Source organism: Liolophura sinensis, chromosome 11 (assembly GCF_032854445.1).
Source record: "Liolophura sinensis isolate JHLJ2023 chromosome 11, CUHK_Ljap_v2, whole genome shotgun sequence".
NCBI classification, from domain to species: Eukaryota; Metazoa; Mollusca; class Polyplacophora; order Chitonida; family Chitonidae; genus Liolophura; species Liolophura sinensis.
Genome location: NC_088305.1, coordinates 9,508,404 through 9,652,582, shown reverse-complemented (window position 1 = coordinate 9,652,582; position 144,179 = coordinate 9,508,404). Strand labels below are relative to the sequence as shown.

The 144,179-nt window shown below is 39.5% G+C and overlaps 2 protein-coding genes across 2 annotated transcripts; one reads left to right on the top strand and one right to left on the bottom strand.

Annotated features, from left to right (window-relative positions):
• The first annotated feature begins 18,873 nt into the window (after positions 1 to 18,873).
• LOC135477842 (pancreatic lipase-related protein 2-like) lies at positions 18,874 to 24,656 on the top strand. The gene is made up of 6 exons (XM_064758047.1): positions 18,874 to 18,931; positions 19,836 to 20,101; positions 21,952 to 22,186; positions 22,821 to 22,937; positions 23,335 to 23,457; positions 24,424 to 24,656. The coding sequence occupies exons 1-6, from the start codon at positions 18,874 to 18,876 to the stop codon at positions 24,654 to 24,656; spliced, it is 1,032 nt and encodes a 343-aa protein (XP_064614117.1).
• A 5,641-nt stretch (positions 24,657 to 30,297) lies between these two features.
• Positions 30,298 to 107,233, bottom strand: LOC135477841 (parathyroid hormone/parathyroid hormone-related peptide receptor-like). Its single transcript, XM_064758046.1, has 13 exons — positions 107,101 to 107,233; positions 69,427 to 69,526; positions 63,212 to 63,322; positions 54,618 to 54,760; positions 53,109 to 53,203; positions 51,180 to 51,348; positions 47,650 to 47,806; positions 43,755 to 43,815; positions 41,310 to 41,379; positions 40,496 to 40,575; positions 31,484 to 31,622; positions 31,161 to 31,202; positions 30,298 to 30,880 (listed from the first exon to the last, which is right to left on the bottom strand). The coding sequence occupies exons 2-13, from the start codon at positions 69,512 to 69,514 to the stop codon at positions 30,491 to 30,493; spliced, it is 1,545 nt and encodes a 514-aa protein (XP_064614116.1). The 5' UTR covers positions 69,515 to 69,526; positions 107,101 to 107,233; the 3' UTR covers positions 30,298 to 30,490.
• Positions 107,234 to 144,179: the final 36,946 nt, after the last annotated feature.

Below are 144,179 nucleotides of genomic sequence, written 5' to 3'. Positions count from 1 at the left end.
AAGTTTTATTTAGTTCATCTTTGTATATTATCTCCTACATAATCTTCTGAAAACTCAAAGCCTCTTTATAAGGTGTTTAGTAAATGGGTCTTTTGATTTTTGATATGGAACGCTCCTTCGTGCAGTACAAGTCGCGATAGTATGTCAGGACAGACGCTTAGATACTAATCTTTTCCTCGATCACCATCCTCGTAAAATTCTTGATTCAGCCACAACTGTTTCAAGGATATGGCGTCGACCGCCTTCTCCGTAAGTTGTAAAATTGTATGGTGTCCATGTATAGATGGAAATTGACAAATGTAAAAGAATTAAACGATCAGTAAACAATGCTCGGCTTCAGGATCAATCGAGATAATTCACGGACATCTGTAAGATGATTTGCCAGAGCACAGATGTGAGGTGGAGAAAACAAAGCAAATTACATAAAGTTCAGACGAAATATTGCTATATAAGTCAGTTGTAAACTTGGTCTTCAATATTTTTTTCGATTTTTTCTTAAACGAGAAAAAGGCACTTGATAATAATTTTTGTGTGGTGGGTATTTGGGATCACCACTTGGGACATATTGATTTCGGGTAACAATGTTATAAATGGTGATGTAACACATGTCTAATAAGTGTATTTGCTCTTTGGTCATTGCGGCTAACAAATGTATTCAAACGGGATTTTGATGTTATATAATTATTATAAAATATTATATAAGTGCATATATTTGGATACAAACAACACGTTTCAATTTCATAAATGTATTATACATGCATCGCATTCTTATTTAGAACATTGTTATGATTTATTTACCTATTTGGCTGGTGTTTTTGCCCCGTACTCAAGAGTATTTCGCTTATACAACAGCAGCCGGCATTATGGTGGGAGGAAATCGGACAGAGCCCATGGGAAACCCATGCCCATCCACAGGTTGGTGACAGACCTTCCCTCGTACGGCCGAAGAGGTACCTGACATGAGCTTGAACTCAGTGACCGCATTGGTGCATGGGAACATTATTATGGAATGATAATGTACATCAAGATATTTATCAAATACCCACCAAGCACAAATATTTTCAAGCACCGTAAAAAAAAAAAACGATAAAAATATTGAAGACCATATTTGCAAGTAAGTGTTAACGCTCTTTCTTTTGATTTTTGCATATCTTTTGTGTTTTCTCCCGTGGTGTTTCAAATCTTATTTCGGGGAAGCAATTTTACAAACATTTCTGATTTCTGGTATCCATGATTATGAGATGATTTCCTAAAACAAATTCCGAGAAAATGATTTCGAGAAAAATGATATTGCGGCAAACTGGGAACATTACTGTCTATCATGGAACCATGGTCCATTATGGAAAGCCGCCTCGGGCATTTATTTGACATACATTGAAATTTTTTCACAGCAATCTTCAATGGGTTGTCATAACAACATGATCAAAGAAGAAGAAATCAAAAATGATTTCATGATCATGACTATGTGCTGAATTCCTCAGAAATAAACGTGAGTTTTGCATATCTTAAAATCCACTCGTTGCATGGATTATTTATGTAAACAGAAAATCAAATCCTTGGAAGAAAGACTCACAAAGTCTAAAAACTTACAGGAAGGATGTGCAAGTCTATAAAATTACAGAAAAGATTCAGCAAGTGTCTAAACCTACAGGAAAGATTCACAAATCTATTAACATACAGAAAAGATTCACACAGTCTCTAAACATACAGGAATTATTCGCAAAGTTTCATGAAGTCATTTGTACTGACTGTTTGAAGACACATGAACGCTTTAACAGCTTACAGAGAATATGCAAATTTGTTCGGTATAACCTAGTGTGCGGAAGGTCACCTTTTAAACTGTCAGAATCAACACTTCAAACAGATTGTGACATTTACACTCTCCAGGAGAAAATGGAATGAAAACTTAAAAGTTTCTATGACACATACATTGCGCTACATTGAACATACGCTAGCATAATTAGTCTGAATGCTGTGATGCGGATTCTTGTCACGACATATTTACTTTTTTTTGTTATTAGTGTTTCATTGCCGTATTCAAGACGTCTTCACTTATATCTCGGCAAACAGGTAATGAGTAGTGTCACGATAGAGTTGGAATATTGCTAATGTGGTGTTTAACTATAATAACAATAATCATTTTTTTTACCCCTTTTATCTTCAAAACTTGAAAGCATAACTATCGGAATAAGTTGAATAAATTTAATTAAATCATCAACAACACTCCAACATCAAGCGCAGATTTCCCATGAGTTCAGCAGGTTAGGTAATGTGCAGTTATACGGCAGCGTTTGCTTTCTCTTCATCCCATTGGCAAGGTCCGCTGAATTACATCAGACTAAGTGACTTAACATACAGCGGAGAATTTCAACGCTACAAAGTGAAGGAAAACTGAATATATGAAGTTAAGATTCAGAAAAAACAGAAAACTAGAATATATTCACGGTAATATGCTCTGTTTTTTTTCTCTCGCCATGCCATTCCCATGGGGACTCCCCTAGCAGAATTAAGTCACCCATTTCAGGATTTATCTTCCGGCCGTCTGCTGGTGGAGAATAGATAAACATATTGAAATAGGTGAAAAACAACATTACTGTATAAAATTGCTGCATATAGGCAAAATACTTAAAACATAAAAGAAACATTTCTTTTACTTTAGCCAGAAAATATGTATATACATAAAAGACTACAACCTATATGCACAATATCTGGCTGTATTTTCTCATAAACTGATGGCCAAAAGAAACTCTACGACCCCGTGAGTTGAATTTAACCAGCCTTTTCAGCAAATTAATACCAAATTATTGTAGGGAAACATTGTACGAAGCACATTCCCATGTGCGACAAGCGTCATATACGCACACACGAATTTGTTTTGAGATAACGAAGAAAGTTGAAATATCACGTGACCCATGGATGGCCGTAACTGCACAAGTAATAAGTGTATAAAAACGTTATACGCCGTGTGCTGGACTTGCACACTGACTAAAAACCACCAAAGTAATGCCTCGATTGACTCCAGGTTAACGCGGAGAGGGCCCTAGGTATGGTATCCATGGAAGCCACCCATGCCCACATTGCAAGGAACTTCGGCTGCTCTCGTGTAACTGGGTCAAACTTGATGCAACGTTACAGACACACAGGGCAGACATCGGACAGGCCAAGAACAGGCAGGTCTAGGGTAACTACGCCCAGAGAAGATGGGTACCTGAGCACATTATATCTGAGGAACCGCTTCCTGACATTGACGTCATCGTCAATCAATGCCTTAGGTCACCGGGTCAATCGGCGGAGAGTGTCCAGGAGACTCATGGCTCATGGCTCACGTGATTGGCAACGTGTTATTTTCATGGGTGAAAGCCGCTTCTGCCTGTTCCCAGCCGATAGCGAGTTTACCGTCGAAGAGGCTAACGAACGGCTGCATCACGCGTCCAGGAGGTGATACCATTTGGTGGCGGCAGGGTGATGGCGTGGGGTGGGATTTGTGGAGAGGAACGGAAACTACTGGTTTCAACTACTCATCATCTACGGGAACCGAACAGCTCAACGTTAGGTGGATGAAATTGTACGTCCTGTTGTCCTGCCATTCCTTCAACATCAACCACGTGGTGTGCTGTACCAGCATAACAACGCCAGACCCCATACAGCTCGAGTTGTGCAGAACTACCTGGACGCCAACGACGTCCACGTCTTGCCGTGGCCTGCACGTTCCCCAGATATGTCCCTCATAGAACACCTTTGGAATACCATGGGTCGTCGAGTAAGACAACGGCCACACTCTGCAGCCAACCGACAATAACTGGCGTTCGCTCTCCAAGATGAATGGCAACGAATCCCACGTCACCTGATTAAGTCCTTAGTATGACTCGATTTGGGTTTATCTTGGATATCCAGACATCGACGTGGACGCTGTCACCATTGGGTCACCGAAGGCTGTGATTTTGCCTCATGTTGCTGTATATTTTATGGTGAGTGAGCGAGTGCCTGGGGTTTAACATCGTACGTAACATTTTTTCAGTCATATGACGACGAAAGAATCCTTAGAGAGCATATAATGTGCCTCTTTGTTGCAGGACGGATTTCTACCGCTCTTTTAACCAGAGCTGCTTCACTGAGACACCTTAACGCAGGCAAGTAAGGCGCCCCGCCCGAGCCATTATACTAATACGGCTTAACCACTGGTTGCACTATCACCATCATACTGAACGCCATGCGAAGAAGGTACAACTTCCTTATTTTAAAATCTTAGGTGTGACTCGACCCAGGATTGACCGAGGATCTACCGCTCCAGAAACAGAGGCTTTGGCCGCGAAGGAAACACGAGACTTTTACAGCCCCTTGTAACTACGCTGTTAGCTGGGAATTTAAAATCAGAAGAGAGTTATTTCATTGCAGTAAGACACAATGTGATTCAAAAAACCAATAAATTTTACTGTAAAAATACAAATTTGCTGTTATGATGAAAGAGAGGTTCAAAATCCAGAGTTAATTGATTATTTTTGTTTTCACACGAGCATCTATACATTATATCAAAGTAACCCTTGAGCACTCATCTTGCTTCTGACTGAAATGAGGTCACAACACGTTCACGAAATGCATGTAGCTGTATCCGCGGTGAGAAATTGTCTGGTGTAATATAACAACCTACATCTGGCATGACACCATTTCATAAAACACCAGCTGCACTACACTAGAAGCTAGGGCCGGACTTTCAGAATTTCATAAATAGATTTATTTAACAAAATTAATTAATAAAACATTGTCATTAGACTTAGAGTTAAAAGCCAGAGAGGACAGTCCTGCGCCCTATGGCGTGTTAGACAGCTCAGTGGTCTTGCTGGACAGTAAGGCCTGTATTGGTTTCAAGAAATAATTGATTCCTTTTACGATGTTCTGTCGGGAACACAGATCCATACAAATAAATGGTCAATAAAAAAAAATAATAATTGTGTTAGCTGTAAGATTCTGTGCAATGCAGAGTGATAATGGAGTTGCACTTAAGCAATCAAATAAATAAACCATGAGATAATGGAGAAAGATATTCCCGATTACATCACGCTTTCACGTGGCGAAGTGGATATTTTACAAATTATGTTATTTAGTTATCAATTTACATGATATAATACGTGGAATTAAAAGACTCGAACTCTTATGATTGAACCTTTGAGTGCATGATTCACAAGATCAACTGTACATGTGTACCACAGTCTGTAATGTAGTATCCGAAATTTTATCTTGACGTCTTGTGTGGGTTTATGTGAGCTCCGCGTAAAGGGAAACAACTGTATCTGACTAAATAAAGACAAAAATGAACTCAATGCACCAACGTTGTGTCGGGCAGGTATATTTCCTTCTTTGTGGTAAATAACATTGAAATAACGTTGAAACTAGAACTTTCCTCAACAGTTCTCTGCAGTATACTGATATGGTGAAATACAGCATAGAGAGCAATATCAGTGCAGCGACGTGTGTTTTGCTTGCATGGGTCATGAAGTTTTCATATAAGAAGTTGCTCTACCCAAGGTGTGGTTGACCCATATGCGGGGCCTCCGTGGCTCAGTTGGTTCGCGCGCTAACGCAGCCCAATGACCCAGGAGTCTCTCTCCAATGCAGTCGCTGTGAGTTCGAGTCCAGCTCATGCTGGCTTCCTCTCCGGCTGTACGTGGGAAGGTCTGGCAGCAGCCTGAGGATGGTCGTGGGTTTCCCCCGTGCTCTGCCCGGCTTCCTCCAACCATAATTCTGGCCGCCGTCGTATAAGTGAAATATTCTTGAGTACGGTGTAAAACACCAATCATATAAATAAATCAGATAATGACCCGTACGCCAGACGTAGCGGAATATGCCGCTATATGCACATTGATTCTGACCTGGCTTTAGTATTGCCGTGGCACATTGGTTAACGTTGCACAGAATACCACAAAACCCATGAGCTACTCGTTAATGCTATCGATGTAAGTTCAAGTTCAGCTCATGGCGACTTGCTTTCCAAACGTTGTTACAAGTGAACAAAATATACCGACTTAAGATGGCAATTAGGAATGTTGGATTTGGTAGAGGTAGATAACGTGCTGCTCCTGGCGGTATCATTAAAATGTTATCTGGGCGTGGAGTGTGTTGTCTGCGACGTGGTGTTACACTGGGGCAGCACCATACATGACTTGCTATAAAGAGACATCGTCGTGTCCTAACAGAAATAGTTAGCACAAAGGTTAAATACAACATGCCGGAGTGGTTGGCGTGTCAGCGCCGCGCAATGACCCAGGAGCTTCTCGCTATTACCCTCCCTTCGTATGTGAGAATGTCTGCCAGCAACCTGGTCCTCCGAGCTTTGCCCGGTTTCGTCCTGCCATAATGCTGGCCGTCGTCGTGTAAGGGAAATATTCTTGAGTACGGTGTAAAACACCAATTAAATAAATAAAACAAGTAAATCCAAGACAATACAACAATTTATAGCAAAGCCGCTATACTAATAAATAATTACACCACTTATCTTTTATTTAGTTGACTTATTGCTTTGACACGTGCTTTTTATAGTGTTCGCAGAATATTTCACTCATACGACGGCGGCTAGCATAATGGTGGGAGGACAACTTATCGTCTTTCGAAACTGATGTGAAATTCACCCAATATAAGTACATTTAACAATGCATTTCAAAAACAGTGGCAGTAATGACACGAAGGCCGCATGCTTCAACAGATAACAAACCAAGTATTAAGGCACCAGCTGAGGAAAAAAGAAGGGACAAAAAAGGGGAAATAACTCTGTACACATCTTTCGTGATACAATACATGCATTAAGAGTGGTCTGATGCACAGTTCACATGAGTATTGTAACGGTTAGGTAAAATCAGGGTTTAGTGTTAAGCCAAAAGCACTACCCACATCATAAAAACGGAGAGACAAAGTGTTTTTTTTTTTAGTTTTTTTAGAGAATTAGTGTAGCATTATCACCTTAAATCGGTCTTCAAAGATGTAAAAAAAATTCAAAGAGAAGTGCTGTTTTTTTTATTCCCTTCAATGACCTTTTGCGAAGTATTATATCATTGTTTATTTTCATCACATTTGCTCTTTATTTGCACTATATCTTCACCTTCACCTTTCTTTTGACCATGCCCCGACTGCATGCATCTGTAAAAGGGATCAATCCCTGGCCCAGATGTTTAAGGCGTTCACGCCCTTCCGACTGTCAGTGTCTTGACCATCGATTTTGTGTGATTACTAAATCTAATACATTTGATTTATTTATTTGACAGGTGTTTTACATCGTACTCAAGAATATTTCATGGCGATCAGCATTATGAAGGGAGTAAACCGGGTATAGTTCGAGGGAAACCCACAACCATCCACAGGTTGCTGAGAGACCTTCCCACGTTCGGCCGGGCGGAAGCCAGCATGAACTGGACTTAAACTCACCGTGACCGCATTGGGAGGCTTCTGGGTCAATACGCCATGCTGACGTGCTAACCTCCTCGACCATGGAGGCCGCCGGTTGTGTGTTTAAATGTAATATTTTAATCGTTTTGGCTGCGGGCTTAACTCAAAAGGCTGGTCAGGTATCTGGTGAAGTCTATCCAGGGTGCTTCATCTATAAACCCCACCATCGTATTCTCTGCAGTGTTAAGGTTATACATGCTCCAGTGGGGCAATTGCGTGCAAGATTAGCTTCCAAACTGAAGCGCGAAGAAGCACTGATTGAATAAAACTGCCACATAGATATTTTAGGTCGTTGATACACTATAAAGTTGTGTCTATATTGGATAGAACTGAAAAGTTTTTGCCCAGTGCTATTACCCACATCCCTGGAGCTTACCGAGGTAACAAAATATTATGACTTCACTGAATTCCAGAAAACGCAAATAAAGCAAAAATAATAGCTATACTAGGTTGATCTTTAGATATGATATACAGAAAAGTGCAACCTGCATATGGAGACATGGCATCATATCACGCGAAGGTTTGGGGACAAACAAGCATTCATCGTGGTTCTGTTATTAGCATGGAAAAGACGTCAAAAAAAAAAAAAAACACTCAGCCGTGCCAGTTCCATGCTTTTGTATTTTGTAGTTTTAACATTCATTTGGTGGTTAATGGTTAATTCCAGACTATGCTATTTATATACACAGGCTGCAACGAGCAAGATTGTGTGTATCTAAATTGTGCAGAGTTAATAGGAAAGAATCGCACCGCGTCAGGTAATTTATGGCATGGGACATCAGTCATAGTCATAGTAAAGTCTGCATTGAAAAAAAAAACAACAAACAAAAAAAACGTGACATTTGTATCACAGGTACACATGTATTGTAACGCATTAGAGCAAGGACATTAATGTGTACCTCACATACATTATTTTTATGTACATGCACTGTTAATGTGTATCGAGTTGTGTACATGTGATACACATTTTCTTCACATCGCAGACTACACAAACACATGTACAGAAAGTGGTACACATTTGCTACTTTTTGCAAGGATATATCCATAGACAAAGTATCCCCCATGAAGTTACAAAAGTGTACTTTTTCGCTATCGCGAAGTTGCAAAACCGAGGTATCACCGCTTAAAGGAATGAACATTGCACACATTGACGAAATCAAAGCGCCACCCTTTCATCAATATTAACCATTTAAACAAGTTTTTTCTACAACCGAAGTGGCTGACTGTTTCCGCTGACGTCAACCGAACCCTGTTCTACTTTTCAACCATATGAGCGTGTTGTACATTTGGCGTGCAGTCGTGTCTCCAGTTTATCCAACATGGCGTATCCCACGGCCTCGTTAATTATTTATTTATTTGATTGGTGTTTTACGCCATACTCAAGAATATTTCACTTATACTACAGCGGCCAGTATTATGGTGGGACGAAACTGGGTAGAGCCCGAGGGAAACCCACGACCATCCGCAGGTTGCTGCAAGACTTTACCACGTACAACTCATGGCCTCATTAGAATAACACATGTTATGTGCACGACTGCCGTCAGTTTCTAAATTTAGCTTGCCACTGTTTACATATGCTGAGTTCAGCGCCTACTGTCTGCCTCTACCTTAGAATATTCCAGAATGCGCTCAGTTCGGTGCTGTTTGTTTACATCAAGTGTTCAGGAATTTTCTTATTCTGGACAATTCCACCAGGCTATGAAGACCTATGAAAGCAGGTCAAACGGAGAGAACAGAGAACGGAGAACGGAGAATTATTGAGAGCTTGGATGCTTTTGCTGTGTATTACCTTAGTAGGCCATTTGTGCTGAATTTTGGTGTCTCTATAGCCTCTGGCTTTTTTATATCCTATCTCCACCGGGCACTTGTTCAGTCTGAACTTGTATGTTTAATTTGTGCTCTTGTATACACAGTGCCTATTAGTACATGGACCCTGTCTGTGGAATTTTGTGTATATTTCGTCATACACTCAGTTATACTGTGGATTTTCCCTCTTGTGAATTTGCCTCTGAGCATTTATACCTTTGTGGTATATATATTGTGGAATATATGCGTCCGTTTGGACTTGACACCGTAAGTACTTTAGTATTTGTATAGATATTGCTATCCTTCCTTGTTAAACTTAAGTACTTTAGTATTTGTATAAGTCTTATTATCTGTTCTTGTTAAGCTAATAAATTATTGTAAAATAAAATCTGCTGGTTTTGGTTACTTTTTTGTGCGGCTAAACTGTCGTGTATTTCGAACAAGCCATCTCTTTATAATACAGACAGTTTGGGTCGTAACACACATTATTAATAAAGATAAAGTTAATTTATGGATTTAATCAGCATGTCATAACAAAAAAGGCTACGGTCGTTTAGATCTCTTTTCACACAGCTCCCAAAATTAAAAATCAAAATCCTAAAGTTAAATTACTTCTGATATTTTCTATTAATTTCAAAACAGTTTACAACACAAAAATTATTTTTTCTTTCAAGAAATTCTTATTTCGATAGAAATGTTTTACGCCTTCTTTGCGGTGACGTTACAGATTCCTTTTATTGCTGGCGAACGGACGCTAACAGTTGTATTTCCACATTATATACCATAACAGATGCTGTGCTACATGTACATCGATGTTGAACATAAAAATATAGCAATCAGGGAATATTTTTAAGCAAAAGGAATCATTAACGCCACTTCATCGTGTTTAGTATGGTCCAAAAGGTCCAATTTATGTGCATTTTATTCACTGTCAAAATATAAAAAAAATCATGCAGGCCATGTGTAGAATGAACACGGAATGGTCTCTTATACAGGTGATGAGTGAGTGAGTGAGTGCTTGGGGTTTAACGTCTTACTTAAGAATTTTTTAGTCACATGACGACACATGACTTAGAATGCATGTAATGTGCGTCCTTTTTGCAGGACGGACTTCCACCGCTCTTTTGTCTAGTGCTGCATCAATGAGACTCCTTACCGAGTGCAAGTAAGCCGCACGTATATAGATGATTTTTTGTTAATTAAATGTTGTCTGGACTTTAAAAGTATCTATAAACACTAAACAATGTACTCAAGGACGGTTAAATGTACAACGTATCTATCTGACTGAAAGTGCAAAATTAATATTACAGAAACTTATCAACAATAATGAACTGTATTTTCATCAGCAGAACCTGTGGATATTCATTTCCACGAAGTACTTCTGTATTCAACAATTACTCTCCAGAATCTCACATTGTCCACGCAGATGCCCGTTCCTAAGCATTCTTGGCAGTGGATATTTGGTGATGTATACGTTAATTCTAATTGATACGCAATGTTTTAATTCTTTTAGCAGACTTTAGCGTTTTAAACCTCACTGAATGGAATACAGAGCGTTACAAAAAGGATGACGGCAGTGTTATGCAATGTTTTTTTTGCGGCCTTCCTTGTTGAAAACATCCCGTTGCAGAAAGTACGATAATCAAGGTTTTCATCCCAACATACAATGTTACCTACACTATATACAATCTCATATGTTTCTTCTTGGAGTATATGTATTGTTTCCAAAACAAGATTTCATCCACCTTTTCGGATGACTCTCCAGTTACATGTAAATACACACCCGCAGAGATTAAGAAAAATCAGCCGAAAAGATTTGTACACTGCTAAGTAAATTATTGCTGTTGGCGAGCCATAGTAGAGGGAAGCGGACGGAGTCGTGGACATGGACGTCAGGAGCAAAGGACATCAGGGAAGCTCCAGTCACGTACGGTCCTCAATCGGCGTAGAAAATCCCGATCGTAAGAGAGAAGGTCTTTATCTCTCTGTTGTCCCTCTTGCTGGCAGATTTATGCAAATAAGCTCTGACAACCGATGTCACTGAGAGTCGCTTCTGGGCCTGTGGTCCAATTTGACGAACGATGCCGATGGTGGTAAACAGAATGACAGGGGTTGAAGCTATGGGAGTGTAAATTCCAGTTGCGATGCAGATCCAAGGGAAAGCGCAGTACATCTCACACAGACGTTGGGCAGTGTCGAACGCGTAATAACTAAACCCTGTGGACATTGCACAGGGGAGAAGGAACGTCAAATCAAAGACTGTCCAAATGCTGGCTCGACTGCAGATGCAGCGACGTGTCGTCACGCCTGACGGGTAACGCATTGACGTTTTGATTTCGATGCACCTGTTAATGCCGACAACTGCTAGGATCCAGATTGACAGACCCCTGTAACGGCGCTATACATGCGCGGCATCATGCTTACTGTACTGGATGTCAGGTGGGCGATACTCCGCTTTATCCGGCACATCTTGGCTATCGGAGGGATCTGCTTGGTAAAGTACAGAACAATCGAGGTTAGCATATTCGTCACCCGAACCGCTGTGGCGATGCAGTCGTCGCGGAAATCATCTGTTTCATTTTCCGGCATGTTCTGAGCACTCGTACTCGTTGCGCTGTCGCCCACGAACTTCATCAGAGCTAAGCCTGGATTTTATTGGCCTTGAGGATCTTCGGCTCTCCTGAAGTTTGTTGAAAAATCTCACTGCTCTTTCTTCTCCACTGCAATGAATAATCCACTTAGTTAAACAGTCTCGTCTCGAACTGTTAACCTTTCTCTACAGGGACAAGCATAGTCAATGCGAGTAATTCTTGCTGCTTGTACCTATGCTGTTTTTGTTATATTACGCCAATTCCTTTGGTAATATACATTTCTTTTGTCTGGGACGTTTGGTCGCAGTCCGTCCCAAAACAGTGCCAAGACCGGAAATATTAATACCAATGGTAGCATCCCAGGGAAAGTGTTCCTTTTATAGAATCAATGACAATTTCGAATACGTATCCATAATTCGTAATCCATAACAAGTTCATTAGGAATTCTTTACCTCAATGTTTACCGATAAACATTTGCCTCCTCAAAACATCAAGGATTGATTATAACATGTTGAGCTTCAAATATTGACTTCAAAATTATGATGTTTTCATTCAAAGTTTACTCAGGGTCACGCAATTTGCTCAAAGGAACTTGCTAAAAGCCACGTGGGTCAAAGGCATATATCCGCCACTATTCTGCCATTGTGCCTGATAAAGAAGATTTGATTCATAAATCAGTTATCGTGATGATCTTGTATTATGTCGAGGCAAGCAATCAGCATTACAAAGAGGGAATCTCTACAGAGTTTGCAAATACACGTTGACAAACAACCAAAGAGTGCCTCTATTATTTCCTGTCATCGCCTTGCCAATGGTGCAGTATATGTATCGCGATGTGTCATGCAAAATTCTCTGATTTCATGCCTCATATTCCTTAGTACTTTTACTTCAGGCAAGGCCTCTAGCAAAAATCGTTTTCACTCTCAAGCAAATCAAATCAACAAGCATATTGGGGTCACTGTGAGTATTTCGTCTTGGCAGAGGTAAAATAAACATGTTGGAAGCCTTGTATCCATACCTGGGTAAGTATAGGGCCTGTATACCGGCACGTTCTCTCTCAAATTTACGTCTGGTGGGTAACAGACGAATGGTGGGTTGGCACTGGTTTGGCAGTGCTTCTTTATCTACATGGTCTCTTGTGGAATCAGTTGTTGATATCAGTGTTACACACGATTTGATATTAAATATTAATCTACAACATACCCAGTGAGTCACACTCCATCGGTCATGTTTAATAGTCATCGATTCATATCAGATATCTGGAAAAGCAATTTTCAAATGCAATACCAACTTCAATCTGCCAGTGACGGGTAATCAAACTCAATGTCTCACAAAAGTCCGTAGGAACAGTTGCTGAGAGAAAAGCCTGCAAGTCCAAAGGATGTTTGGATTCCAGGAACACATCCAGTTATACAGCGCATTCACACCTGCGTGTGTTGATTCAAGTCTAAATTACTAAGTAACCGGAACTAATTAAGCTCACTGTGTTCCTACATCGTGATCAGCGAATGTACAACTCTCATGCAGGCAGAATTTGTAGAGCCCAGTTTAGAGAACAGAAAACACATTTTCAAAAAGCGAAACAGGTTTTTTCCACTGCGTGGCATAACACATGCGCGGAACAAATCATATGACAAACAAAAACACGTGCCCATTTATCCATGTGCATATATATTGAGGACTTCCAATGTTTGTGTGCCCTATGTAAAATGTTCGACTTCAACTTATACCAGAGTCCAGTTTCAGGTGTTAAAAATTTACCGTAATTGTATGATTAGGGTTTCACGTCGTACTTACCTATTTTACAGTCATATAACAAGCGGGTGTCTTCTTGTGGCAGGGCGAGTCCTTTGCCATCAAAGTGCTGCCGCCACTGAACAATCATGTCCAAGACACCATATATGACACCGGGTCAAGCAGTCATGTTTCCTTTCTGTAACGTCTCAGTGCTGATCGTCAAGCAAGACAGCAGAAAATGTTACCTTTGGTATGACCCGACCTTGTTTTGATCCAGAGTACAATGTTTTGATATAGGAGCCTCAGTCCCCTTTGAAGTTTCCATCAGCGACAACATTAACGTTTATTGCTGTAACTTAACCCCAATCATCCATTTGCCCGTAACCATCTGTCAGCCTGTGAGAAAGCAGTCATAAAAATTTTGACATATGTCGACCGTCATGTTCTGGACATTCCTCAGCCAGTATCGGGGAGGAGCGACTAATAACGCCATTGGGAGTCTCATAGTCTCATCACTAAATGACACCGTATGTCCTCTCGCCAAGAATTTCATAATTTAATCAATAAAACTCATACCTTCCCAAGATTGAGACAATTTCCGTTATATTCATTCCTATACATGTACTGAGCACACACCTGTACACCAAACAATCTGACTGGTAGCGATTTTTCACCTTAATGTACACAGAATTACATTCGTTTATTTATTAACGGAAGTTGGAATGCGGTTAAAGATGCTTAAATTCGGTGTTAGGTTTTATTTGACTTATTTGAGTTTTGCAAGTTTATTTTCATCTTAGGGTTAAACATTTTGAGATATTTATTACTCCCATATCTATGTATGCACTATAAGGATATTTCACTGTTAACAACCGCATTTACAATGATCGAAACAATGACGTCATAATGATACCTAAAGTAGACAAAAAAAAAAGAAACAAAAAAACAAAAAAAAAAAAAAACAACAATCATAGAATTCAAACACTGACTCACACTGATAAAGAGTAAAAAAATGCCAATTAAGAAATTTAACGTAGTTATAATTGGGTGTAATTTTGAGAGATTGCGCAACTCACGCCTACTTCGTCTTTCATTGTCTTTTGGTTTAATAGTTATCTATCTGCTTTTTAAGTTGCATTGCCGCGCCTCGATTTGTGATAGGGAGTGTTACAATGTCAAAAGTCAACAATATTTGAAGTCCAATATATACAAAACAATGAGTACAGCTTAGTTCATGCGGTTAAGTCTTAAATTTCAGGGAAAAAAGAGTTTAAGGTAGGTAAATACAATGTGAAGTGTTATGAATTAGTGTACGAACTGTTTTTGTTCTTTTATAATAAATAGCAACCTGTTTGCACGTGGCTTTAGAAAACAGCCATCCATTTATCCAGTGCAGAATGTTTTACATATAACGTCTGGAAACAAACAATGCAATTAGTCACTTGTATCATATTCATGTATTATTTATTTGTGTCAACGAGTTTTCGTTGCCTCTTCCATATTCATGCCCTGATTATTTCTCAGAAATATGTAATTTGTTTCTGAAAATAATATGAACCTTAAAGCGTTATCAGGTTTAAAATGTAATGTGCCTGCGGTGAAGCTGAGTGCAGTCATTAGTTATACATACTGGGATAAAGGCCTTATCGTAGAGTGAGCTGCCATGACGGACAATCAATTCTGCTGAATTGTGGATATGAGATACTGTTTTAGAGCTGTACATTATCAGTCTATTGGGCAGTTATGATGCTTGCCTGGATGCATATACGAGGCATGAACAACGACCAAGCCATCGATGTATGACATTTGTCATACATCTGAATACCCTCTTTTTGTTCTCATACACCCGGTAGCATAGTAATTCAGGAGCCTTTCACCAGAGCGGTGAGAATCCAGCTCATGTTGGCTTTCCCACGTGGGAAAGTCTATCAGCAGCCTACAAATGGCCCTGGGTCTCTCCCGGGCTTTATCCGGTTTCCTCCCACCTTAACGTTGATCGTATCCGAATAAGGTTAAATATTCTTGAACACGGCGTAAACCTGACGCCGATCTGACAAATTAATCAATTTGTATCCAAACCCGCGTTGTAAACATTTGACCCTACTCAGTATATGGTGTAAGACAGGCGTCTTAGTTGATGCTGTCGACGCATTTGCACAAACAGTTAGAATAAATCCATGACTGACGTATATAAGGGGCCAAATTATGGAGAAGTCGAGAATTATAGATACCGATAATGACTTATCGATATCAATAACAGATTATACTAGAGATTCAACAAATGATTTATCGATATCGATAAATAATGGTACTTATTGATATCGATAAATGATTTATCGGTATCAATAAATGAATTACTGATATCGCTTATGGATTACCAATATCGATAAATATTTATTGATCGATGTTAATAATTTTCGATTAAATGTTAATTTGGCCCCCAGTAGATGCACTTGAGGATAAGACGAAGGCGGGTTTATTTTATTCTTGTCGTTACAGCTCTGGTTTTACTTTTTATGCTGTAAAATGTTACATTTATTAACCCTACCGGTAAATAAATATACCTAGATTATACAGATCGCATAACACAGATTTGTACAGACGAGTTCACCACAACGAAGGGAGTTAACTTTTGAACACAGGGAATGCATCGAGTTGTTTCCCTTCAAACATGTTCTCATGTATGTTAATATTTAGCATTTGTTTCACCAGCATTATTTTATTCTTCTCAATGCAAACCACGAAAAAAGGATATCTTGGTCGTGTGTGGTGACACTTGCGCCTTCAATTGTTAAAACAAATTGTATATGACTATGAAAGGAAATTACAGCTAAAACCATAATTACAGGCACCATATACGGTATACATTAAACCGCACAGCCAGTACAATCTTAAGGGGGCAGTGAAAACAATGATTACTGAACCCCACACAGTTTCAAGTCTAAATTCAAGCCGTTTAATATATTGGATACTTGTATTTTGTGATATACCGTAGGAGAAATCGTCAGGAGGACGGCATCAATAGATGCGGTCCATGTAATAAAACTGTGTCAGTGAAGCGTTTTATGTGCAGCGTTAAAACCATGGATAAATAAGTAAATGAAAAAATCACACACATACATACATACATACATACATACAAGTAAAAGTCTGTCATGTACAACGTGTCGGTAAATGTACCCGTGCTCTGGTATTGAGATTATAAAATATATTATACAGCTAAGTTCAAAATCTTTATTCACAAACGAATCAAACCCGAAAACGGTAATCTTCCCTCCCCCCCACCCCCCCTCAATGGAACTTAGAAATACATAGAAGTGTAAATGTACATCTAAGACACTTAGCAGATCCCATATATTTTTGAAAAAGGCAACAATGTACTTGCGATAGATCTAACCCAGCATGTGGAAATTGGAGACCTGGCCTGGTTCGGACATTACCCTAAATTTCTGATCCAAATTAATTTCACTAATGGAATCGAATCAAACTGATGAGATTTTGACCACCATTTGTTAGATGGTAATACAATTTCAGCCCAGTTTCAGCAGCCAGTCTCATATATTTTTGTTTTGTAATGGAGACTAAAGGAGTTTGGGCTTTGAATGTATTTGTGGAATAATTGGTGACAATGTACATTTCCATGTACATAGCATTTGTGCTGTCAGGCGAAACGTTTCATTAGCTGTAACGAGAGAAAGTTCGCTTGAAAAAAGGCTTTACACTGATATGGCTAAAACGAATATTGAAAATTGAGGAGAAAACTAACCAACGCAGACCCCCGCCTCAAGCTTTTTGCATCACTAACCAACCAGGACTATTCAGTCCAAAACTGGATAATTTTCCGCATTGGTTTGCTTTGACAACAATACCGGCCTTGGGCAGGGAATTTGTAAATCCCCCGTTCACCGTTAGTTTGGCCTTACAGTAATAATAAATCTCCAACGAAACATACGAGAAAAATTATTCTTGAGAACGGCGTTCAACACCAACCAATCCGTCAACCACCAATCCATCGACTAACCAATCCATCAATCAACCAATCCATCAATCAACCAATCCATCAACCAACCATTCCATTTACCAACCAATCCATCAACCAACCACCTTCACTGGTGGCGATTTTACAGCTTAATCCACACAGAATTAAGTTCGTTTATTTATTAATGGAAGTTGAAATAGGGTACTGCACATTGTATTTACCTACCTTAAACCCTTTTTCCCCTGAAATTTAAGACTTAATCGCATGAACTAAGCTGTACACATTGTTTTGGATATATTGGACTAAAAATATTGTTGACTTTTGACATTTCGACGATACGAGTGTTAATCATTTCAATATGATGTGAGAAAAAGATATTTAAAAGACTATTTCCAAAACTACCTTATATTATTTTAATGTAATTTATGACTGAACAAAATGCGGCTAAAGTTGCTTAAATTCGGTGTTAGGTTTTATTTGACTTATTTGAGCTTTGCAGGTTTGTTGTCACCTTTGGTTTAAACATTTTGTGATATTTATTTGTGAAAAATTATGCTTGAGAACGGCGTTAAACACCAACCAATCCATCAACTACCAATCCATCAACTAACCTGTCCTTCAACGAACCACCTTCACTGGCGTTGTTTTCCCCTAATAGTGCACACGTCTTCATTTTACGCTATATGTTTACGGGATTGCCCAAGAGACCTTTAACCACTGGTCTTACAAACTGCAAGCTAAAGGCCTTCCATTAATTATGTACTTTCAAATAAAATTAGCCTAATTTTAATAAGACCTACTTTGTACACGTGGAATTTTGAGTATAGATTTTCGAATTCGGTTATTATAGTTATATCGAATACGTCTGAAAATGCTGACAATTCTGTTGAGCAGTTTCGTAAGTACAATAATCATGCAAACGTCTCTACGCAGCTGTGCACATTTCCGAAATTACGGGAGAAAAACTATTTCAAAGAAATTGTCGAATCAATATTTCCATAAAATGTTATATCAGTCTGTATACATTTTAATGAAAAAAGTGCTTGATCAGCTGCATGTTTACTTAGAGCGTCATAATCATGCCATTTTTTCTTCAGTGAACTAAATTGTTAGGTGACAAACGTAAATGTTATCGAATGAATAAATAATTACTAAATGAATTACATGTCATAAAGGTGTACAAATGTGTAGGATGAAGAGCATTATCAGCAATGTAAATATACTTTGTCACCTAAATGCTGTTCTTTTCCCAGCCATTGTATTCAGGTACCTATAAATGCTGGGTTTGCCGGACATGTTTGTCGCTGTCAGGAGATATCCGAAAACATGTCTAACAAGCTCCAAATCGTCTTTCTCGGGCTCCTAGGGGTCTACTCAGTTCAAGGTAAAAGGTTCTTTGTTTTTCTTTTAGTCATGAAATAACACACTTAAACATGGGATGCGTAAATTTTGTGAAATGGAAATTTTTTTCATTGCTAAATGGAAGTGCATCGCTTCACTTAAAATGTTCGAAACTTTAGCTGCATCTTGGGACATGTTCTATTTATTTATTTATTTGGCAGGTGTTTATGTCGTTCTCAAGATCATTTCACTTATACAACGGCAGTCAGGCACAGAGGGTTACAGAATCAAGTCCAATAAATTACAATTAACACCTTACCAGCACTGGATTAGTTTTATCTAATTCTGCCTAGGCCATGTTGTTATTTGTGTGAAAATTGCTATTACTTCAGCTTTTACATTAACAGTCAAAATAAAACCCTAACAGAGGTAAATTGACAAGTTAGTGCCGTAAACCTGGCAATGCAAGATCATATATTTAAAGGCAACCTTCCTATCGCTGGATCACACGAGAGATGCCAACAATCATTGATAAGTGCACAAGCGAACCGTCACTAAACACAATAGTTCTGCAATGGGGTGTATTGCTAGTGTCAAAACATTTGCGATGATGTAATTTACAGTGCATTGATTCATGTTCCAATTCCCGATTACACGTATGTCTACGGAAATGAAGCGAAACTGTTGCTGACATTAATATGCAAAGTGTTTTGATTTGCTGGTTGTTTGGTCAAAAGTGGATGATCTCACTGACACATGTACCGTGCACTCATGCATATCCCGAACACCCGCAAAACGAGCACAAAAGTGACTGTTGCTGACATAAAAATGGAAAATATTTTTCCAAGCAGGTTAATATATAAACAGTGGATGATGTCACTTATGCATGCAGCGAATCCTTGTCCGTCTGTCGCTAACATCAACATATAAAATGTTTTGCCATGCAGGTTGGTTTTTTTCAAATGGAGAGGAGAAAGTATGTTTTGTGTCTCCGGAACAGACATGCGCAGCGCATACCGAGTTCCTGTTGTTTACGAGAGAGAACCCGAAGGTTCCACAAAACTTGACAGCTGATGAAACTCACACACAGGAGCAAAGGATCACGGAATCCAGCTTCAAGGGAAGCCGGGACACGAAGTTCATTATCCATGGTTACACCGACAAAGGTGACGAGGGATGGGCGGTCAGAATGGCGGAGAAAATGATCGATTTTGTGAGATGTTTTATTTCATTATCGTTACAATTTGCCCGTAATTTATGGTGTTTTTTTGTCAATGTGCGAACACATGTAATAAAAACAATAGCCTTGATTATCATTCTTTTACTTTAAAGTAGTAATCAGTCTAGGAGAATATTCAACAGTTTTTTTTATTTCAGTTTACCCAAGAGCCTCTCACCAATGCTCGTGGGTTTCCCCGGGCTCTGCCCGCTTTCCCCCACTACAATTCGGGCCGCTGCCGTATTAGTGAAATATTCTTCAGTGTGGCGTACAACACCAATCAAATAAGTAAATAAATAATTATTCCAGTTCACGAAACTATTTCCACACATTCTTGCGTTGCATGTAATTTTGTCAGTAAATTCTGAAGAAAAAAAATCGACGAAGCATTTACAATATACTTAATTCTGTCCTCAATCGTCTCGATTGCTTCTCGTCCTTTACCACTACCCAACAGAAATCCTATACATACTGTTTGCCTTTACTATTTACTTTGTTGTTAACGGCGTTTTAGTGCCCTAGGACCTGTTTCACTAAGCGCCCATAGCTGATAAAGTTAATTGTCACTACCTTGAAAACCCATGTTATATAATGATCCATGTACGTAGAGTAAATGACACGATAGTTACACTCAACTTAGCCTATGATCGCATTGCAAAACAGGGAACGGATCTAGAGAGTATAACCATACAACCACAGTGAACTATAACCTGTGTTAAATAGAGTTAACTTCATACCTCCATGCTATCTAACTGGATAGTTTTATTTACGAAGTATTTACACTTCATTAGACTGGTGTATGCTTTTTTTTATTACTGTATTATCGCTATTTGAGACTGAAACTTTTAAGGTATATTATCTGGATTCAACAAACCAAAAAGTGAGCGCTTTTCGGTTCTAAATTGCATAATTCCATATTCTGTACGGTTATATATCATATCATATTTTATGAGGGGATATATTCCAACGCGTTATTGTACATTCGTGCTCAATAGTACTATTAAAAATTTAAATTTATAGAAAAAAAAAACTATCCCAGCTTTGGACAGGGAATTTGTGGATATCCCGTCTCCGTTCGCATAGGAATAAGCCATGGACGGCTTCAGTGCGATCGTTTCCATAGTCTAACGTTCAATAGAGACCACCTGTCTTGACAAATATAACGTGCATACATGTCGACTAGTCAAAGTCCGGAGCCTGTCAGCCTGCGGATGGTCGAGGGTTTCCTCCGGGCTGTGCCCTGTTTCCTCCCATCATCATGCTAGTCGCCGTTGTATAATGAAATATTCTTGAGTACGGCGTAAAACACCAATGAAATAAACAAATAAATAAATGAAAGTCTGGAAGCTGACACCTGGCACTGCGGTTTATGGCATAGAAAACAATCTAATAACTTTGGTTTATTTATTTATTTATTTCACTGGTGTTTTACTCAAGAGTATTTCACTTATACGACGTCGGCCGGCATTATGGTGCTGAGGAACTCGGGCAGAGCACGGGAGAACTATCCGCAGGTTGTGACAGACCTTCCCACATGTGACCGGAGAAGAAGGAATCCATAAATTTATTTATTTACTTGATTGGTCTTTACCCTGTACTCTTTACTAATATTTCCCTTATTCGACGGCGGCCAGCATTATGGTGGGTGGAAACCGGGCAGAGCGCGGGGGAAGCCCACGACCATCCGCAGGTTGAGGAAGCCAGCATGAGCTAGACTTGAACTCACAGCGACCGGATCAGTGAGAGACTTCTGGTTCATTACGCTGAGCTAGCGGAGTCTTTCGTATTTTGTACTTTCGTATTTTGAATTTTTTACCTTGTATTTTTACTTTGTGCTTCTTCAGTACGACGTCAACGTGATCTGCGTGAACTGGCAGCAGAGTGCAGACAACCTGTTTTACGGCCAGGCGGCGTCAAACACGCGAGGAGTAGGGGAGACAATCGCCTCCCTCGTTAGGGACATGGTTATTGTGACTGACGCTGAGTACACCTCCTTCCATCTGATTGGTCACAGCCTGGGCTCTCACGTTGCTGGCTTCGCTGGAGCCAGCCTTGGTGGCAAAATTGGCCGGATCACAGGTGAGGCAAATTGAGAATTTGCCGACTTAAAAGAAGTCTGTCCAAGCTTTGTTCTCACCTTGTTTCTTAATCGCTGCTTCTGTACCGCGAATTATTATTATTATTATTATTATTATTATTATTATTATTATATTATTGTTATTTAACTGGGCCCCAGCTCTTCTAAACAATTGATACTGAAAAAACTACCCAGAACGGGAATAACCATATGCACTGGAACATTTTCGAAAAGCATGTGAGACAGGTGGTAATGATAAAAGGAAAACAGGTTTATCAGGTGACAAACCCTTAAGACGTCTTTACCATCCGGGTTATTATTTCGCATACAAGATTTTGTAGGACCCGACGCAACAGTTTGTTACATTTTAGTTTGGTCTCTGGCTCTAATGTATGCTGAGCATTAGTTCAGCCGCGTCGTAACCGTGTATGGCAGTCAGTCTTTAATTGGAAAGGATTGCAGAATATTTAAATTCCGGTGTGACCACTAGTATTTCAGAGTCGTTTTGATTTGCAAGAAGAAAGCTCTGAAGCTTCTTTGTGCTTTCACATGATAGGTCACATGACAAACTGTGTATTATGGAATTAAAACCAATTCTTTCACGTATCGTCTAAGACTGTCTGTCCCCACCCTCAGGACTGGACCCTGCCGGGCCTTGTTTTCGATTCTCTGGACCCGAGAGGCGGCTCAGCGAGGACGACGCTATTTACGTAGATGCCATTCACAGCGATGCCGACAACACCATGCAAGCCGGTGAGATTGATTATATAACAAAACTGCAACACTTTGAACATAAAATGTTATACAAACCGTTAATAAGGATCGAACCATGGTCTAGTGGCTTGTCTAACAACCGGTGGGACACAAAAGATGGAAGTTAATTTCCGACCGTAGAGAGAGGTTTTGTTAATTTCGCTGATCTCACTGTTCGTGAATCATTGCTGACAATAAGCGGTCGGCGACGCACAGCTTAAAGTTTATTGAAGGCAACTTGTCTTGTCTTTCACATGCTCAGCTGTACTTCAGTAAGGTACCAAAATGCGGTGGTTCATATCGGGTACTCTGGTATCCTCTACCCATCACACTAACCGTAGAAGTGACAGATTCTTGAGTATGAAATTAAACACAAAACAAAAATATTATCTCACAGGTTTCGGCACAGAAGTGAGGATGGGAGACGCTGACTTCTACCCTAATGGCGGCCAGAAACAACCAGGGTGCGACAGCTATTTGTGGCAACACGTGGGCAGCCTGTTCACCGGATGGACAAGTGGTAAATACAAAGTCTATCCTGGCGACTTTTACTTTCTTTACTTTTTTCTTTATTTTCTGTTTCTCTGTTCATGGTTTACGAGCTACAATTTTGGCCACATTTTTGGCCACATCTCACAATACAATTTTCACACCAGCTTAGATACTCCACACAGGGCTGCATGTTTCAGCCAATGACAGGGTTTCAACCGCTTCAACATCCGCCATCCGACACAATTCCCTGCTTCTGACGGTTCAGGTTTCAACGCCTGCAGTTTTCACACGACATATTTCCATGTTCTTCCAGTAGATGGCGCTGTCCAAATCATTTGTGAATGTCACTTGTTTTAATATTTGTTTTTAGGTTTGTATGTATTTTAACGTAACTCTAAAGTAACACAACCAATAAATAATGAATTTAAAAGTTAAAATTTAGCACACGGTGAGTTTGATGCTCAGCGTTTGCTTATTTGTGAGCTTAAAGTCATGAATTTGCAATGACACATAAACTTCATGCGGAATAACTTTTCGTGACAGGGGAATCATTAAAACTTTAAAGTTTATAGCTAGAAAGGCGTATTCCACTGCTCGGTACAGGCCTAATAGTCACAGCTAAGCCGAATGCGGAGCAGAGACATTCTTTTCCAATGGGTTCAGGCATTACGTCAGTTATCCTTGTGCTGAGCATATGCTTTTCACAATACACGTCTGAGAAAGGAGTCCTTTGCTAAGCACACAAATCGGTGAAGTCATACCTGCAGCCACTGGTAGACCTACGTTATATTGGGACATCATGCCCTTCTTGGGCGCAGTGTTCCCCTCTTATCTGTTATGCATCCATTTGCGTGCCCACACACAAAAAATAAATCACGCAGGCAACAGATTTTCTGTTAAAATTAACAGATTGGTTTTGTATTGCACGTATCACTATATTCCTAACTCCGTCTGTCGGTTAAAAGTTAAAGGTCCTGTTTTTTCTGTTGAGCAGGTTTCATGAAAAGTTTAACCTGTAATCATATTCGGGTTTTGGACTTGTTCGAGGAGAGCATCGACCCTAGTCACAAGTTCACCTCATACCCGTGTCTGACGCAAGACGACTTTAAGAAATGCCTGGATTGCCCCAATAACGACTGTGGAAGGATGGGTTATCACGCCACTACTAAAGAGAGGGGTATCTATACCACCATCACTAACGGCAAGGCTCCTTTCTCCAAGGATTAGAACTGTTCCGAGCATTGCATGGATACATGTCCAGTTTTCGTCAGCCTGTCCTGAATGTGTTGTAATGACGTTTAAAATGTGAAATAAAGATCAGCGAGTGTAATGCCAGCTTTGTGGTATTTCAACAATCCATGAATCGTCTGAGAACAAATCACCTTTCAAAGCCATATTAAGACATGTAAGACACTGGTCTAAAACTCAATACATTGTTATTTTTGCTGTGTGTACGTTTAACTTATACGAGTTTTGGACTTGCGGTGTTAATTGGATGACATAAGAATGATGCTTGACACAGCGCTTGTCCAATGTTTGAAGCAGTGGTCTACTTTATGGAATCGATATTATTGTCACAGTATGCAATATGAAAGGCATATCGCGGTTTTCTCTTATTTGGTTATTTTGCCCTTCTGTTTGCGAATTATCACTGCTTTCATCCTTTCTGGGGATAGGCGGGTGGTGCAGTTATAACGTATGTGACTCAGAAGTACAACGTGCACAGGGTCCAATGCCGATCTTTGCAGCGTAGTTTGCAGACCCCTTCCCTCGAAATCGAGAGACCCCGGAATGGCCCAGTTTTAGTATACTGTGACTGGTTGGGGTGTCATGTCTGATGTCTTCAGCATCATACTTCAATAGCTGGAGCCACAAGAAGGCACAGTGTATGTATATACACCTAATGACACCTTGTCGTCACATATGACTGATAAATTTTAAGTGCGATGTTAAACTCCAAACATAGATACATACATAAAAGGTGCCATCCCTTAGCTCAAGCAATAACAGACAACGTCATGATAGGCTGGCGCCGTCTTCACAGATTTAGGGCCTGTCATCTGTTTTTTCATGTATGACTAAACTGTCGTCGGCAGCCGAGAATCGCAGAACAATATTTTCGAAACATCCCAATTCTACAGTTGAATGTCGAATAAAGATTACATCTGTTGATTTTCCGCTATCCCGTCTTGATATCTGCAAAGACATATCACATCTCGCTCTGAATTTTGGATTTAGCCGACTCTTGGCAAGATGCTAGAAACTGTGCTGCTTCGAAAAGGTCGAGCATGAACGCGAAGCAGTGGGCTATCTTTGTTTCAGGGCATCTCAAGGTTAAGGTTTGCAGCGGAGAGGCCCCAGAACCAGGATGGCAATGGGCAATGAATCGACGATGATGCTCAAGAGGAGATTTTGTTATGAAACCATGTACATTTCACTTGCCTTGTAGAGACTGCAACTCACGGGTGAAAACAAAGCATGGCATGCAGTCTCATGAGCATTACAGTACAAGCGCATAGGAACAAACTCGAATTGCCTTAGTTCAGAGATAGGTAGCCTTGGGGAACATTGGTGACCGGAAGCAACCTTAAAAAAGTTAAGAATTCAACAAATAGGCCTATGGATGTTTGAAAACGGCAAACATACGCAGTTTTCTCCCTCGAGTTTAATAGTTGACATCAGGATATTAAAGGATTAATAAAATGGACAATTATTGGTTTCAATATTTCATTTATTCACTTTCACCTGGTTGCACATTAGGCACGCAGTTGTATTAAAACACAGAAATAACGATGACAGTCATACATGTAGATGGTAACATATAATTGATCAGTGATCTGAAACATACTGTATACAATGACCTAAAATAAAGCCGTGTCAGAACCCTGGGGCCGATGCGGTGATCTTCCTTGTTACTAAGTGAATTAGGTAAGCCATCAGCTGTCAAGTGCTTTTACCTTTTCATGCTTGAAATAATGATCAGCATTGCAAGATCTATGACTCCCGCTGATCCTATCTGCAATTTATTAAAAAGGAAATAAATAATTAAATACGCGCAATATATATTTCACAACGTGTACAGTTCGATATAATTCATTATTTAAAACACAATGTTTTTTCTTCAGCTTAGGGCAGCCAAAATATACCACATTTTCTCTATCATACAGGCAAACAGATGTGAAAGAATGCACATGTGGCAAACAGCATTCAAAATTGTGCGCTCAATATACGCATGATTGTTTTGACTGGTACATTTACCATGTCGAGTGGACGGAGACAATCTTAGATCCACAAAATCTCAGAAAATGACGCATCTCAAAAACGAAAAGTTTAGAAGGAGCCTGGAAATGAAGACATGATGTCCTCCAGCACACTAACCTAAATCAGTGATGTGCTTAGGTGTATCTTTAATTATCATAGGACATAACACCAGGTAACGCCACGTAACGCGAGATAATACGAGGTTTCAGAGACAAGTAACAACATAACTTGCAATAGGCTTGTAACAATGGCCATATCGAACGTCCATGGTAGATTTGATAAACAATACCCACCATCGATACTTACTACATATACGTAACTAATTAAAAGTAAGCTCTTCAGTAAGTCGTTAAGGCGCATGCCTATACTCATATATGTCTGTCTTAACACTGTGACGTGTATATACAACCCCATCAAAATTACAACTAGCACATTTACACACTCACACCCTTCATTTTCAAAATACACCGTTTTATAACTAAAATGAGTTTCTGGCAAAGACAGCATGCGATACTCAATTTAAAAATACTTAAATCGGGCAGCGTCCTTTCCAGTACTGTTTTGTAATTCAATTATATAACTAATTCTACAAAAGCCCTTGTAGATTTAGTTTCTAAGGAATCATTCCATGCAAAGTTTTCACATCGTTAGGTTTTTTGGCTGAATTCTAGAATTGGACAATCCGGATAATATGTGTTTGATAATGACGCTCGAATTCATTTCTTCTCGTCAAATACATGAACATTGTTAAGTAAGACATGAAAACCCAGACATGTATACCTACATAAAATGATTCAATGGTGCAAACGTATCAATTATATTATACAATGTGTTCCTCTAACATCAATCTAAATCTTACATCAATGGGCATACACATGTGGGAGTGAGGAATAAATGTTTTAAAACCATTTAAAATGACAGAAACTGGGAAAAAAGCAGAAAGGCCATAGAAAACTGCATCTTGAGTACCTCTACTTACTTTTCAGATTTGTTTCACTAAGTTAAATGCAGAGAAATGATTGCATTGTGGATTTTGCGGACTATATTTGTAATGTATTTTTATCAATGACTTTTTCCGCCCACTAAAATGGTATTTAATGTCAAATTTGCTTTTTTTTATAGACAAATACACATTATAGAAGTACATTTTAATCGGAACTGAATATCTATGGTCTAGAAGAGATGAACCATTCTATACATTATTAATATGGCTCCTAATGTAAAAATACGTTTCAATTGTTTTTCTGTTGAAACTTAATTTATTTTTTCTTCCTTTCTTTCTTTCGTTCTTTCTTTCCGTGTAAGCACTATATCACCTTTATGGGAGGCGCCTCTGCCCTGTTATACATTGGACAAGCTAGGATCATGGTTTTATTTCTTCTGTCAAGGAATTGTAGTCTTTTCAGAAATGTTTGTCTGCTGGTTTCTGTGTTAAATTGGCCGTTCAGGCTATTAAAACCGTACACCGTGGAATTTCAAAGAAACTTCGGGGCATCTCTTGAAACGGTCTTCATTTCCACTCCTCACAATGATGTGCAAACATAAAATGTGCAAAAAAACTGTTTTCATTCTACAATTACTGCAATAGCACATGCGGCAATCAACGTGAAATTTTTGAAGCGCTATAAAACCATGCAAGGGCGACAAATATGCATATACGATCATATCTCGAAACAGTGAAATAGATTCTTTTGAAATTTTGGTAAGTGCAGTGCTCTATACACACTTATTCCCAAAACAGCACATCAGTGGAAAATCGGTCTCCTCTAAAGTGAGTCGGTTCAAAGTTGTGTAGTCTTTTATCCATTCTCTCTTGATGATGAGGATGTGTTGAAAAATTGTTAACGTGTTACCCATATACATATAGTACAAGAAAAGAATGTTCAATCCATTGCGCGGCATAAACGTACCCGATTCCACAACAAACATTTTGAAGTTCATCTTTGACCGGAAGGTTCTAGTTGCACGCGGTCAATCCGGCTTGGACCGGTGTAGCCATTGTAGGCGAAAAGGTATCCGATTCCGTAATAAACATTTCGAAATTTATTCCTGCGCAGAACGTTGTGCTTTCACTTTCTCGTTGTTTTTTCATCTAAAACACGCACAGTCATCATGTAATTATATTCTGAGATGAGATACAAGATTTTACCGACCAATAATCCTTTTTGATTGAAGCAGTGTTGTTGGTTACTGCCTCACAATGTAAAGGGCAGTTCAAACCGTTTCACGTTGAAGAAATTTACACCTCGATTTCGGCGGGAAAAAAACCGTCTGTTTATTTTCTGAAATGGAAGAAAATTTGACGAGGATGTTAATCAGTTAGTGTACCAGAAAAGCAGACTGATTTCTGCAAGACAAAACGTTTTCGATTTTACAAACAGTCGAATACGCAGAGTATAGATTTTTCTGAATGTTACCATATAATACAAAGTAATCTCCTTGGCCACTCTTTTGAAACTTCTTATTCCGTTTTCTAATAAATCTATTTTTGTTACTTTTATCTTTTAGTTCAAGTCGGGGGTAGGGGTCTTTGTCCATGTTAGAAGGCAGTCAGCTTTAAAAGGATTTAAACCCAAGGAAGGTATTTTCTTTTAAAACAAATCTTGAGAGTGAAGAGATGAAATTGAATTTTTTTAAATGTATATTACCACAAGTTTATTCAGAGAGACGAATATTATGCTTTCGTCATATGATTTTTCCATCTAAGTACTCCAGTGCATATTGATTGTTCCATGCAGTCAAGGAAAAAAACGATTTCTTTTTCATAGTTTTTTCTTTTATTTCAGGTGCGGGGAGGGGGTCTTTGTCCGTGTTAGAAAGCAGTCAGCAGGGCCATGTGTAAGAAAACTTTCCAAAAATGACAGTTATGAACCTTTGTCGAAATGGGATAAGACTGGTAACATTACTGGGCTAAATATTAAACTCATACATAACTGACTGTTCCATGCAATCAAGGCAGACACGATTCCACCTTTTTATTTATTAAGGAACGAGCCGCAATGCTTTTGTGGTAGACACAAAATGACTGAACCTGGGAAGGAATGCTACTGCTAAACTCACAGCACCACAAATCTAATTCCCACCCAAACCAACCTCAGCCCATGTCCCTTCAGACCTTGTGCGTGTTGAATTCGATCCCACTACCTTACTGGGCAGATTACTGAACTAACCAGAAGCAATTAGAAGACAGTTTGTTTGGAGTTATTTTCCCCTAGCCCTGATAGAAGAAATAATCCCCATTTTAATACTGATATGTCAAGTTTCATAATCGTGATTATGATAAAGCTTGAATAAATGTTACCTCCTGTAGTACGTTTGTCCTCCGGAGAACGGCGAATTCGCAAGTATCCTTTTATATCACTGCTACTTATCCTTTCATCGATTTCTTCCGGAGACGTGATGAGTTGATAGAACGAACACGTTCCCGGTTTCTTATCTGAGCGATTTACGATGCACAAAACACAAAATGTAAGTAGTGCTTTTTTCAGCAGTGATGATGTCACGGGTACCTGATGGTATGACACAGTGAGGTGAAGATCATAGATTATTTACATTTCACCGGTTTAGGGTAGTTAACGGGCACACTTTCATAGGCTCGTAACTACGTAAAATCAAATCCGTCGCTTTCCTGTGTGTATAAATTCACTTGTGGCTTTGTGTCATATTTCATAATTCTCGAAATCCTACTATATTCACGCAATATTCACTATGTCACAAATCACAGACGCTTTTAAATTGTTAACCATTCGGCCAGATAAAAAACTCCATTCAACAGTATAAATATGATAAATGTAAACCAGTCACACAGCTTCCGGTTTGTGTTTTGAGTCGTCACTCTGCGAGCGATCTGAATGGAGGGGAGATAATCCGTTAGAACCTTGGTCTCGCCTGCTAAACGAATACACCTTTCGTCGACCCTTCTGAGCTTTTCCATTACACACTGTCTTCATCTCGTAATGCTGATCTCTGGGCTTGCCCGGCAAATGTGATGATGGCTTATCTCCCTTGACGATTACCGTGGCGTGGTGGTTGCCGATCGAGTCGGTATCGTAGCCCTGACGTAAGGCGGATCCCTTTCGGCGGCTAGACGCGTGCACAGTCGAAGAAACAACGAAGGATCTCGTGAGAAGGTAGCTATCCCGCCGTCTCATCTTGTGGCGCGTCCAAATCTTCTTCAGCTCGAGATGGACCTGAGGATCAATGGAAAAAAGCAACAATAATTTCGCAATATTTATAGACTGCTAAATAAATACGGGCTGACGTGGACGAGTTCTATTTTTGCGTGAAATTTTAGTCCCCGGGAATAAAAATCTGGCAAAAAACAATTACGACAGTAAAGCTTTTGTATTATGAATTCCGAAAGAGTATGTACAGAGAGAAAAGACGCGATGTCACTGAATAACGTCACGTTGACATTGTTCATGCGCAATCTGAAGGCAATTACAGGGTGTTCCATTGCAAAGCACTCACCTCTTCGTTTAGAAAGCAGAACAGCAGTGCCAACAGAAAGCCCTTCAAAAATAAAATAAAGAATGTTTTAGCAAAGACCTCTTGTCTTCCACAAATACGGTACATGTGCTTTTCTGTATGTCGCTTGTGGGGAAGTTAGTCCGCCACTTGCCAAAGGTCCGTTGTTTACACCAGGCACTTTTGTTTCTTCCACCAATAAAACTGACTGCCATCATAAAAATGAAAAAGTCTAGATCGGATTGCGATAAGTGACAAATAGATCAATAAATCAACAAATTATTAAATAATGTGACCGATTGAACTTGAGTAGCTATATCTCTTACCTGGAAGGAGTTAATAAACATTTCTGCGTAAAGGTATGGTGTTTCCGTTTCTTCTGGAAGGTCCGGCGGGAAAGCCACGAATATGATGTACATGACGCCGAATAGAGGGATTAATACCAGTGTAAATTTGGCCAACTTCCTGAAACAGAAATGTAGAAAAGGTGATTTTCATGACGCCGAATAGAGAGATTAGCACTAGTATAAATTCAGCCAGCTTCCTGAAACCGAAATGTAGAAAAAGTGATATACATGACGCCGAACAGAGGGAATAGTACAAGTGTGAATTTGTCCAGCTTCCGGAAACACAAATGTAGAAAAGGTGATATAGATAACCCCGAATAGAGGGATTAGCACTAATATGAATTTAGCCAGCTTCCTGAAAGAGAGGTGTAGAAAAGGTGGTATACATGACGCCGAAAGGAGGGATTAGCACTAGTATGAATTTGGCCAGCTTCCGGAAACACAAATGTGGAATAGGTGATATACATGACGCCGAATAGAGGGATTAGCACCAGTATGAATTTGGCCAGCTTCCTGAAAGAGAGGCGTAGAAAAGGTGGTATACATGACGCCGAAAGGAGGGATTAGCACTAGTATGAATTTGGCCAGCTTCCGGAAACACAAATGTGGAATAGGTGATATACATGACGCCGAATAGAGGGATTAGCACCAGTATGAATTTGGCCAGCTTCCTGAAAGAGAGGCGTAGAAAAGGTGGTATACATGACGCCGAAAGGAGGGATTAGCACTAGTATGAATTTGGCCAGCTTCCGGAAACACAAATGTGGAATAGGTGATATACATGACGCCGAATAGAGGGATTAGCACCAGTATGAATTTGGCCAGCTTCCTAAAAGAGAGGCGTAGAAAAGGTGGTATACATGACGCCGAAAGGAGGGATTAGCACTAGTAGGAATTTGGCCAGCTTCCGGAAACACAAATGTGGAATAGGTGATATACATGACGCCGAATAGAGGGATTAGCACCAGTATGAATTTGGCCAGCTTCCTGAAAGAGAGGCGTAGAAAAGGTGGTATACATGACGCCGAAAGGAGGGATTAGCACTAGTATGAATTTGGCCAGCTTCCGGAAACACAAATGTGGAATAGGTGATATACATGACGCCGAATAGAGGGATTAGCACCAGTATGAATTTGGCCAGCTTCCTGAAAGAGAGGCGTAGAAAAGGTGGTATACATGACACCGAAAGGAGGGATTAGCACTAGTATGAATTTGGCCAGCTTCCGGAAACACAAATGTGGAATAGGTGATATACATGACGCCGAATAGAGGGATTAGCACCAGTATGAATTTGGCCAGCTTCCTGAAAGAGAGGCGTAGAAAAGGTGGTATACATGACGCCGAAAGGAGGGATTAGCACCAGTATAAATTTGGCCAGCTTCCGGAAACACAAATGTGGAAAAGGTGGTATACATGACGCCGAATAGAGGGATTAGCACCAGTATGAATTTGGCCAGCTTCCGGAAACACAAATGTGGAATAGGTGATATACATGACGCCGAATAGAGGGATTAGCACCAGTATGAATTTGGCCAGCTTCCTGAAAGAGAGGCGTAGAAAAGGTGGATTACATGACGCCGAAAGGAGGGATTAGCACTAGTATGAATTTGGCCAGCTTCCGGAAACACAAATGTGGAATAGGTGATATACATGACGCCGAATAGAGGGATTAGCACCAGTATGAATTTGGCCAGCTTCCTAAAAGAGAGGCGTAGAAAAGGTGGTATACATGACGCCGAAAGGAGGGATTAGCACTAGTATGAATTTGGCCAGCTTCCGGAAACACAAATGTGGAATAGGTGATATACATGACGCCGAATAGAGGGATTAGCACCAGTATGAATTTGGCCAGCTTCCTGAAAAAGAGGCGTAGAAAAGGTGGTATACATGACGCCGAAAGGAGGGATTAGCACTAGTAGGAATTTGGCCAGCTTCCGGAAACACAAATGTGGAATAGGTGATATACATGACGCCGAATAGAGGGATTAGCACCAGTATGAATTTGGCCAGCTTCCTGAAAGAGAGGCGTAGAAAAGGTGGTATACATGACGCCGAAAGGAGGGATTAGCACTAGTATGAATTTGGCCAGCTTCCGGAAACACAAATGTGGAATAGGTGATATACATGACGCCGAATAGAGGGATTAGCACCAGTATGAATTTGGCCAGCTTCCTGAAAGAGAGGCGTAGAAAAGGTGGTATACATGACGCCGAAAGGAGGGATTAGCACCAGTATGAATTTGGCCAGCTTCCGGAAACACAAATGTGGAAAAGGTGGTATACATGACGCCGAATAGAGGGATTAGCACCAGTATGAATTTGGCCAGCTTCCGGAAAGAGAGGCGTAGAAAAGGTGGTATACATGACGCCGAAAGGAGGGATTAGCACTAGTTTGAATTTGGCCAGCTTCCGGAAACACAAATGTGGAATAGGTGGTATACATGACGCCGAATAGAGGGATTAGCACCAGTATGAATTTGGCCAGCTTCCTAAAAGAGAGGCGTAGAAAGGTGGTATACATGACGCCGAAAGGAGGGATTAGCACTAGTATGAATTTGGCCAGCTTCCGGAAACACAAATGTGGAATAGGTGATATACATGACGCCGAATAGAGGGATTAGCACCAGTATGAATTTGGCCAGCTTCCTGAAAGAGAGGCGTAGAAAAGGTGGTATACATGACGCCGAAAGGAGGGATTAGCACTAGTAGGAATTTGGCCAGCTTCCGGAAACACAAATGTGGAATAGGTGATATACATGACGCCGAATAGAGGGATTAGCACCAGTATGAATTTGGCCAGCTTCCTAAAAGAGAGGCGTAGAAAAGGTGGTATACATGACGCCGAAAGGAGGGATTAGCACTAGTATGAATTGGCCAGCTTCCGGAAACACAAATGTGGAATAGGTGATATACATGACGCCGAATAGAGGGATTAGCACCAGTATGAATTTGGCCAGCTTCCTGAAAGAGAGGCGTAGAAAAGGTGGTATACATGACGCCGAAAGGAGGGATTAGCACTAGTATGAATTTGGCCAGCTTCTGGAAACACAAATGTGGAAAAGGTGATATACATGACGCCGAATAGAGGGATTAGCACCAGTATGAATTTGGCCAGCTTCCCGAAACACAAATGTCGAAAAAGTGATATACATAACGCCGAATAGAGGGATTCGTCTATAATAGTATGAATTTAGCCAGCTACCTGAAAGAGACGTGTAGAATAGGTGATATGCATGACGTCGAATAGAGAGATTAGCACCAGTATGAATTTAGCCAGCTTCCTGAAAGAGAGGCGTAGAAAAGGTGGTATACATGACGCCGAATAGAGGGATTGGCACTAGTATGAATTTGGCCATCTTCTGGAAACACAAATGTGGAAAAGGTGATATAGATAACGCCGAATAGAGGGATTAGCACCAGTATGAATTTAGCCAGCTTCCTGAAAGAGAAATGTAGAAAAGGGGACATACACAACGCCGAAAGGAGGGATCAGCACTAGTATCTATTTATCCAGCTTCCTAAAAGAGAAATGTAGAAAAGGTGATATACATGACGCCGAATCGAGGGATCAGCACTAGTATGAATTTAGCCAGCTTCCTGAAAGAGAAGTGTAGAAAAAGGGATATACATCACTCCGTATTGGGGGATTAACACTAGTATGAATTTGACCAGCTTCCTCAAACCGATGTGGTACAGGTCGTAAACCATGCAATACAGAAGAAAGTGTTTAAGTCTAAGCTGTATTACAGTTTATTACTCAATTTGCGGCGAAATCTTGTCGGCAAACTGGTGACGTATTATTCATAAAATGCAAGAGAATAATATAAAGGCTATTTCTTTCATAAGAAATATCTGATATTATTGAAAGGAGATAATTTGGCACTTTAATATAGAGTGGTCTCCCTTGTCTCTCCGGGGCACCTTGTAGCCTGCTTTGTTTGGAGTAGTCTCCCTTGTCACTAGGGCCAGTACAGTTGTTCCATATAGTTGCTTTCCCGCAACGACAGAACTTTGCTTCTTTGCACTTTAAGATGAAGTGTAAACTGACGTGAAGTTTGCATACTTTTTATGTTTTGATAAATATAGTTACGTAGCTTGATGGATATATTACAACAATTGAACGATGTTTTGAAACAAGGTTAAATTTTTCCAATCTCTCAAGTGTGTCTGTTCTAGGCATACATCCCACGTATACTTTTATATTGTTATGTACGTTATATTGAGAACCGTTTATAATTAAGATTATTTTCATTTTCCATGTACTAATATCTTCAATGTGTCAGCATGCCAACACCAAAGTCTAAGTCTAGGGATGGCATCGCTCCCACTGCAATAAGCAGGCCTAAATTTTCATCACGGTCGGCAGTCTCAGATTTCATGTAGTTGAGCCCACAAGCGACAATGTTATTCCGGTGACTAGCACCCATGGGACAAACCACCTGATGTACATGCCTATCCACCTGTCACTTGCGACCAGCCCAAACCAGTCGTATCTTGCGATGCGCCTGGTTTAGTTATGCATAAAACAAAAAAAAATTATTAAAGGCCGGTATGTCGACTTGGCAATCTTATTATCAGTTAATCATGGTGTTAAGTTTGAGAAACGACTTACGTTAAATAAGTTTGGGGACATAGTCACAAAAGATGTAAATCCTCGAAAGACAGATACTTTTGACAGATGATTTGATGATTTCATAATTTTTATGGATATTTATCTCGAGGCTCAGCCTGGAGCAGCCCGGGGATTGCTGAGGTATGTGCATACAATCCGTTTGGGTGTCAACCGGGGGCCACTGCGTGGAAAGAATACCACATGCAGTATAGTTTAAGGAAAGCAGTCAATCCTTCTAATTCTTGGGCGGTGGTAGACACGGAATTATTGTTTATCTACATGGGCTCTGCAACCGGGTATCGAGCTGATCCTAGTTCACAACCAGCGCAAGCAAAATGCTACCTGCAAAACAACATCAGCTCTTGTCTGAAACACCTTTGTCCTTACTTGCATGCATGTAAATGGTAATCGACAATCACCCAGCCGTTACCTGCCTTAGACATCTTGCTGTAGTTTTACAGTCTGGTACATTTCGACCAACATTTCGATATCAACCATCCCACCCTGCACTTCCCAAGCACATATTCAATGGGATTCGAAACCACTATGTCTCTCAGCGGTCCCGTCCCGCCAACGCTCAATTTTTGGGCACTAGGACATTCTCCTATCAAACCCGAGGATCTGGATAGTTACCTAGCTCTATATCCGATACTGAAGCTGCCACACTATTGTCAACTGGTTTTCGTGAACGATTTAGCCTTAACTATTCTGGTCCCCGTGTGCGTCTAGAGTGTAAAAATCGTAAATCGGCAAGTAAATGTGCAACCCTGGTAGGCGAATAACTTAATAAAGAAATTAACTTAGGCCGTATTAGCGCACCTTTCACAGAATTACCATTGTTCAGCCTAGGAGTATCCCCTGTAGGTGTCGTCCAGAAGTGAGACGGAGGGTGCCAGTTAATTTGCCATTTGTGTTATCCATTCGAAATAGCGTTAATGCATTCATATACCCTGCACGGTGCTCAGTCAGCTGTACATTTTTCGATAAAGTCATACATATGATTGCTAAACTCGTCAGAAAGACACTGATTGGTAAGGTGGACATTATATCAGCGTTCCAATTATCACCAGTTTCTCCGACGGACATTGAGTTGTTGATTATTCAAGTTCAAGGTCACTTCTTCATTGACAAATGCCTTTCAATATCCTGTCGCGTATTTGTAACATCGTCCACTTTCTTACTCTGGTTAACAGTTCACAGATGCAGCTGCAGTACTAGAATTTGGATGATTTCATTTTTGCCATTGTTTTTAAGGCCGTTTACATTACCACTCGTGATAAAGACATTGCCTATTCTAGTTCCCGCAAACAGTGGGACAGCGTTAGAGTTGTTGCCCCGTCAGCCAAGCCAGAGCCAGTCCCAGAGCAGTTTCACTCCGCATCTCGACCATGAGGTTGACCGACTCCTGAATGCAGCTCTCACAGAGAACTCCAATGCAACACACAAAACCGGACTTCTTATCTTACCTTTTGTAAACAATCGGGTATAAGTGTGCCACGGCGCTAGTCCATAATCTATTATGTTGATCACTTGTCTCACACAGCTGAGTTACTCTCCTGCAAAATCTTATTTGTCAGCCATTTCTTATAAATGTCAGTTAGAAGGCGAGGTGGATTATACATCCGATTTCCCCGTTTCAAAATTAATACAAGGAATTAAATCCCTGCACCACTCTTCCAGCAGTAGGCTGCCTATAACCCGTTCTGTCCTGAAGAAAATCACTCAGGTCCTCCCGAGTGTATGTACAAAAATACCTATGACCGACCCCTTTTTAAAGCACCCTTTTCCGTAGCTTTCTTTGACCTTTTCAGGATAGGAGAGATAACTCTTTCGAAGAACACACCGGAAACTGAACAATTAACATAAATGACTTGTGTATACATAATGAAACAGATTCAATTACAGTTACTTTACGCTATTCGAAAACAGATCAGATTGACCGGGGAGTGCACATTCAGATTCCTAAACATGGGGGGAGCATATATCCTTATGACAACTTGACAGCATATATGACTCAGAGACCTCACAAAGACTGCCCATTATGTTTACACTTCAATGGGTCCACTCTGATCAGTTTGCTGCAGTCCCAGCGAAATCTCTCAAGGTATAGGATATACATGATGTCGGTTATAAGGCACATTCAGGATTGGTGCCACGACCGATTGTGCCATTGTAGGTCTTACGGTTGACCTGCTAAAAAAATGCAGGACGCTGGCGGTCCTCCTGCTATAAATGTTACATTCGTATCTCAAATTTGTTTTAATTTTAAACATTACTTCTTAATAATTTGAGTTAATGTATTTCAGATTGTCTCCATGTCTGGTTTGTATGCTAATTGGTCATGCAACAAGCCTCCAATACTGCCCGCAGCCAACCAGAGGGCACTGATCTTGGATTAGGCACAAAAGGTGTATAGTGTACTATTGAGTATACCGTCCAAACTTTGGGCTAAATTCGGGTCTGTTCCTGCAATCATAGTCCTGTATTATGTGTGTGTGTGTGTGTGGGGGGGGGGGGGGGGGGTGGATGGGGGGGGGGGTGAAATGATCTTTGGCTTACATCCGTACATAAACGTAGGCTAGCGGCTAAACGTGTGGTAGAATTCATTCCTACATAATTTCCCGAAGTTAAATTTGTGTGGCCCAACATACTTCCACGAACAAGTTGGCTACTCCAACAACGCCGCGCCCATGGATAAAGCAAGGACTTGACTTAACTCATGTATTGGGGCAAATGTCAGAGCACAAGGGGGTTATGTCGTTCAACATAATGAAAGAGAGTCCAATCCACATCAAGATTTAGCTAGTGATGGTCCTCATCTGCCAGCAGTGCCAGCATTTGTCTCCTAGGCTGGACGGACACAGTTTTGAGCTTAGTGTAGTCCTCACATCTGTTAAGTTGGCAAAATATGTTGTCATGGCTGTTTGTGTGCGCTCCTTCACCTGCATTTCGTTTGGTGGTGTACTAGATATCGTGTCATAATAGCCCTCTATCTGCGTACATCTGGCGGTGAAGTTGATATCGTGCTCTGATAGTCCTCTATCTGCGCACATTTTGCGGTAGGAGTCACACACATTCTAAAGTATATATATTCTCAACAATTTGATGATCAGTTGATAACTGTTTAGTAATTTAGTGAAAATTCATTACAAGTTTGTTATGGACAGTTGTTTTTTACCATGGCTTAATGTGATTATCCTCCTGCACCCCCCAGAGTTCCTTTAAAGTAATATTTTCCTCTGCACCTCCTAGAGTTCCTTTAAAGTAATATTGTCCTCTGCACCTCTCAGAGTTCCTTTAAAGTAATATTGTCCTCTGCACCTCCTAGATTTCCTTTAAAGTAATATTTTCCTCTGCACCTCCCAGTGTTCCTTTAAAGTAAGATTGTCCTCTGCACCTCCTAGAGTTCCTTTAAAGTAATATTGTCCTCTGCACCTCCTAGAGTTCCTTTAAGGTAATATTTTCTTCTGCACCTCCTAAAGTTCCTTTATTATAATGTTTATCTCTGCACCTTGCATATTTTTTGTCTAAAGTATTTTGCTCTCTGCTTCTCCCGGAATTTTCTTTGATGTAATGTTTTCCTCTGCACCTCGCAGAGTTTTTGTCCAAAGTAATTTGCTCTCTGCTTCTTCCAGAATTTTCTTTAATATAATGTTTATCTCTGCACGTCCCAGAGTTCTAGTCTTTAAAGTAATATGCTCTCTGCTCCTCCCAGAGTTTCTTTGAAGTAATGTTTACCCAGGCACATCATGGGGTTCCTGTCTTTAAAGTAATGCTCTCTGCTTCTCCCAGGGTTTCTTTAAGGTAATGTTTACCTCTGCTACTCCCAGAGGTTATATTTTCACTCTCTTTCTCCAGGGTTAAATTTAAAGTTAGATTCGATGTGCGATGTATTGAAATCATATTTCAGAGCAGAAGATACATTATCAGTTTTCGTTTAGATTTTCTGATAATAGTCAGTTTAGCTTAAAACGAAGGCGCCATTGTGAGAGAAAGCTTGCTTCACTGATGTCTAATCACAGCTAAATGTAACAATAAATAACATTATCTTAATTGGCTAAGGGTCAGAAACTCGGGAGAAAACTTCAGAAGGTAGTTTTCTTTGCAGCTGGATTAAGAAAAAACCTTATTTCTGAAATGAACATGTGCGTCTCTAGATGGGTTTATTTAGAGGGAATTTACACACACGCTGTGGTATGTACATAGGCTATTAAGATTTGTGGTTAATAAAGGGAAGTATTAAGACTGTCATCCGTAAATTCAAGAGTATCTTGAGGTTTACATTCAAAGTTTTGAATTTCTGATGAAAACATCTGTTTCTCCAGAGTCGGACATCGATATATATCCCATAATTAAGGGGAAACTGAAGGACAATCATACCTGTATCTGTTTTCGTCTTGGCGTCGCGAGGCCCGAATCGTCAAAATTCTCACAATGTCCATAAAAAAGACAAAATTTATCTGCAAGAGAAAGGAAAAGAAAAAACATTCACTGAAAAATAAATAAAGCGGGTTATCACAACAAAAGAGAAACTCTAACCTTTATTTAAAATTAATATTCATCTGTTCCTTGGCAAAAACCAGAGCCGTCGAAATAGTTACAAAATTTGCTATATAGCTACCTTTGTACAGGGAAATAGTTACACAAGTTGCTACATAGATACCAATGTAGAGTGAAATAGTTACACAAGTTGCTACATAGATACCAATGTAGAGTGAAATAGTTACACAAGTTGCTACATAGCCGCCAATGTACGGTGAAATCGTTACACAAGTTTCTACATAACTACCAATGTAAAGTGAAATCGTTACACAAGTTTCTACATAGCTACCAATGTAAAGTGAAATCGTCACAAGTTGTCATATAGCTACCCATGAAAAGTGAAATCGTTACATTAGACACCTAATTTCGTTCACACAGCAGAATGAATCACAGCGTATACAGCATTATGCCTGGCAAATAAAATGATAGGACGAAAGTGCAATTTTGAATTTTTGGTGTATAGTAACAGGATGAAAAATTGCAAAAACACTAATTCTTATTTTTTTCTTTTTAATTTTTAGGCAACTGGGGACAGTGGGGGTTTAAGAAGATAAAAATATGATCTATTTATATAAATGTATATATGCAACGAATACTTCAATCCCGTCATATCACTGACGGGAAGTGCGAGAAGATGTCATGAGTTTCGTACCACGATTGAGGCAACAATTGGTCCCTTCATTATCCAATAGAATTCCGGCGTGGGATGAGTGTTCCAACATCTGGAGAGAGAGAGACAGAGACAGAGAATGAGAACAAGGGAGATAACACAATCAGAATGTGCTTTCGGAATGAGTAGTGTCCCTTTAATTAAGACACCACCAATTGTGTCAGATCACAAGCCGTCACATAGATCCTGTAGCCCAGTGATAAGTGAAGCATGCGAAGTGTATATCAAAGAGGGCCATGTCGGAAAAAAAAGTTTATCCACTTTAGAAATAAAGCATTTCTCCGTCAGTTTTACACTCATTTGTACATTACTGTGCCCTGTGAGTCTTAGACACCCCAAAGTGTATCTAAATCATCCACATTGTGCACAGAATCCATCAAAACGTCATTTATCTAACTCAGGGCCATTCGTTTGTGTCTTTTCTATGACATACTATCACGCATGTCGTATCACCCAGATGTAATAGAATAGAGAAAAGACAATGGCGCTGCGTTCAAATAAATCACCAGTCTAGGAGCTGTTGTTTTGATGAATTCCATCCACACTGTGGATAAATCAGACAAAGTGCAGATGAGTGTAAAACTAACAGAGAAACGGTTTCTTTATTTCTAAAATAAGTAAAACTTCGTTTCCGACCTTGTCCTTTATATAAACATTACACATATGCATGTAGCAGTAATTTGCAATAATAGATAGGCTGTGATCGATGTGTAATAATCGATAGGCAGTATATATATATATATATATATATATATATATATATATATATATATATATATATCCGTTTACTGTGATTGCTTTTTGTTAGAAGGTGTATATATCCTGAATGTCCATTTGTAAAATCGTTGTGCGGAAAAAAATTAATCATGTAACTAAACTCAGTGTATCGGAAAATAGAATGCAGGGATCGGTGGATCAGGGCTGTCAAATGAATCAACCTAGTCCATCTTTTTTGAAAATTTGTAATAAAACAAGCTCTTCTCTTTGATGTCCTTTCTTCCTATTCCGTTTACTCGCCCTCGTGTATTGGGCAAGGCAAAAATTGGATATGTAAGTCAGTGTTGTAGTTTGTTTGTCTGATTTGTGTGTATTTATTTATTTATTTCATTGGTGTTTTACGCCGTGCTCAAGAATATTTCACTTATACGACGGCGGCCAACATTATGATGGGAGGAAACCGAATAGAGCCTGGGGGAAACCCACGGCCATCCGCAGGCTGTTGGAAGACCGATTTGTGTGTAATGCCGTGCTCAAGAAGTTTTACTGGTGCCTATATGACGAATAGATGGAGGAAATCGGAATGCCCGGCGTAAACCGCTGACCTTCGGCGGGTAAGTGACAAACCATCTGACGTAAAGCCGCTCCCGAAACAGAAAGGGCCGGGTCAGATTTCACGTCGTTACAAGTAAGAGCCCCGGTAACTGCAGCGTGCATGCGTCTTAACCATCTGAGCCATGCAAGGAGGATCCCAGATTATACTTTTCGAACAAAACAAATGTGACTGAGATGCCACAATTCTTCTGGCCTTTTGCGTAATACAACCATTACGACGACCGCTTCGCTTTGCAATGAGTTTAGGCCGTCGATTAGAATTTGGTCAGTCATTAAGTGAGCTAAAAATCTAACGCATTACCGCATCTGTAATCACTTCATACATTGTGCGTACACGGGCCTTTAAAGGGGGAAGAAAGAAAACAAAAAAAAATTAAAAAAGGAAGCACGGCGAGATGGACCACTTACACGTGTATCTACAAGCTGAGTACTAACAATGCTTTAATTTTGGTTGTATTTTGAAAAATGTTTTGTAGTGTTTGTGTCAACATATTTCAGTCAGCGGTGGGAATTGTCAAAAACAACGTCACCATAGCAACACAATCTACGTCACTGGCTCAATAGTCCTGGTACCGGCCCGGATAGCACAGTTGGTAGAGCGTCCGCTTCGGGACCAATCCTTGGTCGAGTCACACCTAAGACTTTAAAAGAGGAAGTTGTAACTTCCTCGCTTGGCGTTCAGCATGAAGGGGATAGTGCAACGACTGGTTGACCCGTATCAGTATAATGGCTCGGGCGGGGCCGCTTACTTGCCTTCGGTAAGTCGTCTCAGTGATGCAGCACTAAATAAAAGAGCTGTGGAAATCCGTCCTGCAACAAGGAGGCACATTACACGTGCATGCACCCTAATGATTCCTTCGTCGTCATATGACTGAAAAATTGTTGAGTACGACGTTAAACCCCAAGCACTCACTCACTCACTCAATAGTCCTGATAAATGATGAGACCTGACAAGGTCATAGTTTACACAATAACACGAGGATTGAAAAGCTTATTTCAACTGGTATATGTAAGAACATGTCACGAACTAAATATGAAGTACACACGCTGCATATTTCAGGAATCCTTAACAGACAACAAATTGGTGAAACTCACAAGGCATTGTCACACAAGGCGCGAACCACGACCCACGGGCAAAGAAACAGCAGCGGAGAAGCTGAAATAAACAAAAATTTATTTGGTGAGACATAGAGAAATTTGATTTTCGCCCCAATCCATACTCAAGAACTGCTCACTTAGATGATATACGTCAGTCTTATGCATGGAGGACACCTGAATGCAAGGGAAAACACAGACCTTCGACAAGTTACTGAAAAAATTTCCCATATATGACCTAAATATATGCGCACTGTAGCGGAGGAGGACAAGTGGTCTTCAATGAAAGTAAGACTAATTAAACAAACACACTACAAATTTGAGCAAGGCCGGGTTTGAACCCGCGCCATAACAAGTTTATGTACTAAAACAAGTGCGACGGATGACTGAGGAAAACAAGCATTTACATTAACAGCTTCATGCTATTTACACTTGAAGAGGGTTTCAAACTAAAAAAGAAAAACTTTAAAGGTTTGATAAGCCTGATAGAAAATGTCGCTTATTTGATTTATTATTTATTTATTTGATTGGTGTTTTACGACGTACTGACGAATATTTCACTGATACGACGTCGGCCAGCATTATGGTGTGAGGAAACCGGGCATAGCCCCGGGGAAACCCAGGACCATCCGCAGGCTGTTGATATAACTTCCCACATACGGCCACGGAGGAAGCCAACAGGAGCTGGACAGCGATCGCAATCGTTCGCCAAAATATAGATTTCAGGTTTCCCGTTGCATGTATGTTTACCAAATGTAGTCAGCATTTGCCAGATTAACGCGTATGGGTCCAGGATCACAAAGCCACCTAAGACATTTCTCATCGTACATTTGTTTTACAACATTTTGCACGTCACAAGCGCCGTATATGTGCGATCAGCCTACATTTACGACATCTTTGTGAAAGTGGGCCCTATTCCATGCCCGGTTTTCTACCCCTATAATGCTGGCTGCTGTCGTATCAAAAAATATTCCTGTATGAAGTGAAAATGAAATAAACAAGCCAGTTTCTTCCTTCCATAAAAGTGACCCCTATCGCATAACATAAAAACGGTTAGAGTATTTCGTTAAACAACGATAAAATTAATACATGAATCAACGGTTGAAAACATCTACTAACACTGAAAAAATCTAGCGAAATAACCATTCATTCATTCCTGTCCAAGAAGGATAAAAACCCAAAATCATGGGTTCCAGCGATAGTAAAGTAACTACTTCAAAAATATCACCTGAACGAGATTACATTTATTTTGGATAAAGAAAGATCAGAGAGAAAAACAAATCAGAGCAGCGACGACAATGTGGTAGACTATTCTTGAATGAGGTGTAAAACACAAGTTAAATGAATAAGTAAATAAATAATGCGATACTTGGGAAATGGTCATATATCACCGGTGAAATACGGCTTCTTGTCAATTTACCTGACAGGGTTTTATTGTAATTATTCATGAAGATGCTTAAATAGCAGTAAATGAAATGGCCCTTAGCACCGTGGCTTAAGGAGTATAGTCTAAGCGCACAACTAGTCCAATCATTCAGAACTTCTAACGAGAAATGATGGTCATATCCAACAAATATCAGTTATCAAAACGTACATGTATATCATGATATCGCCATGACACTTTAATGTGAATTTTGTAAACATTGTGCGACAATCTGACGCAGCTAAAGATATCAAAGCTATAATATAAGACCAACTGAATTTGCCAATTACCGGTATGTTAAATTAAGTTAGGGTAATTAATATGACAGATGTTGGTCTTCTACATGGTACAGAATTCTTAATTGAATTAATCAACTCTCTAGAGAGAGTTACAGATCTTTGAAATTGGGACGAGCGTTTGTTGTAGTTTTCTAAGACGATAAAAGCCAAAGGGGTAGACAGCCGGTGCCAGCGGAGAATACGATAAGGGAAAACGTTAAACTGTTCTGCTGGTCTCCGGATGTAGAGGCCATAAAAACCGGTAGTGTGGCGATAAAGCAAGATCTATGACTGACAATAGAAGCAATTGTTATCGTTAAGTGTTAGTTAACTATCACCAAAGAGCTTTCCTTCGAGTAGAAGTGCAGTTTGTTAGTCCGCGAAGGCAGACAACTAGCCTAGCAATTTATTACATAATGGATTCTATGTCCAAAGCAAAATCATCGCATTTTAAAATCTGACTTCGCTTTTAGGTCAGATGCCACTATCTTGCCACTCAATGGTTACTGTTTATCTTTATTCTCTTGGGGCAAATTTTAACTATCAATTTCATAACTCAAACAAACATTCCAAAATTCATCTTATTCTTTCATTTCCTGTCAAAACTCACTCCGTAAACAATAGCCAAGTTTCTTTAGGCAGAGATCCGTGTTATGCAATTATTGTAAAGCTTTTAACATCCAAAAACCCTGAAGACAGACAGACACAAAGAGAAAAAAAATGGTGAGGTTTTTGTTCTTAATGAAAATGTTTTTAAGCGCAAAAGACTACAATCTCACGGCTTATTTTGACAGCGTCCTGAAAATTGTCATATCCTGGCTGTAGATGGACGGGTTGTTTGTTACAGGAAAATTAATACCATTTACTAATAAAACTATCCTTCCGACAGAGAAAGGTTGCCCCAAGTGGAAGACGCTACTGCTGAAAACTTATTGCCTACATGTAGTGTCAGTGAATGCGGTTGCTCAAATTGTGTTAGCTTAGGCATGGCTTTTCACTGGGACTTCCTTCAGGCACTTTGTGTTCTGTGTTTGTCAGTCGTTTGTGCTCGTTTTTTGGTTTGTTTGTTTTTGTGCATAATTCTGATTGATTGGTATTTTTGTTAAATAATGTGTGGAGTGGTGTCATCAGACCTTTTGTCATATAAACTTATTGATATATTTATCACTTGAAACAATACTCAAAGAGCGTTTCACGTATACGATGACCGTCAGAATTATGGGCCGCGGAAACCAGAATGCCTGAGGGTAAATTATTTACTTGAGGTGAGTTACTGGTCGACTTTCCGTTGTGTGAGGTACAGATATGCACGCCATTCTGGTGGAAGAAAAGTTATTTGCTACTTATTGTCGCCAAGGCACCGCTAAAGAAAAGAACGGCGTAATTTACAAGCACAAATTCCCTGTCCATTGTGTCTCCAGGCGTAATACGCTCTCGTCACGACATGGCTGAAGTGTGGCCAATATGGCGTTAAGTCATAATTAACCATTCATTCATTCCTGTTAGCGACGGGTAAAATCACCAAATCAAAAAGATCAACTGAACGAGATTACATTTATTTTGGATAGAAAAGACCAGATAAAACCACCCAATCAAAAATATCAACTGAACGATATTGCATTTATTTTGGATAAACAGACCAGAGAGAAAAACAAACCAGAGCAGCGACGACAATGTGATAGAATACTCTTGAGTGCGGAGTAAAACACAAATCAAAGAAATAAATAAAAGCAATATGATATTTGGGAAATGATGATATGTAACTGATGAAATACAGCCTCTTGTCAATTTACCTCAGTCAGGGTTTTGTTGTAACTGTTCATGTAGATGCTTAAATAGTAGCGAGTTACACGGCCCTTCGCACCGTGGCTTAAGGAGTATAGTCGAAGTGCACGAGTAGTCCAATCGTTCAGAACTCCTAACGAGAAATATTGGTCATATCCAACAAATATCAGTTTTCACTGATACTTCGTTGTAAGACAGGGCATTTGCATATCTCAAATGCATTACGTTACTTGAGGCATTTGGGCTGTGCATTATAACTCATGACTGTAAATTGTGCTAAACGTTTCGTGCTAAACTTGCGTCTCGATATCCCATAGCACGGATATGCCAGATATTTCAACAGACATCGCATACACGCAGACACAAACGACTGCAGCTTTACAGCCTATCTATTGCCATTAAAACTTACCCCAACCAAACACGATGTAGGGTTTCACGCCGTGCCGTTCAGTCCACAAGGTATTGTACACGAGCATGTGAAGGTAGATACCTTCAGCAAATATCCACATATAGCTTGTACCCAGGCTGTAGTGAAAGACGGTGAACAGAAGTTTACACTCCCAGTGCTGAAACCACAGAGTACATAGAACGGTATATTTAACGCGTTGATAAGGTTAGAGTATTCTCTACGGCGTGTACACCTTGCGCCCTGTGTGACGATTTCATTCACTGTCACAAATGCTTTCCTTAAAAAAAAAAACAAATAGTGCGTGAATAAAAATGCATCTGAGAAGCATGTTTTGAATATCGAGAACATATAAACTGAAATCTTATACAATTCGGATAATGATTTCATTCATTCGCCCAAACCATTCCTTGCGTCTTCCCATCGTAAGGAAAAACTGTCCCCTGAATCCGTACTACTTTCTTATTTCATACATTTTCTTAGTTGTTTGAATTTTGGATTGAAGGTTTTAGGGGTTTTTTTCTGGTTTTTTTTTTTAATGCAAACTGTTTTATTCGATCTCTGACCCGTGACGACCATTTTGCTTCACTGCTGGTATAGGAATGTTTGTTTTGATGTCTAGATCCGTTGGCTGGGATCCTCGGGATTCCGGCACTTAGTTAAGTCGATTTATTCTCACTCTCATAAGTACATGTACGTTCAAGTAATAAACAGACTTCAGCATTGTTTTCTGACCATCAAATTATACCTGCTTGTATTTTAGAGATGTGATTTTTATATTACTCCCTTAGGTTTTGTTTCTAGATTGTTCTGGCCAAGAGATACGTCAGAATGTATCAACTTTTATCGAATAAAAGAAACTCCCAAGAAAACTAATCACTATTCACTTTGTGTTTTTCTTCAGACTTGGATATAACTAGTGGAAGTAAAATCTGCGCCTTGATATTTGACTGAAAAAATTACGAAATTATCCGGCATCAGGATGGGAATTCCGAACCTCGGATACGCTAGCGTGGGAACTTTTTGACGGAAATGAAAGAAAGAGTTACATATGTTACTGTGACATGTACACGAAATAAGAACGACAGGGGTTCAAATACAGTAGTCACGGCCATAAAATAAATTTGTCGCAGCAAATGGTGAGAAAGACAATGCGTCCTATTTGGAAGTACACACAAACGCACTGCATTCGTCTGAAGACGCCGATTCGTCAAAGGCAGCATTGGATCAGTCATGAGACTGTAAATATACCAATACGTTCCATGCTGACATCAATCGTGAACGTTAGACGGCTAGAGAAGAATCGCCCGCGCAGGAATTTCCCTCGGCGAAAGGTAGTCAAGCTCACATTTCTGATGAATATCACTGGGCGAAAAAAAGGAACACATCAAGACCTGAAGCCCGGGATCAGAAAATCAATGACGACACTCTACGATAACTACTATAAGCCTCCGATGTGCGTGAAGCGTGACATTGTTTTTCAATTCTCTTTTAATAAACCTACATTTGCTGTGTGGATATAGCAGAAAAGTGAGTGAGGTCCTCGCGCGTTATTTTTTTTCTGTAAAATTCAAGGTAACGTCGGCGTAACGTAAATGTAACGTTTAAAGGCCTCAAGGTAACGACCGGCGGGCTCAAGGCAACGTCCGGCGGCATCAAGGTTCTACGTGTCTATGTTTTGCATATCCATCTAAAAGCATTTATCCATCTACACACCAGAAACGGCATCAGTACACATTTTACGTGTATAAGTCAATATGTCCAAGCTCTCAGGCATCGATTTTAATGATTTATAAATCTGTTGATCTTTTATTGGTTTATCGATTTTTCATGGATTTTTTTTTTATCTGTTATCGATTTATCGATTTCACGTTTATCGGTCGTTTATTGGGATTTAAAAAAATATATATTAACACGTTGTAATGTTTACGCCTTCGGATATCTCTTCGGGATTGTTCATTTGAAGTGTGTTACTTTGGAAAGGTTTTTGGGGTTATCTTTGTAGTAGATTGGCTCTTCATGAGGTGTGCCGCAGATTGCTTAATCAAAGCTGTTTTCACATCTGAGTACTATGACATCCCAGCGGGGTTAGGTTAACGAATGGGGATGTAATGAAATATTGTGTGTAATGGATTTTTTGGGTCTCAATACCACACTTTAGTAGCATCATTAACTCCGTTGATAGACTGTTTGGTTAGTACAGTCACGGGTTATTTATTCTATCAATGGCTCAACGCGAAGTGTATCGATTAGCCCCCACTGGACATACCAAGGCACAAAGCTTACGCGGAACAATCTTAAAGGGTTCATGAAACGCTTGGTTTGTATTTCTTAATATGGAGCATATGATGTGAGGTAACACCAAAAAAAAAAGTGCAACAACGCTGTTTAGCTTCTATCTTAAGGCGTAAAAATGACTAAACTGAAGGTTCCCTCAGGAAGTAGCTTGTTGTAAGACATAAACGGTGATAGTTGTCAAAATAACTTTGTTCGTAGGACAGCCGAAATTAATGACATAAACCTGGTCCGACGATCACGGTAGATTCTTCGATGACGTCATTACCGTGTATTTTCGACCACTGACGGAAAATATGCGTAATATAGAATCGTTGTTAAAAAAATTAAAATACTATAGTTTTCAAATAGTCAGCAAGTAACAGCTGAAAGTGATTTAGCCTAGTTAATTTACTTCAGACGTTTTATTCCTACTTCTCATGATTATGTTAAAGTCGAAGCTCATGTTATTTTGTAAGCCACACAAGTTGCCTTGGACAGCGTATCAACTGTAATCAACTCCAGTACTGTGTACAGATTTTAACACTGAATTCTAGCAATGCGTTAACCCAAACATCACTTTCATTTACCTACACCTACTATTGTCCCCTGTATCGATTACTTCCTTTTTCAAACCAGCTTTAAAGTCAAACCGTCTCATAGCCACTCGATTAGTGGCCACAATTCAATACTATCCATAAAACACAAAGGGTTTTAGTAGCCCGATACCTGATACCTCTCGATTTACAGCCCTAATACGGATTTCCTCTCTATGCGACGGCCAAAGCTAAATGTTAAACTGCCATGGCCATTTAAATGTATTTTTCAGGCTCTTCCGTTTCCAAGAGAAGGTCAATTATTGTCCTCATTGGGGTTACGGTTGCGGGTATGGCGTCTGGTTAGGAGTTATTAATGAATGCTCCGGGTTTAACGTCGTACTTAACAATTTTTTCAGTCATGTGATGCGAGGACTCATTAGGTGTGTGTACGTATCCTGTGTCTTCTTATAGCAGCGCGAGTTCATGCCGTCAAAGTGCTGTCCCACTGACATGACACCCGACCCAGTCACATAATATACAATGACACACAACCTCTCAACGCTGAGGGCCAAATGAGGTAGCAGCAGCTGTCATTTTTAAAATCTTTGGTATGACCCGACCCGGGTTTGATCCCGGAACTTCAAGGCAGGCGCCCTTACAATTAGGGCAGCCAAAGCGGTCAGTAAGGATGGATTTTTTTTCACTAGTGGTTATACTTACAGTGCCCTCCTCTATGAATTTAAGTTCCCCGTTGTCCAGCCTCTGAAAATCTCCGGGCAAGGCGAGTCCCTGTACCAAGAGCGTCTCCCTCAGAAGGCACGTTCCCGCACGCAGTATAAACGCCAGGAACAAGTTTACGTGGAGAACATTGCTCTTACTACGTAAACGTCTAAAATATTAAAAGATAATATGAAAAGGTCAAGCGTTGCACGATGTACTGCTCTGCTAGGTTTCCTTATTACGTCATCATACTCAGAAAACTATATAGTTTACACAAATGGTACACAATAAGGTTGCACAATGCACATCCACCTGTTGTTGTGTACCACGTTATTACACAGACGTGTTCACAGAGTAGTTATTTCAGCTTGATTAAATTTTAAGGACAGCAGAGAATTAAAGTAAGCTTAATCAGATATATAGTAGAAAACAATACCTACGAGCACTTTCACTCACATTTTATGCACTTTTGAAATTAGAAATAAATGAATTTAAAGGTGAATTCTAATTTGGGCTTCATGGACATTAAGTGGCAGTCTACTGCCGGTAACAGCGTAATTTGACATCAAAGCAGATTGATGTGAACATGTCTTAAGTAAACCTTAGATTCGTATATATTTCAATTTTAAAGGCTGTTTTATTGGCTTCCGGGGCTCAGTCGATTAGCGCGCTAGCGCAGCGTAATGACCCAGAAGTCTCTAACCAATGCGGTCGCTGTAAGTCCAGCTCATGCTGGCTTCCTCCCCGGCAGTAACGTGGGAAGGTGGGTTTCCCTCGGGTTCTGCCCGGTTTCCTCCCACCGCAATGCTAGCCGCCGGCGTATAAGTGAAATATTGTTGAGTACGGCGTAAAACACCAATCAAATAAATAAATAAAGAAAGGCTATATTTAGAGTAATGTTATATAGTAGCAAGCATACAGTCAGCTAAAACTGTATTGCTGTGGGTTTAAAGTTTGCACCCACGGCTGTTGTATTGCTCAGTTGGTATACCCAGGAAGTTTAGAAACTAATGTTCTGGTTTACCCAGTTTAATTAGAGAGTTACCAGTCTCAGTAATATAGTATTACATTTGGAGTCAAAATGGCAGGAATAAAGTGTCTAGTTCTGCGTCCACTGTGTCTCTGTGTATTGAAAACGACAGTTACTGAACACAGCTTTCTTTTACTTGGCGTTTGTCGCGACCTTTAACGGTGTACCAGTCGTACCACGATGAGTTTTAATGCCAACCTAATTTTTAGCCACACAAGACACCAAAGACGACACCGTAAATACAAAAGATATTTACATTTTGAAAAAAAGACTCTACATTTACAGCTAAAATTTCACAATTTTGTGACTTTTTTATTTATTTCTTTATCCTGGTTAACGTTTTACGCTCAAGCATAACTGACTTATACAACGGAGGACAGCATTATGGTGGAAGGAAACCGGGCAGAGAGCCTGAGAGAAGACAACCCCTCCGCGGGTTATTTATAAGTTGAATTGTACATATATGCCTGTATTTATTTATTTGATTAATGTTTCATGCGGTACTCAAGAATATTTCGCTAATGCGACGGCTGTCAGCAATATGGTGGGAAGAGCCGGGCCATATCCCGGAAAACCCACGAACATCTTGCAGCTTGCTGGCCGACCTTCGCTTCCCACGTACAACCAGAGAGGAAAGAGACATGAGCTAGATTTGAGCTCACAAAGACTACATAGGTAACATGCTCCTAGGCCATTCTTCTGCGCTGACACGCTAACCACCTCGGCCACCAAAGCCCTTGTATATATCTACAGTTGTGGTGTATATTAAATACAAGGCAGCTATCTGTGTATGTAGAATAAATTGGTGGAATTTCATGTCTTCAGTTGCAATCTTGGAAAGAGAGAGAGAGGGGGAGGACGGGGTGAGGGGGTCGAGAAAGAGGGAAAGATCGACCTACCGACAGAGAAGCATGATAATAACGGCCAGGATCAGAGCCCCCAGCGACACCCCGTAACCCACGTTGGACAGCAGCCGGATGTAAGGCAAATGGTGCTGAAAAGAGATAATAGAAGTCAATATGTTCTTCCCGATATTCCCACAGAAAGACGTGGGTCTGTCAGCACGTGTATAAACTATAACGGTCACATCAACGCTGAAATTACTGTCAAAACTCTTACAACAGCTGTGTTCAACAGGAACCTGTTCCACAGCATAATCGTAATAAATTTCATTTTTTTATGCGCAATCTGTTATCCATTTCAGAAATTGGACACTATTAATGACACTTGTTTGGGCAAGTCGTCAGAGTTTTATGAGCTTCAAAAGTATCATAAATCTTTCATTTCTTATGGCGTTATGTTATTAATGGCTTTCATAAAGAATCTTTAATGTATCCATGAGGTGACCTTTGCGTGTGGTTTCTCTGTGTAAGTATTCGTTAACGTAGTTTTCTCGACAGCGCTAGAAGGTGGGAGCCCTGTTTTCGTCAGGGTTGAGGATGGTGAACATTCGACGCCACTGGGTAGTATTAAGAATAATAGCAGGACGGCATTTGTGAGGCTATTTTGTGTTTTTATGAATTCTTGCGCAGACAGGAATGTCGCCCTCCGGACATGGATAAATATTAATAGATAGTCTACATAAGACAACGTCTATCTTTGATGGACTACGGCATACTCTGTCAGGAAGAACAGAAGAACAAAGATACTCCGTACAGCTAAGCATATCACAAGCCGTATTGTTAAGGTGATAGTATTTACATCCATATATGTGATTAGAATTGAGTTGATTCAGCAGGTCATTTTATGGCAGAGGGGAAGCGGAGAGCGCAGAGTAAACCACTTGCGTTGGTGATTAACTGACAATGTGTAAGAAGACAAGAAGGCAGAGCGGGTTGAATGTGTAGGTTATATTCAAAACTTTTACAACGGCCTTCATTTACGACCAGTCAAAGTTAAACACGAGCGCTGTGTACTGTTTATTATCACCTAGATCCGTTCAGAGGAGACCCGCGCTAAAGACCAAATCTAGCATTGTCTCAATGGATATTAATATAAATAAATACGTAAGCACAGAGAGTAAACTCAGAGCAGCGACGAGAGAGCTATGGGTGACAAATCGTCACTCGTAAACGGTGAAATACATTCCATGGCAATATATCTCAGTTAGAGTTTTGTACTATCTGTTCATGTAACTGCATAAATAGTATCAATTTACTTGCATCATGACTTAAGCAGAATTAGAAGTGATGTGAATTGCAAGATCGTGGCGAGATTTGTTTTCCATTTCCCGCCCAAACTAAGTATGAATGATGAACTCACTATCCATTGGCACGCTCCACTTTTGTTAATCACCGGTTAATGAAGCACCGGCAAATATAGCATTGTCTCATTAAGGTGTACCTCGGTGCCAGATTTATTTTCGATTTGCCGCCCAAACTACATGTAAGTATGAATAACGTACGCACTGCCACTAGTGGAGGCACAGTTCCCCTAGGCACTGATTGCAGATAGGTCTCCTTTTTACAGGCGGAATAGTTTGTCCAGCTACCATTGTGTTCTGGGTGGACGTACCACGTCCCGTCTGCAAGGCATTCCCGGGTGGCGAATTCTGAAGAAGAATGAATGAATGATAAGGACTTAAAGACACACTGACAACGTATTAGGCATATCCTGTCCAGAACTGTTTAGAACCAGGATAAGTTTCTGACTTTTTGAGAAATTTTGAGAAAATGGATTTAAGTGTAAGATTTGGATCATCAATATGAGAGAGTTAGTCTTCTGAGACACAATCATTTCAATATACATTATTTTACGCATACTGGAGGAATTTTAGACTATATAATTCAGTACCCTGGAGACCGGAAACATTCGTTCTACTTGAAAAAAAAAAACGGTTTTGACAACAGTTTTTTAGAGTTGTTTGTAAGGACATGAGTGGATCATTTTAAACATTTTAGATGTCCTTATTTATTTATCATTTATTATCTTATGACAATATATTCAATGATTTTTCATTCATACAAAGGCTGTCGAGTTTATGGATGACGAAGGAAACCGGAATGCCTTAACAATTTCCTAGAGAGAGAAGACCATTTTTAACAAGAGAATGGAGCTGTTTCCGTGGACTTCACCCTAACCCTGTATTGTCTTTTAGCCACATGGGGGTGCGTGGGGTACGAATTGCGCAACAGTATGCTTCCGGTTTCCCTAAAATGGCACATCCCATGGACCCTTCCGAATATTAAAACAAAAGGTGAGTTACATATACCCAGTACGACCGAAAAATAATGTCTGTGGTCGTTTAGGTTTATTTTGACCACTCTGAGAAATAACCAAAGTCATATGGTTTGTTTTCTTTATCTCAAGGTTGGCTAGGTACCAAATAGAGGCTGGAGGTTTGAAATTCTTCAGTGCTGCGTTCAGTATCAACAAAATATAATTAAGACGTACAGCATAGAGAGAAAAGGCAAAGCAACGACTACTTTGATAGCTATCAAATTGTAACACTTAACCGGTAAAATACGGCTATTTGTCAACTGACCTTAGGGTTTTATTTTAACTGTTCGTGTAAGTCAACAGTACAAAACAGTACAAAATTACATCCCTTAGCACCATGGCCTATATCCATCCCATGTGGTTGTCGAGTTATGCCATTAAAGTCCACAAACCCATTTAAACTACAAACTCAAGATTTACGCGTTTCTGTAAAATACTATTCTATTATTGCTGGTAATGCATAGGCAGAGTTGTAAGCTTGATTTCAACAAGTGAACAAATTAGTAACCCAATCGTTCTTAAATTCAAACTGGCCTCATATGCTGCGTCTCTTTCGGATGAATAGCCTTCCAGTAATTCCACAATTTTTCTGTTTTTTATTTGTTGAAAAACTTTAAAAGCAACAGATAGCAAGTATATTAAAAGAGATTTCATCAGCATTCACGTCTATTACATCTACATAATGGTCTTATGAACAGTTTCAGTCAAACAGAACTTGAGATACCTTTGATTTACTGGAATATTGAATTAGAGGTCACGCCAGAACATCAGCCGCTTTCCATGCATCACCGAAACACGTTGACTGATTCTCTCTTATATTTTACCAGCCTTGTTTACTATTTATATAAATATTATTTCTTAAATATTCTGTGTTGTTTTAGCAATAGAAATTATTCGCGCACTACGAGCTTGAAAACTGAACTGGATGTCCTGCCTGGAATATCGACTGACTTTTCAATGTTAATCAAACTTGTTAGCTGCGTTTCTCTTACATGTTACCAGCTTTATTTATTACTATTTACTATATACTATTTCTTACACATTCCTACCGAAACTAATATTTTGGGTTGTTTTAGAAGTGTGTGATAGGCACATAGCCTTGGAATGCCCCTTCGACAGGTTCGAGACTGTCGCGCTGGACACTTTGATTCCTAGAATGTTGCATATATTTGTTGATTAGCACTCTTCCATGTGACAATCGAATGGAGTAAACTGTTACGTTTCCATACATGACACCAAACAGCAGTAGGTTGTTTGGCAACAACATAAACGCAAATTTTGTTTCACCTGACCTGACGTTACGCAAAAAGTAATTGAAAAACAGAGAGTATCAGATACTAAAAGCGTTAATATGCGGCTGTTATTATTTATGTTGGCTTACATGTTTACTCATGCGTTTACCGGGAAGATATTGAGACACTGTGTATGATCTTGTCAAACCCTTCCTGCAGTATCATATTGTTTATGGTACAGATGTGATTCGTGTGTGCAAAACAAATATGGACCTTTTTAATTTAGGTGATTGGTGTTAAAAGGGTTACCACTATTGGAAGTAAAGAGTGAGTGAGTGAGTGCTTGGTGTTTAACGTCGTACTCATCAATTTTTCAGTCATATGACGACAAAGGAATCATTAGGGTGCATGTACGTGTAATGTGCCTCCTTGTTGCAGGACGGATTTCCGGACGCTTGGAAGTAAAGTAAAGATGAAGACCAACTATATATATATATATATATATATATATATATATATATATATATATATATATATATATATATATATATATATATATATATATATATATATATATATATATATATATGTATATATATATTATCTTACAGCGTCCAATGACACAAACAATGACACAAACAGACAATGACCGATACAAGCTCCAAAATAACGTCTCCAATAAAATATCAAGTGATGAAACAGAAGCTCACAAAGTACTCTGTAGAGAAAATGAGTACAAATGGCGAATGTCGAATGAAGGGCGGGGGGGATATCTCCAAACCTAGTAAAATCGTTCGCAGTGAATGACACTAAAGGTAACTGCTCTCAAATGGACTTGAATGAATGACTGCTCACAAATGGACTTGAATGAATAACTGCAAGCTTCACAACTCCGCCGCTCATATTCATAGACTAATGTAAAAGAAAATTCTTGAAGCCTCAAGAACGCTCGACTGAATTACGGTGCAGGCTGTGATGTACACAGACAGAAAAATGTAGGGAGATGAGTGCTTTATAGCACCTGTACTTTTTTTTGGCAAAACATCGATCGGGTTCATCTGATCGAATTTTTGCTATTGTTTTAATGTAGCCCGGATAATTACTTTTCACAAAATATCAACCTGGTACCGTTTAAAATCGGTGATTTTAATTCAGAATTCAGAGATTATAAAAGTTACAGAGGCGGTCGTTTTTAAATTTTTTTAAATGTTGTTTTTTTATCATTTTAATACTGTGAATAGTACAAGTACAATTCTGGATATTTTCTGAAAAGTATTGCAATTTATTATTATTTCTGAAGTGAGAAGATATAATTTGCCTACTGAAAACGATTTTTGGGGGTCAAATTTCGGAATGGTGTATATAGATTCCATATCAGAGAAAAAGGAACCACACCAATGTGGTAAACAGTTTGCCAATTACATGACATATACACGGTTACCAGTTCTTATGAGTGGGCCAGTGCTTGGAGTTTAACGTCAGACTTAACAATTTTTCATATGACGACGAAGGAATCTTAGAATGCATGCAATGTGCCTCCTTGTTACAGAACGGATTTCCACCGCTCTTTTTTTCTATTGCTGATTCACTGAGACGCCTTACCGAGTGAGTGAGTGAGTGCTTGGGGTTTAACGTCGTGCTCAACAATTTTTCAGTCATATGACGACGAAGGAATCAGTAGGGTGCATGTACGTGTAAAGTGCCTCCTTGTTGCAGGACGGATTTCCACCGCTCTTTTATTTAGTGCTGCTTCACTGAGACGACTTACCGAAGGCAAGTAAGCCGCCCCGCCGAAGCCATTATACTGATACGGGTCAACCAGTCGTTGCACTATCCCCTTTATGCTGAACGCCAAATGAGTCTTAGGTGTGACCAACCCTGCCGAAGCTCTACGGTTCTTATGACGAATACAATGCAAATACATGGTGAATGTATAAGTCATAACTCCATGATCTTGAGGATGACTTTATGTGAACCATTAAAGGAAATTTATTGGTTTCATTTAGACTGTGAAACAAGTATTCTTAGATTTTGCAAAACTCTTGCCACTTCTGGCCATTGATTTAAAAGCCGTTTTGTCTTTGTGCAGAGGAGATATCTTTTCAGGGATTGACAAGTCATCAGTCTTTGAAAAACTTGACTCTATAAATAATGATATTATCATGTTGGTATTTTCCATCTACTTAATTCGTCTTAAAGATTTCAATATTTAAGTACTTTAATTACATTAATAAAACCGCCATAATATATTAGAGTGTGTATGAGAGCCAAAGACTCAAACATTTCTATTAACATTTTTTTCCAACTTTTTATGCCCTCAAATTGAATTAACAGAATTGATTTTCTCACGTTAGTGTGATTCGATTTTTGAATAAGAAACATAATGCATCTCTTCCCAGAGATAGGTTGGTAACATACAAGTTGTTTTACAATTACATCCCTGGAGCACTGAAGCGAAATTTTATTAAGGACATTATGTAGGAATTGATACTGATGATTTAATGAGATCGTTTACGCCAATGGATATTTATTGGAATGGAAGAAAGATACCAAGAGAATGTCCAAAAGGGCTTGTCGGTTGTGAGACGAAGTATTTATTCTACACCTCATACACTATCGGCGTTCAAAATTGGCAAAAAAGACAAAAGAAGAAAATGTCAATTTGCATTGCCCTTGTTTGTGTCCTAGGTCTTGAAGGCGGTAATTTAAGCGATCAGTTCTCTCGCTCGTCATTATAAATAGATTCCCATCCCTAACGAAGCCTGTTGATCGCTATTAACCTTAAGCAGAGAATCGTAAAAAGCCGCATTTGACACACGAAAAAGTAGTCTATTGCAAAAAAAGAGTTAGTAATTGTCAGTGGGCAAATGCATTTTAAGTCCGTTTGGGGTAACGTCAGGATAAATTGGATTTCAGCATTCCCGGACGGCCGCTCCTCGCATACCCAGTTATTTAACGGAGGGATGTAATTTTAGAGAGCTCTTCATAGCATGTGACTGCCTCATAACGGTGTGCCATTATTATGGTAGTAGTGAGGGATTGCTTGTTATGGGCGTCCTTGTGCGACCTGTCTTGACTCCTTCCCTCAAGAAGATATGGGTAGAAGACTTTGATTCACGTAACAAATGCTCTGGGTAGGACGAGGGGTGTAGGGGGAACACTATTGACACCGATTCACAATACAGTTGTCGCTGCCTCGCGTGTTGATGAGAAATTTGTGGAGAATATTCCCAACTCAAAGTTTGGCGTTGAAGTCATATCGTGAAGTAAGGGATTAGTTTACGCTTGGGGGCAATGCGTAACATATAAATCACACGTCGTGGTTAAAGAAAGTAAGGCAGAAAAAGTCTCTCCTTAAATGAAGAACACCATATGTATAGTTTGGCATCTTCCCAGAAGCAACAGGTAAAATTTGGTCATGAGACACAGTCAGTTGAAGGATTAGTGTCCATATTGGTTATTTATTCATAATTAGCTTCTCCATTAAAATTAACAGATAATGAGGCTGGGTTTATGCATTTTCCGCCAACACTCGGTACTCTCCCCCGAATGATGTTATACAAGTCTAACCTTTAGCTTCGCCATTTAGTACAGTGTTAAAGAGCCACACCAGTGACAACAAGCGTATCGAATTTCCCCACGAAATGGCTTGCTATTCTGCAACCGGGTGGAAATACAGGCCATGGAAAAACCCTGGAGTTATTTTTTTTTCAAGTTTTCAGACGACTTGGCCGTAAGGAAAGCATGGGTTCACGTCGCAAGACGGAAAGGTTTTACACGCACCAAACACAGCCAAATCTTTGCCGGGCTGGAAAGAGTTGGGATAAGATATTCTGGCGGGCAGCTAAATTTTAACAGCAAGGAGGAGAAATATAGCTTTAAATATATGCATATAAACACTGGTTATAGGACTTGGTGAGTGTAAAATAATGAGGGAGTTCATTCGTCTTTAGTTTGATCAATCTCTGTATGCCGGTCAAGTGAAAGAAAAGGAGATGCCATCACGTGATGGGTTCCAATGAATGTCGCTCTGACGCACGCTATCCCATTGGCTGTCTTTCTTGTGGACAAATAAGTGGGTTTCTAACAAATTATGAACTGCGAACAACAAGGCAATGGCCGTTTGACAGGTATGGCGATTCTAGCGGTTGCTGACCGGCTATAATGGACGTTTAAAACCTAAAAAATCCAAATCTATCCATGTTGCTTGACTGATTTAACCTAGACATAACGACTGGGGTTGAAATACTGGTTGTTGATTAAAATTATCCATCAAAGGTGAGAAAACAAGGGACATCTCTTTGATATACTGCTCATGGTAGGTGTGAAAGCAATCTTACACATTGATTAGCGAGACCGCACAAAACAAAGGAGGATTAAAGCCGCTCTTTAGAATACGTTTGACGTGCTTAAGTAATTCCGGCCGTAATATAACTAGGAAAATCAAACAGTTGTAAAAAAAAATTTTCAGCATTGCCTTAATTACATGCACGGAAATTTAATCCCGCGAACCCATTTTGGAGTAAATCCACTCGGGGTATAGAATGATATTTATTGTGTAGCGGACAGAGGGAAAGAATAGTAAATATTAAATCTGACACACACGCGAAATATAGACCTACAGTGTAACCCAGGATAAAGCTATTGCTTACCAGTTCGTATTGCCAACGCGGTTGGGAATGCGTGGACAAAGATCAAATTCAAGGTCTGAAAACTCAGAATCTGAAGTCTGGCCGAAGATGTCGGTGTCATAAATCAGAATTTTAACGTCGTACATTATGGATTCAAATCTGTGTAGATAGAATCCATCTCCAAAAAATGGCATCGTTTTGATACGAATTCCCAGGTTATATAGGCCAGCTAGACTTGAGTTGGTAATCTATAACGCCACCCGCTGAGCTTTACCGGGGGACCGGCTTTAGATCGGCTAGGGTAGTAAATTTATTGCTTTTGGTGGATTTAAAGTTAAACAGGCTATAATCTTTTTACTTTGGAAAAGTAGCTAAATGTGGACATTAATCCCTTAACATCTTCACATGGTATGTAAGGCAGATGACCAGAATAACCACTTAAAGAAAAGCAATGTAAATGGTGTATGTTCAACAGCTATGGTCATCGTAACAAATAAGCACAGTTCAGTTTGAAAACTGTAAACTGAAATCCATCCATCTCATCGAACACAATTAGTGCGTTGGCAGAGAAGCAAGGACATGCCTATATGACGTGACAAGCGAAAGGAATAGATTGATTGCTCATGCAGTCATGCGCATGAAATATAGTTCAAGCTTTGATACAGTAGATGATCTACAACACAGTTCTTAAGAGATAGCAGTGCAGAGACTTGGGTACTACTTTTTTTAGAAACATACACACAACTTCGCAAAAAACGTAGGACTGTTGCGAAACGTAATATCAGTGTCGGTTTTAAGGCTGTGAAACACGATATCGTTTGCGTTTTATGGAGTAATGACAAATCGGATTTGCAATTAATGTAATTTGTCTGATACCGTCGGAGATGAAATTACCCGCCATTGTTCACACCACCAGGCATTAATCACACAATGGTGCATTCATCATTCACGGACAGCCGGGACTCAGCAATCATACGCTTGTGCGGATTCAATCGCATCCCAAACTGTATCGCATGACACTGTGGACAACAGTGATTTGTATGCAAATCATTCAGGGACATATTTTCACTCATTGTTTCCCCCGTAGGGAGAATACCTACAGTTATTTCGAAGAATTCTTGGGCATCAGAAGCTCTCAATGCTTAACCAGAAGAGAGACGACGGGTCAGCGTTGGCTCTATTGACCCTTGACCGATGAGGATGTAAGCTTTAATTCGTCTATTGGTTGTCTCCAAGCGCTTAGGTTTATTCCTCTCATACGCCAGACCACATTCGTATAAGTGAAACATTCATGAATGTGACATTAAACATGAAGGTAAAACAAAATTAATAATTGCCGAGAAAATGTTTCCAAGGAGTTGTTTTACAAAGAAGATGCAACGGAGGAACAAGCAAATGGGACGAGTGTTGGTGTAAAACAATCCTGTTTCAGTGGTACACTTTTTTGTTCTTTTCTGAAATATGTTACAGTTCTTGTACAGATGTGTTCAAACGAGTTAGTCACACGAACTGCAGCGTAACATCAGTCATTGGCGTGCTTTATACAGCTTGAAATCGGCTACTTTAGGCCTTATACATGTATTTTGAGCTATTAGGCTCATTCCGTCCCCAACACGATACAACTATGGACGACATAAAGACTTAATGGGTTAAAGCAGACGAAAAGTTTAGCCTCCTGATTTAGAGCTACTACCAAACTTCCATCCAATAACATATTCTTACAATGTTCAGGCACCCCTTAGTGCTACAGCATTGTGGCGAGGTAGTCGGATTAGATTATACGTACCAAGCTAGACATTATTATAGATTCTACATTGGGAACCCCAGTGGAGCTTGTGTTTTTCTCTTTGATTTCTGGTCATAGGTAGACCACTTACACAGTCACGTGCTAGGTTCAACTCACGAGTTTGAACCGCTTACCTGTGGTGTCAAAACCCGACACGTAGGAAGGGCAATGTTGCTTGGCAACCGTTCCTACTGGAGTCTCCATCCAACACATGATGTTATCCCAGGTCCTGTTACAATACTCTCCTGTGAAAATGTAAGAAAAATCATGTATAATATAGTCAAAAACAATAGTTTGAAGTGATCTCTTACCATAACCCCCTATGAAAATATAAGAAAGCAAAATACACAGACTCCTGTGCTTATATTTGTTTTTTTTTGGGATCTGTTTAGATTTAGAGCAATATTCTGAGGTTCTGTTACGAACACCCCCTCCCCCATCTCTTTAAATTCAGCATAGATAAATGATTGTGTTTGTATATGTATATGTGTTCTTAGGGTCTGAAACAGCTCTCTTCTATCTACTTAAACTTTCTTTATGTGTGTTTTCTTCTATTTGTCCTCATTCTTTTACACTAGCATGGTCAAAAGTAAAAAAAATTCCCATAAAGCATCTCTGTGTAGAAATCTATATCGGGTGGGCATAGAAAAGTGGGCCGTAGGTTGATGCTACACTGCTCTAGTATCCTTTGCTCAAACCCTTTCAAACTTTAGACATTCAAATTGCATAGTTTTGTTAATATACTGACCAGTTTTCAAGGTCATAGCTTGAGTAGTCTGTACACAGGGTTAAAATGAAAACATAGCCTCAAAAACGCACGTTCCGTTGACCCTCATTGCATCACCTGTCAAGTGTCATGAGCAGAGCGCGCATTGCACATGTGTGACGTGCGTCAATCAAGTGTCGTCTGGAAAAATTGTCTGGCTCTAGTGTCAGAGAAGCCCTTCTGCCAGATAGGCACAAGTTTTGCTGAATCAAGATTGTGTTCTGTGCGGCGGACAAGGAATTAATCGTAACATGTTTGACTGAAAAGGGTTGGAGAGGGGCAAACATTATGAATGAATTACCGGTGAAAAACTGGAATAAAAGTTCCGCTAACAATGTCATCAGGGGGCCTCCGTGGCTCAGTCGGTTAGCGCGCTAGCGCAACGTAGTGACCCAGAAGCCTCTCACCAATGCGGTCGCTGTGAGTTCAAGACCAGCTTATGCTGACTTCCTCTCCGGCCGTACGTGTGAAGATCTGCCAGCAACCTGGGGATGGTCGTGGGTTTCCCCCGGGCTGTGCCCTGTTTCCATCCACCATAACGCTGGCCGCCGTCGCATAAGTGAAATATTCTTGAGTACGGCGTAAAACAACAATAAAAAAAAAAAAAAAAAAAAAAACAATGTCATCAGAAAAATAGAAAGGGCAGATTCTCTAGAAAGGAAGTCAGGCATTGGACGATCAAAACTGTTTCATGGAAAGAAAATCTTCAGTGTGTGGCAATTTGTTCCCAGGAAGACAATCCCGGCACTCACAAATCGCAGAGACAGATTGCAAGGAGCTATGGAGTATCTTGGACTTCTTTGAGAAATATGACAAAAGAACTGGGATTAAAATCGTACAAGCGAATACGATTTGCACAACAAACAAAGCCAGTGAATAATACAGAACACACTAATAAATCTGAACATAACGATACCAAAAACGAACGTGCTAAAATAAGTCCGAAATTAAAGTTTATAATGATGATACTAAACCTAATAAACAAAGTAACACAATTATTCACAGCCCTGTTGCTCTGCAAACAGAGCTTCAGGCTCTGATTGTTCGTGTTTCATTGTCCGAAACAATCACATTGTGTTTGGTATATATTCCTCCGAATACATCTTTGTCAACTTTCCAGTAGCATAATTTGAAAGAACAGTTTATATTGATCAGAAATTTTAATTCCCATAATCCCCTATCGGGCAGAAATAACATAAATATAAATGGCAAGATAGTAGAAGATTTTTTTTAACTAAGGAGAAACTGTGTTATTTCAGTGATGGTTCTAATACCTATTTACATCTGGGTAATGGCACTTACTCTGCTACCGATTTCACTATCACCGATCCATCACTTCTCCCGACTTTTTCTTGGATGGTACATGAGGATCTTTGCGGCAGTGACCATTTTCCTGTTATCCTGTAGCATCTCGCTTCTAATTCTTTAGAAAGTGTAGCTAGATGGAAGTTTGATAAAGTAGATTGGATAGCTTTTGAGAAGTTCTGTGAGGCTGATATTACCTCAGAGGCTCTAAAGGTAGCAGATGATCTTATGTTAAGATTTAATGAACTTGTTTCACGGCCTGCCGACAGAACTATGACCCCGACAAATCCAAAAATCCAAAAGTAAACCCTGGTATGATAATGACTGTTGTAAAGCCATAGAGGACCGTAAAAAGGCTGATGGCAGTTTAAATCATTGTCCTTCTGATAATGATTTAAACCAGGTTCGCAATTTTAGAGCCAAAACTCGTCGATTACTCAAGTTCAAGAGACGATCTTGTTGTGGGGACTGCGCTTCAGGCATTACGTCAAAAATACCCATGCATAAAGTCTGGAATATGCTTCAGAAATTAAGAGCAAAAACAATAAAGTGAAAGTTCAACATCTGAAAGATGGAGATATTATATTAACTTGCCCATCTGATATAGTTAATAAATTAGATGAGATAATTTCTAAGAATTTTTCTTCTGAGAAGTATACTGCGGAATTTCAACGAATTAAAGTCAGAAGGAGAAAATTAAACTGTCTATGGCTTCTAATACTTAGACGACTATAATCATCCTTTTAATATCGATGAACTAAAAACTGCATTAAACGGGCAAACAATACTGGGTGTGGTGCTGATAATGTATATTATAAGCTGTTGGACACCTGTCAGATATGGGGCTTAAAGGTCGTTTCCCAGTATTTATGTCTGCATTTTTATCCCTCACGTCATTTTACATTACGTGTTGGGTCCGCTCATTCTGACCCAGGAAATGGGTGTAGCCCTGGGCAGCATTCTATCACCTATTTTGTTCAGCATAAAAATAAATAGTTTGGCTAAAACCGTAACATTTGGTACAGAGGGTTCTTTATTTGTTGATGATTTCCTGACATGCTACCGTGCTAAAAATACAAATAACATCGAGCGTCAGCTGCAGTTTTGTCTCAAGAAGATGGAGAAACAGGTAACTGAAAATCGTTATAGATTTTCAACATCTTAAACCGTCGGTATGTATTTTTGCAATAAACTGACCCCGAGCTTAATTTTTGTGGTGAACAGGTTAAAATTGTTGCAGAAACAAGTTTTTTAGGTGTATCTTTTATAACTCATATAAAATGCGTAAAGCTAAATGTAGAAAGTCTCCAGATATTATTAAGGTCATGTCTAGCATCCACTGGGGTGCTGACCTGTCTGTTTGATTAAATCTATATCGTTCTCCGGTGAGGTCTAAATTGGACTGTGGGTTCATCATTTTGGGCTCCGCAGGGACGTCGTATATTAAAATGTTGGATCCTGTTTCATCACGTGGAAGCTAATGAGCCTTCTTTATACAAATGACGTATTAAACTCAGCCTTCAACATGCTACCAAGATTAAAGCTCATCCAACAAACCCTGTCTACGACTGTGTTTTCAATCCATCGAATGTAAATCAATTTGATACATGTTCTAACAAGATCCCTCCGTTTGGCCCTCGTATACGGGACCATAATGTGGAAGCTAACATCAAGTTAGAGGATATAGCTCCAGGGTCATTTCCGGAGTTTCCTCCCTGGCTTTTTTCTTCCGCAACCTAAAGTAGTATTTGATCTACGCAAACATAATAAATCCAATACAAATCCTCTTATAATTCAGCGAGGTTTTGCTGAAATTAAAGCCAACTATGCGGATTATAAATTAATATATGCTGATGGGTCAAAGCATGGAGACAGAGTTGCGTCGGTGGCTGTCTTAGAACAACGAAACTCTTCTCTCCGTCTTCCATCTTCTACTTCAATCTTCTCTGTCGAGGCCTGGCCTGTATTCCTGGCCTTATCATATGTTTCTTCTGGGCGTGCCCAGAAGGCAGTGATATGTAGTGACTCGCTCCCCTGCTGTTTGACAATACAACAGAATAAATTTGAAAATCCATTGATACTTGAAATTGTAGCCTTACATAGAAAACTAATTTAAAAGGGGTAAAGGTATTATATTCTGTTGGATACCGAGTCATATTGCTCTCCATGGAAACAGAGTCGTAGACATGTGGGCAAACGCTGCCCTAAATAAATCCATATCAATAGTTAAAATTCCGTGTACTGATTTTTGATGGAACATTCTTAAATGTATTCGTCACCTTTGGCAAGGTGAATCTGACCTTCAGGCCCATAATAATTTGCATAGTGTTCACCCTGCCACTGGCTTTAACTTGTATACTCACGGTATGTCTTGCACAGATTGAGTAGTTTTAACGAGGTGTCATGCTGGCCATTCTCGTTTTACTCACAATCTTATTCTTGATGAGGTCTCTGCCCCAGACTGTGTTGGATGTGATATTAAATACGGCATCAAACGTATCCTAGTTGACTGTATAGAATTTGCCCATATTCGGCAAAGATTCTACACAGTCAACTCTATATACGATTTGTTTGACAGCATCTCTGGCAATGCTGTCATAACATATTTGAGGGCCATTGGCCTATATCATAAAATGTAAATAAATATTGTATAATCACAGTTTTAACTGTTTTGGTTTTTTTCTTATTTGATGTCGGTATTTTTTTGTTTTCTTTTTGATGTTGTCCCTACTATATCGAAAACCGCAACCAGCTCGTATTTTCACCTTGTTCTCGCCATGATATGGCTGAAAATATTGCCCATGTGGCGTTAAGCCACAATCATTCATTCATTTATTCTTCAATCAACGTGCATGTTTTTCGCGAAGTACAGTTGTTACCCAATGCCTCAGGAAAGCTCTATTAAAACCACTGCCGAGTCACTTGTTGGACGTTTGATGTTGTTGTCTTATATATTTATGGTCGCGGAAACCTTTGAGGTATTCATGGCAGAAAAGTAACAGTTCTTTCCTTTGTGAAGTAAAGATGAAAGGGCCAGCTACCGCATCCTTCTAAGGTTGCAAGATAATCTCGTGACAATGCGGCTGACTGCAGTTTGGAGATTACACAATGGTTATATGACAACAACCACATGTGCAGTATTTGTTACTTTTTTATTGTCGTTTTACGGCGTACTCAAAAATATCCCACTTATTCAACTGCAGCCAGCATAATGGTACGTGAAACCGGGTAGAGCCCGGAAGAAATCCACAACAACCCATAGGTTGGTGGCAAGTCTTCCCACGTACGACCGGAGAGGAGGTCAGCTTGAGCTGTACTTGAACTTATAGTCAACGTATATTAGTGAGAGGCTCCTGTGACCTCATATCTCATTGTGCTGCCCTACCACGCAAACCACAAGGCCATGGGGGCTCGGTTAACTTTCAGGTTGCACCCATTAAGCGCATATTCTTCTCGTTAACTATTAGTAAGCTATTAGGCTGTGCTGACTGTACTTTACATGGACTCTAGCCAATGCCATTTTGTTTTGTCTTACACACAGCGCGTTAGCAGGAAAATCGATTGGCATAAGCACGAGATTTTCATTTGTCAAATATGACACAATTTCTTAAAATGTTCCCCTTAAATGGTTGTAACATAACCAATGTCTGTCGCATTTCGAAATTAGGGATTGATAAAATATAAAGATATACGTGTGGATACAAACAAGGGTGCAGTAAACAATATTTTGTTTTCGTGTTACATGTGTTATATGTAATAAATATTTCCGAAAGTGACATTTCAACTACTTTCACACATGCCCCTTTCATCTGCAGTGTAAACAACGTTTGCTGGCCAAGCATCTTTATATGAGAAGTAACACTGATTTATCAAATTAAGACAGGCTGGAAACATGTAATACATAAACAGCTGCTATTTTTTCACCTCGTTAAACCGAGCGTCTTAATCAAATAAGGCAATCAACAGCAAAACTTTTACATTGCCAGCAAAAATTTTGGGCTAGTCTTAAATAAAATCCAGTTAAAACGACACCCAAGCGCTGGGAATAAAGCAACGGTGATCGATTAAAAAAAATAATATTAAAAAACGTACTTTGAGTTGACAATATTGAACACGCTACTTAAATAGATATATTTGTATTGTCGCTTTCGCTTTCTGAAGTTCTTGGGCGGTAAAATGTCTGTGTTAAATTTCTGTAAAAGATCGCTTTTTGGTATCTCCTCTTGGACACAGGGCCTTAATAAAACAGGTTAGTCATGGTACAGGTCAGTAACTTACCGCGCCTGGGATAAGGAACGGATATAAGTTGCTTGTGACACTCAAATTGTGCGTTCAGCAAGCGGTTGGTCTGCTCTTCCCTGCTCATGGTGGCCGTCGTCTAAAAAAAATACAAAACACAGAATGTTCAGTGAAGAAATTTGCTTTGATATGCCTTAGTCGGATCTGGAAGAGATAAAGTATGACCAACAAAATTAAGGTTGTTTCGTAGGATAATATGTCAAGAGGGGAGACTGCCGTGAATTTGGAGAATTTGGTGGCTTCATAAAACAATAGAGTTGCGCGTCACCATAAAATTAAAAAATAACTGAGTGTGGCGCGAACGGCCCAATAAATCAATAAATAAGTGCACGCAATCAATAAATGCATGAAACGACTGTTCTGTCTTGTGTTTTTCGTATACAATCATAAATGTACCACTCTACACAGTTTATCCCCATATATGCTCATTGACATCCCGAATACAAGACGACCATCAGTGTATTATGTGTAATAGAGTTTAAGGTTTAGTGGCATTGTAAGTAGTCCGGAAACTCATCTGCTGGCCGATCAACCCGTGCATGAGGGACGCACCCAACGTAATCAGTGACATTCCCTTGCGAATATCACTGTGCGCCTGTGTAAAACGTGATACTGTCAAGCTACGTCAATTGTAAATGACCTCAAAGCTAGCGTGTCCAAGGAGACTCCAAACCTTCGCTTTAGCTTTCCTAAATCCTGCACTGAAACAAGAACAAACAATTTTACTGGCAATATTAACGGAACATTCAAGACTCCTGCTTATTTGAGTCATAACTGTATCCAATTTCGCTCTAGCTAATGTACAGTGGGGGCTCTAGCTAATGTACAACTGCCCATGTTTATTACATCGACATTGTCTTTTTAAATCGCGACTGAGGTACTCGTATCATCATTCGATCTTGAAATTATTCACGATTTTGAAATTATATTGCCATAGATCTCATGCCTAGAATATTATCTTCAACATTTTTATCACATCGATGAAAACTGATGGCTGCTTCGCTCTTAAGTATTTTTTGCTTTATCTGCTGTTTTTATTGCAAGTATTTATTGCATATTCCTTTGATAAATGTTTCGGATCTTAAGATTGGGTCATGGAATCATCGACTTGGAACGCCAATTCATGGTCTCCGTTTAATACACGAATTGTTGGATGTGACACTTAGATTTGTGCAGTTTACAAGGTTACTGTGGGTACAGTCATCACTAACCGGATGGGTGGGGTTGTATTAATCGGGACCCTGCTACACAATCATATCGTCGTTCTAAACATACAGACATGAGATGTCTTAGAAGCTGAAGACGGAACCTAATGGTTACACGTCCTCCTCGAAGTCGGCAGATCTGAGATTAAACCCGGGTCAGGTCATACTGAAGACTTTCAAACGGTTCTTGTTACTGCCTTGCTTTGTGCTCAGCACTGAGAGGTTACTGCAGAACTGTTTGATCCAGCGTCCATGTAATGTGACTGGGTGGAGTGTCATGTGTGGTTGTCTTCCGCATAATACTTCATTGTCTTCTTGTAGACTCGCCAAGCAACAAGACGCAGTATATGTGCACACATCACATGACTCCTCGTAGTTGTATGACGGAAAAATTGTTAAATACGGTAAGACAAGAATATATATATATATATATATATATATATATATATATATATATATATATATATATATATATATATATATATATATATATATATATATATATATATATATATATATATATAATATGATATTTAATTTATTTATATAATTTGATATAATTTTAATATAATTTATCTCATTGTTATACGTTGTTTTACGTTGTCTCAGTTTTTTGCGTTATACTCAAAAATATTTCGGCGGGCACAGTATGATACGACGGCGGGTCATTGTGCTGCGCTAGCACGCTCACCACCATTCCGGTGGAAAATCGAACCCTGGTTTCTCGCAGCACAGGTGGGGATTCTGAATCTTCTTGCGCATGCGCGAATATCGTGTAACCAATGTTACAAAGAAACTTTTTTCTCGACACAATTCTGAAAAGTCTTTTCTTAACTTTAAATAGATCGTTTGAACACAGCACGCTTAGTACTCATGCATTTTGTCAAGAATCGTATCTACGAAATATGATGGTATGTCAACCTCCAAGAAATAGTTTTAATCAACATTTTCACTTCAACTAGGCATTCTATAAGTGTGCTTCTAAAATTTGACTAAGGCTATTGAATTACTCTTCCCAAGTTTGCTGTCTGTAGATTTTTTGTCACATACAGCGGGAGATGAACAGCAGAACTCTTCTCAGAATCGGTGAGCCTTAGGTGGGGAAGTCTGAGCAGCAATTCTAACCTAAACTCAGCATTCAGTGCAGCTGGTTTTGGACATAACCAATCCCACAAAAAATGTGATTGGACACAACACTAAAAAGGTTTTATTTCTTTTCATGATCATTACGATGCATCGTTATTTTGTTGTTGTTTGGTAGAATGTTTTTTTTCCGTTACTACTGGTCCATGAAAGCCCTGATACCATATGACGTTGTTAGGGGTATTTATAGCATTTGCTAGTTTAAATTTAAAGAACTTTAAGCCATTTTAGCTGAACTAAACCAATGTCATCTGTATTTAAATATGTAATAGGCTGTTATTCCAGTAGGAATTATCACTGCGCGTACACCTTTCTCAAGGTGTTAAAACTTCCTTTGGCATGAAAAGAAATCTTCAATTTTGCCATCAAAAAGAATTTATAGGCGTGAACAACATAGAGATGGGAAAACGCTATGAAAGCCTAGATCTCTTAGCAGAAATACCTGCCCGCGGTTTACTGGCATATTTTCTTAAAGCGCCTGGCTTCCATGCGAAAGCCAGTCGATTCTAAGACACAAAAAGGCGTGTGCGCAAATCCAGCTAACTTTGCTTTGACTTATTTATCTCTAATTTTTTAATTGTTGCTTTACGCCACACTAAGCAATTTTTTTACGTAAATGAACGCAACCAGTTTTATTTGGTGACGAAAAACGGGACCACCGACCTCAAGCAAGTAAGTTTGTGACATATGGCATACAAATGCACACACCATGCTGATAGAAGACTTGTCATAAATGAGCTATCTGGCTAAGTGAGGTTGTTTTCTTCGGATTCTTCGAGGCATAAATCTTACTGCCATCGTTTATTATTATTCACAGGCTATTTAGAGCATAATGTTTAATGTTTAAATCAATCCCAGTTTATAGATTTTTGTTGGCTTGGCTACTGACGTTGTGGCCAAGAATGGTAAATACATAAATAACTGTAAATCGTTTTTAGATGTGAGTGATTGCAATATGCAAGCGTCTCGTTTCTAGAACATGTGCATCTTTGGTAGATAATGAAGTAGTTCCTGTGGAAATATGGAAGCTTTGCACTGAAGGCACATTTTAACATAGTCAGTGAAAGCAGAGACCACAAGCTGACTCCAGACGCAGTCCAGCCAAATACCATGATTGGGCTCGTAGGATCAATTCATCACTGGATTGTAAAAAAAGCACCCCATGCTGGACAGGCTTGCTCGATCGGATGTCGAAAACCATCGGTCGTTGACGGTTTTTATGGACAGGCTAATCGGGCTGTGAATTGAAGTGGTCATCGACAGGTCTTTGCCCGTGATTGACTGCAGTATAGCGAGGATCAGCGATGCGTGACCGTATGGGAGAAGCAAAACCGCTCAATAGAGTAATTACCGGTCTGTGCTGAAACTCCCACACCGCGGATTTAGCAACAAAAGCAGGCCAAAGAGATAGGAAACGCTTGCTTCAAAATGGACATGACAGCTTGTGGTGAAAAGGTGCTGCGTTTTGACTGAAATCTGACGGCTGCTCACAAAACCAGCTTAACTGGTCAACTGTGTAAATAGTTCTGACAATCCAGTGACACAATAGGGTTCTTAACTTCACAGCTGTCGTGGCTCGATGGATTTTACACCAAGAACTAATTGCATGCTCTATGTTACAGTTATAGAAGCCCGCACTTCCAAGTCTAGTTACTGTTCTAGGGGGAGGCGGAGGGTCCTAGAGTTACCCACCCGTCGAGTACGGGGTTTGTCGACTGAGACTGGCCTCTCACGCTATCGAGTAATGAATACCCTTCGTTCCCATGGAAGCCACCATCCATTATTTCCTGTTCTCTGTTACTGATTGCGATGAAGATGGGAATCGTTCAACAACAGGGTGCTCAAATTTCAAAGCCCGGAGGAGGTGCGAAAAGTTGGACAGGAGATAAAATGAAGTGAAATATTGTGTTCATATATGAAGGTTTCGTTTTGTTTTGTGTTTTTTTTTTTTATTCTATGATTAAGTCCAGATACTCTCGGGGCCTGTCAACAAATAAGGAAATTAAAATGTGTAGCGCGTTTATACATAGCAATATGCAAACACAACAGTGCCAACTTCCAAGCAATCGCATACTAAACGGCAAACGAAATCAAATTCATTTCGGCAAATGTCACATGAGCGGCCATTGTGTAACGGGATTTTGGGCAGGGATTGAACGTCTCTGAGGAAGTTAACATTTGTCTCTGTGTCAGGTTAACATGTATGTATTCGAAAGAGGAAGCAGCAGAGTTGATTAATCATATGGAAAACTGAAAACATTTGGGAAGCGTATTTACCCTAAAAGCACAGAAGGTACCAGTAGATACAGAACTATGCCGTCAATGTACGACTGTCAAAAATCTCCTTTACTTTATTTTTGGTCATGAAATTTCTTTCTTTATTTCAATGTTTTTTTACTATCCGCTTTTCACCTATGCAGCACCAGCTATGTTTGTCGGTGTCGTGTATCGGAATAAATCACGTTTTCCATGCATTTAACAAAGTAATTTCCTGTCTTCAACTTACATGCGCACCAACGAAAATAGACGTTATACCAGACACTAGTAGAGTATACGAGTCGCCAACAACAATGTACGTTTCAGGACAAATAATTCCCAAATCCAATTTCTAAACCACTGTTTAACTCAAACCAGCAAAGAAAGTAAGGTAAGAAATAATGACGAAGACACGTAAAGAGAAACGCCTATTTCAATTTCAATGATGCCAGAAAGACGCAGGGGATGTTGAAGGGGCGTAAACGTGTTCAGCATCTAAACCGGGGACTTTAAACGCAAAGACAAAAGTAAAATGAAGTATATACCAGATGAAAGACCATTAATAACTGTCCAGTATATTACTTGGATTCATTTTTTGTTAATTTTTCTAAACGAGTAAAATGGTGTTAAAACATTAGATTCCATGCTGATACGTTGTGATCCAGGGCATATTATTCATGTCACATCCATTCTTTTTGCCCAAAATAATTTATTCAATGTCAAATCGGCCCATGCATTCACCATTCACATTTTGAACAACAAAATGTAGCATTCTTATGCGTGTTACATGTAAGTTCAAAAAGCCTTATGTGACGTCACTGGCCCCAATGTGATAAGAAAAGTTCAGCATAGAATAAAATGCGTCTTACCACGTTGAAGAAATTTTATATATATATATATATTTTATCTGCTATATACTTCATTTTAGTGTTTTCCTTGCCCTTAAATAAAAGCGAGTGTGTTTTAGCTGCGGTTAGATTCCATCTGTCTCGCGATTTCGTTGCATCAGTGTCAGTGTCTGATCAACTACTCAGAAACCACTGATGGAATGGACCCGTGGATTAAGGCGCCTACTGGTCGCGCATACGAGATCCATCTGCCAAAATGATATAATACATAAGTAAAGTTTCTCAGTAGCTCTTTGCGTTAATATCTCTATAGAAATATCAGCAATTTGATTCTCATTTCTTCCTGTAATGACATTCATTCTTTAAACAGCGATAGCCCTCAAACCGGCGCATGCGCAGAAAGCATTGGGTTTATTGCTCGTGACTTCCGATTAATCAAGGTCAGATATGGCAATGGCTAAACAAATAAATATAAGTTAGAGAACTCCTGCACTTTATACATCATCCTGATAGTACAGAGCGCTTTGTAACCGAATCGATAAAACCGCTTTATGATACCCAATGGTACTGTTATTAATTGGGGTATTTTTTGGATCGTTTGTCAAGCGATTGCGCTGGCATGTCTTGGCATTCCAACCTTGCTGGATGAAGGACAAGGTTTATCAGGGAACCAATTCTGGCTTAAATTGGTACCATTTTGACTCCAATTTAATCTCTTCTCCGTTTGGATCTTAGCCAGTTGTCTTTTTCCAATCGCAACCGTATATACATTGTTCTTGTTTAAGTTTCATGATCTTTTAAGAGTAAGACCTCAGCGTGTAATACTCCATTGTAAGATATTAACAATGAAATATAGTTGTCAAAATGTTCCGATAAATGACAAGAAAGAAAGCGCTGGAATAAACTGGAGGAGTCGGTGTTCAATTTTGACAGATCCCTTTATACTTAACTATAATATCGATTAAGACGATATAACTAGAAAGTCCTTCGTTCGAATGTATTTGAAACGTTTTATCCTACTCTTCTTTAGTGGAAGGAGTGTACGAAAATATATACGGAAAAAAGAACAAAACGATCAAAATTGTCTTTAGTCAGTGATACGTAACAACACAAGCTCTACACATGAATAAGTTGAAAAAGCCCATATTCCTGAAAAGATAATCAAAGTAGAACATTTTTTCTAATTCATAATGTTAAACCGCATCAGCTTAGTTTTGATGCCGAGAACTCATTGCCTTGGGTGACGTCACGATTATTCAAAACCCCTCTAGGCGACTCGCTAAAAGAAACAGATTACAGCAACTCACATAAGCACAACCGTGGGCACTTCGATAGTAAAGACGCCTACCAAATGTCCTTATATTCATAACTGCCACATTGTATATGACGGTATCAACACAATACTAAGTTTGCAATCTGGCATTTGTTGTGAATCGTTTGCTTAATGAAATCATTAGTAAAGGTAAAAACTAAGTAAACAAACAATGGCTGAATATACCTATACCTGACGAAAGAAACAGTAAATAAATTTATACTCACGCTTAGTCATTACATTTTACACCGATCAAATACATAAATAAACTGTCTTGGATGTTATCGCCAAACTTGGCATTGTGGCACTTACATTATGGCGATCAGATATACGAGGTAAGAAACATGACAAAAATGGTGAAACATTTATTAATCTGATTGGGGTAAAATGCTCAAGAACATTTCGCTTCTACGTCAGTGGCCAGCATTTTGGTGGGACGAAACCGGGCAGAGCCCGAGGGAACCAACGTCCGTACGCATGAAGGTATGACAGGAACCTGTAGATGGTCAGTATGAGCTGACCTTGAACTCATAACAACCGCATTTGTGAGATGTTTCTGGGTCATTGAGCCGTCCTGGCGTATTAACCACTTCAGTCACGGAGGCCCCGGATGGCGAAACAGCTCTATTTTGCCAATACATTTATCTGATAATCTTATGATTTGACACCAGTCCTTTCAATCATTCAATGTAAACTTTAAGTATGGCATTTGTGTACTGTACCACTTGTAAAATTTAAAACTGCGTTACAAGCCCATAATCGCCAGATGCACTTCTGAAACAAGGTTAAAACTACTTCCCAAAGGAATATGTAAGGAATAATTAAACAAGCGGTAAATAGGGCTGGGTTATAACGTTCTGATGATGCAAATAGAAGGTGTATACTCTAGGCATAATATTCAAGAGAACGTCGAAACTCGCACAGTCCATGACAGAATCGACTACATATATTCGTCTCATTTGTACTTTGATTGCAACTGTTCCGAAAAGCACCACGCTGATGTAACAAGCACGAATGTGACACCCCTAGGCATGGTTAGGGTTTAGTTATATACAACGATGACACACAGTGTCAAAGGTTCAAAACTTCCCTCATACTTCCTCTCGAACCACTCGAAGGTAATATCAAATCTTCGATGTCTTAGTCATTTCTGCCATGCCAAGCTGTTCCAAGTCACCTTTAATGAGGAAACCCAATTTCGCCTTAAAGCAAGCGATCCAAAGACATGTCCAATGCTGTGGTGCATGACCATTTTGGTGTATTTTGTCCCAAGGCAATACACCTGGGAAATAGATAAACACTGTATGGTTACAGCATATAGCCATGTTTTCTTTTACCTCTTTGTGTACACGCAGGCCGCCAATCTCGCCCATTCTAAAACACCTGTCCTTGTAAAAAACATGTCTGCCTTCATGCCAAATCTGATTTTGCGACATAGTTTTGTTACCACGCATTGTCTGCTTATGTGAAATTTTCAATCTAGCGCCGCACAATGAACCAGAAACGATTCACTAATGCGATGGGAGTTCAAATCCGTCGTTATGGGATGGTTTGCTAGCAATGGTGTGGAGGTTCCCTTCGAGATAGACTTGGTTTCCTCCCAACATAATACTGGCCATCGTTGTATAAACGAAATACACATTTCTATGAGTAGGTCGTAAAATTCCAATCAAATAAATAAATAATTAATTAGATATACAGCACAAAATTTGCAAGCGTGACTCATCGAAAACAGTGATATTCGACGAATAACGACTTTTTTGTTACCCCAAACGCATGTAATGATGAGAACGCAGTCAGAGTGTCTGAAAATGTTTCCTCAAAGACTTGAAATAGAGAGTGGCATTTAACCATTTGTCACTCCAGCAAGTTTAATACAACCAGCCTTCAAATAAAAATAAAATAATAGCCACGGAATGCTGGTTATTGATCAATAGCCATTAGGAAATTAAAACAAACAGGTACATTTTGAGTCGCATGACCGGTTTAACGCCCGGTCAATATTTCAGCAACGTGCATGCGCATAGAATATCTGGATAATCCTTAAATGTTAGAATTTGTCTAAATCTGGCTGAAAGCCTTATTATCTTCTTTGTGTTATTCCGGAATTACTGGGTCGAGTACCTGTTTTGTTTTGTTTTTTCCGTCAGCTTTTACCACGTTTGAATCAAACTACACTTCCTCAAAGAAAATGTACTTATTTAATCACAGAGTCTAGTTATTCCCAACTGTACCATACGCAAACCCTAGTCCGTTGCAAATGGGCACTAATTGTAGATAATGCCCTGTTATCAATGTCTTAATGTACCGGTTTTATGTATGACGCCTGTCAATTCTTGGAGACGAATGGGGTCTTTTCTCCAAGGAAACTCAGCTTAATGAGCTACGAGGGACATTATTATGATTATGGTGGGAGTGTAGGCAGAATTCGTAAACATCAATTTTAGTCGATCGCTTCGTGTGAGGACCAGTCCAAGACTCAACCAAACAGTGCGCAAAATACAAAAAGATTGTGCACATCATTTGCGCTTTAAAACATACGTAAAATGAAAGGAAATTGCAAGCTGCTATTCAACTCAATACGGAGAGTACAACAGTTGCCTCAAATTAATATCTCTTTTTTTTTGAGGGGGTGTTATTTATAAAATGAAGTCACAGCTATGTGCTTGGCCTCGATCTTTAGAGTTACACAAGTATTGTAAGAAGGAAAACCGCGCAAAAATAAACTATTTACTGTCAACTTCCGCATATTTTAGGTATTTTTGGTAAAGATTAGAAGCATTCATCAAGTTCTAAAACGAGAAACACTTTCTTACCCATCCATAATTTTTTAAAAAAATGGCAAGTTATTGTAAACTATCTCTTTTAGCATAGTCATAAATCAAAGGTCCTGCTGGTGACATATACATATCTTGGCAGTTTATGCTGGAGCACACAATGCTGTGAACACTATGCTCAACACAGATTGGAAATTGTTTCTTTCCTAAATTGATTTACGGTTCAATGGGAAATTTTACACGGTTCTTGGGCTTTTACCGTTTTACCGGTGTAGATTTAAAACTCTTCATGGTTTTATTGCCCAAGTAATTTTTGTTTTTGGTCTGCTGATTAACTCTATAACTGTGAACAATGCCAGCACCTGTTTATAATGAAATGAATGAAAAAAAAACACGTGCGAACCTTTTAAACTGGAAAGTATTACTTTTTAAGTCGGTAATCTCGATATTTATTAACAGACCATCGATAAACACCAATAAACCTTTCTGAACTGTCAATCAAGAGCACCCAACTGACCAATTGTAAACAGCACTGTAGCAAATAGAACAACCGGATGTCCCGCATACTAGTTACAATTGTTCAATCCTTCTGTGACGTCAATTGCTTTCACCGGGAACGGAATGAAAAGTAACGTTGCCGCGAGAGGGTTTGTTGGGACATCAAATGAGTTGGATCTATCCATTTCATTGCAGGCGAACAAGCACTGATTCGACAAAAGCGTAAAACAAAAACAGCAGGGTTTGCCGAAGTCCAGTATCTCTGTCTATAATATTAGTGACAATTCCAAAATTCTCACCATCTATGTTTCTCACTTGCTCTATGGAATCAGATCCAGGTTTGTCTAGGAAAAAACAATCGCACACGCAGGCTGTATTACTTAGGTTGTGTAGAGGGCTAGATGAGCCCTGGTATTCTTACCGAATGAAGAACATTGACTGGCGACAGCAAGCTGTCATCGGTTTGTATAGGAAGACTAAGGTTCATCCCGAAAAGGAGAAAAAAATTTTTAAGAAAAAATCAAAGCTTACCCTCAGAGAATACTAAAGTTTGTAATTCTTGTCTGTCTCATTGGGTAGACAACAGACGAGAGCATTTGTTTGATCTGACAGTCTTGCGTGAGAAATTTCATGGAATACAATTTTCAAACACTTCAAACACTCTTGCCTAAAGTTGACGTATCAGCGCTTTAACACCCACGTGCGAGAACACATCACACCAAGAAAACCGAGAAGCATTACACTGAAACCTAATCTAAGACCTGACTGACGTTTTACTCAAGTCAACTAACATGCTCGAGATATCAGTATTTTCGAAAATTTGGGGTCAAAACTCATAAAACACGAATACTTCTGTATACACAGAACGCTAAAACGTGTGGACGAAGTTGGGTCTCAGTGATACCCAACGAATCCCCATCTTTCGCTATTCACTCTCTGTACACAGCATGCATCAAGACGTCAGTTAATCATGGCGTAAATGACATTAGTTTGATATCGGGGAATTTTTCCGTGGGCACGTTTTCCCATAGACAAACAGAGAAACGTCCTTGTTTGGCAAAGGCGAACTGCTGGTTCTAAGCAAAACGTGATTGTGTTCTTCATCATAAACTTTTACGTCGGGTGTTGACAAAGTTCAAAGGGCTATGTAAATGACTTATAGAGAACACGCATGCTGCTTTTTAAAAGCATTTTCGTCAACAATTACAATAAAAACCTGAGATAAATTGACAAGCGTTCGGATTTTACCCGCTGTCCTAATTTTTGCAACGTGTTCGAAAATAAAACGGAAAGTACAGTGCTATTTAGCCATTTTTTAAAATTAATGAAGGAGCCTTTTAAATCTGTATGGAGTGGACAAACGAAGTTGACGTAGTCACAGACAGCTATGGTGAAAGTAATATTAACTGGTGGAAAAAAACATGCGTATTTACTCATATTTCTTAATTAATCAGAGTATTGCCTGTAAGACAGCCGTCATCGAAGGATATCTGTAAAAACGCCGATTTTTTATTGTCAATCTTTTACATATATTTATTTCGCGGTGTGTAATGGGTACAAACAACGTCTAAAAGCTAGACAAGGCTTTCAAAGCGTTCGATGCCTATGGCTTTTCTGGTGCTTTGGTTCGAGGTTTACTTTTCATTGACAGTAAGTGTGGGGAGAGATTTTTCGGGAAGATTTCTAGCATTTCTTGAGAAGTGGAGAGCATGCAATAAAGAGAGCATGTCCACTCACTGCCATGACAACGACTGTTTGTAAAAGGATAGTATATAGTCCATTTCCTTTCACGTGATATTTACTTAATTTCGAACCACACCGGGCAGCCGAGAAAGCTAGAATGGCATTTAATGACTTGTCTGCATATCACTCGGCTTTTAGACCTGTCCAGTCGCTGTTATGTCGGTCGCTATTTTTTTATATATAATAATATTGTCACCCAGGGTAAGAAAGTCTGAAGTAAAAAGAAATGTGTGTAAGTCATAACACACTGCTAAGGAGCTATCATAGCATCCATAATTGGAGATAATGCGGCTTTCTGCGCATTTCGGCAGTTAACATTTCAAAACGAGCGGAATGTAGTTTTGTTACACAATCACTCGGAATAGAGTGTGCAGATGGACACAGGGCTTGTAAAACCATTGCTCTTAACATCCATATCGTGTTTGGGCACAATATAAGGAGCATGACGACGTTCGCAGGGCTACTTTCTCTGGCTTACGTTGCACTTCGTTGAAGACAACTTGTCTGTACCTGATATGACATGCCTTGCGATTACTGACCTGGAACGTCCTTATTGGTTGATGGGTGGTATACGAATGTCTGTTTCGAGACATATATGCAGCAAACTGTTTTTCGTCATTCGTGGACAAACTTGTCAGAAACTTTGGAGGTTTACATGTATAATGGCCGCTCCAGTTTGGCCCACACAGACAACTAAACATCACCACACATGTATAAGTCAAAAAAGCATACGCTACATGTTTATTTGTCCTTAAACGACGATCATTCAGTATCTTAACAAGTCAAATTCTCCAGGGTGAGGGGAATCGCGATAGTTTTTAAGAAATATGTGTTCAATGAACACTTATCTTTATGTATAATTTTGATATTAAAAATCACATATAGGTAAGGTATAGTGGCAGATGACGAGGAATACCCACAGCATCATCCGACGTTCTATCATTTTGTTTTCTAATTTGCAAATTCCTTTCGATTAAAGTTATTCAGACATATGACCTGCAAGGCCAACACGTATGCTACACGTATACCCTACAGAATGGTGTGAACCAGAGCGCAGTCACGTGTAGAAGGGAAATATTCACAGGTTTTGACAATTAAGTGTAAAGCAATACATTTATATCTTCAGTTTTGTCATACTATAAAATGGGTATACCGATCGGTCATACACAGGACCTTGTCAAAAACTTGGCAGAGATGAAACAAAACTAATGCCCTAGAGAAAAGAGTCACAGCATCTATGCACTAACCAATGATGGGGATATTGTGTCGACAACTGATAGATCTTGGGTAAGTCGTTTCTAGTCACGGTAGAGGTAAATTCCAAAGTCTGTAGCTGAAAGGAAAGGTCATATATCTTAGGAAAGGAAATGTGTCTTAGAGCATTAGGTAAATATGGAATTTGAGCCCATAGCTCAGGAGACGTACACAGTATGACATGCGCCATGAAGTTTTCCTGTAGTACTCTAAATTCACATCTCAACTTATTTTCGACATTTAAGCCTGCATTTTTCAGGATATCTAAATTCAAAGTTTAAAGGTTCTGTTGTATGCAACTACCGCTTTTTAATACCTGAGTATTCCCCCCCTCTTGTCAAATATTAATGAGCAGAAGTGGAAAAATGACGCACTAACTTTTTCCCACCCGTGGGCGATATATGTTATTTGTCACTAGACAGCACTGTCGGTTGAGTCTAATGACGCATTATACGATTAATGAAGGCGGACAGATCCTCGTAAATTCGACGTGAAATGAAAGTTTCAGCGATTTTTTTTACATCCGGCCGTCGTTGTGCTAGGTTCTGTAGTTAAATAAGTCACAGAAAATTCCTCGGTGTCGTATTCCGATGTATTTACCCGTGGTAGTAATAATGTTACTACTGGCTGTGAAGTGTTAATATCCACGCTGGGGAGTGCGACACAATCAACTTGGCGGAATCAATGCAATTATAGACACCACAAGGCCTCCTTCAGGCAACTCAATAGCTCTGGCACACCGGGAAATCCACCGCTCGTTTGATATCTCCCCAACCCCAAGAACTGTTTACTACCATTGTCTCTTTCATTCTGCGTTAATATCGCTGTACTTCAAGAAAGGAGGGCTAATCTACGATGGTTAAAACCTGCCCACAATCTGTTATTTGGCTGGGTCAGACTGGTGGTATAAAGATTCTTAACAGTACAACTGGTCGAAGATTTCTTGACTTTTGCCGGTCATCTGAACCTTCTAGGATTTACATGGTTTTAGTCGTTAATATTGTCAACTCTTGGGAATCAAGAAAGACTTTTGAACATGATCGTCTGGCGAGGGAACAGAATAACCTAAGTAGTAGCAAGTGAAGCCTACATCTTCGTGCAGCCAAACAGGACATGCAGAGTATTTCTAACATCCATACTTTGACTATCCCGTGACTTGTAATGAACCTAAAGTTGATCTTTGCAGAATCCACAGTGGCATTTTTTTCATTCTCACTCTTATATATTAAACAATGCGGCGGTCATGTACCAAACAGAAGAGATTATATTAGGATACAAGTTTATTATTATACTGTACTAGAGGATAAATGGAGTGGTGGGAGTTTCAAAGGTGGCCACGTATACTCCTCTGGTAACAGGCTATTTTATTTGAGCTATTACCGACTGCACACCTGTTCATGGATGGTTCAACTTTGGTTTGTACTTGTCGAGGTTAATTAGATTGACATATATTGATAATTCGTGGAAAACTATGGTGATATCTGCGGCACGATTTAATAACTGTCAACACCACGACAATAATTCCGAAGGTAGTAGGAATATATGAACTAAAGTGGCAATTCACATTCCATATGAACTATACTTAAGTTTGTGTCAGATAGTCGAACATACAAGTGGCATATGATCTGGCATGTGGAAATGTTCAACTTGTGACTAAGTACGTTATACAAGGTTATAGCAAAAATATGCTTCACACGGTCAAACAAGAAGTGTTGCTAGTTGTTGTAGTGTCACGCCAGTTACATGTACCCTCGTAATATATTTGTAAGATCGCTTGTAACTGTCTTGAAATTAACCAATGACTATTTCGTAATCATATTTGTGTGCTAACATTCTCACATTTTAAGATTTACTCTTTCATGTAAAAAAAAACATAGTGCAGATTTTTTTCTTCAAATATTCAATTGCGTATGCTCACGAGAAGAGTAAGAGAAGAATCGCAGCATGATAGAAATATGTATATTTCTGCAGCTCAGCCTATGGAATTTTGTTATGCAACGAAATGCGTATAGCCACCCTCTTATACATCATCTTGTTAAAAGCTGAGCAGACATCGAACAATACTATGGAAAAATAATGTTATAGAGAAAATAGTAACGGCATCCCACCAGTTTGTAGCTGGGAGACAGGTAGTGACGTAGCAAAGAGGACACCGTCCACAACACTGGCGTCATTTCTAATAACAGCATCAATTTATCATCATAAACCTGTCAAAGGTACATGTACATTTTTATCTTAGGAAATTTTATGAGAATTGATTTTGGATCTGTAGCTCAGTTTCGAGACGTACACAACTTGACACGCGCCATACACTTTTCCTGTAGTACTATAACTTCATATTCCAACTTGTACTTTCAACAGATAAGTCTGCACTTTTCAGGATATCTAGTCAAAATTCAAAGGCTGTATAGTATGTAGCTAACGCTTTTTAATTCCTGTGGATTGTTGTCAAAGAGCATGGCACAGGATTACCAAAAGCCATATAGCAACCGGCTTATGTACAGCAGCTTAAGAAAGGAGTGACAGCATCTGTTCCCTTGTGGTAGAAGTACTTTGTGGACAACTCTTGTGGACAAATCTTTGGCAAGTGGTTTCCTGTCACGATTGTAGAAAAATCCAGTCTGGAGGTCACCCCGGCGCAGGCTGAGGGAACATCCGGACACGCAATGACATGCAACCAAACTACACAGTGACCTGGGGAAGAGGACGTTGTGCACAACACTGATGTCATTTTCATTAACAAAATGGATTTATCAAAACAAATAAGGGTGTGAAATTTCCTAAAAGATCTTAGGAAAGTTGGTGTGTATGGCTTTTGAACCTAAAATTCTATATAAAAACGTACACAAATTGGCATGAGCTATCCACCCCTGGGCGATATATGTTATGTGTCACCAGGCTGCGCTGTCCGTTGTGTCTAATGACACGTTACGCCACTAATGAGGGCGGACAGATCGCCGTAAATTCGACATGAAAGGCAAGTTTCAGCGGTGTTTTTTCATCCCGCCGTCTTAGTGCCAGCTAGTTAAGTAAGCCATGGGAACTTCGCGGTGTCGTATTCCGATGTATTTACCGGTGGTAGTAATAATGTTACCACTGACAGCGAGGCGTTATTAACCACGCTGGGGAGAGTGACAGAATCATTTTGGCAGAATCAACGCAATTGAGAGCTAATCTACGACGGCCAAAGCATGCCCACGGTCTGTTACTTGACCGGATCAGCCTGGTCAAAACAAAATTGTTAACACCACATTCTGTTGTCTGAAGTTGATGACGCCTTGACGTTTGTTCGTCGTTGATACCCTTTACGATTTGCATTGGTTTGTACTGTCAGGGCCAATCACTAATATCTATATTTCCTGGAAATCAAGAAGACGGCTGGATGCTCTTTACATTGTGTTTCAATAATTGTCAACACAACAATCCTGCACGTTGCAAGGGTAACTTTTTGGATACATGTTGATAATGGATGTTATGTGCAAACTGCCCTTTATGTTTATGGATAGGTCTATACTGGTGTATACCAGGTACCTTCTGAAAATGATCATCTGGCAACTGAATAAAATAAATTAGCTGGTGACAAGCAGTGTCTGAAATCTGAATGTTGCTAAATTCCGATCAGAGATTTTTTATAAAGTAACAATGTTCAAAACCGTTTTTCATTCTTACGAAAACTTTAAAAAATGGAATTTCATACAGATTGCATAGCTTTCCCATTTAAGGTATAGTTTGTATAAATATGTTTCTTTCTTTTAAGTACAAAGGGAATGGCGATAGTTTTAAACAAAAAAATGTTTCAAATATTTCTATTTTTGTGTACCTATCACATCCCAACTTGGGGTACTGACATTGTGCCCAGCCATTTGCAGAATCTTGAAAAAAAACCCATTAAAATGCTTGTCCATTTAGATAACTATTTTAAATTCCTCTGTTTTTTTTGTCCATGTCCAATCCTTATCAATGCAACTGAGGAGAATCCTTCAGCTTTTATACATCTGTGTGCGAATTATATTATTTACCACCAGACAGAGCTGTACGCTGAGGGTAATGACGCATTAAACCACTAATAAGGATAGACAGACTGCTGTAAATTAAACGTGACATCCAAGTTTCAAAGATGTTTTTATATTCCCCCGTCTTAATGCTAACTTGTTAAAACAGTCATAGGAGCTACGCGGTGTCGTATTCCGATGTATTTGCCGATAGTAATAATAATGTTACCACTAGCGGAGAGGCGTTAATATCCACGCTGAGGAGTGGGACACAACCATCTCGGCAAAATCAATGAGTTATGCCAGAGTGTAATAAGCTACTGCAGTGGATGACTCTGTGAAATATAACACACGTTCTATTACTTCAGTGCTAAGATTGCATTAGCCGAACAGGATGTAATCTTGGTCATGACACAGCATTGTGATATAATAACAGAATACATTTTAGCATCCTTCAAACAGCAGACTTTCTGTTAGAATTAACAGGTTAAGTTTTTTAGTGTATAGGCACCACAAAGCCTCCTGGAGGCAACTCAGTACCACTGGCACATTGGGAGATCCGCCGGATTTAGTCGTGGACAGGCCTATGGCAGGTTGCATGTATCACGTGAATTGCGGAAATGATCGTTTGGCGACGAAATAAAATAACCTAGGTAGTGTCAAGTAAAGCCTATGTGCTGGCAAACCTAAATGACATTCCTTAAAACAGGGATGGAGTTACTCTCAAAAATACTAGGTACAAGAAAATATTTGTCACATGCATGAAAAAGTTTTTTTATGACCAAACCATAACGGTCTAGACGTTGCCTCATTCTTAAAATGTCGTTCCTGACTTGTTTTTCGATATGCACTCACTGTGGTAGCTTCCAAATACTAAAAGGGAAGAAAAGGTGACAGGTATGCTAAATGTCCTACACAGCTGTGTGCACCAGAGCTGATGTATGGAGAGAGGGGAAGAATCCACAGCCTTTGACTATTAAATCTGGGAATAAATATATTTCTGAAGACCAGTCTATGAATTTTACATTCACACGAGTTAAAGATTGTAAACTTCTTCTAAATAATAAAAAAATGAGTAGCGACCCGCCTTATACAGCCCCTTGTCAAAAGGTTACGAATGCTTAAATATAATTATGCATGGGGTTATCTGACGCTGTTAATAATTTTTCAGTCATATGACGACAAAGAGTCATTCGGTGTTTGTGTAAAATATTGTCTTCTTGTGGCAGGGCGAGTCCACGCCACCAAAGTGCTGCCGCTACTAAAGAATCGTGCTGAAAACACCACACATGACACATCACCCAAGAACATGATATTGACAACAGGTTACCTAGTCTTGTTTCCTTACTCTAACTCCTCAGTTCTGAGCACCAAGCGAGTCAGCATGTAGTACCATTCCTGAAGTCATTGTTATGACCTGAGCCGTGTTTAATTCCAGGTCTCCGTATTTTGGGGGTGATCGAACAAAACGAGGGATAAATAATGCTCAAGAGAAAATAGAATTACAACATCTGTCGAGCAACCAGTGACAATTGAATAATGGTGGAAACTGGCTAATCCTGGACAATTTGTGTCCTGTCATGGTGCTAGAAAAATCCTTAAGTCTGTGGCTGGAAGGGGAGGTCACGCCTTTCCAGGACTTGGAAATATCCGGACACACCACGGCATTCAACCAAACTACACAACGACCTTGCTAAAAGAACATTGCACACAACACGAACTCGATTTTGCATCATCAAACATGTCTCTGGTAATACAGTGAATATTTATTTGATCTATAGCTTAATTAAAAGTATAAAGCTTGACATGTGCCATGCAGTTTTCCTTTAATGCTCTTCATATCCCACCATGCGGTAACTTGGACATCTGGTCTCCTGTGGCAGAAAAAAACCATGGTCTGTAGCTGGAAGAGATAAATAAATCACTGCTTGGGGCTTCAGGTCATACTTGACAAGTTTTATCAAATGACTACGCAGTCATTAGCTGCGTACATGTACAATATGCCTTTCTGTCGCAGGGCGAGTCCAAGTGCTGCTGTCACTGAAGTCTCGTGCCTAAGACAGCAGACATGACACTCCACGCAGTGACATTATACTTACACCGAGCCAAATGATCCTGTTTGCTTATTTTAACCTCCCATTGCTGAGCATCAAGCGAATCAGCAACAAATACCGTTTTTAAAGTCTTTGGTGTGACCCGACCCGGATTTGATCTCGAGAATTCGGATTTCTAGACGGACGCCCTACCCATTAGGCCACCGAAGCGTTCTCTAGCTGGAAGGAGAGGTGACGAATGACCGGAATGAGGGAACATCCGGACTGACGGTGATATCCAACCAAACTAGACAGTGACCTTTCCAAAATGACGTTGTGCATAACACTGACGTCATTTATACTGACAAAATGGATTTATCGCCACAAACATGTGAAAGGTACATGTATCTTAGGAAATTTAGTGTGTATGGATTTTGGGTCTACACACCTATAAAAAGACGTACGGAACTTGACATGTGTTGTGCAGTTTTCCTGTAGTACGCTAACTTTATATTCCAACTCGTAGTTTCAATACTTAAGCCTTATCCCTATTTTCGGGATTTCTTATATCAAAGTCTAGTGGCTCTATTGTACGCAACTAAAGCTTTTTAAATTCCTTTAGATTTTCATTCCTGTCAAATATGAATGACCAGAAGTGAAAAATTTCACCGAGCTTTTACCCACCCGTGGGCGATATACTTTATTTGTCACCAAATAGCGCTGTTCGTTGAGTCTAATGACGAATTACACCACTAACGAGGGCACGAGAAAATGCATACCACCCTCTGAGTGCTAACTAGTTAAGTAAGTCATAGGAACTCCGCGGTGTCGTATTTCGATGTATTTACCGGTGGTAGTAATAATGTTAACATTGGCGGCGAGGCGTTAATATCCACGCTGGAGAGTGGGACACAACCATCCCAACAAAATCAATGCAATTACAGGCACCTACAAAGCATCCTTCAGACAATTCAATAGCACTGGCACACGGTGAAATCTGTCTCTCGTTTAATATTCTCCCCTCCCCCAAGCACTGTTTACTACCATCGTCTCCTTTGCTCTGTGTTAATACTCAGTGTACTTCAAGTCGAGGGCTAATCTACGACGGCCCAGACGTGACCACGGCCTATTATTTGGTATTGTCCGGCCGGTCGGGAAAAGATTCTGTTGTCTCGGGTTGATGACTCTTTGACTTTTGTTAGTCATCGATACTCTTTAGGATGTACATGGCTTTGTATCGTCTGGCCATACTTTTAGAAACTGTTATTGACAACCCTTGGGAATCAAGATGACGGAATAGCATTGTGCTTCAGTAATTATCCACACAAGAATTCTGAAGGGCAAGGGCAGCTTATTCGACACAAGCCAATCATTGATATTATGTGTGAACTGCACTTGAAGTATACATGCAATCGTGGATAGGCCTATAATGGTATGTAGCAGGTGACGTGTGGAAAAAGTGAATAGAATGGCAATGGAATAGAATAGCCTGAGTCATGCCAAGTAACGTAGATGGAGAAATTGCTTAAATCCGGGATCGTTTTAATCTCAAAGCAGCTACATATTAGAGAATATCTGGCACAGGCGTGGAAATAGTTTTGTGAAATTCTATTCCTCTGGTACTAATGACCACCTTACGTGGGAAGGTCTTGCAACAACCTGCGGATGGTCGTTGGTTTCCCTCGGGCTCCACCCGGTTTCCTTTCACTATAATGCTGGCCACTGTCGTATAAGTGAAATATTTTTAAGTATGGCGTAAAAAAATCAATCAAATAAATAAATACTAATGACCAAACCATTACGATTAAGACGTTGATTCATTCTTAAGATGTCGTTCCAGACTTGTTTTTGTATATGCACGCACAGCAGTAGCTTCCAAATGCTCCAGGGGAATAAAAGGTAACAGGTATGTGGAAGGTGTTCCTGCACAGCGGTGTGAAACAGAGTTGAAACACAAATAGAAGGGAAGAATTCACCGATCTTGACTATGAATTATATGGTAATAAATATATTTCTGAAGGCCAGTCTATGAATTTTACATTCACACAAGGCAGTGTCGTATTCTTCTGCCAAATAATAAAACAATGTGTAGCGACCCGCCTTATACAGCCCCTTGTCAAAAGCTTACGAATGCTTAAATATTATTATGCTGTTGTTGTTAACAATTTTAAGTCATGTGACGTCAAGGAGTCATTGTGTGTTTACGTAAATTATTGTATCTTTAGCAGCAGGACGAGTCCATGCCGCCAAAATGTTGTCGCTACTGAGAGAATCATGCCGAAGACACCAGATATAACACCCCATCCAATAACATCGTATTGACATCAGTTTATCCAGTCCTGTTTCTTCGCTCTAACACATCAGTGCTGAGACTGCTAAAAGTACAGTTCTTAAAGTCTGTTATGACTCCAACCGGGTTTAATTCCAGGTCTCCCGACAGATCGAACAAAATAATGCTCAAGAGAAAATAGAGCCAGATCATCTATGGACCAACCAATGTTGGATAAATGACGATGGCAACTGGGTAATCCTGGATAAGTTCTTTCCTGTCATGATAGCAGAAAATCCAAAATCTGCCAGTAGAAGGAGAGATCACGCCTGTTCGGGAAAAGGAAACATTCGGGCATGTAATGGCATCCAACCCACCAACGCAATGATTTTGCTAAAAGCATGTTGCGCAGAACACGAACTCGATTTCGCCTCATGAATCTGTCAAGTGTTTCTTAGGTAATTCTGTGAATATGGATATCATCTATAGCCTAATTAGAAGTGGAAAACTTGACATGCGTCATGCTGTTTTCCTGTAGTGCTTTTCATATCCAAACATGCAATATCAACAATTAAGCTTGCAGTTTCCAGAATCTCGGAATTTTACGTCTCCGGAAGGTAAAGGTTATGAAGTTCTGCTATACAATTAAAAAAAATCATACAGCAACCCACCTTATGTACAGCACCTTGTCAAAAGCTTAGCAGGGTCGAACAAAACTACTGAAAAACAATGCCCTAGAGAAAAGAGTCACACAATCTGTTCACTAACTACAGGTTAGTCGTTTCCTGTCACGATGGTAGAAAAATCCAGTCTGTAGCTGCCAGGAGAGGTCACGTCGATGCGGGCTGAAGGAACACACGGACACGTATTGACATCCAACCGAAATACACTGTGACCTTTATTTTTGTTAGCAGAATCTATTTGTCACCAGAAGCATGTCAAAGGTACATGTATACTAGGAAATTTGGTGAGAATGGATTTTGGACCGGTAACACTATTAAGACACGTACATAACTTGACATCCAGCCACAGTTATCCTGTATTACTCTAATTTCATAGTTAAGTCTGTATTTTTCAGGATATCTAAAATCAATGTTCATAGGCTCTAATGTGCGCAACTAACGCTTTTTAAATTCCTGCAGATTTTCATTCCTTTCAAATGTTAATGAGCGAAGTGGCAAAACTAGCTTAACTGTTATCCACCCTCGGTCGATATATGTTACTTCTCACCCGACAGCCGTGTCCGTTGAATCTAATGACGCTTTACACGAATAATAAGGGCGGGCAAATCGCTGCAAATTCGACAAGAAATGCAAGATTCAGCAATTTTTTTTTCATCCGGCCTTCTAAGTACTACGTAGTTAAATAAGTCACAGGAACACCGCAGTGTTGTATTCCGATGTATTTATCTCTGATAATAATAACTTTACTACTGGCCACGAGGCGTTTAATATCCACGCTGGTGAATGCGACACAATCATCTTGGCAGAATCATTGCAATTATAGGCACCACAAAGTATCCTTCAGACAAGTCAATACCACTGGGACATTGGGAAATCCTATCCTCACCCCCATCCCAGGACTGTTTACTACCATTTTGCTTAATATCCCTGTACTTCTAGAGGATAGCTAATCTACAACGGCCCAGACATGCCCACGGTGGGTAACTTGACAGGGTCAGGCTGGTCGAATGAAGGTTATTAACGCCACAATTTGTTGTCTCAGGTCGATGACTCCTTGACTTTCCCTGGTCATAGACGCCCCATTTGATTGTTTTGTACAGCCTGGGGCTATAGTGTCCGTTGTTAAAACAAATAACTGAAGGAAATCGAGATGGTGGCAGGTTGCTTGCTTTTTACAGCGGGTTTTGACAAACATCACAACACCAATCCATGGACAGTTGGAGAGAAACAAAGCTAACTTCATGTGTATCAGTTGAGAACGTATTCTGTGGGACTATACTTGTACCGGTCTGAGATGGTGTCGCGTAGGGTTACAGCAGATAGTCTGTGGAAATATTCGCTGGTGAGGCGGTATAATTGTCAGTCATTTCGAAAGACGGAGATTGTGCCGTCTAAGACCTCCAAGAGGTGCTTTCCACCTGTGGTCGGGTTGCTTTACTTTGACTGTCTTTGCAATGGCAGGTTTCTGTTTGTAATTCGTCTTTTAAAGTATAACGATTTCTTGTAAAAGTAATGTATATCATTGGTGTTTTGCGCCCTACTCAAGAATAGTTCACTTATACACTGGGGGCTAGCATTATGACAAGCCAGAACCCGGGGAAACCCACGACCATCCGCAGGTTGCCTAACAGACCAGACGCACTGTAACAACAAAAGACATTACTATCCGAATTTTCTTTGCGGGACAGAGGGCAGTTTGAATAAAAAATGTGGTCAACGTTCCTGCCTACCTATTTCTGCATACTGAGTCTGATCTGATCCGATTACAGAGAGCAAAGATAAGATACACTGAAAAAAAGAAAGAAAAGGTTACATCTAACCACATTTTTGCGTTTTGCTTTGTATTTTCAACTGTTATTCCTCGAAAAAAACGAAAACTTACATGTAAGTGTGGTGTGAATCAATAGCAGACACATGTAGCTGTGTAATCCTGGTGACCATAAGAGCATGTCTTGTCATTTTAATTTAACGGGATATTCTTGAGTACGGCGTAAAACACCAATCAAATAAATAAATAAAATAATTTAACGAATGAAAACGGTGTATAAATGTTTCTCTACATGGCATTACCTGGCATTTATTAGTAGCACCTTCCAGATGCTTAGCAAAAGAGGGGAAGATTTTATGCAAACAATGTGTAATCTTTATGATGCAGTTATCCATGGCATTCAAAACATGAAGTTGTGTGATGGTTGGCGAATGGTTGCACGTAGCCGGTGAAATCAGGCGTCTCGTCAATTTCTCTTCGTTAGGGCTTTGATTCTGACTGTTCATGTAAACGTTTAAATAGTAACAAATTATACCTCACGCCTTAGCGCCAAGTCTAAAGCAGAGTTAGGTCAACAAATTATGTGATGTTACCAAAAGTTTCACTAACTTTGTAACCTAAGATAATTGCGCTTGTTTGCTCTTTAATGTACACATCACAAAAGAAAGAGTAGCTACTTTTATCTTTTGAATTCGACAAAGCTTAAGTAACGACAAATCTGTACCACAGCGACACCAAACGCTAAACAATTGACTCTGCAATGGTTTTAATAGGGCTTCCCTGAGGCACTGGCTAAAACCTATAAACACGTCCAATGATTGAAAAAGTGATGAAACGTCAAGTGCTTAGAAGACTTTTATTTTTTATTTTTATGCATATTTAATACACGTTTTTTGTAACAAAATGTCACCCTGCGATTGAAACTTTTCCGCTATATAAGTTGTCATCGTATAGTTTTCTCAACACCAGTATGAAAAACTTTTTGCATTCAGAATGCTTTTGTTGTGCTTTTCAAAGTACCTGCTATGGTTGAGACGCGTGTGATCCGTCTAAAGCATATATTAACGTGATGTGTGTAACTGTGGGTATTATCACGTGACTGACAGTGATCATTACATGATATAATGTGAACGGCAAATACAGAGAAGTGGTAAAACCGCATGGGAATTTTATTCCCACAGGGTACGTCAATAAATAGTACAGGATTACATGCAGTTTGCATGAGTATTTTTTTAACCTAATTCTGCTTAAACCATATGGTATTAGAGGTGTTAAAATACGTTGATACTATTCAAAATATAGAAGCAGTAGCAATATACATGAGAATTCAGAACAAAGCTCTAAATGATGCAAATTACCTATGGGACACGTTTCTCCTGTTACGTTAACCATTTGCCAGTTACATACACGTAGCACACTCAGTCTGCCTAGCTAAAAAGAACCTCCGAAAACCGAAGCATTCACCACTAAACAGACCACTTAAAACCATGCATAAATATACTTCCATTTATTTTTTTCAGATTTTTTGTGAAAAGGTGTTTAAACATTTGAATTCTGAGATGGGCTTTATGGACCATACCATCAGTGTTTACGAACTCTGACGTCACAGGAACTTTTTCCAACTCTTTTCACGACACTGAAGGCTAGAATAACTCTTTGCGTAAAAGATAACTGAGAGAATGTTAACAAAAAATCCTTCCTTCTGGTGAAGGTGATGTGACGTCAGAGTTCCCAGATACCTTCAGTACTGCACATAAAGCCCACCATAGTATTTGAGTGCCTTTCAACAGTCTTTAAAATCATCTTAAAAATGAAAGTAATTTTACGCATAGTTTTCAGTTGTCTGTACGATGAACCTTACTTCGTATTTTAGCTTTTCTTTACTTTAACTGTCCACGTTATGGTCTTTACCTTGAAGGTGTTTTAGAAAAACTAAATAGTTGATAGATCAGCTGTGGTTTAGTTCACCTGAAAGCATGATTGTCGTCGAACTGTACCTGGGTGCGGTGTAAATCGTCAATCAAATAATTAAGTAAACAAACTAATCAATAATTAAATATACAGATTTTAGGAATAACCACGTGGATTTTAATTAACAGGTATTTGGACCAAATTATCAGAGTGTTGGTGGGGGGGGGGGGGTTATATTGCTGAACAAAAGGGATTTGTGTCTTAATGTTTAACCCTAAAGTCATTCAGTTATAAAGTCTAGTGTTCATTCTTATGTTTGCCATGGTGTTTTGTGCGCACACTTGTGGGTGGGCGAAGATACCCTATTCCCTGGTTACATGTTGACTTGACATACCTTTGCTGCTGTCTGCTGTATTGAAATGTGAAGGCGTTATATATTTACGCATTATGCCCATAAAACCAGAAACCTTTTACATCACAGCGGACACAAAGCCTCTTACTGTGATGTATAATAAAGTTAGGAAATGTAATTTTTAGAGACGAACGAAGCGCTGGTGTCCATCACGCCCAATGGATTTTATTCTATATCGTGCACTTTAGCCCGCAGACAAATAATATTGTCTAATTTTAGCTCCTATGTACAGCGGAATTACAATAATGGCCCTCCCTCGTTGCCATCCTCCGATACACTGAAAGTGAGATAACGTGTATATGTACAAACTCTAAAGCAAATGATTTTAATGAACACTGTCTGTGGGTACGTAGTTACGAAGTGTTCTTGTTAAATTTTGCCCAAGAGGGACTCCTTTTATACTTTGGCTGATTGGATTTCAGTTTGTCTCTATTTTAATGTATCACTGCATCAAAGCATTATATACGTTTATGTACATGAAGTGAAGTTTCCCGCATGGACAATGTTATTCCCTTGTTCATTTGTGCAGTTTTAGTGTAAGATTTATTAACCCTGGAACTGTCTTCCTCTCTGGCCGTACGTGGGAAGGTCTACCAGCAACCTGTGGATAGTCGTTGGCTACCATAATACTGCTCGCCGTCGTATAAATGAAATATTCTTGAGTACGGCATAGAACGCCAATTAAACAAATAAACTAATTAGCCCTGGATGACAACGCTGTTAGGGACTCATGTAGTCATGGCTGAGTCCCCTTTAGCCCGGTAGGATGAACTGTAAAATTTCGGAAAACAGTCGATTACTAAAGTATCTCGCCCATCCAGCCGCCCCTTTACAATGCTTAGGGTCCTAGGGTACCAAGGGCCTAGCGGAACTTCAATAAATATGGATGGATATTTACCTTTGACATCGACATCTTGGGATTTTAAGAGTCTGGTGCCTTACGACCCTAAGCATTGTAAAGGAGTGACCGGATGGCACGTTAGCAATTGACTGTTTTCCGAAATTTTACAACTCATCCTACCGGACTGAATGGAACCCAAACATGAGTACTCCAGGCCTTACGAGCGTTGTCATTCAGGGCTACAGATTCATATGATCGACTGCTCTTTTTTTCCAGTGATTTCCTGGCCAGCTGAACTCCAACCAACTGAATTATTCGTGTACATATAGGAGGTTCTACAATATTTAGATGTTGAAGTCAGTGACGTTAAGAAAACAGTGAACAGATCATATTTTTGTGCTACCTGTAGATAGACTTATGATGTATACAAATAGCGATATGATAGATGATTCACCACCCAAGTGGTAAAATTATGTGTGGTCATTATTTAAATACGTAACTTTGATGGTGAAAAGCAGTCTAAATATACAATTATAGGCCAGACATTTAGTGGTAAAAATGTAAAGATATCATTTGAAAACAGACATTTGTTTATCTATTTATGTGATAGAAGGTTTACGCCGTAATCAAGAATACTTCACTTATACGATGACGTCTGGGGTTGTGGTGGCAAGTAACCAAACAGCCCCCCCCCCCCCCCTGAAAAACACAAGAAATTCTGTAGGTTGTTGGCTGGCATGAACTCATAACGATCGCATAGGTGAAAAGGTTCTGGTCCATTGTGCTGCGCTAGCACACTAACCACTAGACCACGGAGACCCCCGAAAACCGACATTAGACAGTAGAAAGAGATGAAGAGAAATTATTCAGGAATGGGCTTGAGAAGTTCATCCCATGATATTTACGTTGACATCCGGTTCTTCTTTCTCTATATTGTATTTTTTTGACAAATCACTCGTGCTAAGCACATGGCTGATTAGGAAATTATAAAATCCAAGAACCTGAAATTAAAGACTTGACATTGCGTGAACGTCAAGGCGTATTGAGAGCCGTCATCAGCATGGTGGAAAAGCTACGCCTCCGGGTTGACAAGGAGCCAGGTCATGTCATGGCGAGAAAATTCCAGAACTCGTCCATCGAGTTGTATAGATGAATCGACTCCAACTAATCCATGGGCCTTTTTAATAATGACAAGATCAAGTCCTTCACAGCGCACCACCGGAGGTCTGGGTTTTGATGGACAGCCTATCCTTAGTTTGTATAAGGCTGAACCAGTTTTTTTTAATGTTTTGACAGAAGCGATCCTTCTGCATCATGGGAGCTCTTTTCGGGGTCCATAATTAGGCTTTACGTCCTGAAAGTAACAACTGTGCGCACGCACGGGTTTTGTTTACGATTCTATTTCAAAAATGCCATCAGTGTCATTTATTTGTTAAGGTTGGTTTTGCATAGGCGCAAAAAGCATTTAAGCGCTAGGAAGTCGTGTGGCAGTTGTCATGGAGACACTTTAGGGCACCATCCAACCGATGCTGTGAAATGTGAAAAAACAGATCCGTGTACTACTGTGATAAGATAACCCATAATATGGCTTTTAAAGTTGTAGAAAAGAAAGCTTTTCAATCCGATATTCCATTGACAACGTAGATGGACAGTTCATTCAGTTAATCAAAATCATCTAGTAATGTTACAAATTCAGTTCCATGCCATTTGCGACCGCGCTTCTATCGCAAGTTTAACAGTGTAATCTGACGTAAATTCAATATTATTCCCCCAAAACCCAACTTTAATGTCCTGTCCAAAGGCCAATAGCCATATGCTAACAGGCCTCTTTTCCACCAATGAACTCGAATATTCAAATGCAGCAGGTACATGGCAATGGCTTAAAGTCCGTGGATGGGTTTGGCACTTGGCAAGGAGCGGTGGACTAACCTTTTTTACACTGAGAAAAAGAAGTTGAGTCAACTGTCTCAAAACTGGGTTTTTCAACAGTGCTAATTTAATTAATCAATTTATTTATTTGATTGATGTTTTACGCCGTACTCAAGAATATTTCACTTATACGACGGCGGCCAGCATTATGGTGGGTGAAAACCGGGCTGTGACCATCCGCAGGTTTCTCTCAGACCTTCTCACTTACGGCCGGAGAGGAAGCCAGCATGAGCTGGACTTGAACTCACAGCGACCGCATTGGTGAGGGTCATTACGCTGCGCTAGAGCGCTAACCGACAGTGCTAATTTAACACAGAAAACATAAATGAGCCGCCAATGGAATTAGCTCAACTGAAAAACTCAGTGTGGCCTAAAACATGGATCGAACAAATCAGCACAGTTCGAGGTGTTAGCTCCGTTGACACGTGGACGCATAGGAAAAATAATTGGTACGCCTTTTAGCATAGTAGAATTTCTACATGCCGGTTTGCATGAAGCAACAGTTGCACTTAGTGGTGCTAATCAGCTCACAAAGACAAGGGCGTCTAGTAATCTCTGCCTCTGTCTCTTGTTAAGTCCAAGCTTATAAACACCTTGTTACAAAGTTTTAACTGTGAATGCATGATTGATTAACCTGTCAAAAGGGTGACACTAATGCTGTCTTTGAGTTCAAGGCCAAAGCCCGGAAACAATACTTGCCACACCACACTGTTAGTTGGAGAAATATGTCAAACAAAATCAGCTCAATTTTGCTGAATGTCTTTCCTAAAGCGAGATTAAAGTTCTTCATCATTGTAGTAAACATGTTTGACAACTTTGTTTATCGTTTACTTCTGAAACACAATAATACAAATTTTGGACAATTTTATTTATTATTTATTCCACTGGTGTTTTAGGCCGTACCCAGAACATTTCAACCATACGAGGAGTGCCAGTATTATGATTGTAGAAAAGCGAAATAACCCTCAACCATCCGCAGGCTGCTGCCAGACCACGGAGGACAAAACACGTTCATATGATGATGTTGTGTCAGCCTAAGTTTTCTTCATAGACTTGTATCCCGATGAGAAACGCTTTGAAGGTAAAGATTCGAGGTAGTTCTTGGTTTGAAACCATGAACTCCTGTTCACTAAAACATAGAGTAAAAGATTACATATACATGCTTATTCTATGACAATGCGTAACTGTTATAGGTATTTGATTAGCGTACACCTACCTATTTATCCATATTCCAGTATGTTTTAGTACGTATGGCTATTAGATTGCCGTGCAGTGGTTATTCCTAACACCTTTCTCTCCGTGAAAAGCTACCTTATCACTAGTTTATTGTTTTTTCATGCATTGAGATAATACTATTCTAAAAACAGAGTTGCCAGCAGGCAGACTGGAAAAGAGGAAGTGGTTAGGGTTTCTTCCGCTGACTAGATAACCCTAATTAGGAACACAGACTAAAGATTTCTTTACACTCCCACTGTGCCAGATGTCTATTAGTGGTCTAATTATTTGAGAGGCTTTGTTCAGCGTGAGCACTTTAATGGGCATGGGGGACACGCATCCTTTGCCCGAATGGGCCAGATCTCTAACGAGCAAATCGAGAAAATAAAACGACGTTCAAATTGAACGAGTGCCGTTCATTATCAACAAAAGAAGCTTTTCCTTGGCAAAGCGACCCGTATTAAGACTGATCTGATCTGGCCTAACTAGACATAAGCCAAGGCGCTGAGCTGAACAGGACGTACGTAATTGGCTTTGACGATCTTGTCGGTGGATTGGGTGCATGCACGTGGCTTACGGAGTTGACGACCCAGAATAAGAAAGTTTACTCAATCTTAAAGACGACAGGGACGTGATCGAAAACGCCACGAGGTAATGAGACCATCGCTAAATTCGATAATCTGTGACTTTACACTGGTCAAAATGGTAGAGTTGGGTTCAGATAATCACCCAGGATTAAACCGCGTGCCCACCGGGAAATCTAGCAGAGTCACGGTACACGACGTTTTGATAACGCAAGAGGATGAAGTATAAAGAACCATCACAGTATAAATGCTAATCAAGTGGTAAGCCTCGAAGCGCTGCGATTTGGCAAATTCTCTCAAAGAATGCTGACACCAAAATGTCAAATTTTTAGTGCTTCGCTGTGTTTTCTTTACGATTTTGTTTTGTAAACAGATAACATTGATGGTCTGACCCTAAAAGAAAATAAAACTTACAAAGGATGCTGACCCTTACCACAAGATCAGAACTTTTAGTGCTTCATTCTATTCGTCATTCTTATGATTTTGTTTTGCAAGCGAATAACTTCGCACTGTTAAGCACAGTACAAATGCAAAACACAAACGCACATGGCTAAATTCGGTTCTAGCTCATATAAAGTAAGTTGTCATGACGTTCATGTTTGACTCCGAAGTCTTCAGCGCATGAGGCAATACTAGTATGATCTTCGCTGCATTTCCGCATTCGCCAAGCTCTGCGCGCCCACTGCAGTCTATCTGCGGACAACCATTTCCGCATTCGCCAAGCTCTGCGCGCCCACTGCAGTCTATCTGCGGACAACCATTTCCGCATTCGCCAAGCTCTGCGCACCCACTGCAGTCTATCTGCGGACAACCATTTCCGCATTCGCCAAGCTCTGCGCGCCCACTGCAGCCTATCTGCGGACAACCATTTCCGCATTCGCCAAGCTCTGCGCGCCCACTGCAGTCTATCTGCGGACAACCATTTCCGCATTCGCCAAGCTCTGCGCGTCCAATGCAGTCTATCTGCGGACAACCATTTCCGCATTCGCCAAGCTCTGCGCACCCACTGCAGTCTATCTGCGGACAACCATTTCCGCATTCGCCAAGCTCTGCGCACCCACTGCAGTCTATCTGCGGACAACCATTTCCGCATTGCTCTGCGCGCCCACTGTAGTCTATCTGCGGACAACCATTTCCGCATTCGCCAAGCTCTGCGCGCCCACTGCAGTCTATCTGCGGACAACCATTTCCGCATTCGCCAAGCTCTGCGCGCCCACTGCAGTCTATCTGCGGACAACCAAGCCAGTGACAAAAAATGGCTGCCGGCACTTCGAGAGAGGTACAATGTGTCTCTCATGTGTTGGGGTGCTAAGCTGGCAGCGTGCTGGTGAACTCATAGATGACGTCATTCTCGAAATTATGCATAAAATAGAGGTGATGTTCAAAAGATATAAATAAAAATGTGTAAAAAATGATTTGTTTTAATTTGTTTTTTGCCGTATCATTCTATAGTTTGCTTAAAACCATAATCTTAATTTTTTTATAACTGTGTTTCCTGTATCCCTTGAATCCGGTGGCGAAAAGGCCAAGGGTGGGAATTATTGGGCGACGTAGTCTGAACGCTTTGAATAAATGAGCCAACAATGTGCTCTCAGAAATTACGCAAAATTTAAGCGGAGCGAATATGCATTGTTTTAATGTGTTTGTACATTAAATACGATGATAAAATAAAAACAACATTTTGAGCAACTCTAGACTAATGGCGTCTAATACAATACAATTAATATCACTGCATTTACTTACTAATTCTGCTTACATCATGGTGCTTGGGGGTGTTTAAGTTGCTGGGTTTGACGCATTTACATGAACAGTTAGAATAAAACCCTAACTGAGGTAAACTCATAATACGCCTGATTTCACCGGTTACGTGTGACCATTTGCCAGCTATCACAATGTCGTCACTCCTGTGGTTTTACCGTCTATGCTGTAGCCGTATTTCACCAATTACGTGTGACCATTTGCCAGCTATCACAATGTCGTCATTCCTGTGGTTTTCTCTTTATGCTGTAGCCGTATTTCACCAGTTACGTGTGACCATTTTCTAGCTATCACAGAGTCGTCGTTGCTTGTTCGCTGGTTTTAGTGTCAATGCTATAGCCGTATTTCACCATTTGCCAGCTATCACAATGTCGTCGTTGCATGTTCTCTGGTTTTACTGTCTATGCTGTAGCTGTATTTCACCAGTTACGCGTGACCATTTGCTAGCTATCACAGTGTCGTCACTCCATTGGTTTTACTGTCTATGCTGTAGCCGTATTTCACCAGTTATGCGTGACCATTTGCCACCTATCATAATGTCGTCACTCCTGAGGTTTTACTGTCTACACTGTAGCCGTATTTCACTAGTTACGCGTGACCATTTGCCAACTATCACAATGTCGTCGCTACATCTTCTTTGGTTTCACTCTCTATGCTGTAGTCCGTTGTATTTTAATCGGATCTATCGAGTTTCTGACAGGAAGAACCAATAATGAACTGTGCAAAATTGCAGAAAATTCAGACACCGATCTTTGAGAATGGAAATGATAGCATTTAAGACATCATTATATGTATAGTACCATCTAATATGTTTTCATGCCTTGCAGAAAAACAGGAAAAAAAACACCGGTAAACAAAAAGTAGTGATGGGAATTCGAAACAAGAGATAGGAGTGCGCAAACTTGCATGATGTTGTTTTGATCTGCAGTTCATCATCGTCGTGGATCAGTGGGAAAATTCCAGATATCGGATTGTACGTATTACATATACTGGTAGTCCTAGTCAACCATGGCACTAAGCCCAAACCTTCTGCATGGGACCGTTGGCAAAACTGATGCCCAAATAATAGTCTGATCAATAAAAAAACCTAAGAAAATTAACCGCTTGGTTCCTGTCAGCTGTTGCGGTGAAAGAATGTGCCTTCTTGTTGCCTGACAAATTTCAACCGCTTTTTTTGTCCAGTGCTGCTTCTCAGAGACAATTTACTGCAGGCAAGTCAGCTGCCCCGCCCGAGCCATAATACTGATACGGGTCAACCAGTCGTTGCATTGTCCTCTAATGCTGATAGCCTAGCGAGGAAGCTAAAACTTCGTCTTTAAGGTCTTAGGTGTGATCCGCCCCTGGATAGACCCTGGATCTACCGGCCCCAAAGAGAACGCTCTGCCCCAACTGAGCCATCGGGGCGGGAGCAACAGCTATAGAAGGTAACGTCATCTGAATCCCCACATAGCAGATTTAAGATTTCCTCTTCATGCAGACTTAGATAAAATAACGATGTAATTTATTCTGGAATATTTCGTTTTGAGTCTGAAGTCGCTGATTTTCTGACGTTGACTATCTGTGTATACCACATGGAAATATATTATGACACATGTCTTTTGAACATAAGCAAATGGGACGCCAGAATTTTGTTCGGGTTATTTTAAAATTTCACGTTGTATTCAATGTGCAACGACGTTCAAAACGGAACAGGCGTTTAAAACATCAGATAGTGGTGGTTTTACATAACAGCAACTATACTTACAATCACATGTGTTTGCTTTATCTTCCAATGTTATTTTTGGATATTATATAATATTTCGATATCAGAGATAAGATATCTGATATGATATCAGAGAAAAGCATCGCAGAATTCGTGGGCGTTACAAAACATTTCTGATATTACCTGGGATAATTACAGTTCAAAGTTACTACAGATGATCGCTTTAAAGGCACTTCGCCAGCATAGCAATCAGACCGCGGTGACAATCCTCTTTGATGATTCATCGCAGTGATAATAAGAATTAACCTTCAGATGATGACAGTTACTATCTATTATGTCTACCTGGCGACTGATGCAACCATATTTACTTAATTAATGAACTACGTACAATACTTACAGGGCAATACATGCATGCTATGTATAAAAATCCAGGTGGGACCCGTATCTTTCATAGCATATACCTGTTCAATATTGCGTAATATCTTATCCACGCAGTGATGATAAGCTGTTGCCAACTATTCAGAGATGTAATAAATTTGTATGCGGCAATCCCCTTTTGACTGTCCGTAATGTAACTTCGTGAGCTATTTGTGTAATCACAAGCTCTCTGATAGTTGCAGGCTACCCTGCCATAAACAGACTTACACCGGATTTGGTGAGAGTCAACGGTGCATATATATTTTTTAATCAGAAAGAAATATTACTGATCTATAATGACAAAATCTTACGAATACCACAGCCATAGTGCGTTCTTGCTTAAGAACATTATGTACCCTGGGTGACAGAGAAAAAAGTGCCGCGCTTATCAGTTTTAATGTACCTGATCTCACCCTGTACTTTACTGAACTTTGATCAAAAGCGTACAAGGTTTACGCTGCGAGCAATCAGTCATGAACATAATAGATCGCTTTGGTGGCTCAGTAGTTAAAGCGTCCTCGCCGAAGTCGGGTTTACCTGGCATCTAGACATACTAAAGACTTTAAATAATAGTACTACATGTCTTTGGTATTACCCTTAAGTGACGGTAGCACTTTTCGCCCTGTCACAAGAATACAAATCATGTGTACACAACTAATGACTGGCCCTGGTCATATGACTACCAGACCCTTAGTTGCGGACCATGTGAAAGCATTTATATATATTTAGAGTGAGCGTTGGGGTTTAACGTCGTACTTTCCGTAGCAGTTTTTCATTCATGTGATGACGAAGAAATCCTTAGAGTACATGTAATGTGTCTCCTTGTTGCAGGACGGATTTCTACCGGCCTTTTTTTCTAGTGCTGCATCACTGAGACGACTTACCGAAGGCAAGTAAGCTGCACCACGCGATCTATTATACTGATGCGGGTCAACCAGTCGTTATACTTCCCCCTTTATGCTGAACGTTTTGTCGTTTTTGATATTTTACACGAAGACGCCATAAAGCAGAAAAAGAAACATTTGTTTCATGACGTTCCAGTCTGGGCTTAGCGGTATTACGTCATACCTAAATATCTAGGTCAACTGCAGTACCCTAAACTTGATGATTGGTCTAAAATGCTTGGTGGCTGCGGGGGGGGGGGGGGGAATAAAAGAGAACGGCAGCGTGAAATATGTCGTTTTTTGCTCCATTTTCTTTATGTTGGGGAGGGGTGGGGGGTGGTAGAATAGAGTTTAGCACCTTCGTGTTGATGTTGTGTAACCCGACACAGCTTGGACCTTCTTTCGCGCCTCGTCAAAATCCCTCGAATGCGATTTGACTATGTAAGTTATCTTTGTACGAAATGAGGTTCAGTGGTTTCGTGTTACACAACACACCACCGTGACCATAAGCATACAAACATACTTATGCAATGGTCAGCGTTAATAATCATAACAAATGTCAGCATAATCGTGACTACGACTCCTGCAATGATTAACACAGTATTACTAATGTAATGGTCAGAATAGCAACACCCATATACAGGGATCAGGTCTCTGGATCACGAAGCGACCTCACACTTATGTCAAAATTTTAATCATTAAATTTGGTACGTTTCTTTCTGTTATTTTTAGCTGAAATTTGTTTTACAATATCTTACCCAGAATTTACGTGGCCAATTAATGTGTCGACCTTGTTACATAAGAAATAACAATTTTAATTTGATTTAAAATTTTGACTTCAGTCTTAGATCGCTTCGTGATCCGAGGGCAGGCAATGTAAAAAACACACAACACTGAACTGTGCGTTACTCATGTATCGGTTGTTTATTGGTAATTTGCCGCGTGCCGTGCCTGTGAGACTGAACGAAGTGGTTCAAATTACCGAAAGTCCTCCTGCAGAACAGTAGTGGATTCGTTATCTTTGTATGATAATAATATATAGTCCAGCAAGCTAAAATATGCGTCAACAGAGCATGGTTGAAATGCTCACAATGATGCAGTCACTCCACACCCATCAATCATACACTCACACAAATGCTCCTTTCCGGTGTGGACATTTCTGGATATAGGACCCTACTACAAAAGACTGACACATGGAGGGTAAAACCGGAGCTGTTGCGACAACGTGGCTATTGGCAAAATGGGCATGTGTGACTGGTGACTTAGGATCTTTTGTCAGTTTACTGTACGTATGAGTGAGTGCCTGGGCTTTAACGTCGTACTCAACAATTTTTCAGTCATATGGCGACGAACTGCGCTTATGGATTTATTCTAACTGTTCATGTAAATGCTTAAAAAGTAGCAACTTATAGATCCCCTACGACCATAGTTAAAGTAAACTTTGTTGAAACAAAGGCCGTGATGGTAATTCCAGCTTATTAGGCATCGCTGTTATAGAATCACTCCAAATGCTGTATTTTAATAACACGTAATAAATAATCACATAAAAAACAAGGCAAACGTATCAGTTCACTCGCTAAAACCCAGCTTACGAAAACCTTAATTTAACGTTGATTGTGATAAAAACGCGAGAATTACCGTTTCTTTTCTTCCCATATGTATATTGGCATCGTAGAATAGAGCATATACTTTGAGTACCGCTGTAATTATTAGGCTGCCAAATAAATAAATAAACTCATTCAGACAAGAAACTGACGATACAAGCATTACACTTCCAGTTCATAGCAATGCTTACCTGCCTTCGAATTACCTAGGCCTGGTCATGTGTAAAATTAGCCAACAATATTACGTTTGTAACCTGGATAATTTCCAACATGACCGTTGTAAAAAAAAAGCATCATGCAGTGATGGCAATGTTATTTTGCGATAATTGTTTCATGTTTGTAAATTTTAAAGTAGGAATCTGTATTAATCTATCTTTGACGTGGCTACTGACTGAATACTATATCGGTTTTTCTTTTATTTATATCAAGAAAACCAACTTGGCCGACCTTTGGGGGAAAATGAAAATTGACTAACTACGCTAACTGGATACACTGTGGCATTGATATATATGTATATATATATATGTATATATTGTGGCTATATAATTTACAACGAAGATTTAGTAATTAAGTTATTTTTCTTTCCTAAAAGGGTGACAAAATGGTTCTACTTACAAGTGGCTGGTTGAAATATCCTCGGGATAACTCAACAGGTCTGTCAAAAGCGAGTCGCCGAATTTTCTTTTTGTGATTCACACGTCCCTCTAAGTAGTGAAACACCACGATTCCCAAGGGCGGCAAATCCTTACAGATACAAGTGGAGTAAATGACATGAACAAGTGACGGAGAATGAGACAGTTCATGTCCGTTACCTTAACGGTACTTTGGGAATCGGTAAAAGTAAGCTTTGAAGGCGGTCGGCGGAATAGAGTCACACACACTTGGGAATAGAAATGGGAATGGTCTCACGCCGAAGTTTCCAACTTCGTGCTAACTCTCGGCACACGCCGATGTTCTTCGGCTCTTTAGAGCCTTCTTTGTCGTCTCGGACAAACAGTTAAACTGATCCCGTCCAATTTCCTGCTCTGGTTAAGGTTTTCGTAGCCTCCAAATTACTACTATACAGACATCATTGTTCACTCGCCGAGCACCTGCATCGGCGACAATCCATATGGCTGTGCAGATGTACCAGCTGCGCACATCCAAGTCAATCCGTTCTGAAGAGCAGAAACAAAATTATGCTTTTTTAATCTAAATTAAATCAAGAAAACAATTAATTTGCTGTCTATCACTTTCAATCCAATCATTTCTGTTGCAACAAAACACAACAAGCTGTTGAAAGTACAAGAGCCACCTGTAACCGCCTTTGTTTGGGGGACTACGTGTTGGACTGTGCTTAAAGACCATGGAAATACGATCGAGTATAGATCGGTCTAGCCAGTCATCGAGGTTCACTCATACCGAGGCTGGGGAGTCGACAAGAGTAAGTGGAAACCACAATGCCAACGAGGATCAATACTTTACACGTCCACATCAGTTAGTGCGCCCTCCGCGCGGTCTTATTACCGCCATTAATAGTCCTTGGGCAAATATAAAAAGAAAAGTGCGTTTTTTATGGGTGAATGAATAAATGACGAGACTTGTTTATTTTTATCTTCATTCAATGGATTATAGCATTACATCGCCTTGCCGTGTCTATGGCAGCAGGTACTTATATTTGACCATCCGTCTGTATTGGAATTTGTAGATTCACCCGTCTCCCCGTTCTTGCGACCTTGATGACTATTCGCCGTCGACGACCTTAGTGTGGCCGCTTACGCAGCCTAACTTTCGCTGAGTACAACTTGCTTTCGATAAATATGGGGTGCATATCTGTAAATTCCGTAACTGAAGGAGGGTTTTATGTGGTTTCCCACAGGTAAACTCACCGCCGTTATACCTTTTAAAACTTATCCTGTAATACGTTACACAAAACTCTTTTAAAAAAAGCAATACTCTGAAATGGGCTCCAATTTCACGCTACCTGTGTAAAATGAAATAATACGTATTTAGTCTGCAGTCCGACAAGTCGACAGTAGAAAATCTGAGATAATATTATAGTGTGGTGTTAGTACAATTAATCGTCACCGTTTGTCGTCTGAGGACTTCCATAACTGAGCCATACAGGGATAACAAAAACAATGAGTACTTTTCAGACGCGAAAGAAATTCGTTTAATTTATTATATTGCAGTTGTTAGCAGGTGTATTAATAGTAGTGAAGGTAGAATTATTAATGCTTTTTTACTTTGGTAGTACTTACACTGACTGGATTTGCAAAAGAATACGTTGTTTATTTATTTATTACTTTTTGATAGGTTATTTTTTCACTTATTTCAAGGTAGTAAGCAGAAGCGGATTTTTGGAAAACAGAGACATGGTCATCGTGTTTTGTTTCTGACTTCCGGCTATAAATTAAGGGTAAAACATCTGTCTGAATTCGTGTAAATATTAAAGAAAAATGTTCCTCCGCCTGACCTCTGCTTCCTAGAGGACAACGGTATTTTATATGCATAAAACTTCTTACAACTATACAATCACGTATGAACACGTGATTATGGCGATAAAAGAGGCGGTATGACCGGTCAAAAATAAGACATGATCTATCCGTCAACGCACGACCATCCTATACAAGATAATTGTTGTCTAGCCCCCCAGGGTAAATCAAGCTGGCTGTCTTGCTCCTCCTGAATCCCCATCACATTTAGCTGCACGGATGTGTATAAAACTCTGTCGTTTATCATTTCCCTATGTCCTTGAGCAGATATAATGCAAAAGGGACAACAGTTACAAGTCAACACCGCAGAATTTTGCGGAATGTCTATCACAATTTTTTGGACGACGTAATTTTGGAACCTAAAGGTATAGCGGAATCTCTATCACAATCAATATAATAAACATAAACAATAAAACGATATCAGTTCGTAAGTTGTCGCTTTTACATATGTATGTTAATTTTGAGTTATTAATGAGAAAAATGTGTCTATAACGCTGAATAATTAAAAATCCCACGCTTGTTTCTGATGATAGGCATGTATAAAAATAGGGGGCCACCATCGTATAAGCGAAACATTCCTGAGTACAGTGTAAAATATCAATGAAATAAATAAATAAAATAAAAGCAGGGTGGTACCATGTGCTCTTCCACCATCTTCCCAGATAGCAAGATTAGTTGCATATGCTAATAAATCGTGGGATTTGGAGGCTGTTATCCATGAATAATCATTGTTCAAATCTCGAACAATTCTCGTCCCGACTAGATCCAAAGTGGAATTTTGACAAGGATATGAACTAATTACAAACACTAAAATGGTATGTATGGAGTGTTGAGTATATACTCATGACTATTATACCGCTCGTCTCTTTCACGAAAACATAAAATGTTAAGTATATCTCATTACCACATCAAAGACATTTTTATAATGACATTTCCTGGGTAAAGCGGAAGACGGATATAAAGGCAGTAAAACCGTGTTGTTTCGAACCCACGCTTTCCAATTATCCTCCCAAGGGTATTTCAACGAAGTGCTAATGGAGTCTTTTGAAATTTTGCGACAACCGCATGTGTGACTGACGTCATTGTCTCTGAGGAACCGTTATTGAATACCCTGGGCGCAAACTACAAAACAATAAACGGTAAATTCATGGCTTGTGCCCCTGCTTCCTGGCCGAGGACACATATCGATCTTGCCGGAACTGCATATACTGTAACGATATTATCGAGTCTTACGCCAATTATATCGCGGGTACGGCTGATGATTTGCTGTTCTGGTTTGCGCTACTGACAAGCGAGGTGGCCAGGAAGTATCTATATTTGTACATTTATGATAAAATAGATGGAGGTGTCTTCTACACGTACGCCCGCCACACATCCCTTCTCTGAGGGAAGCTTATCCTCGTTCTCCTGAACACAGTTAACACGTTGTATCTTAAATCGGTGAACGACATCTGGGCGGCTCGCAGGATGTCGCCATATTGGAGGAGAATATTATCAAAGCATGACCGCATTACGAAAGGAGACAAAGGACCTGTTACAGGAAGACGGAGAACCTCCCCCCAGAGAGGTACGATATGTGCAAATTTCAAAATCCTAGCACAACTCTGTAAATTACCAAATCAAACGTATAAAACTGGGTTGAAGCACCCATATAAGTTATATGACCATAAAAAGATACTTGCTTAATAATAATCAGCCAAAAGAAAAAACACCCTTGATCAAAAACACCAATTTTTCGTTCAGATAAAACACTGTGTTTTTCATTTACTCTGTGAAGAGCGACGTCGACCAGAAAGATATTTTTACTGAAACTTTCATGTATGGATTTCAGCGTGCTGTCGAAGTTTCGTTTTGGTTAACTTTTCGTTTTGCTCGTGATATGTAAAAGATAGACTTTGTTGTGAGATCAGTATTTGTCCATATCTTGGAAAGTTTAAAATCCGCACTTGCCGTTGTCTCCTAGGTATCCTTCATAGAACACTCAGCTTTACGAAGTCACTATAGGGAAAAGGTAACACATTCAGAAAGATGTTTTGGGGAGTTTTTGTTCTTTGGAAGCACTTTTGTGTGAGTAAAGATACGATACAGGCCGTCTTGTATTAAAGACTTGTTATCATAAATTAAAACAGGTATGGTATACTTAGCATATGGCATCTATAGCGCTATTAAACGTGAATCATGCTTGAAAGCAGATGTGGACGACTACCATAAACTTGTCATGTTAAGTGAAGAGGAATTACAAGGCTAAAAGTTATAATTGTCAAAAGTTGTTCTAATTGATTGGTGTTAACGATGTGCTCAAGATTTTTTTTCAGAAAGTTACACTATCAAAAAGAGATATTTCATTGTGACTGGAACAGGTTATCACTTTCGATTTTATGACCTATAAATCTCTTCAGTGACGTTTGGAGCTTTTTAAGTCACATGGCTGCTATATAGCATTAAAAGAATTGTAAAACAGAAATGGAAAAAAGTGGCCTTACGAGTGTGCCAGCTGCTGTCGATCACAGTTATAGTCAGTTTCGCATATTCTGGTACACCGTTTCTTTCACTGCACTGTTCTTACCATATCAGCTATTATTGTCTTATCAGCGCCTTTTCTCTCCTAAAATAGTTTAAATGTTGTTTTCAAGCAAATGTCAATATTTCGGACTGAGCAGATTGACTAAAGTGCCGTTGTTCTGCGCACATAGGTGTTCGTGATATTGCTAAAAGAATAGAAAAACGGGCATGTCTTTTTGTATGGAACGTTAAGCTTAAGCCAAAGGTCTTCTTTGTTAGAGCGTCCGCTTCAGGAGCGGTAGGTCCAGGTTCAGTCCTGGGTCGAGTCACACCTAAGACCTTAAAGAGGTAGTTGTAACTTCCTTGCTTGACGTTCAGCATGAATGGGATAGTGCAACGACTGGTTGACCTGTATCAGTATAATGGCTCGGGTGGGGCAACTTACTTGCCTTCGGTAAGGCATCAAAGAAGCAGCACTAGATATAAGAGGGGTGGAAATCTGCCCTGCAACAAGGAGGCGTATTATATGCATATTAAGGATTTCTTCGTCGTCATATGACCGAAAAATGGTTAAGTGCGACGTTAAACCCCAAGCACGCACTCACTCACTCACTCTTATTTCTTAACTTTCTTCTGTATTATCATGTACTTACACTTTGAAAACAGTAGTTGGTTAGCGCGCTAGCAGAGCGTAATGACCCAGGAGTTCAAGTCCAGCTTATGCTGGCTTCTTCTCCAGCCGTACGTGGGAAGGTCTGGCTGCAACCTATTATGTATGTACATGTTGCTGCCCAGTTTCTTCCCAGCATAATGCTGGCCACCGTCGCATAAGTGAAATATTCTTGAGTAAGGCATAAAACACCAATCAAATAAATAAATAAATGGAAACAGTAAATCAAATTTTAACATTTCTATATAATCATCGATTATTTGTAGTTCTGTATCATGCACAGCATTAGAAGAATTTAACATTGTCTCCAACTGTGAAAGAAAACAAAGTAGGAAAGTAGCCTGTAGCTTTTAAATGAACAGTAAATTCAAGGGCTATTTCCTTAGTTTCAGTAAAATGAGCTCTATTCTGCGGTAACAGGTTTGCTTTTATTTAATAAAGACTTTTACCAGCTGTGATGTTTTTCGTTACGTAATTTAGCACATTTTAGCCATCGGGCAAATAGCAAAATTCTAAGGTCTTTGGCCATTACCACGCTTCTTTTTTGTTCATCTTAATTGATGCCAGCATATAATCGACAGGTATCCTGAGGCTTCTGTGCAGGATCGACAGTTTTCAGTTTTGTTCCCTGAGCTTCTGTCATCTGCGATATTGGCGCCATCTTATTGTTCTTCAATAGAAGTCCCCAGGTGAATTTCCCCACATTACCAGAAGATCATTTGCCTACATCTGCAACCTATCTTTGTCAAAGTAAAGTGTGTTTTATTGACTCATTCACTGAGCTGTCACGATTACAGCCAGTATCCCCCACCCCCACCCCCCATTCCGTTCTATTGCGTAACATGGCTTCTATGCTTATAATACCTTTTAAAAAACATCCTCCCACGTCAATGTCTATAGAAAAACGCACTTCTTGTCAATGCTCCGATTGGATTCCTTTAGTTTTATTCATTTCTTTTTCAACTACCAGAACTTCCACTAAAATTACTACATTAAAGTATTAGGATCCCTGGGCGTATTGCAATCAAAGCACTCGTGTGGATCATCCCACATGATGCCAAAGTGTAACACGAGATGACAGGTTCACGAACAAAATTTTCACTCTCCGTTTCTCCAAGGTTCCAGCACACGAATCCACGCCCAATGTAACTAATGTATACCTGAGTGTGGAGTTAAAGATCAGCCTATTGGTTTCATCAACCAATCATTCCAAGTCTAATAAATATACGGGGTTGTGCAGCTTTTGGGTAAATAAAGTTCGATATATCCTAATGCTGGAGTTTTCCACAGAGAGAACTAATGAAAAAACGCACAATCATTCTACGTGGTCAATTCACGCCTTATATAAATCGTTTATAAGGCGACCAGAGACGCTGCTTTTTGTCTGCATGGGATAACGATCTATCAGAAAACAATTTTCACACACCAACGACTCTACACATTCCAGTGCTTAAGCCTAAAAGATTACCTACATTTCGGCAGACATTTATATCCGTGGGATAATAGCTTTCATTATAAATAACACCTCCAAATTGCCCTATTTATTGCGGTTAAGATGTTGTTATAATTTGGCAATATCCATATACGTAAAAGTGTATAATAAACTGGTGTAAAACACCAATCAAACAAACCAATAAATAATAAACTGGTTATATAACCGATTTACTGCGATCTTCTTGAGTAAATACTTATCTGTTTGTTCATTGCCTTTTTTGGCGGTAGACAATCTAAATTATAATGAGAAAACACATTCTCCAATCAAATGTCAGCGTTCAGAAACTGTTATATTTAGGGAATATGCCACTGAACGGATTTAATCTGATCTTCTCATGTAAATAGTGAACTGTTTATACGTTTTTCTTTAGTTAACATAAAAAATGGCACTTTGATGACATGTTTGCCAACTAGCTGCCTGTCTGAATTGCCAAGGATACACACCTGCAAAGCAGAATTATACAATTATGTATCGCATACATCGCATACATCATTCAATGCCCTTCTAATCTGGTTGAATCACAAAATTGCATGACGCCCACATTAGCCAATTTATCCCATCGAAGGATTAGTCAACAAAATTATTGAGCTGACGTGCAAAACGCGTCACTGAATAAAATAAAACTGTGACCATGATATGCCAAAGAGAAACTGTCTAAACATACGATAGCTGGTTAATCCTCAGTATCGCTGTCGTAGAGACCCACTGCCCTGATACGGACAAGGTGCAATCTCTGTTATATAGAAAAAGCTTTCTAGCGTGGACGTTCGCTTTGATCACGTATGGCGTCATTCAAAAAAGGATTCCATAAACCGGAAGATACCGACATTTAATAAATTACCATCCGTTTCTCTCTGGTGGAATCAAATGACAATATTACGTCACGCTATGAACGCAACATCTTTGGGCGCCTTATAAACGATTTATACATAATGTGCATTGGCCACGTAGAATGTTTATGCGTTGTTTACTTAGTTCTCTCTGCGGAAAACGGCATTAGGATATCAATTTATCGAACCTCCTAACTCTCAACGCCCTCGCGAAAACTGCACGTCAGAACATAATTTTGTTTTTAAAGTTGTAAGCTCTAAAATAGATATGTTGTGGCCATAATTCTTTATTATGCTGATTCCCAGCGCTCTCACACAAACTATAGCTACAAGAACAGGCTTTACTACCTATTTGCAAACTCTAGTGAAGAGTTGAAACGTACGTTAGTTTAAACTATTGTCAAAATGGTTGTATTATACTGCAAACAGAGAATCTCCAACGAGTGACAAATTTCTTAAACAAAAATTTAAAAACCTTCTTTTTTCCCAAGCCTCTGACCAAAGTAGTTCCGCGCGTGTGTAATGTTTAATGTTTTATCAGTGAACTGTAGTGAGCCAATGAATTAGCTCTCCGCTTTGTTAACGAAAAATTCGATATTTATCCCACCTTCTTTTTCTCATGTTCTGTGTCGCATTTATTGGATAAAGGAAATCTTACACGTCGAACACAGCGGTGAAACGATAGCTCCTCTTCAATTGGTGACGGTGTTTTAGTCAGCATTTTTCTTACTCAACATGTATGTACACGTATATATGTTGTTCTGTTAAATTTGTACGCAGTTTCCAATAGTACAGCGATTCCAGTTAGAAACATATAAAAAAATCATTTTCTATAACTCCAGTTGTGTTTAAAAATCGACAAGGTTCAACTGACTTTGGCTATTTTTATCTACCATAACAGTTTTTTTTAAATTGATTTTCTAATTTCATTTTAATACCGTACTGTTCAAGATTTTTTACTTAAACGTTCCAAAGCCGTCACATTTTTAAGCAGGGGAATGCCGAGTGGCTCGAGAAAACCACAGACCACTGCCTTACATACATCTACATGAATATATTAGGATTGTATGAAAATAAGTCGATTATCTCTCATCGAAAACTTGTTTTATACTGCAATACGTTCACTTCAAGTTGGAACTCTTTTATGGTCAAAGGTAAAAACCGTCCCACTTGTGACTTGTGTAAAATGCTAGGCATCCTTTGTAAACAATAATTTACTGATCACTTTTGTCACTCTTTTCCTGAAGCACAAATTACACTTTTTCCTTTCGGAACTTCGCAAATTCACATACCTTCAGATTCTCCATTATTCGTGTAATGTAAATGACTCTATTTTAACTTTTTTCGGACGCCCATGTCATAGTGAATCTGATCAAAAAATTTGCTTAACGTTTCTGACAGGTCACATGATACAGTTGGACTTCTTCTACCTTCATCGATAAAAGAGTCTAATCTCAAAACTCTGTTAGTGTAAAGGTGTTTGATGCTAATTAAACCACAGCAGTCAGTTCAGTTTGATTCGTCCACAAAATTTTGTAGGTGTTACATTAATATTTGCATGTCAGTGTTGGTGAAAAACAAATGGCTTTGTACACATATTAGACTGTTTAAGCGGTCTTTGGAGGTCCATGATTCTTCTTATCCTAGCCAGGCTACAGATCCAGCACACAAAACTAAGCCGTTATTAAAAATAACAGTCACTCACTGAATAAAGTTAATGGTAAACTGATAGCTTATATCTCTGCTCCCTCGCTTTGTGCTATACATATTGATCTTGACAGAGCTGCCTACGTTGTAGAGATGCCATCGAATCTTGCGCCAATTATGTCACGGGCACAGCGAATGATTTGCTGCTTTTGTTCACGTTAATGACAACGCAGGTGGACATGAGTAATGTGTATGTACACGTATTATCATGTGGATGAATGTGTCTTGTACACGTATTATCATATGGATGAATGTGTCTTCTACACGTACGCCTGCCACACAGCCCGTCCCTGAGAGACGCTTATTTACGTTTTCCTGCAATTTAATCTACCCAGCCGTATTTTAAGCGTTGACCGCTCATTTTGCAACTGGAAAAGTTCTTCTTGAACCTGGCAACAAGCAGACGAGAAAACAATTTAAGACGGAACAGTAGCTTTGAAAATTGTTAGTTCGAAGAAAATGAATTCATCCCTGCAGATCCGACATATGGAACAAATTTTAACTGATTGAGTGTTGGACTGTTTTATGTGGGGAGGAAATCGGATGGCCTGGGCAAAAAACAACAAACCTATGGCAGGTTACTGACGAACATTCACAAGCGCAAGGCAAATTTACACATTATCTTGTCGAGAGGCAATTGGTCTGCCGTTACAAGTGTCGTCGAGGGCTTATAGCTACCAAAGCTGCAGGAAAAATGGTATAGGATTTTGGAGTTTTTGCGTCAGTATGACACCTACTGCTTATTACAAGAACGTTAGACTGAGATGAAAATGAGGTATTTGCATATGATATCAGACTGATAAACTTAAGGTAGCTGAAGGAACAAATATCTTTGTACTGCTTTGTAATGAATATATTACTACCTGTGCAGAGTGGATAGCGTTGCATTCCTTGTCCTCACTTTTCGTAAGGCGTCAGTGACAATAAGCGATGCACTACACTCTGATGGTCTTTTCATAGGGATTGTGAAATTTTCCCATTTCCGCAAATTGACAAGTTTCACTGTTCAACCTCAAACACTATTCCGCTCACTCCTGTCACGGATAATACAGACGCCATGTTTGTAAGATTGGATCATACCTACCTTAGCTCTGTCACAAAGGAAGAGACAAATTACACTAAAATGTTCATAGCGTGACGGGAGCACTCAGCAATATATTTTTTTGTATTCTGTCAGAGAGAAGCGGACGGAAATTTATTAGATGTCTTTCAGCTTTATGGAATCCCTTTTTGACTGGCGCCATACCTGTTCAAAGCGAGAGAAAACACTTTCTGTCTCCATGACACATTGTACCTTGTCTGAACAGCGACAGTGGATCTCCAACACAGCAGCACGCGAAAGAGTTTGCAAGTAGGCAATAGTACGTGAGATGTATCACGTGTTAAGTCAGATTCTCTATTACATGTGATAATCACAAGATTGTATTATCCTGTGTCTAAGCAATAGTTGGTAGGCTATTTTTCGCCGGAAGAAATCGGTCAATACAAGCGTTATGTAATGGTTATGATCAAGTCAAATTTGTTGGACATTTCCTCTTGTGTACTTTGAATATTTGTCACCGATGTTGTTATGATGTATGCGTGTGGCCACAGGGCACGGAATCCATGTGATTTCTTTCTTTCTTTCTTTGATTGGTGTTTTAAGTCGTACTCAAGAATATTTCACTTATACGACGGCGACCAGCATTATGGTGGGAGGAAAACGGGCAGAGCTAGGGGAAATAACACGACCATCCGCAGGTTGCTGCTGACCTTCCCATGTAAGGCTGGAGAGGAAGCATAAAACTGGACTTGAACTCACAGCGACCGTATTGGTGAGAGGCTCCTGGGTGATTACGCTGCGCTAGCGCGCTAACAAACTAAGCCACGGAGGCCCCAAAATCCATTTGACATACACATGAGTGCTTTTTAATTTTGACTTTGACCAACAAAACAAAGGCAAGTGACAAACAGTTTAACATTTACTCGAAATATGGGCGTAAATATGTTCTATGACCAACTGCTATAGTCATACAATTAACCATATGCCCAAAATATAACAATATGAGAACTCTAAATAAAAACGAAAAATTAGACTCGCTATTAATAATAAAAGCTATTAGCCCCTGGAAATACAAAGCATTCGGGATGTAAGTAGATTTGTGACCTCTATGCGAAATGGCTAACACATCTACATGTATTTGGAATGTTCAGAAACGTGAGACTACGAATATTTTTTACGTAAGGTCATCTAATCCTACCAACACCACGCAAAATTCTTGTGTCCTTCTAAAAAGGTTGTCATGACCGATATGCATAGCAGTGTATTGTTATATAGGTCGGTTATATATTATCCAATTAGTTTTCTCTACAGAAAACGTTGGTATTCCCTTACCACCTTTCCAAATAATGCTGAGACCCAAGGTTCAAACAGAAACAACAGAAGCCAGAAGACTACTGTTTAATAATTGTGAATCTCAGTCAAAATTGAAACTTACATCTAAAAAGTTGCACTATTCTCACAACACGGTTGTTTTGTTCGTCAAGAAACATTGATTAGCAATCAAGATTTCAATGTAGGGTGTTCTTCTGCTTCAACCGTGTACTGTTTGAAGTAGTGAATGATTACTAGAGTTTTGCTAGAGATGAGTCATTTTTATTTTGTACTTTTCCTTAAGGGCTTTGCGGCATAATGGTTAGCGTGCTAGCGCAACACAATGACCCAGAGGCCCCCTCACCAATACCTGTGAGTTCTTGCACAGCTCATGCTGTCTGCCTCTCCAGCCATACGTGAGAAGGTTTGTCAACAACCCGTAGATGGTCGTGGGTTACCCCTGGGCTCTGTCCGGTTTCCCCTCACTATATTACTGCCCGCCGTCGTATCAATGGAATATTCGGAGTACGGCGTAAAACATAAATCAAACGAATGACAAAAGATATGGTAGTACAGACGAGTGAGTGAGTGAGCGAGTGCTTGGGGTTTAACGTCGTACTTAATAATTTTTCAGTCATATGACGACGAAGGAATCCTTAGAGTGCATATAATGTGCCACCTTAATGCGAGGCGGATTTCCACTTCTCTTTTATCTAGTGTTGCTTCACTGAGACACCTTACCGAAGGCAGGTATGCTGCCCCGTCCGAGCCACTATACGGGCCAACCAGTCGTTGCACTATCCCTCCATGCTGAACGCCAAGCGAGAAAGTTATAGCTTCCCTTTTTAAGGTTTTAGGTGTGACTAGACCCAAGGTTAACCCTGGACCTACCTCCCCTGAAGCGGACGCTCTGAGCATTACATGCGAGATGTGGGATATTTTTTTATCTTAGTGTATGATTGATACGGGCTGGTTACGTTGAATATTAATAGTGGATTCAACACACATCATTATCCCACACATCTCGTTCGACAAAACATCAAATGTTAAGTATATCTAGTCACCGAATGAAATCTCATTTTTATAAAGACATTTAATGAGGCAAGCGGAAGACAGGCATACAGACAGCATGTTGCACCCAATTAATTCTCTCAGTGGTGTTTCAACGAAGTGCTAATGAAGTCTTGAAATTTCGCGACAACCGCATGTGGGAATGACGTGATTTGTCTGGAACAGTCCTGATAGACCGTTATCAAATACATGTGCAATGGCAGCACATTGCAGAATTTCGTATTCATATTTTACGTGTCCGCGCCCTTGTCGCCACGCATATTGACCTTGACAGAATGGTACCTATCGTAAAGTTGTTACAGTACCTGTATCGTGCACCAATTATGTCATAGGCACGATTTATGACTTCATCTTTTTGTTTACGCTACTGACTAGCGAAATGCTCTGAAGAATACTGTAAGATTTAAGAAGCCGCTTCATACAAAAACTCTTTGCATATTTTAGCGAACAAGTCCCTTTTGGAAAAAATAGGTTTTTTCACGATCTTTTGCATATTTAAGGTGTAATCGCATATTTTAATGGGAAAGATCTTTGAAAATACTTAAAAAAAACAATGGAGTGAATGTAGTTTTGGTCCAATATTCGTTTCAACTCTTACACTCAACTAAGTACTAAAATATGTTCTCGTAAGCATAGTTTTGCGCGAGAGCGTTTGAATCCGGAATAACATGGAGCAATGACAAAAACACAATCAATGTTTTTCAAAGTGAAACACTGGCTGAAGAACAGACGGCTTATAGGTAGACCAGGATAGCAGGACAAACGGCGCACCGATGTTGTGCACGGTGTCTGATCCCACAGAAAACACTTCAGCGCTTGAACTTATAGGTTTCCATACAGCCCAATAAATTATTATTAGCACATTGTCTGGTAGCTTTCATTTTAAATAACATGCCAATAATTTCCTTTTTATTGCCGTTCAAACACTGTTATGTCTTGGTAGTATGCTTAAATGTATAACTATAGCAATGGCTATAAACAGTGATTTAATGCGATGTTGTCATGTAAATATTGAACTGTTTATCTATTGCATTTTTTTTTGGTTAATATCCACTTTAGTAGAGTAATAATATATATATCAAATTGATATTTGGGGAAAGTCTGAGGAGATGAAAATGGTCACAGCCTATGTGTCACAAGAGAAAATGCCTTCTACCAACATTGCGTAGGTAGACATCTTTACAGCAAAACTACACAGGATAATATTTCAGGAGATATATTCAAGATATTCTCATCTAATCTGTATCAAAGCGGAAATAGGCTAACTCAGCTATTGGCTTTCTTAGTTAGGTCTCATCCCAGAAATGCACACCACTAGCACTGACCGAATTCTATGGCAGAAAAAAATAACCATATTACTGCGTAGAAATACAAAACGTGTCATTAAATTAAGCTGCTTGGATTATTTTATGTCAGAGACTGTCTAAACACGCGAAATATCTCGCATACACACGACAGCTTGCTTACTCTTTCCAGCTTTGTTGGGTTTGTCCAGATAAGATAAAATGTAGTTTATAAATATCAAGCTCTATGTGCCGGAAGAACAAAGTATCGATAAAGGTGAAAGATCCTGATATTTACTGAATTACCATTCCCTTCTTTGTAGTAGAACCAAACGACAATGTTACTGAGTGTTGAAGACACGCCATAAACTTGCTAATGTCATTTGCCTCTTTTATGTCGGACCTAAGGTTGATATGAGAGAGCCTTACAAAGATGGCGTTTGCCTTATCACATGATAACAGCGGTTGAGGATGGTCAGTGTAACTTGTCAATCCGCAAAAAAATTGCAAAATTCCTTGATTTGTGTGAAATTGGATCATAATGTTTTTAGGATAAAGCAATTAACGTGAAATTAGTAAGTTAAAAATGTGTTTTTCTTTGAATTTGTTTTCTCCTATTTTGGAATAGATATTGGCAATATGCAGTTACCATTCGTTAGTGGTTTCCTGAGATACTAATTTTGGTACCGCGTTTTACAAGTACCGTCTTATAATATGAACCCTGAAAGACTGAAATATATTTATTTAGTTTTCATAGATTGAATTAATGGATTTATTTTGTTAATGTTTAGCTCGATCATGAAAAAATTATGTATTTTACAAAACGACATATCGGCTGGATATACACGAGATCCAAATACAAATTAAAGTACACTTTCTACGTCATGTCATTTCCTACGTGATGTACACGCTGTTCTAATTTATCAGGCATGGATGCAAACTTAAGTATGAAAACTGGATTCGGATTATTGGCTGTAATCATGACAACGCCGTCAGTGAGTCAATAAAAACATGATTTACTTTGACAAAGACAACACACTGACATCGAAAGGACGTCCAAATATCGCCCATACCATCGGTTTAACGTTGCAGGTGGTTTATGGTCTCGTCACCGACAATATGCCGATGTCAAATACCTGACTACACTGTGTTAGAGGATATTCCATTTCCATCCCATAAATGACGTGCAGCCGATGACAAATCACTGACCACAAATTGACGTCCATGTACAGACCCTCTCAGCACCTCGATCGTTACTGTCGAATGACCATGTGCAACCTCTGTCAATGTCATGCAGAACGTCCCCGCGGCTGGAGTGTTAAAATGTCAGCCACGCTCTGCGGCATACACTAGAGATTTCCCGCCAGGAGTAAACGCACGACTTTAGGTAAAATGGCGAGCATTTCTTTTACATCCGCAAAGTATCTGAGCTGGAGAATATAACACAAACTGTGAAGCAGATATTATACAGTCTGAAATTATTGTTTGTAAGGTAAGTACTACTGTACTGTTTATATTAGCCTATCCATTTTGTGTTTTGTATCCACAAAATGTGGAAAGCTTATTGCAGGACTGATCCAGCATGATAAGTAATAACAGCATAAGTGTACTCCATACATCGATACTACATTTATCAGGGCTATCACAATGATATGAGGCAAGAAAACATATTTCCTACTCACAAACGGCAAAGGAATACATTCCAGACTGTCAGATAAATGATCTAAATATACATTGAAAATGCCTATTCTTCCAGAGTCGCAGGGAAAGCTGAACAGACTATATTTCTGTTTAAATCGTTGAATGACCAAATCTGCCCACCATTAGTACCTGTGTGTACAGGTGTATACATCCGGCCTTCGTTTATGTGGCAAGACATTTCACAAAATCTATGTGATTTTTTTTTGAGTTATATAAATACAAATGTTCCATCAGACTATATCAACTCAGTGCTGTTTTAAAGATATTATACTAATCTTAAATTATATAGCTCTCAACCAGCGTGTGACAGTCAGCTATAACTGAGCTGCTTAATTTGCTTGATTATTTTATTTATTTATTTGACTGGGTGTTTTACGCCCTACTCAAAAATATTTCACTTATACGACGGCGGACAGCATTATTCTTTAAGAAGAAGCACCCCAGGTCACCAATATGAGCTGCACAAATTTTAAATCGTGATTCTAAAGTTTTAGAAACAAGCTGTATTTACCAGCCTAATGATACTAGCTTGGGTAGACAAAAATATTTTTAACAAATACCCAATTATTCATAATCTAACCTCAATGAATCTTTGTTTATGTTAATAATTTTTACCGTTGTTATTTTACAAATAAATTGTGTGAGTCAAAATAAACATGAAATAAACATGGATTTGTGTATATGTATAATAAATTCTATCATAAAACATGATTCTATGACATAGGATTGTGATTTTATGAACACGTATATTCACCGACAGAACTCAAAATACAGCAAACACTAACACAGATGCCATGTTGATAGGAGCCATGGTGATTAAGCCCTGTTTAAATCATCTTTCCTTGTATAAAACATTTCACTTATATACTAACATATCCATACTTGTAAAGACATTGAAGATCAAAGAATATTATAGAAGAGGTACATGGTTCACAAATCGGGACAAAAAAATGGATAACACATACAACTATAATGAACGAAATAATGCCATTTACATATTCTTGCCTACCACATGTAGTTGTACCTCTTTTGCGGATTAAATTTATTTATTTATTTATTTGATTGATGTTTTAAACCGTACTCAAGAACATTTGACTTATACAACGGCTGCCAGCATTATGGTGGGAGGAAACTGGGCAGAGCTCGAGGGAAACCAACGACCATCCGCAGGTTGCTGGACAGTTTTGCGGATTTAAATCTTTTATTTATTATTTAAATGCAAAATAGAAATTTACCAGATAACTCAGCGGTGACTGTTGTGAGGATAACACAGTTAACATTTAGACTGGATGTGAATGTTCGCAAATAGGTAAATAAACTGGGTATAATATAAACGTATGCTGTGTTGGGTTTCATCGAAACCTGCTGTTTTATCGGTTGAGTTCAGACTTGAACTTTCGTACCGAGTTCCGTTCCTCACTTTTTCATAGGTATAGAATTCACAACCTGTAGAGTGATTGGGTTTATGTAGATCAATAGGTTGTATGCATGTATACTTATGTTGTCATCACGCAATCTGTGACAGATTTGTTCATTGTGGCATAAAAGTTAGTTCATGAAAAGATTTTTTCTGCATTGTTGGTATTGGGGTCATTTATTATTCCAACTGTCTTTAAACTATTTCTTCTGTCTCCATGTTAGAGATCGCCTCATTTTCCAATACAGGTCAATCAAGTGGACCAGATTTCACAACGAGAACCTTTAGAAAAACTATATCTACAGACTTGGCGAAGCAACTAAACTGGCTTGGTAAGGAGAGTAAGCTGTGTTTCGCTCATCTAGAAATCAGGAAGGTGGTGTGTGGTACGTAAACCTAATATTGTCATATAGCACATCGTTGCCATTGGAATCAAACTTGAATGTAATAGCTCGACATGAGCAGGAGAAACATGTATGGAATGACACAACCTCTATATTATTGACAAGCAAAGACCTATAAAGCAAGGCGAAATACAAGGGATTTTTTAGGCATTTGAAGATGACTACCGATATATTACTTAGTATAAATTTTAATGTGTATGTATGTAAGTACATATATTTCAGTTTTCGACTAATTCTTAAAATAAAATCTTTTTATTGCAGCTTCAGCTAGAAAGAATCCTCTGTGCGCTGGAGCACATGATAAAGTCATGGGGAGCAGGATGAGACATGTCGCGGACAGGGACGGTGAGCGGAGATCGCGAAGCTAGGCAACCAGCAGACAGTTACCGGCATCTCTTGATTTATAAGAATAACTTGGTTATGGCAATGTTGCTGGGTGTTGGGAGACTGACTGACTGACGTTCGAAAACCGGAATGGTCTCATCCATTTTTCAACACTAGAATCTTCTATAACAAGGCAGTGTAACAATCAACTGGCTATAATACCGTTAACTTTAAAAAAGTCATCATGTGTAAGATGCTGTTCACTTTTTCTTATCTTTACCAACTGTTTCCTTTGTTTTTTGGGCTGTCTGTTAGGGACACATTAAGTCCATACATGTGGGCTCCATGCAGGAAGGTAGAGAAGAAACCTGTCTTAGAAACAAAGCGAAACACAAACTTGGTTACGTCAGCGGGTAAATGAAAACTGACACCGACTGCCAGCCGCTATCATTATTGAGTGTCAGGGATTTCCCCAAAATGTTGTTTCCGTTTAGTTGCTGTGTTCCATACATATAAACCCGATGAGCAAACTCAGACTTTCAGCCGATGTCACGCTCCGCACGTTGTAGAGACCGCCTAATTGGGTGTCGGCCCGACATCCGACATTGTATATGGGTCCAACGTCGACGAAAGGAATTTGGGCCGATTTGCGAAAGGTCGTTGGGCCGATGTTACCGACGTTGGCGATATCATCTAGATGGGATGTCTAGATGCTTATGAGCAAACTGAGCTTGGGCTGACGACATACAACCGTTTTTGTGCTGTGTTTATGTCGTCTTTGTGTTATCTGAGATGCATTCGATTGCTGAAGTAGACAAGAGATCTGCTGGTAATGAGCAGAAATTCACCGCCGGCTTGTTTTGATGAACAATAAGACGACTCAGGTATGAGTCGGATGACAAGCTCTGGAGACAAAACTCAACACTGACGAATCAGCACAATAATTGAGAGATACCTCGAGATATTTGGCTGAGATCAGTTACCAAGATTAAAATGGAGTCGGAAAACAAACAAAAAACTTAGAGCTTTACTATCAACCCGATGGCTACAGCGCGGTACGCTACGTAGCGAAAACACATTAAAGGAGTCTTTATTAAAGAAGGGGCCTCCGTGGCTCAGTCGGTTAGCGCGCTAGCGCAGCGTAATGGCCTCCCACCAATGCGGTCGCTGTGAGTTCAAGTCCAGCTCATGCTGGCTTCCTCTTCATGTGGGAAGGTCTTTCAGCAACCTGCGGATGGTCGTGGGTTTCCCCCGGGCTGTGCCCGGTTTCCACCCACCATAATGCTGGCCGCCGTCGTATAAGTGAAATAGTCTTGAGTATGGTTAAACACGAATCAAATAAATAAATAAATTTATTAAAGAATAACAGCCTGTTACTGCAAAACAAAAAACCATTATATCCAACTTCGCATACAGTTCCTGATATTACTGCTGACTTGACACCTACAGACTACTTTGGGAGTCTGATAAGAAAATGTCAGGGCTATGTCTAATACATGTACCTACATAGACATCGTCTGTCATTTAAGGAAAATTCATTGTCAATGAACTTGAATACTTGCTTTTCTTCATTTCAAAAAAAGAAATCATGTTAAACGAGTGTACCACGGAGTGTACCTGCGTCCGAGCCAGGTACCGTCGTCGCTTAACTGCACGACTGGGTGAGTTTTAACACATTAAAATGAGTTGAGATATAAAATATTGACATATTCAAAAAGGAATTCAGCACTTTTCTGGATTAAAATCAACTGTGTTTTGTGATAAAAATGCAATAAGTATTGGAATTTAAACATGTAAAGCTGTCATGTAACGGTGTTACAAGACTGACAAGTGTACAATTCTCTACCACTTCGTAAAACAACGACATCATTTTTTACAGGGGCGTTAATGTTTTAAAGACGTATCGGATGTGCATTGGAATGAGTTACATTGCATTAAAAACGCAGGACAACGTGATTAAGTCTTTACCAGAGAGGGGATATGTTGCGGGCGTGCGTGTAGAAGTCATCTCAACCCATATGATTATAAGTGTAAATATTTAAATATAACTGATATCCACCCTGGTTGTCAGAAGTGTAAATAAAAGCCGCCAATAATCAGTCGTGCCAGTGATATAATTGGCGGAAGATTCGATAACATCTTTACGACGAATGCCGTTCTGCCAAGATCGATTTATCCGACACAAAGCCGTTCTCGGCAAGCCAGCAGAGGCACAACTACTGAATTGGTTGTTTTGCTTTGTGAGGTTATGGTATTTCGTTACAGTCACTAGGTCCAGACGAATGGCGTCAGTCACAACATGCGGTTGTCCCAAAATTTCAAAAGACTCCATAAGGACTTTGATAAAGTACCTCTGGCAGAATTTAATGGGCGCATGGTTTTGGCACAACATTCTTTATCGATCTTCAAATCCCTCTTCCGCGTTGTCCAGGAAATGCCATTATAAAAAAGTTCTTTAGTTTGGTAATGAGAATTACTTATATTCTGATGTATTGTGAACGCCGACTGCGCCACAATTGGTAATGAATATATGATGAATCCACCAATAATACTCGACTGAAGCAACCTTTGATTAAAAGGGTTTACTGATATAATCATATCAAGCTAATTTCAGTCTAATTAGTTCATATCCCCCTTCACAGATGCACTTCCAATTGAACAAATATACATTGCACGATAACGAAACACCGAATATCTTCATTGGATAGTTGGTACTTACAGGGATACATAATCTTTTCTAATTGGCTGATGCAGTGGAATCCAGGCTATATCCAGTCTAAGCTGAATTTTAGGCATGACGGATTTATTCAAGCTTGAACAATGATGAATATCCTAACCCAAAATCCCCTATCACCACTGTAAGCCAATCAGTATCGTTTCCGTATCGCTTTAAGCCAACATGTCATTCTGTGTGCAAAAAAATTTTTTTTCTTTGTAATTTTTTTGTCCATTTGATGTTAATACTATTCATACAGCTTCCCTTACTAATACTGTTCATGTGTTGTTCGTTGACGGCGGGGAAAACGTCGGTGACTTAATGGCCAGAACGTCCGTCACGAAGTCAGGAGACCCTGGACGTAACCCAGGGTCGGATCATACTAAAGAGTTGACGGAGGAATAGTACTTCGTACTGCTTCGCTTGGCGCGCAGCACTGAGAGGCTAGAGCAAGGAAACATGACTTGTTGACCTCGGTGTCAATATAATGTGACTGGGTGGGCTGTCATGTCTGGTGTCTTCGACATGATGGCGGAAGATGGCGGAGTGGACTCCTTAAGAAGGCACAGTATACGTACACGCATTTTATAACTACTCTGCGCCATATCACAAGGGTATAATGCATGAAACCTAAGTCAAAGTGTCGAAATAAACGACAAAATGGATTACCTTGGCTAACGACAATTTTTGACTTAGTATACGTTGCGCCATTTTGATATCAGTTTACATGTAATTCCCTCACCTCGAACATTGCTTGCCTCTTTGCATTGAAAACTGCCGACCCTTTGTCCTTGCCTAGTTGCGTCTTAATTTCTTACTTCTTTTACTTTCTTAGTTCTTTTGTTGTTTGCGTTCAATCGTTTTTCTTTTTGAAAATTAGTTTCATATGTCCAGTCTCTCTATAATGCACAATGGAAAATGATTTTTCTGTGATTCCCAAAGACATTACATCATGATACTGTTTCAAAAAAGGTGTACCATTACTGCAGCAGAGCCTTTATATCTGTATAGCTTTCATGACAGTAAAAAAATGACTGAAAACGATTGACACCAATCGAAACAAGCTACAAAAAAAAGAAAGAAAAACATCCGATTATGCCACCTGTTTTTATAATACTTTAAAACTTTTGATACCCTTCTCAACAATTTATTTAAGTTTACAACTATTAAATATTTCTGGGAACTATAGCATTTGTGACAGCCTTAAGAATCAGAAGATATGCCTTATTGTTAACATAATGCTGTAGAGTTTACCGCAGAGAGAACTAATTGAAGAACATGTAAAAATTCAATCGGTCATTTCACGATAGTGTATATGTCGCCCAAGAGTGGATCATGATATCTGTATGAGTTGAAGATCTGACTAAATACAATTTTCAAAAACCGATACGTTTCCGTACATTCCCATTCTTTCAGTACATAAATTTACATACAATGCGATTATTTTTGTCTCCGAGAGCTGATAGCGTTTTTTTCTTTAAATGTTAAATAAAGAGTCATTTTTCAATTGGCATACACATGTAGAAAACATTATTATATGTTTGGAATTTGCTGGGGAACAGCCATTGGTATGAAAAATAATTCATTTCGATTTGCTTACGTAAGTGTCAAATGTCTGTTGTTAAACTTTCTAGTTTAAAAATAAACTTGAAAATCGATGACGTATGTGGAATGGATTTTCTGGAGCTGGTCTGGGAGGATGGAAATGGTCACGGACTATGTGTACTGAAAGAAATGTTCTCCACAAATCAGTTGTCACTGAATTACAGGGCGTATGTAGACATATATTCCGTAAGCATAATTATACAGATTATTAATACTGAAGGTATTTTCAAGATATGCCCAATCCATCGAGGTAGGTTTAATGACAGATTTCTATACGACATGAACTGGCCGCTGTCTAAGGCAGACAGAATAGATTTCAGTATTATTGTGCAGAAAGACATGAACAGAACTCATCCTCGAACTTGTGTTGATGAGTTTATGCCAGAAACAAACTGCCTAAACACGAAATACACCTCAACAGTTTGCTATCGCTTTCCGGGTTTGCTAGATTTGGGCATCCACTCTGAAACTCACAGTTCAGGTAAGATACACTGTCTGCTGACGGAAAGCACTTCGTAGCGTGTATGCTCGCTTTGTTCACGTATGGCGCCGGTGTCATAAGGATTCTGCAAAGCTGAATAACACTGACGTCTAATGAATTATGGTGCGCTTCTCTGCTGTGGGATCAAATGACTCTTTCACTAAGTGTTCATGTCATGCTAAGAACTTGTTAGTGTCGTTTGTTTCGTCCTTTGTGAGGGACCTTAGATGGATATCATCGAGGCTTACAGATATCGCGTATGTGTTATCACGTGATCGGTGTGAGCGCATCAGCGGTTAAGGGTGGTCAGCTTAACTGGTAAATCCACCAGAAATTGGAACATGTTATGATCTCTGTGCAAGTTGATCTCCCGGAGTGCTTGATGTCTGTATGCGAATTAAGCGCAATAAGTAAACTAAATTCAAATGCGCCTTTCCTTTCATTTTGTAAGGGTTGCTTTCTTGTTGGAGGCGGTAAACTGTAATTATTATTCTCTTATTAGAGTTCAGTGATCTGGTGGAGATAATGTCCAATTTAAAAGAGAAGCGTTAATCCATTTTGTTGTGGGTATAAAAGGACCCCACTTTTCCTTTAAAACTTCAGATTTCAGCCACACAATTTGACGCGGAATTTATTTATTTCGGTGTTTTGAAATTTATTGACTGAAGAATAGCATTATGGTATATGTAATGTAGAATACTTTTATAAAACGGTATTCAATACATAGTAGGTTTAGTTGGTGAGCACGCCAGCACGGCGTAATGGCCCATGAGCCTGTCACCAAAGCGATCGCTGTGAGTTCAAGACCAACTCATGCTGGCTTTCTCTACGGCCGTACGTGGGAAGGCATGTCGGCAACATGCGGATGGTCGTGGGTTTCCCCCGGGCTCTGCCGGGTTTTCTCCCACCATAATGCTGGCCGCCGTCGTATAAGTGAAATATTTTTAAGTGCGGCGTAAAACACCAATGAAATAAATGAATAAATCAACACATAGTGGTGTATGGTCGCATTTTCATAACTTCCAGTATAAAACCTAAACAATTACATTGTTTGTTATGTTCTGTACATTTTATCTTATTACATACATTGTACTTGAATCTTCTCATCACAAATTTAAGGAATATTTCACCACCTTTCTAGCACTGGAAAAATAATAGAAGAGAAAATCTCGCTGAATGACACTAACGCATGCAGCTTACACTCAGCTTACATTTGACAGATTATCTACCCTGATTGATATTAAGGTATCTTTGTGACCAGGTAAGACAATTTCGTTTAGTGATGATGACCTACTGGTAAACATAGAAAATACTACAGCGTTTTATCCACACAAGTTTCGAGCGAATAAGTGTACGGATGATGGTTATTTATGGCTACTTTGGCAGTATTGCAAAAATATAGTGGCATGTTTAATCCAAGAGAGAGTAAATGGTTTTCGATGCGACAATGACAATATCTAAAATCAAACTCAAACCCACGAACATGTCTAAAGCAGTTAAAGAAAGGAAACACCAGTTTTTCAATGCCACATTCAAATATTTAAAAATAAAATGCAAAAAAAATACAGAGAAATGTATAAAGGCACACACTTTATAGCAGAGGTCAATAGCCTAGCATGCCCGTGCACTGTACCTACAGAATATTTCAGGTGTCGCGAGAAACTATCGGGGAACTGCAGACAAATGTCTTCATGGAAAACTGAAGGCACAGCCATATTAGCTAAAATAGAACTCTTCCAGACATCTTCCTTGCTCATAAGATAGCTACGCTCCAGAGTTTGCTCTATCGTTAGCTGTCTGCGAGGTTTTGTAAACCTAATGTCCCTCCTTGGACGCCTGAGGTTATTTATGACCACTTCTCCTACAGGAGTTGCTTTTTGTGTCACAAAATTACAGGCATCATTTGATGGCCGATGATTGGCTCAGGTGGCTTCGTTTCTTCATTGAGGAAAAAACAGGCATGATATAACGCTGTCTATAAATAGAAGTTTGTACGACATCAACTCTCGGGGGTTACTTGTCCTCTCTCAGCATTGTTGGGTACAGGCAGCATATCTATATGTCACACTGTAAGTGTACTTATGTGTACATGCCGCTACTCGAAACTGTTTTGACACACATGTTTGAGTGTGCTAAACACGAACAATTCAGAGGAAAGGAAACACAACCAAAAGACGATATAAATGAAAAACAAACCAGACACCACTTTATGGCCTTCAATTGCACTGCAACTAACATCATTGCATTCTTTACCTAATTCTGTTTAAGCTATTCATGCATTTACATTACAGGTTCAGCTAAAACCCTGCATGACTGAGGTAAATTGACAATGAGTTCGTATTTCACCGGTTACATTTGCCAGTTACCCAAATGCCGTCCCTGCTCTGGTTTTACTCTATGTGCTGTACGTCTTTAATTACATTTTCATTCTACATAGCGGTATTAAAACAAAAGGCACCAATCGTTCCTTGGTTACATGTTTACGAGGGCTTTAAATACGGCAAAAGTTATAAGAAATATAATTTGCTTGTTTATATGTAATTCAACTGTGTAACTAAGACTGTCAGGATTGTTGTTCACACAAACGGAGAAAACCGCGCGAAAATCACCATTTTCTTCCAGGAGCATGTACATACTGTGTATATCTAAACTTGAGGTTCACTGGAGCCTCTCACCAAAGCGGTCTTAACACATAAGAGTTTTAGCATGTATAACGTAGCTATTTCGCATTAACAAAGTGACATGGTGTCTATATTTCTGTATCAAAGCGAAAAGATGTTTGGCACCAGGATTTATCGAAATGGATACAACAACAGAAACAGCCAATTATGATATATTTCTCTTATTTTCTTCCCTCGTGATTAAAAATGAAAATATAAAAACCGAGTGCTGAACAATGATTCATGTGAGGAACATGCAGCAACTATATAACAGCTGGTCATAAATCTCATTTCATGTGAATGTACGTTGGCTGTTTCGTTTTAATGGAAAAAATCTGAATCAGCAAAGCACATCTATGTTAAATAGATTTTTTCAGATGGTAGGATTATGCGCTATTATTTACGGGCTACGTGTAATTAGAAAAGTGTCCTCCGCCAATCAAATGCCAGTTTTACTGCGCCATGGCGCCACAGAGTTATACAATATAATAATACAGCAGTTGGCTTCGTTGTGTTCCTATCTAACCCTGTATACAAGCGGATGTAGCCTACCTAAATAACGGTTGTCTAGTTTTAATACCTTGATTGGTGAGTTGCACTATGTGCGCATTAAGCGTTACCGAATAGCCTATCCCATTACTGCGTAGCCATACAAATCGCGCTACGGAAGCTATGACAATAATATGCCACAAAAAATTCCTAACCATGCTTTGAATGATTGATTGAATAGGACGACTTATGTTAAACACCATCCAATATGTTACATAAACGACAACGGCTTGAGAACTCGATTGGATGTGATATACCTCCTGGGCGCCAGACACCAGTGAGCTTCTTAATGATGTTAATAATTGCAACACTTTTACTATTTTTCATGTAACAGTCTTACCAGAAATATTGGTTGTTTTAACAAAGTGAATTGGGACGTTAGATGAATAGGTTCATTGATATGCCAAATACGTTTTCTATATAATGTTTATGTGGGCATCTCTAACTGTTTCAAAGGTTTTACCAACCTGAGCGTAAATGAATATATTTTACGTCAGATGAATAGGTGCATTGGCATGAAAATACGTTTTCTGTACGATGTTCATGGGGGCGGTGGTCTAACTGTATTCAAGGTTTTACCAACCTGAGCATAAATGAATATATTTTACGTCAGATGAATAGGTGCATTGGCATGAAAATACGTTTTCTGTACGATGCTCATGGGGGCGGTGGTCTAACTGTATCCAAGGTTTTACAAAGTTGGGCGTAGAATTTTTGTGTTACACAAGAGCTGGGTAATGAATATTGCCTGTAATCCTGACAGGTACATCAGGTTAATGAGCCAATAAAAAGTGCTATTCCTTAACTAAGATCGGTTGGAGACGTAGAAAAATGATCTGCTGGTAATGAAGTGAAAATCACCGCCGGCTTACTTTCATGAACAATAACACGGCTCTGGTATCTCGGATGACAGAAGTTCCGAGGACAAAACTGAAAACTGTCGATTTAGCACAAAAGTCTCAGGATACCTGTCGATCATTTGCTGATGAGTTACCGTGAAATAAATCAAGATAGGTAATGGCCCAAGAGACTAGAACGCTGATACCAGGTTTATGACTCAAACGCATTAAATTACGTAACGAAAATCACGAGCGGCAGTAAAAAAAGACGATTAATAAAAAACAAAACATGAAACTGCAGAACAAAGAACATTTTGTTCAAACTTCGCACACAGGTATTTATATTACCACTGAGTTGACGCCTGCAGACTACTTTGAGATTTTTTTCTTTTATTTTTACCTCAAGTTTGTCTTGAAGACACAAGGTTAGGAAACGTTAGTGCTGTTTTAGATGTTTAACTTGATATTATAGGTCGTGGAACGGAAATTCAGAATATACGCAAAGACGTTTAATATACATTCTGCTATTTCCAAAGAGTAAACCCTTGGCCTTATCGAAGAATTATGCCAATCACGCGAATCACAGCCCTTATTTAAACTCAAATATTCATAGAGCTGATCTAAGCCAGGTTTAGGCCAAAATTATTTAACGCCCGGCACAGGAGTTTACAACCAAGCCTAGCTGTGAGGAAGGCCTACTTTAAAACGAAGAGCATGTGATTTTCAAGATATGGAAAATGGAGAGATATATGCTAAACAAGAGTTCAGGTGAACACAACATACGCCCCAACATTTGTTTGAAATGTATAAAAGAATACCAGTAGCATTGTGGTGAGTGTAACCCCTGAGGGGAATCTTCATGGGTGTTTATGATAGGTATGTGGTTACCAAAACAACTGCACAAGTGGATAAATGTGTCCATCAGAATTTTTATGCGGAAAATAGTTGGAGTTGTAACCTTTGACACAAAATCGTTTCCATTTATATAGTATATACAGGGAAAATGGCTACCTGGTTACCATGACAACTGCGGCAATGAAGAAATGTGAGTTATGACACATCGTCATCTGTGTATATATGTATCCATCAAAAATTAAAACTTTATGTGGAAAAGAGTTGGAGTTATAGCCTGGACACGTTATATTTACTATGTTTATATAGTCTTCATAGGGAATTGTCAATCCAGTAACCATGACAACCGCGGGAATGAACAAATGTGAGTCGCGACACATCGTCATCTGTGTATGTATGTATCCACAAAAAATTATAACTACGCACAAAACAGTTCGAGTTATAACCCGGACACGAAATCATATCTATTTATATAGTATACATAAGGAATTGTCAATGTAGTAACCATGACAACCGCGGATATGAACAAATGTGAGTCGCGACACATCGTCATCTGTGCATGTACATATTCACCGAAAAATTAAAACTGTACGTAAAAAACAGTTGAGAGTTATAGCCCGGACACGAAATCATATCTATTTATACAGTATATATAATGAAAGTGGCTATCTAGTTACCATGACAACCGTGGAAAGGAACAAATGTGAGTCACGCCACATTATCATCTGTGTATCTGTGTATCCATCACAAAGTACAACTCCCCATTCAAGACAATTTGAGATAAAGCTCGGACGCGAATACTGACCGACAGGCGGACAAAATCGCTGTAACTTAATACACGCCGCCAAATGGCAGGGGCATATAAAAATGTGACAGCAATTTTCATTTTTGAGTCTTACTTTGTAGTTCTTAAAAAACCCATTAGTCTGTGCATATTTTCCGCCAGTGGCGGGAAACATTCGGAAATGAACCTCGTACGTTAACGACTGGGACGGGGATCGCGAACCCACCTAAGCGCCCTCTGTTGTTTTCTTGTGTTGACAGCTATTATCGTTAACTTCACCACAACGGGCTGAGAAGCTGTTTTTATATGTACTTTACATGTTATATCACATTCTAAACCCCATATTAATTATATTATACAGTTATATTGTATAAATACTGTTTCTTCTCAATATACCTCAATTAGTGAATTACACGCCCTAGCACCATGGTTTCAGCAAAATCAGGTAGGAAATGCATCGATTTTTAAGACATTTCGTCTTTATTGCCAGGTGAGATAATTTCATTTACCCATCGCCAATTGCAGGAATAATTGGTATGACTAAGCAACCAAGTAGGACGTATGTATAAATACAAAAAAGTGAATGGTTTACGATAGGATAATAAAAACAAACAAAACCAAACACAAACAGGCGAATATATTAAAGTAGCAAATAAAAAACACGACAAAATCAGTTAAAGTTTGAAAATAACTTTCATATTCTATAATCTAGAAAATTGTATCAATAAATATATTAATAATTTATGTTTTACTATACAGGCCTCAGAACCAGATTATCGCCTTGTATGGAGTCAGATACTCCTAAGTCCAGATGGCTGGTACACTTTACACCTAGCCATACATCACATTTCAGGGATCGCCGAAAGACATCGGGGAACTGCAGACAGATGTCTTCGTGGAAAACCAAAAATGGAGAAATACCAGTGAGAACAGAGCTCCAGCGGGCATATTTATTCACCAGTAGCCAGTCAGTCACACACAGGAATCTGCCCCACCATTAGCTGTCCGCGGGGTTTTATTAATGTAATGTCTGTCTTTGAATTCCAAATGCCTTCTAGCCACCTGTGGTATGGGGTGTTGTTTTACGTGATCGAAAATACATGCATCAGTCTACGCACGATAATTTGCTTAAGTGTCTTCGGTTTGTAGATGTGAGCGGACAGAGTGAAGATCATAACATTCACATGGGGTTCACATGTCCTCTGTCTTGGTATCTCTGGGTACATGTTGAACAGAGATTTGTTCAGTGTTGTGCCGTTTAACATGTTGCTACTCCGGCGAAGGCTACGGACATTTTTGTCGAAGGTATTTTCATTTCCTGAAAATCATCAAGTAAGAGGAAATCTAGCACAACAGAAACAATATAATGAAGGATTCTTCAAATAAAATATATTTTGGCTTATATATATACACACATACACACACATACACACACATACACACATACACACACACATACACACATACACACACGCACACACACACACACACACACACACACACACATATATATATATATATATATATATATATATATATATATATATATATATATATATATATATATATATATATATATATATATATATATAATTCACTTGTTCTTACGGACGTCATGTTAACTGTTGAAGGTAACGGGAAACAGCCTTTATATGTGTATGTATATCTAACAAGAATGATGATAATTCCAGGCTGCTGTCTTACTGCCTATTAGAAATAGGAATTTGATCTTGTACCTTCAAAAATATACCATAGCACAGTTAATAGAGCGTCCGCTTCGGGAGCGGTAGATCCAGGATCAATCCTTGATCGAGTCATACCAAAGACTTTAAAAAAGGAAGTTGTAACTTCCTCGCTTGGCGTTCAGCATGAAGGGGAAAGTGCAACGACTCGTTCACCCGTATAAGTGACCCGTATCAGCGGCTTACTTGCCTTCTGTAAGTCGTCTCAGTGAAGCAGCACTAAATAAAAGAGCGGTGGAAATCCGTCCTGCGACAAGGAGGCACATTATACGTACATGCACCCTAGGGATCCCTTTGTCGTCATATGACTGAAAAATTGTTGACTACGACGTTAAACCCCAAGACTCACTCACTCACTCACTCAATCAAAAATATACCTTATATATTGCATTGATCGACGGAGTGTGTACATTTTTAGCAACAATATTTTATGCAATTTTTAAACAAGCAGAAATGAAACTGAAGTGCAAGGCAATCTCTTTATGTGAATATTAAACTGATTGAGCGTTTTTCTTTGGGGGGTGGGTGGGGGGGATGGAGATGTTTTAGGAAGATTTTCTTCAGGTCAACATCTTATTTATCTCTAATACATCCATTTAACACCCAAGCAATTGGCTTTGATCCAGTGATACCGTGTTACCGCGTGGGTAGACACGTGTACAGCAAAGTTACACAGCAAAATATTGCCATAAACATGTATTCGAGATATTTTTCCTTAATGGAGGCGGAAGTGGCATACCTCATTTAATGCCCACCTAGTTAGAGTTGATTACAGACTACCACGACGCACGCAATGACCGATTTTCTCGGTAGAAAAAAATAGCCTACCTCATTGTTGCGTAGAAATACATAACACGCCATCTAGTTCAACATGGGTTATAGTAACGTATGCAAAAAACACGATCACATACACACACCAGTTTACCAGCTCTTTCCTCTTTTGATTGGTTTGGGCATCCATTATCTCTGTTCAGATAAGGTACAGTATCTCCTATAGATGGTAAGCACTTTGTAGGATGTGCGTTCGCTTTGATCACATATGGCGCCAGTCGAAAAAGGAACTCCATCAAGCTGAAAGACACTAGCATTTAATGAATTACAATTCGCTTCCTTGTAGTAGAATAAAATGACAGCATTGCTAAGCGTTCTCGTCACGCTATGAGCTTGTTAGGGTCGTTTCTCTCTTTTGTGAGAGGTAGGTATGATCGAATCAAAATATATCCTGTGTACGATGAGCTGATATCGCATCGTACGTCTGGCGAAGTAAGTTGGGATAGTTCTATTTTAGAATGTATTTTTTTGGATGCTGTGAAATAAAGTTATAGTTCTCTTCCCGTTACTTGGAAGGTCAGTTTACTTTAAATCTATGCGTCGAAACTTGAAGTTCAACGTTGTCATATGATGATCACGAGTGTGTACATATATTTTCTTGTAGCACGGGGAGTTCATGCTACCGAAGTGCTGTCGCCACTGAAACACTATGACAAAGGCACCAGATATGACACCCCACCCAGTCGCATTATACTGATATGGGCCAGCCAGTCCTCTTTCCTTACCCTAGCTTCTCAGAGCTGATCGCATAGCGAGGTAGCAGCTTGTACCATTTTTAAAGTTTTTAGTATGATCCGACCCGAGTTTGATCCAGGCCGTGTTTACAGACGCTTGTCTACATGGATCAATCGCCTGGACACACGAGGTGTGTGCTCCAATCCGGCAATGGACAGGGATCCCGTGGGGTCTACATAAAACCGAACCCCCATCCTACGCCACGGGTATGGCTTGAAGCAAAATTCGGACAAATTAATAATCAAATACGTCTAAAGTAAAATAAATCAACAATCGAATAGATACGACGAAGGTAAACGTTATTAGAGTGAGGCGTTATTCAGACGCACGCCTCGATAACGCGCGTGGGCTTGTCTGTTTCCCATATACTGAACGCCAGTAAGTTATACATTGTGAAGAACTTCATAAGACAGTGAATAAACCTATTACTTAATTTTAGGGGCAGTTTTTGTAGTTAAAACAGGGTATGTATAAGTACGTGAGTCCAATGAGGGTCTTCTGACACGAAGTATATTGTCAAAGCGCAAATGAGTTACATATTTTACTACCGAAAACTTACACGGTAGTATGGTACACCATTTCAATACTGACTTTACTTATTCGCCTAGAACATACCTGGCATCTTTCAAAAATCCTTGAAAACCGTTAAACACTTATATTTGCATGATCCCAGCCTAATTTCATACTTTATATACTTGCTTACTTCTAGTTTGTGCTATACGTCGTTTTTGGAAATGACCTTGCGATTCTTGTCCTGGAACGTCCTTATTCGTTGACGGCTGGTATACGAATGTCTGTTTCGACGCATAGAATCTGTATAATGTGGATCTAGGATGTGATCCTTTTCTTTTCAATGTCTTATATGGATGGGAGTCATTTCTTTTCATTTTACATAAAAAAAAAAACTGGTAAGGATTATAACCTGTAACTATGACAACTACATGAATAAGCTATTAAAAAGTGTTTCCTGTTGACTAAGATGGGTTGCAGATGTCAACAAATGGTCCGCTGTTAATGAGGGGGAATCCAAGACCGGCTTGTCCTGATGAACATTGAAACGCCTCCAGTATCTCGAGCGACAGAAGCTCGGGGACAAAACTGAAAGGTGCTTAATTAACAATATGACGTGGAGATCTCCGAGGACTATTTGTTGAGATTAGTAACCTTGAGGCAAAAGATGGTCATGTACAGGCCACAGAGCTTAGAGTTTTGCTTCTAGCTCGATGGATAAAACCGGGTAGATTATGCGATGATACTGCTACTGAAAGAAAACTGCCTTTAAGGGAAAACGGCTTGGAACTGCAGAAAAAACGAAGACTTTTTCCATCTCAGATTACGCATACAGATTGTCATGCTACATCTGATTAAGCCCATGCAGAGTTTCGTGTACACCAAGTGGCCTTGTGTAGATAAGCTAAACATCGTTAACTCTGTGTGTGTGTGCGAATCATTAGTCGTTGAAAGGAATTCTCAGTTGGTTAGCGCGCTAGCAGAGCGTAATGACACAGGAGTCTCTCACCAATGCGGTCGCTGTGAGTTCAAGTCCAGCTCATGCTGGCTTCCCCTCCGGCCGTACGTGGGAAGGTCTTCAGCAACCTGCGAATGGTCGTGGGTTTCCTCCGGGCTGTGCCCGGTTTCCACCCACCATAATGCTGGCCGCCGTCTTATAAGTGAAATATTCTTGAGTACGGCGTAAAACACCAATCAAATAAATAAATAAATAAATAAATTGAAAGGAATTGCAATGGTAATAAATGCCAAACATTTCCTACATGTTTTCTTGAGAGTAAAGTTGTGACAATATGAATACAGTATACCAATGATTATGACACAAAGCTAGTGTTTAATAATGCAGCGAATACTGATGAGAACGTGTTTAAACCCAGGAGACAATAAGTAGTTTTTGATACAATAATGAGAACATCCAAAATCAAAACAGAAGAATATTTTGAAAACCAGATGTAAAATAACACAAAAAATCAAACATATCATATTCAGAAAATGTATAGGATATAAGATGTGTAACGAAGCATACTTTATGATATGGGCAAATAGCCTTCAAATAATGAATAAAACCATCAGATGTGTCAGATAGTCTTAATGAGTCTTAGAGGCTAGAACATTGTTGACCTACGTGTTTAGAACACTTCAGGCGTAGCAGTAAATTGTCAGGGAAATTTCAGACATATGTCTTCTTGGAAAACTAAAGGCGGCAGAATGAAAGTGGGAACAGAACACAGTCTGCCATCTTCATTGACCAAAAGCCATTTTTTGTTTTTAGGAATCTGTTCCACCATTAGCGTTAGGCGAGGTTTTGTAACCGTAGTGCCTGTCTGTGAATAGCTAAAGTGTTTTATAATCACTTATGGCGGGGCTTGTTTTTCGTATGAACCTGGCGAAAATACAGACATAACTCGATGTCCGATAATTTGCTCAAGTGTGTTCAGTTTTTAAAGGGAAATTGGAACGGTAGTACTTGGTTTGCAAATAGCAGCTCACACGATGTCAACATAGGGGATTCGCGTGTAACCTCTGAACATTTTTCAGTGCAGGCAACACACTAGTTTGCTTCCCTACATTAAACCATTCCAATACATGATGGCAACTCTCATGACGAACATATTTAAATGTGTTGAAAACGATCAATCTGATGTAAACAAACACAACCAAAATATAATACTGAATGAAGATTCAAATTAAGTACTTATTTAGGGCTTTTCCGTGTTAGGCGACACCTTACGAGGCCAAAAAGTCATACGAAAGGTTACTTGGTTGTATTTAACGTCGACGTTATGAAAGAAACATAGTCTACTTGTTTGTACCCGAGGAACACACGATATTTCTATCTATCTGGTCTATTGGATTTAGGTTTAACGACGTTTTCAAGAAATTTCACCCATACAAGAGGTCAGCTTATTCTGTCGGGGAAGGGCAATGTTCAAAATCAACCATCCAGCAAGCCTCAAATGGAGCAATATTAATTTGAATTGGTTACATCTGAGAGCACAACCGCCGGATCCTCATATGGTTTTGTTATATAATACATGCAGGCAAGACACTTTTTTCAGTAAAGGCCCACCTAGTCCTGTGACTTAGGTGTCATCCCCTGTAAAACACTTATAGTTTGAGATCGCATTTTTTGCATATCATCGCTGAATTGTCTTGCTTACAAGGGACATTGGTGCTAGGGTTGGAATATCGTACATATAACACATATATACATATATATTACCCGCTTTATTAACTCAACCAACCATAGGCTGTGACCCGGTCATAGTTAAATGGTTTACTCGTTTGCTTAAGTTGATTCCCCACAAGTCTGTCTTAACTAATACAAAAGCCAATTACTGTTTCCGTTTTAGCTTATGGGTGGCAGTATGTCTGAATGCAGCGTCAACATTGAGCATGAACTATGTGACGTCTTGGTTGGTTTTATCACTACTGTTCTCACTATTCAAGTTAGTAGTTTCATTTTATTTAATAAATTTGGTTGCTGTTCAATGCTATACTCAAGACTTTATCCACGTTTGAATCAACTCTCATGGCCAGAGTGGCATGTCTCACGCATTCCCGCGAGAACTCATGCAGACGAGACTAAGGCACGTCTTGCACGCACTTACAAGCCATTCGCCACAAAGTATGGCAGCATTTTTTCAAATCGTCAGGAAAGAAACCCCCAGGCAGATTTCAAACTACATTTAGAATGGCGCGTGGAAAGAGGTGAACACGAGTGTAATTTAGGCGAAATAATCCCACGATGGCGATGCCCAGTAGTTTAACTAGGACTGGGTAACCTTAATTTTTGACTTTTGAAAGAAGTCCGGCATAAACAAACTAGAGTATATATCTCATATCTGATTCTCGAATGAGTCCGAGGGCTTTTGCAAAATTTTGATTAGTGTCAAGGCGAATTTGTCAATTTATTTATTTATTTTATTGGTGTTTTACGCTGAAGTAAAAAATATTTTACTTATACGACGGCGGCCATCCCGTCGTGGAAGGTTGTTGACAAACCTTCCGCGTACGGCCGGAGGGGAACCCAGCTTGAGCTGAACTTGAACTCACATCCACCGCATTGGTGAGAGGCTTTTGGGACATTGCACGGCGCGAGCGAGATAACACCCCTTCGCAACCAAAGTTACAACAAAAGTCTGATGTTCCGTCATTGGGTTATTGGATAAAATAATACACATGAGTACTGATCAAATCGTTCATTCACCACTTTGTCTAATGTGTTTCTGTTTGCTTTGCATACAGTCTGCTGTGGGTGCAGTGTAATGTCGGTACAGTGTAATGTCTTAACTCAGTGTGCCGTCCAATACGTCCATATTGTCAGAATGTGCAGTGTCCACTGTGCTTTATGCCATCAGAAAAACTCCATTTTCTGATGTTTAGTGTGATCATTACGTCGGTGCCTCGTTTGGGAAACGCTTCGCACAAAGCGATGGACAGCTTTTGAGATATATGTATGTGGGGATTTATGGGATATTTGGTATATTATTGTCACGAGTAGAAGTAGGGAAACAGCAAATAAAATTCCTCAATCTGATCAGAAAGAAGGGTACGCCATATAAAGAAAACCGTTACTCTAAAACGTACTGACAAAGTTTAATCTTTCTTGTTTGCCTTTGGAAGGAAACCTTAAACAGGGTTTTTCTCCAATAGCGACTTTTCCACTTATTATGGCGTTTTTACAGTAATTACTTCTCTCGACGTATTGTACATTCTATACATCGTCATACCTAAGACTTTAATGTTGGTATTCTTGACACTACTTTGTCGCTCGGTGTAAGACAAACGCGCCAAGGAGTGGCCGGTTTAGTGTCAGTATATATAATGGTACTGGTGTTTGGCGTCGTCCTCGGTGTGTTTGGCATGGCGTTTTAGTGAGGAAGCGTTATAAATATAACACGCCTTTGTTCCCGTCTGCTAAAAGGAGACACCATCGCGATATCACCTCGACTAAAAACATAATCTTTATTCATTTCAAAAATAGACTGCGATAATGTACGACAAACTTTTGTCATTTCATTATTTCTTACAGATATAAAGAGATACGTGTAGAACATATTTATGAAGATTACCTGCCTACGTTTGAACAAAATCAAGTGAGAGTATTTTTTTCCATTTTCACATATTCCATATACGTGATGAAATGGAATGGTCAAAAGATTGCTGTCGTCCACTGCTTAATGTCTCCAGGACACTCCTGCTCCCCCCGTCCACTCTTTCCCACGCACACACAGACAAGGGGAACTCGGAAGTCCACCTTTGAGATCGAACCCGTTTCTAATGTCAGAACACATGCTAATGTGGCAGGCCTTACAGTATCATTCCAAAGCATAGTATTTTTGCTCGATTCAATGGAGACAGTAACATCTATTTCTCAAGCTGAACATGATAGCTTTAATTGCCAACTGGCCCAGGGTTGTAAGACAAATTGCTGTGTCATAAGGGAGGTTATTCTAAGTTCTTGCCAAGCGGATGTCGTACATAGGCGTGTCACATCAAATAATACCGAATGGTGCATTCACCCGCAAACTTTCTTTTTTTCTAAATCGAGCAGATTTGTGTAGCAGCTGAGCATACGGGAGAACGTGTCTGCTAGCAAGTTACCAGGTTCTGTCGCCAGTGAATTAATCATCGTTTGTATCTTATAAATGGAAATC

What these genes read in the sequence shown, in the direction of transcription:
- LOC135477842 (XM_064758047.1), top strand. Translation starts at nt 18,874, where the DNA reads ATGTCTAACAAGCTCCAAATCGTCTTTCTCGGGCTCCTAGGGGTCTAC. An exon ending in CAAAATTGGCCGGATCACAG is followed by an intron (nt 22,187 to 22,820) that starts GTGAGGCAAATT and finishes CCCCACCCTCAG; the next exon opens with GACTGGACCCTGCCGGGCCT. An exon ending in CGACAACACCATGCAAGCCG is followed by an intron (nt 22,938 to 23,334) that starts GTGAGATTGATT and finishes ATTATCTCACAG; the next exon opens with GTTTCGGCACAGAAGTGAGG.
- LOC135477841 (XM_064758046.1), bottom strand. Translation starts at nt 69,514, where the DNA reads ATGAGCAGGGAAGAGCAGACCAACCGCTTGCTGAACGCACAATTTGAG. An exon ending in GTCGGGTTTTGACACCACAG is followed by an intron (nt 54,761 to 63,211) that starts GTAAGCGGTTCA and finishes ATTCTTCTTCAG; the next exon opens with AATTCGCCACCCGGGAATGC. An exon ending in CTGTGCCTCCACTAGTGGCA is followed by an intron (nt 53,204 to 54,617) that starts GTGCGTACGTTA and finishes ATCTCTTTTCAG; the next exon opens with CACCATTTGCCTTACATCCG.